The 144,179-nt window shown below is 36.8% G+C and overlaps 2 long non-coding RNA genes across 3 annotated transcripts; both read left to right on the forward strand.

The window, feature by feature from the left end:
• Positions 1-9,971: 9,971 nt before the first annotated feature.
• LOC120324521 lies at positions 9,972-114,181 on the forward strand. 2 transcript variants are annotated; one of them, XR_005565896.1, is made up of 6 exons: positions 9,972-10,140; positions 57,876-57,978; positions 80,111-80,187; positions 97,093-97,136; positions 98,320-98,357; positions 111,028-114,181. It is a non-coding gene; the product is annotated as an uncharacterized LOC120324521 (long non-coding RNA). The 2 variants fall into 2 exon arrangements; XR_005565895.1 differs by lacking the exons at positions 97,093-97,136; positions 98,320-98,357.
• On the forward strand, positions 28,738-33,619 carry LOC120324522. The gene is made up of 2 exons (XR_005565897.1): positions 28,738-28,884; positions 32,562-33,619. It is a non-coding gene; the product is annotated as an uncharacterized LOC120324522 (long non-coding RNA).
• Positions 114,182-144,179: the final 29,998 nt, after the last annotated feature.

Below are 144,179 nucleotides of genomic sequence, written 5' to 3' on the forward strand. Positions count from 1 at the left end.
AAAAATCGGAAAACGAAAAACACCAAACAAACAATTCCTTCCACCTTCTCCCTCCCTGCCAAATAACCATAAAACCACTTGGGATAAGTGGGAAAAGAGTGCAGGTAAATCTGACAAGTTGTGCCATTTGTGAGCATTCTTATTAGAGACTTAAATGACTCCTACCTACCTATCTAAACCAACTGGGTAAAAGTCACCAAGTTCTATGGCATTATTTGCATTTGCATGGGAAACTGAAGTCTCAGAAGGCTGCCAGGTGCTCCACTGTGAGCACTTAATAGGTTTCTTGGGGAAGAGCAACACTTGTTGAGTAATTGTTTGCAATTAGGAGTGCTCTCGTTTCTGCTAATGACGGTGATTCACGCAAACCTGCATTTGTTTTGCAGTAATGAGGAAGACATTAAACACCTCGTATCCTTGAGCTATCCAGTCAGTTTCAATGGCAATAAATAAAATGAAGATAAATAGTAATGGGAGGAGGGGAGCAGATGTATGGAGGGGCACTGATCAAATGTTTGTCATGGAGTGTAGGCAGAAATGTAGAGGGATGTATGGATTTGTAGATTTTAACTTCCTAGTTAGTGCAACTAAAGAATAATTATGTTCAGTCATATTTAGCAACATAGTTATAGATCTGTATTCCGTTCTTATTGGGGACATCCCAACAGCTATGTTTGAAGCTTTTTTTCAGAGACTGAAGAAGGATCTCTATTACAGATCTTTGAGATGATAAACTATAGTAATAAGAGAGCCAAGATCCCAGGTTAGCAGAAGACTATATTCTCAATGAGGAATTCACTGTTAAAATTACATTAGTATCTTAAATGTCTGAAATAATCGCAGGGCCAGGTATTTATATTCCTGACACTGCTTTTAGTTTTTCAATATGCTATTGAAGTGTGCCAGGCTGTCACTAAAGTACAATATATATGTGTGTGAAAATTACAATATTTTGCACCAGTTTGCTGTTCTGTCAACTTTTTGAAAGTTTTGGAAAAAGTTTTGAAAACTTCCTGATGCAGCAGGCACACAGTATTACTTCCCAGATTATTAGATACCCTTCAGTCAAGCAGCGTTTGTTATTACTTTTATCCATTCTTCTCTGATACAATTAGTAGAACTTTGCATACATATGAGCAAAAGGAGAAACAGAAGGTAACTCCAAAAGTTCGGGCCTCTCTGGTTAGCAGATGGCTCAAAGGTTAATGAGACTTGTGTTGGAGTGTAGGGTGTGTAGTCAGCATGTGTGCTTAGTTTTCCAGGGTGAACAAGAGTGGTTGTACTAAGCACACTGTAACTATATTGTTCCAAGAACTAAGTCTTACAGAATTACAATTTGATTTAAAGCCTGCTCCGTGGCTGAATGTCCAGGTGTCACAGCAAGATCAGAGGATGCCAGTGGATTTCCGGAACATACATTAAGTCTTTCACTTCCCTGCTCCATCCCACCTCCTGGAGTCCAGACTGTATCTGGCTGTCCTGCAGGTCTAGCAGATAAGAACCTGAGAGTGATGTATTTGTTGGTTTTCCTCTCAACTGAGATGTAATCTAACTCATGTTGAACACATTTTAAGGATGTGGTGAATGCATGCTGTAATCACAGGATTCTTAACCTTACTTACCAGCTGCAACTTCTATACAATTAATAGATTAATCTATTTTCATTATATATGTCCAAGTTAAGGTTCTGCCCTCTGAAATTAGCTGCAGCAAATATTTAGAACAAAGATATGATCATTCATTATTTATTTATTTCTGCTTATATAGTACTGCTGGAAGGTCCTAGTCCTCTGCAATCTACAGAGAAACTGCTGGTTTCTCTGTAGATTGCACTTAAAACTGTGTTCTAATCTGCAATCCTAAACAGAAGGAAAAATAAATAGGGTTTAAAAATTGTGTTAAAAAAAGGTTTTATTGTGTTATAACTGGTGCCCTGGTGTCAACTGGGCCTGGTCATATTTTCATTTCCTGTGGTAGTAGTTAAATGTAACTGTCATGTGCTTAAAAGCATGTGTGGGTATGAGAGACCAAAGTATTTCTTTGAGCATCTAAGATTCAGAAACATTCATATTCAATACTCTTAATAATGATGTCACTTCTGCTCCTTTCTGGAAATAGAAAGGGAGAAAGAAATTCTTGCCATGTTCTCCTTTCAGTAACAGGGAGAAAAATCTGGATAAAAACAAAAATCCTTTGAAATTAGAAGCTGTTATTAAAGCTGCAGAACATGGGTTAGATTGATGTTGTGAAAGCATCAATTAAGTAGCACCCATGATAAATTATCAGCAGTGTAATATACTAATTGAAGCAGAACAGTTTTTTAGTCTAGTTTTTCTGCTGTTGTGCAGGCAATGCAAATAAAGGGTCAGAATGCACAAATGAGAAGATATGTTAATTTGGAGTCCTGTAAATCACTTTGTAACCTAGAAGAAATGTGTAGCAAGTCTTACTCTTTTTAGAACCATTAAGCAAAGAAGTACACTCTTTTACTTGCATATGCTTAAGATACAAAGTGATCAAAACTGTAAGATGAAGTGTTCCTTTAGGAAGGCTAGCAGTTTGGCCAGTGTGTGACTTAATCATAGGTAGAAGAGAATGTCTCATGGGGTTCACACCGGGTGCAGCATAAAGTATAACGTGGAGTGAAGCTGTCCATACAACTTCTCTATGGCCTTCATAAAGAAACTGAGATGTGAGTAGATAGATAAATAAAACTGTCGAAAAGTTAGTAGGTTGTTTGTTTGTTTTGAGGGGTTTGGTGTTAATTTGTGGGTTTGGTGGTGGTTGGTTTTTTTTGAGAAAATTATCTTCGGTAAGAAAGCTGCCTAACAGCAAAGAAAGCAATACAGTTTTTGTCTTGTGCTGTTCAAACTGAGTGCAGGAATGCGGGGAACTTAAAACTCACTGCCTGAAGATTATTTCTATTCCACTGCTCCATGGCAATTCTGACTAATTTAGGCAAGTTTTGAGGAACACTTGCAGCATGAGTATGTAGTCCTGCCTACCACATCATCTTCCACTTGTCTCTGAAATATGGATTAAGAGTAGGTGATTTGAGTACTTGCAGATGCTGGAATAAACGTGAAGCAGTAAATAATCCCTCCAACCTCTACTCTGAAAAAAGGCAAATAAGTATATTGCAATAGGTATTAACATGTCCTTTCTCTCCCTCTCTGGCATGCAGGTTATTTCAGTTTACTTAGAAAAGCAAATGTCAAGCTATTTTCAATCAGAAAATATATGTGCATTATCTCTGCACATATATCTCTACTGATGTTTGTTCAACAGTCCTTTACAAAGTGCATGGTGTGGATACATTTAGGTTTTCAACTCCTTGCTCAGTTAAAGCATATCATATAGCCTAAACTAGATCAGTCAAAGGGACCAAAGGAGTTTCCAGCTTTATTTGATTCAGAGAACTGGCTGAAAATTCCCTTTACAAGTACAGTACACTGGGCCTTCAGCTATAGTGAACCACTGGAAAGCGATAGTTTATCATTCACAGCAGTGAAAAAGGAGGTCATACAAGGATCACCTCTCCAATGACATAAACATGAGACTTTTCTCACAAGCTGTCAAACTTCAATTGTTGGTGAGATCTGTTGTGTCAGTGTTTCATAATAATTGCTTCTAAGTCTTGTTAAGGGTCTAAAACAAATTACCTGAGTGACATGCTTTTGGCACCAGTGAAGGAACAGCGAGGGGAATACATATTGCATAACAGACTTGCCTATCAAGATTTTCTTTGAGTTTATTGCAGCAATTTTACTATTACTTTCCTCTATTTGAAATACTATAATAAAAGTTGCAAGTTGTCTCATGCTCACAAGGAAACATTTGTTCCCTGGATAATAGTCTAGCTGGCCAACATAAACTCATTCATAACAATAGACTTCTTTTTAAGAAGGGATATTTTAAACAAGCTGAAAAAAGTTAATCCTTTCAGTTATGAAGGCTTTTCTTTAGATTTAAAAAGTATATTGACTGTCTTTGCACTGTAAGTCAGTTACTATTTCTTTTACAGCATATACAATAAATGTATGACAGATTATATATATTAATGAAAATCAACAACACACCATCCTAGCCTACAGAAATAAACTTGTTTGCAAAAATATATAAAATTTAACACAATTTTATATATGAATGTTATATATATTGATATATATGAAATTATATGTATTTCCTTGTTAATAGCTGTAGAGAAAAGTGAAATGACTGTCTACTTGCAAAATGCTGATCCTGTTTGATTAGGTATACTGAGATTTATATGAGAGTGTGAAAAGGGGTTCTAGGCGTGGGTTTTTGTTGATTTTGTTTTGGGGTTTTTTCATTGACCAAACATACAAATAAAAATCCCACTGAAAGAAGAATGGCTCAGCCCATCTCCTTTCTACTCTCATAAGCATATTTCATACAGAAGTTCAAATAGGTAATCACTGTACCTTGCAAAACTTAGAATGTCAGAGTGAGTCAGTTTAAGTGTAAAATAACTCAGAGGCAGACAAGAGGGACAAATACTTGATTATTTACTTTTGACTACCACTTCTCTAGGCTTTTATTTAAAAAAAAAAGCAGCCAAACCCCCTCTCTGTTTTCAGGGCCTGGTCTATTTTTCAGGCACTAACTGCTTTTTGGATTTGATAAACAGGACACATCAACTAACAATTTAAACTCCAAAGCCATAGTAATAGGTATGCGGCTTTTTCCCAGAGGCTTGAAGTTAAAATGCTACGAGCGCTGCAGAATGGCAGCTAAACACGTGTCCCTTGGGCTCTGCAAGGCTTCATTCTGCACAATGATGGAAATGTGAAAAACAAGTTGAATGCAGATTTGGCCGTTTCCACCACGCTGTGAAAGCCTAGAGGATTTTGTCGTTTATGTCAGGGGATCAAGCTTTCATTGCTCAGTTTAAAGCAAAAAGTTACTGCGCTAAACTTCACTTTCTACTTTGTCCAGGGCCAAAGAAATAGACCTTTTAATTAGGAGCTTGCAGACATGATGCTGTCCTTAAAGTGGACATATTACTTTGCCTAACAAAAATTGCCTTTGTACAGCTTTTTTTTGTGTGTGGCAGTTTTTTATCGCACTATCGTGCTGCTCTTTATCGGGTTGTTGGTGACTGATCATTTAAACAGCACCCCAATACATGGATTTGATGCAATCTTTCAGTTATTCTTATATAGAAGTGTCCTTCACTGTTACTTGTTCTTTTCAGTTTCAGAGGACTAACGAGTTACTATCCTGGCCCTGCACCTCCACCCCAGCACAGCCAGGGCCTGGAATGTGGTGGACATGCTCTCTGACCTGCTGTGATAGTTTCACTCTAGGCCTTCCTGGAGACCAGCTTGTAACCAGGAAGGAACTAGGAAAGTGATCACGGAAGTATTCCGTGCTATTCCTTTACGTAACTTGAGGTATAAATAAAGCCAGTAGGAGGGACCTCGTGCTTTTCCTTCCCGGCGAGGTTCGAGAACGGTGGGTCCCTGTCTCGGTCTGGCTTATCTGGAGCTGAGGCCTACAGTGACTGCTGTTATCTGCCACATGTGAAGGGAGAGCGCTGGGCCGTGTCCAGCCATCCTGCCTGTTCAAAGGGAAGTGGTGAGGTTTTGCTAATTTACCTTCAGTTGGCTGGTTGACTTGTTTGGTCTTTGTCCCTTTTTGTCCTTTTCCCTTCTCCCTCCCCTTCTTCCCTTTTTGGAGAGCTGTTTGAGATTTCTGGAGTTGTGGTGTATAGTATTCTCATTGTATATATCTGTCTCATATGTAAAATATATATATATTTTTGCTATAGCTTTGACTGCTTAAGTCTTTTTTTTTTTGTTTTCTCTTCCCTCTCTGGGAAGCAGGTCCTTGTTGTCGAGTTTCGGGGACTTGGCGGGAAGCCAGCTCAAAACTTGCACACCTGCACAGCTCAAGCTCTTCTGAATATACTGAGATCACTAAGGGTTTTCTGAATGGTGCTTAGTTAGAAAGATGGGGTCTTGGAGAGAAGTAGTAGTTGACATGCAGTAGGAATTAATTTTTACTAACAGCTGTTATTTTAAGGATTTGTGTAGTCATATAGTTGATGGTTAGCAAGGGCGTAATTCCCTTAGAACTGCATTTGCTGGGTGCCAGTAAGAGTACAGGACTAAGGACTGCTGTCCTGGCTGAGGTTTGCACTTGCAGCTTGCTTCTGCCTTTGTAGCCTACTGTAAACAGCATAAAAGCTGTAGTGTGTAGTGACTGATTAGTATTCTAAAATAGTTTAAGAGCCCTCTGATGGGCCTCCTTAACATGAATTGTGTAAGTCATGAGTACCAGCGCCAAAGAAGACATAAATTAAGCCATGTATGTTAGTATGTAGTTGGCAACTACAGTTATATGGACCTTTCTCTGGTAATATATTTGTAATATATTGAATCAGCAGCAAAGATGCAACAATAGCCTTTTCCAGTAAGCAAAGAACTCAGTTTCATTATGTGTTTGTGCTGAACAGGAACAAATGTAGACCGCAGTGTGGTCTCCATTCCAATTTGTGGTCTGAGTATTATTGCAAAATAATGCTGATAATCCATTATGACGGATATATGTATGTGAAATTTCACAGTTCCTTCCATAGTCCTTGACATCAGGCCATCATTCTGCAAAAATAAAGTCATTCCACTCCATTTCTAAAATAAGACAAGCCTTCACCTCTTGCTGAGAAAATACTGTCCTACAAAACTATGTACCATTTATCACATATGGCTCATCAACCCAAACCAAACACTTTTCTTAACTGCCCACAAACTGACAGTGAGAAATATTGTTCTGTCATTTTTGTTCTCCACATATATACTAGAAACAACCCTATTTCAGATCCATTGTTCACCTATGGTCTGGACAGCCCAAACTACTCTTCCCACCCTCCAAATATATAGGGGCTGTAAAACCACACAACAGCTCCCTGATTTACCTCCTGATATTGGCTAAATACCACACTATGAAACTTCATGTTACGTGAACAGTTAAATGCCTAATTACTGTGTCTGTGTGTGCAAAATTAGAGTCTCAGTCTAGAAAATTTGGCTCTAAGTTGTTTGAGGGCTTGGTTCGAAGACTGTGGATTTTTCATTATTATATTGTAATTATTATAAGTAAATCTTGAATTTTACTTCAACCTTTATCAAGGTCTAAAAAATATTTAGAATCTTTAAGTTAGTTTTGTCCATGTGGTGACATATATCTTTGTTTGAGAGTACAGATGAAAGTATTTTGCAGTTATTTAGAAGCTAATCTCTGTAAATCTGTTAAATAATAAAAAGAGTAAAATATTTTATCATAAACTTTTGTGATACAGGAGGTAATCTTTGAATTTCAAACTTATTTTTATGGCTAAGTAGAAGACATATTTTCTGTGAAAAGTCCATTTGGACCTTTCTGTAAAGATGATTTGCCAGTGAGGGCCAGTGAATTTACCTAACCTCAGGTTGGACAGGAGGAATGACCATTGCCTTTCTCATCCTCTTCTGAGTAAATTTTCGAGTACATGTATCTATGTTATTCATAGACTTCATCAGTCTGGTCCCATTCTTCCATCAGGGAGCCATAATGAAGAATAGCTATTTGGCACAAAATGCTTATGTTGTCATGTTATTGTCCTATTATTTATTGCCTAGCATTGTGTCGGGATTAAAGATAAATGGCCCCTGCTATGATTGCTGAGATTTTGGGATTAGTTCTTATTCCAGAGCAAGCAAGCTGACTGGACAAGTGGGCTGATCACATATTTGTGACATTTCTACGAGTGTATTTACTTCTGAATCTTGGACCTGAAATTAGTGTATTTTTGCCTTATGTTTGTGAGGAATAACCTTTCCTACAATAATCTGAAGGAATGCTCAGATAGGTCGCTGAATATCACTTAAGTCCTATTGACTTCAGTGACACAGAATATGACCGTACACCTTCTGTGATTTATACAGTGCTGTAAGCTAAAATATCTTTTGCAGAATGACGATCACTGCACTTTTCTGACAGCTAATTATGTGACTCTCCCAATTTGGAAGTACTAAACAAGATTTCTGTTATAAACAACATCATAAATCTAGAATAATTCAAGTTTTATTGTAATGCATTACATGGAAGTTTAGATCATCTGCTGAGGTTCCCTTGCATCTTTCCTTCTCTCCACACTAGTGAAGTAGTACTGGATGGATCTAGGCCTACCATGAAATGCTGTTTCTGCTTTCAGAAATTCCAGGTTCTATCAATAAAATCCTGGGAGACAAAGAAATTAATTGAGTCTGTAACTTTGTCAAACCATTTGAGTTCAGGTGGTTCCCTGATATATAAAAATGATTTAACATTATTTTGAATATTATGGTTGTTTTTTTTTAAATTGAGGAGTACAAATTAATAAATTATGCCAGTGTCAGAGATTTTGGGTTTGCTTGTTTCAATCCACTGTGAAATTGTGTGGACAGTTAGTATTACTCATGGTTTTTTTACAACAAAATGCAAAATTTTTGAAATTTGCTTTAGCTGTAGTTTAATCTCATGCTGTGACCACAAAAAACTTGTAGGGCATGTTGTTCATACAAGCACACAGATCAGCGATGATGGACCAGAGTGTTTACCAGATCAACCAATCAGACATTTAGTAAACTTATAAGTTAAATGAAGTCAGACACTGCAACTACAAGGCAATTTCCTTTTCTGAATTGAGATCAATATTTACTAGCTTTCTACAATGTTGCCTATGCTTGCTTGATCAGCATCTGCTTCTGAAGACCATTGATTGTCCAGAAGGCCTTTTCAAAGGCAGATAATGCTCTTTTCAAATACACTTTGTATTGATCAGCAAAAAGAAAGTTTTTTGATGGTGCAGAGTGCAAAAGCCATTTATAAAGATTAAGGACAGTGATATGTCACTGTGGGTCACAGTGAGGTTGAATTAATATGGGCTAATGCATGTTCTACTTTTGAAGACAATAGACAGAAGTATTCGAGGATTTAAGTGATAGTATGATTCCACTTGCAAAATACCTGCTATGCTATCTCCAGGGACTGAAACCTTTCTCCTTCAAAAATGAATTGCTTGTTCCTACTCTTCAGTCTTTTCCCACACAACTATTCATATTCTATGCCCTATGACAAATTAATATATTAACTTGATGGACTTGGTGGAATTTGATCAAACAAACAAACAAAAAAAAAATCTTTGCTTTTAGGTGTTTTAAACCAATATGAAATAAAGAGGGATGAATGCGGCCAGAATTTTAAAAATAAATAGCCTAGGATAATGCCTTGGGTTTTCACAAAAAAAACCCCAAGGTTAATCCAAAAGTGAATTTCAGAGACTTTAACAAGCTTTACTTTTGATTCTTCTCCCTGCTATGTCATGTTGGAAAAACATAGTACATCTGAATTTTGTCCTAGAAATCTAAGTGTGTTCTAAAAGCAGTCGTATCTTCCTGAAAGAAAAAAAGATGATGGGATATTCACAGAGTTATTGGTGTATGAGCTGGCACTATGAGTTTGATACAGGAAGTGAGGTTTCTCCAAGGATGTCATAGACCAGTTATAATTCTAAAATAAGCAAAATGGAAAGAGCATGTATGGTCTGCTGGTATCTACATCCCTCCAACAATAGCAAGTGCAGCATATTTATGAAATAAGCATTTGGTTTCCTAGCTGGAGTTCTCTGCAAATGCCAAGGTTGATCACTGGAATATGGCACATATCTTCCATTAAAGTAAACAGCAGTGGCATATATAGTCAAGGACAAAACTCCAGTCTGAGTCTTTTAGCAACATCAGTAAGATATGTTTTACATACAGGAAATATGTGTCTTGAGCCTCTTGTCAAAACTTTCTCTACATATATGAATCTTCTTTGAAAAAAAAAAAAAAGGTGATATCCACAAAGGGCAAATAACTTTCTATTGTCTTAGTTAAAGGAAATTGATAATGATTAAACAATTTACTTGCCAGATTGCTAAAGCTCACACTTTCATAATTTCTGAGCTTTCTGAATATGCATATTATGGGGTTCTTGGCTCCTTTAACAGGCACTGTCTCTCCTCCTGTGGTCATGATGCATTAAAAGTCTTTTCTCCAACAGGTGAAACTTCCTGGTGATACTTTCAAAGAAGGAAAGTACAGTATAAAACTGGTAAGTTGTTAACAGTTTGAATTTAGTTATGAGTGTCCAAGGAAATTGATTCTGATCCCAAATGCATCGTCACACTGTCACAAAAGCAGCCTGAGAAGGCTGAATTCTTTCTAGAGTGGCCAAATCTATCTGTGACAAGAACTTGACTGAAATAGAGAAGAGGCTACTTTTGTTTTTCTTTGTCCACTTCTCATACAGAAGCCAGGACTTTTCCCATTTTGACGTGGAGGCTTCCTTTGACAGTTTACTTTTTCTCTTTTAAACTCCTTGAGCTTTTTTTCATAAACTCTTCTTGGTATTCATCCATATCAGGTCACTGGAGGGCGTCACCACCTCCAAACGTTTTATCGTTCTTTTTCTTGTAGTGCTGTTATATAATATGTTTATTATAGAGGATCCCGTCAAAGTGAAATCTAAGCTGGGTTGATCTGAGAGTTTATCCTTTATGGCTGTTTCCTGCTGTCCAGTTGGGGAGCTCTGGAGTTTATCTCTTTTCAGATGTACTTTTTGCTCCTGTTCCACAAGGATAGCATGTCCTCACCAGACCACAGTTTACAGCCTCACCCCTTTCTGCAGATGTCAGCTGATACTTTGATTCTAATTTTTTTTCCCTAAGACATAGCACATTTGGTTAAATTAATTATTCCACCTCTCTATAGATCTGTTATCCTATTTAGAATATCCCTTTTACTTCTTCACACCCTTTAAGATACTAGTGTAATTGAAATAGTAATTTTAAGTTTTTGTGAGAAAAAATTCTTGAATTCACAAGCGTTATGCATTTAAAAGTCTGTGGTCTTCACATTTAACATCTTAGTACCTTTCAAAGAGGTCTTCATTTGTTGAGAGGCAAAAACCATCTAACATTAGTATTAATATTTGACATATTAATTTTTCCATGAAGGTTCTCTCTATTTTGCACATATCATAAATGACAATATTAAGTTCTATAACAAATTTTTTAACAACTGTATATCTCATGTCAGTAAAAAAAAGTATCAGCTGTCACCATGATTAATGAGCAAACTCTAGGGGAAGAAATAACATGAATACTCTGCACACAAAGAGGTATTGCAATACAGACATTTTATTACCCATGTTCACAAATGAACCAAATAACTGCACACCCACATAACATGTGTTTATGGTTGATATAATTGAAGAAAATATGCCAAGAATTGCAGTTTTCACAAAACCAATGAATGTTTGTTGAATATGTAATGCTAAATTCAGTGCCACTTTAGACTAAACACCTCAATGAAAAAAACCCTTGAAAAAATCCCAAATCCCCAAAAAACCATCTTCTGCATTTTGAGTGAGAAAAGTAATGGACTTTTTTAAAACTCAAGAAAGACATCGGAAGACTAAGATGATATTGATATTGATATTAATGATATTATTATTACCATCATCATAATTCAATTTATATTCTATTGAGGGATATGGCAAAATAATATAATTTTAATATTTATTATTGGAAAAAAACAATTGTTACACTTCAGAGCAATTTTTTTTTGTCTGGTGTAAAAAATTAGGCATTGTTCATTTATTTTATGGGGCAAAAAGATAGTCAAAAGTGTTGTGGTTTGATTTACAAATCTGGTAAAAATAATTTTTAATATCTACATCGTAGCACAATCTGTGATTTTAAGAGTTGCCTGTGTGGTAATCAAGACGTATAAAAGACTCCTTGAAAATATTGTAATTAAATAAGCCATTTAGAGGTATTACATTTTGAAAATATTTTTTCCTTTAAGTACTCAGGCCTTTTTATAGAGCACTTTAGCTGCTAATCTTACAGACTTACAAAGTCTAGCATTTCAGGTTCTTCAAATCCCCCTTTGCAGTTATAAAGCAGAGGCAGCCTTGGTGCTGAACCACCTCTCCGTACACCTTGAGAGGTTTCCTGCTGAGTGCTTCCACTCTGTAGTGTACAGCTTGAGAAAGTTTCTATCAGATGGAGTCCAAGAGACATTTTGTTCTTACTCAAATTCATTCTTTCCCTGAAGGAGATCTGAGCCCTGGCTGGAGTAATGCATAAATGGTCAAGAAGCTTCCCTTTGACCATGAAGAAAACTATGCTATCCTCTCAGCTAGTGTTATCTCCTGAATTCTTTTCTAAGGCCCAAATTTTAATGGAGCTTGTTTTACACTTCACAGAATACTACATTAGCTTGTTGAAATTTTGAATTACTTGTTAAAATAACTGTTGATTTTCAGGAGGCCATGGTTTTACCCCTTGTGTGAAAAGCTCATCTTGTTTAAGTTCATACAAGGAATGTGTTTTTTCATGGGGCAGAGACATGATCAGAATAATTGAGTCCTTTATTACCCATTCTGAAGATGAGACATCCTGAGAGACTTAGAAGTAGTTAAATTGCGTTCATCTTGGATTACGTATTTCACAACACTTCTTCAGATCCAGAAGAGAACACGTGCCTTCTCGGACATCACTTAGTGGCCTCAACTGCAGCAAAGTAGATGTACCTCAAAGAGGTTCCAGGACAATGTTTCTTGGAAAGGTGTATGCCCCTGGTTGAAACAGAAGCAGACTGCAGCCACATATCATGAGAAGTGGAGAGCTGCTAGAAGGAACAGTCCTTCTACATCACTGCCCCCCTCTTCCCAAGCTAAGCTCATTGCATTTTGTGTACAGTTCGCACCACTGAAATTCCTGCTCCAACACCAGCAACTGGTCGGTGTTACTGATGTTACCAGGCAATTAAAATTTGCTTAGTCTGTGATGATGGATAATGTTCACTTGCTTAGGGCCCAGTCCACATTTCTGGTGCATGCTTACTTGAACTTGCCATACCTGCTGCGACCTACCCTACAGGGTGTTTTTAGTGCCCGCTTTAATGCTGGCCTGTTTGCATCTGTGTATCTGAGCAGCCAGTCCATGTAAGAACAGTCACAAACCAAATAAAAACTGAACAGCAGTGGAGCTTTTTAGGTTGCACAACTATCCTTGCAATATTCAAGATTCAAAATCCTACCATATGAAGGCTGTGTGCCTCAGACAGTGCAAAGCCCGTGACCCTGGAAGGATGAGGTTCAAGCTGATGCTTTTCTTATAGGCTTGGCTTCTCAAGGTCAGAAGTTTGGTCTGGGAAATTGTCTTTCAGGAACCCAGCCAAGATGCAGAAGCAAACTTGGCACTTGGCTCTCACTAAAAATGTCTCTGTCCATGCTGTAAACATCACTGCATGCTGGAGGTGGGGCCCTTTTTCCTGACTTTCTCAAGGACAGCCTTGTCGGAGCAGTGCTATTGGAACACTGCGTCTGAGGTTGCTTAGTACCTTTTTGACCTTGCATGGACATAACTGAAAAAATATGGAGCACTTACCCCAGACTCTCCTTTAGTCATGGACACTGTGCCATAGTTTGGGGCATGGCCTCTGAGAAAGGAGATGGGTATGGGAGTGGGTGCTGGCAGTGGGCAATCTGGTGAATGCAGGTACAGGTGGTATCAATGCTACTCATGGATCCCAGTTCCTTGAACGTATTTTCCCATCCTTTCTGTTTCTGCTAGGAAGCATGACTAACTTGTATACAGGTGCAGCCCAAGGAAGCTGTAGAGCCCTTTGAGTGTAAGGCAGTGTGCCTGTGCCATGCCCAAACAGCCTGTCATGTGAAAGTGTGAGAGCAGTTCATCTATGGACATTTTCACAGGGGGCATCTTTATAGTGTCTTATTTGTGTGGACATAGTCACAGCAAGCCTTTTGCAGTTCTCATTTGTGTGTCCCTGTCCTTCACTGAATTTATTTCTCACCTTCATTCAGTCACTATTGGTCCTGTCCTTTCTGGTGTTTCCATTCTTCTTTTCATGTGCCATGCCCATGCTTAATAGCCTCCCATTCGCCCCAAGAAAAGCAGTGATGGGTTGACACTTGTTGTAATCATACTGTTTAGTTTGTGAATTTTATTCCCTCCTGTCATTTTCATATATCATATTTAATTTAATTGTAAGCTGTTTAAAACAGGGACAGCTTTCCTGTGTTAATACAATGCCTTATTCAAGCTGTCTGTGACCTCAATAATTACTCAGGTTCAATTATAATAAAGAGTTATTATCAGCTACAATAATTATTCTAGGACCAAGAAAAATACAGTCATATCCTTAGCACATTCCTTTCCAGTTCTTGAGCAATGAGTGAGCCTGAACACAGTTGAGTACTCTGTACAATACTCTGTGTATTGTAGTGATGTTGTTTTGTAAAAGTTTTTGAATTTTTACAATTAACTGCCCAGAAGTTCTTCTCATCTGGTGCAAATAAGATTTTAACACATTGCTGACCAAGGAATAAATCTTAAAATTTTATCTTGCCTTGTCATTGTTTTCATGATTATTTCAGAGATCTTTTGAGGATGTTTGCATTTTTCACGTGAGGTATTTGTCTGGAAATAATAGGGGTTTGAAACTGTTCAGAGTTCTAGAAATGCAGGAAAAAGTTCTGAGTGGTGTGGGCAGAGTGCAGGTAGTAAATGATACATTTAACACAGCAAGTGCTTTCTGCCCCGTGTCTTAAGAAGACAGCACATACGTAACATCCCATATAATGTGAGGCACATAAGGACTACGTTTGCCACAAATTCAGATTTTTTAAAGAGTAATGTTGGCAGAGCACCAATCTAGTTTGTTTACCATCTGGTAGCTCTCCTACAGGTATAACTCTTTTTAAAAGTGCCTAATGCAGAGAAATCATTTCCAAGTGCTGTAGAATTTATTTGGACTTAGCAGTTTTTAGCAAAAAACCCCTCAGACTAAGATTCAACATACAGAATATTTGTCCATAATTCTTTTCTTGTGTGTTCTTCTGTAGGTTTGTTTACTTAAAAAGCAGATCTTGTTCATAAGTGCTCCATAACTAGTGGTAGCAGCTGAATCAATACTCAGAAGACACTCTGTCTTCTTATTACACATGCTACTACTCTCTTCTCTCCTCTGAGGAAAGCCCAAATCTCATACTCCTGTGTTCTCTTTTTTTATCTTTGACTGGAATACTAAATTAAAGTGCTATCCACCTCACCACCCCTACAAAACCAAAGCCAGTTCCAAAATGCATTAAGGATTTCAGATGCAGATTTCTGAAGATGAGCTATGTCTTAGAATATAAATGAATTAAAGATGTGGATATGCTCCAGAAGCCATTGGAGTAATTTAAGTGATGTGAAAGAATGTTCCATGGTAATGGTATCACTCTTGCTCACTTTTCAGGGAAAATTGACGGTATGAAAAGTCCTAATGTTACATACAATGTGATTCTCAGCTCTGGGATGACCATTAGCACTCTAGAAGATCCTGAATTTAAGATGTAGTTCTGTGAAAACTCTGCTCAGGGCTCAGTAGTGCAGTGAGCCCTAATCAAATGTTATGGTTTACTAGAACACAAGATAAACCACAAAATTGCATCATTGTGTAAATACACATGTAGATGCTCTGCATTTTGAACACTGTGAACAGATTCTTCCTGTCACCCCTCCTCTTTTCGGATAAGATCAAATGCATAGAATATCTCTGCAGAAGGAACAGCTTAGTTGGGTGGGACTCTTCAGCTCAGAGAAAAGGAGGAACCTTGCAAGAAGATATAATGGGCGTCTATGAAACCATGGAGAAGGTAAATAAGAATTGGTTATTTGCTTATTCTCCCAATACAAGATCATGGGGATGTCAGCATAAAACAGCCTGTGACCTCTTTGAAACAAATGGTGCAAACGTCCATGATATTGTCACAAACCTATATTTAGTCTGAGGAGCTTCAACCTGAGGATGCTGTTAGTGCTAAAATATTGAAAAGAATTCAGGAGGTGAACAGCACAGTGAATGAAAATGGAAAAGAGTGAGAAAGAGAATGAAAAAAAAAAATATTGTAAAGTACAGAGGTATTACCTCTGGCTCAGAAGGCCAAGGTTGCAAATTGTTCAAAGCTGGAATGGTATTTGTGGGAAGTATGACTGAGCAATCACAATTCTGTTGTGTTTAGGCCTTCATTTCTCATTCCCATGAAAGACCATATATAATTGGTTCCTCTGATCTGACCTAGTACACCATTTTTGTATTGTTTTGTTAAATTCTTATGAGAATTGCCTGAGACTTCACATAGGAATAAGAATGGGCTATGAGTATCAAAATCAAGTGTTTTTCAGCAATGTTTACAATGCTTAAACATGCCCGTAAAATGGCACCTTTCTTTGACTTTTTCTGTTATCTCAGTGTTTCTAATCAATAAAGATCATTTCTGACATGTAGTTTACCAATGATGTGGAAGAGCTCCTTTGTTTACTCGTATACTTTGATGAACTACATCATTGTTTTGGTACTGGGAAGACAGATAAAGAATTACACTTGCAAGACCAGAGATCTGTATAGTATTTTCTTAGTGTTACACACACCTGGCAGCACATGGAAGGAAGTGGTTTCCAAAGCTTTTTTTTTCCCTTATAGTATCTGATGCCATGGAGAAAATATCATAATTATCAAGACTGCATATTCTCACAAGAATAGTGAATATTCTAATTATCTCTTTATTAATATGCAGGACCCATTATGTAGATTTGATCTTGTCATATTTACTATTGGTTTGATTATAGGTGCAAATAATAGTAATAAGAAAGGTCTAACTCATTCTGTGGATATTATAAACCATTCAGGTACTGACCCACGGGCTGTCCTTCTGCTGCTTTGAATGGGTTGTTGTCCTGCTGCTCCCACTCTAGTTGTTATTCAGGCATTTCTGCAACTGAAGTAAGAGAACAGTTTCAGAAACAAGCAAAGACAAAAAGAGTCAGTGCAGAGAAAAAAAAATTGCAGCTACGTTTTATTCAGATTCTTCTCTACTCTGAAGCAGAGCTGCTTTTGCAGTCAGTAACTCCCCTGTTGTAGCTGATACAGCACAGGGCTTTCTGAAGTTGTTATGTTCCCATGGTAATAGAAATTATTACTCTACGGGAGAAGTCCTATCGCAGAAAAAAAATGAGATGCCAAGCTATCAAAATGAGTTCTGCCTGCAAGTTAAGTTCAGAGTCTTTTATTTAACAGATTGTTGTCCTCCACAGTTCTGCTCTTTATACAAAGAATTGGGCTCCATAAATGTAAACTCATCTCATGGGTAGTAGCATTGCAAAACTGCTCTGCTGCCAGCACAGGGACTGTATACCTGCCTCTCAGATCTGAAAATATGTTTGTCTTATTTTGCAGTAAATATGAATTATATGACTAGAATTGCAGAACTGTGGTGTGAATTTTGGAGTGCTCTTACCCTTGTACCATTGGAAACAAATTTGCAAAATCAAGCTCCAGTTCTTTTCCATCTGAAACGTCTGGAGAACAAGCATATTCTATGAGGCTTTAGGTTGCCTAAGTAATAATAAAAAATCACATTGATTAGACCTTAAAAAGTCAACATGTGTATTTTTCAATGATGAGACAGTATATTTATACCATAAAGAGCGAAAATTTAGTCAAGAAAAAAAACCTCAATTTTTAAGATTTTTTTTGTACATCTGTTATGTTTCCTGGGACATTCACGTATGTAAAGATGAAAGGCTCTGGTTTCATGGTTATGTTTTCATTCTTAGACCCAGTCAAAATTGGGTCTTCTCAGTGGAAAAAGATTTGAAGAAGCAGTAGATAATTCAGACATATCTGTTTTGGAATTCAGGTGTATTGTCAGTTTCTGACTTGATTTGAATGAGATCGCTGACATGTTGGGGATTTATGGTTTGACTAGTTTCAATTTTTTAAAATATAATTTAACACAAATATATTGTATATTGCTTAATTTTGTAAGTAAAATAATAATTAAAAATATGGTGGAATATAAGAAAATAACTCACTTATAGTTTTTATTTGCAAATTACTTTATGTCCAAGAGACTCAAATTTAGCAGAAATTTTTACTTTTGGCAGCATGTTTTACATTTTCATGCCCTCCCATTAAATTTAAACTCAGGAATTTCTGGGACACCTTTCACTTGAACTATAATTTTTTCAATTGGATGATAGACTGCGGGAGTGCCAGTGTGTTGATTGATTCCTACACCGATCTATACAGCAACTGGTTAATACTGGCAGAACACTGAAGATGAATGGAATGGCACAAGTGAGTGAGCTCTATTATTTTCTTATTTTTCTGGGTCTGTGGCTGTAGAATGGGAGGTTTGTCTGTTACACCTCTGCAGCGGTCATTCTGTCTCCAACTTGTACTGCTCAGGCAATAAGAGAGCTGCCACATGTCTATATTTGACTGGCAAAGCAGAAGCGGTAGATTAATCCTCAGTAAGTCTTCAGTGCACTTGGAAGCTAGGCAGTGTGGTATTATGGAAGAGATGTTAAACACCACACAAAAGCCAGTTTTTATCATTGCGGTTTTGTTTATCAAATGCATTTTAGGATGAAGGAGGACTTATAAATGGTAGGAATGAAATTTGAAGGAGTTATCCTAGTCCTATTCTTTGAATCAATACAGATTTTCAAGGGCTGGGTTGCTATTTAAGATTTCTGCTATAACGAGCTTATGGATGCAAGTCCTGATCTTTCTTTTACTATGAGTAATTTAGTTTATGTGAAGATAGAGCATTTCAGACTACAGTGGATCTCAGTAGGTTCAGAATGTTAAGCATGTATTTGTAGAATTGGGACTTAAATGGATTTCAGCAAGAAGCGCAGAGAAATAAGTTGATGACAGTAGGTGGAGCACACAGTTGATGTGTTTGTCCACTGTTTTTTTTTAAATCTTTCCCATTTTATGATTCTTGGAATATTGGAAGTGTCTCAAGTCAAAGTCACAGATTCTGCTGGGTCCTTCTGGACCACCACAAGGTTTTTGTGGTCAGACTGCCTTTGTCTTTTCCAGATCTTTCATTTTTTATTAATGCAGTCCTTGCTCATATTTTTAATTTTCACTATTCTTTCCACTTACTTATTAAAACTCCAAAACCACTAAGTTAGCAATAAAAAGTATTCATTCAGTCCAGCCCTCAGCATGCATGAGTTAGTTCAGTGCAGTTGTTCTTTCTTTGTCTTGAAACTCCTCCATCATTCTAATGGGAGGATGAGGATTTGTGGCTATCCTTTTTCACTTGCCATTGTGGGATCTGGTACTCTTCATCTATTTCTTGCATAGTTTCTGGAAGTCACCTCAGATTTTCATTGTTATAAATAAGGGAAGGGCATTTGGGGCTTGAAAATATATGTGTGTATCTATATGTGTAACTGTAAAATTCTTTCAAAAACATGATCCAGGTTGTGGCAGTACCCTAAATAGTGTTCCTTAACAAATATAGACATATTCCTTGCAGAAAAATGGTTGTTATCTGGAATGAAAAAGCAGATAAAATGGAAGAGAATTACACAGGAAAAACACGGTGGACAAGTCATTTGACAAATGCGAAGAGACTTCTTGTTTCTGTTAGGGCAGTTACAGTGTGCAGGGAAACAGTAGGAAGAATAAAAAAAAAAGGAAGAAACAAAAGGAGACTGAAGGGAAGTGAGCTTAAAAGGTGCAGGAGGGTAGGACAGATTAGGGCGTGGAAGACTGCAAGGAAAAGAGCTAAAGCAAGATTTCAGTGAGACTTTTAGAGCCCTATTTGAATAAATTATTTTGCTCTAATCCTCCTAAGACAATTGCTAGACAGCATTCCTCTGCAGGGAACAGCAAGGAACAACGTCTTGACAATAAGGAGTCATATTCCTCATGTTTCAGACTCCGTTACTAGAAGGTAAAAGTAAATTGATAACCAAGTGAACAATAGTTTTGAGGAACTGGTAGAAGAGACATAAAATCTTCCTTTGGAAAAAGGATAACCAGTGCAAGATGCAACAGAGAGCATTCCCATTGAGGAACACAATGTGTATAGCCTGGTGGTTATAATGATGCCCAGGGAAAGTCTTTTATAGCCTGGGTGGGTCCTGTGACAGAGGCCCCTCCAGATGGGGTCCTTTGGTTACTAGCCAGCTACAAGGCCATAATATTGCTTTGCATCAGGGCTGTATAAGTGCTTGAAAGTCAAGTTTGAGTAGGGATGCAATGGTTACTGAAGAGGTCAATAACTATCTGATCCCAGGTTTGGGGGTGAAAACTGGAATCTTTATTGAATACGTGAAATGCAATTTAAGGGTCTTGGGGGCAGGACATGTTAATGAGGAGGATGGGTTATGCTGACTAGGGGATGGATTATGCTAACTAGGGGATTACACAAGCTTCTGCTACAGTTACAGAATTGGTTAATATTTCCTGTAACCAGGATTACGTGGGGGGAAGAGAACAAAGGGTTTCTACATGATCTGATAACATCATCACAAAGTCTCTCCATGTCTTGCTGCAGGAGACAGGCCAGTCAACATAGTTAAATGTCAGTAGGTCTTGTGAGGAAGGTCCTCAGAGTAAGGAGTTTCTCCCAGCTCCTGCTGTCCAAGGCCGGCTACATAATCCTTTTCTGCTTGTATTCAAATTTCGGATTGCTACAGATTACCAAGAAAAATAGTTTACAGCAGAGCAGTGTGTTTAGGAACCACTGTTGTAACCAAGATACTGTTGTAACAGAAAGCGTCATCAACCTCCCCTGGCACTGATGCTTTGTGAGAACCGGGCTGACTGGAAAAACAGGTTATGGCTTTAAGTATCAGAGATTCACCTGTTTCTCAGAAAACTCCTTCCTAAATGGGCTCAAGTCACACAGTCCTTGATGCTTCCCACTGTGTGCACTTTCAACATCCTCCCAGTAAGCAAGCCACCTTTTGCTGGTCACATTTTTTGCTTCTTCACTTAGGAATTCTCCTGCCACTGTCTGAGACAGAGAGTATATGTAGGCATACCTTTAAAAATGCTACTTGAAGGTTTCAAAGGAAGCTTCTAGAATTACAAGGAGGTTCCCTGACATTTCAGAGGGGTTTTTTTCGGTTTGAAGCTTTCTTTCTAGAATATCTTCATATGATGCTACAACTGAGAAATTGCTTCTCCCTTTGCTTCATCCTCCTTAGCTTTCATATGTATATCAATCAGTTTCACATTTTCTGATATACTTTAAGTTAGCTAAAATGCAAAACTCGTGTGAAGCAAAGTGTTCCCACAAAGATGCATTCCTGTTTTCTCTGCTGAATCAGTGCTCCTGCCTTGATTTGCTTTATTTGCCTTCAGAATAAATGGCAGTAGTGCATTACCTTTACAGCTATGATATTTGTCCTTTTGCCTCCTTTCTCCATAAAATAAGATAGCAGCCTCTATGCGTTAATGCAGGTGTCTTGGAACTGTACATTTACATTTTGAGATCACGCCGTTAGCTGGTTTTTTAGTAATTTAAAGGAGATTTGGAGTAAATACCCATTACTGAAATCAATAGAGTACTCTGTAATCACCTTGAATAAAAGCTTTTTTTCATTCATGAACCAGAAAAGCACTATTTAGCATTCTTTCACTGCACAGTGTTATGTTCTGAAAGCAACTTATCATGAGAAACAAAATAGGTTTTTTTCTAAGCCAGACTGATGTTAAATTATGTTAGCTTTGCTTAACAACCATTGAATTTCCTACTTCTGGAGGTTTAGGCAGACTTTTTTTGTGAAAGGTTTAATTTAGAAAAGCATTCCAACACACTTATTCCTCGGTAATTCATAGTCTGTCTCACACTTAATCTTGCAGAGACAGATGCTATGAGCTGAGGCATCCTGTACATGACATAGTAGTCATTAACTATTAGCATTATTCAATCTCCCCAAAATATTATTGAACATCCCTACTATATTACTGCAAACAATCATCAGAAATTCAGATATTCAGATAAGTATTAACATATATTAAGTGTTGTGCAAGCCCTGTTTGTAAAAAAAAAAAAAAAGAATCTTACAAAAATAATTAGTAAAAATTAATTACGGTTTTTGTTATTTTCGCTCAATAGCTGATATCATTAAGAGGAGTTTCTAGTGACTAAAAATGCAATTGTATTTCAAATAATTTCTTTAAGAGTTTATAGGAATATAGGGTGATGTAGTTAGCAGAATTTGTTTAAGAAAGGAAGAGAATCAGGCTGCAGGGAGACTGATTTTTCCTTTAGCATTAGGAAGGTTGTGTTTTTTTTCTCAGATAGGAATGACATGGAAATTCCTCTCTTACGGAAGAAAATTTGGAGTAAGGCTCTAATACTCTTCTGAAAATCTGGATAATGGAACTTTTCGTGCTCCACTGTTGTGATCTTTAATGTTTCTTTTCTGTCTTCATCAAAATCATATTGTTTTACTCCTTGCTCATCTTCTATATTCATATTGATTGACCCTTACATTTTCTGCTCAGGGCTTACCTCCAATTAGGCTGAGCATCTAAAAGTTGAAGCCGATGTGAGACAGAAGTATAAAAGGAAAAGAAGGGGGTTTAGTCTATAACTCATAGGTGATGAGTTGAGAAAACAGTTCAAGTTGAGCTGCAAATATGAAATGCAGTATTTGCAGTGGAATGTTGGCTTTACTAACTAGCAATATTCATGTTTCCTATCCCAGAAGTAAGCAGCTGAAAGACAAGGGGAAAAATTGCTTTTACAGTATTGATTTGAAGTAGAGTAGGTATAAAAATAACAAAGAAAAAAGATTATAAGTTCTTTTGAAAGAAGAATAATTGTGGAAAATAGTGACTCAGTATTACAAATATTTTTTCCTGCTTGAGAAAATCATAATTGATACTAACACCTGTAAAATAGCAGGTACTTACATTTGTCTGGAGATTGCAATGATAGTGTTTATTCTTTTTTTTTTCGTGAATAATTTCTTCTTTAATATGCCTACCTGGACTGTACAGCTGTTATCTCCAAAGCATCAGAGTGCCTGAAAGCCCATAAGGCTCTGGTTTATTTTTATGATTTTATGATTAAAAATACCTATGCTTGTAAGTCAGAGGACCTATGTGACTTACATACACCATCATATGAGGCTGTGTTTCTTCCCTGCCGAACAGCTCTGCCAGAACTCTGTCTGTACCTTCACTGTCCACAGATCAGATGGTTGTGTGCCATTTTTATTGTTGGCTTCTGACAGTGGGAGAGATGCTAGCTACCGTAGAGACTTGTGACAGCTTTAGAAAACCTGCCTCCATTCATGAGAGCGGTAAAGCAGGAGGCTGCTGTAGGAGTCTGTTTCTGCTTTTAGATGTGGATAATGGGAATTGCTGAGAACTAAATGGTGCTACTTCTTCTCTATTTTCTTTTCCTTTTGTCCTTTGATCCACTCCCAAACTTCTTCTTGTGTTTCTAATATTCTTGTATGAAGATCAGATAAATAGAAAAGTTGTTCAAATATCAGGCAGTGCCATAGACTACCTTCCCTTGGCAAACTTGGTCAAGTGTCACAGAGCATTCTAAAGTAATGTAAAACAAGTAAAAATGTGGAGTTTTTTTGTAAATGCTACCACTGTCTTTCACTGTAATGAAGTCTGTGGTACCACACATATTTATATCAGATCTTTGATACATAACTATCTATCTTACAGTTATCCTACAGTGTATACTACACTATTTAAGAACAATTTTCGTATATAAATTCCTCTTTTTGATATAGTGCTACTTTTATTCCTATGTATTGGCTTATGCTTTGTAAACATGATAGAGAAGCAATTGTTTTCTGCCCAATTAGCCCAAACTTTACCTTGGCCGTAAAATTTTATGCAAAATATTCCTTGCAGTCTTTGCAGTCCAATGGAACAAAGATAGACTTATAACTCTTAAAGGTTTTTTGGCAAACTGCTAGTAAGAGCTTTTTAAAAACTATAAGACCTTCAGCTGATGGAAAAGTATAAGAAGGAAAAAAAGACTGCAGTCTTGCACAGGCAGTAATGATGACAGCACCATTAATAACATGGACCATTAAAATTTATAAAAAGCTATTCTTAATATAGGATATAAATACATTTCTCAGGCAGAGCTATGAAATTTATAACTTTTTTATTGTCACCAGAGGACCTTCCTAGTGCTCTGCAACCCTCCTCTGTCTGCTCTCCCTCATAAATCACTGTGTGGTTAATAACCTAGATTACAACTACCAGTTGCATTTACAGAATTAAATATTGACTATGTGAAAATGTTATTACATTTTTACTGATCGGAAGACTGGAGAACAGCCCTGCAGGACATGTAGCTGGACAGAAATATCAGTGTAATCTTTGTTACAAACACAGTTATGGGATGCTTGGTAACAAGTGACAGAATTTTCAGAAACAGAAAAGAAGTGGTGGAAAGTGAACCCCTTGATTTCATACCAGGCAACACACGTCAGCCAGAGCAAGTTGTATATTAAAGGCCACTTCATTTTTACCTGACAAGTTTCAAGGCTAAATATATGAAGTAACTTTTAAGGGTAGGTCCCTGTTTTGGCAAAGTGGTGCATCAGAAAGTCGGATAGCTTACTTCGCAGATCTGAGATCTTGGTGAAACTAAGTTGCATGTATGTCAAATAATGGGGCTTCTGCCAGGTTGGCTGAGAGACTGACTTAAGTTTTAATACTTAATGAACTGTTTCTCATCCAGCTTCAAGTCTTCTCATTGGATGAAGTATTCCAAGGGTCTCTTGAATTTCCTCTTCTGCTCAACATATGAATTAACATAGCTGCCAGAAGAAAAGTTTCTTATTAAAAATAATTTAGGTTTTGATCCCTGTTATTTAATTAATTAATTGGTTTAATCCTTCCTTAGACTCCTTTGACAAAATTTCATTACTAATGCAAGTTGTTATTAGGATTCAAGAAAAAATCATGTGTCCAGATAAATTGCCATTTTCTGTGTCACTGTCACACTACTGAACTTCCACCTGTACCTGTTAATTTCTTTGGTCTCTTCATTCGGAAGGGAAGTTCAATGAGCTTCCCTACCTCACATCATGAAACCAAACAGAGCTAGGAAAGTTATTTTTGGTCTTTTCCAGACATAATTTTTCTGCTGCACTGGAACAAATCCATGCTTTTGTGCTGCAACACATTTTAATAACTCAAAGTAATTATTTTTCAGTAAATCAATGATTTGAATATTTCTTTGTCAATTTTCAATCTAAGCAATGCAGTTTTAACTTACCATTTTAACCTGAATTTCCACAATACGAAAACTTTTATTAGACATAGGTTGTCTTTGTCTCCCCACATTTTCGTGCTTATCTCCAAACTGCCTTTAATTTGTCAACAGATTCTCTGTTATCTTGCTGGTAGACTGACATCATTACTGAAGGAGGTGTTTTATTTCATTTGCAGATGAAAGAATGATATCCTCTTTCTTTATCATATGAATGTCCTCAAATTGTCCACAGTCTCAAGAACAAGTCAGAGTTTTCACAGACTCTTAAGTTTTGCCTTTTTTAAATATTTGTAATGAGTCCCTGCTGGATCTCAGTGCAAATCATACAGCATAATGTCTTCGTGGTAATGATTGTGGAAAGATCAGATACTCCATTCTTTCTCATGTTAAAACTCTTTATGATTTGGAAGAAGCAGGGAGTTATTTTGAAGAGGCTTTTTGCAAATGTAATAGTAAAAGTGCCAGACTTGTGAAGTGTTTCATTTTTTTGTTTTTATGTGTGACCCTACTCACAACAGTCCTGGCTACTTGTCAGATGACTTTGATTATCAGTTATTTTGGTGTCACTTTCCAAAATTTATTCCAGAATAAGTTGGCATGGAAGTCTGTAAGTGAACCCTTGCTTCAGAATGGTTTTATATATATAATAATTAGTAACTGGTAGTGCATTTTCAGAACATTTTTCATTTTCTGCTTGTTATAATATTTAAGATTAAACCTTTCTCTTTTTCTTCAGTTATTAAGCAACATTGGAATAGTACTTTACTTTTCTCAAGTTCTGTTGTGCATTGATACCCTTTTATATCAAAGGGCTATGTAAAATCTAGTATTATTAAACAATTGTTGAAATTTATTCTACTTTGCATATAGTTTCTGTTGGATAAATGTTTTAGCATTATGTATCAGTGAAGATCCTGATGGAAAGGGGTAGCAGCCATGCTTAAGAGGGCAACAGGGAAAGAATTAGAAATGTGAGGTGTTGTTTAGTGGTGAGGAATACAGAATTGTGCACAACAACAAGGAATTTATATCCCTCTAGACACAGGCAACAAACAGTGAATAATTCTTACCAGAGAGAAAAACATTTGCCTTGCCTAAGAATTTTACTGTTACACAGTTCTCTGGCTGTATATATCAGTATGGGAAACCTTCCAAAAGATGACCTTTGTCTCCCGAGTGGCATTTTGTATTTCATTCCTTGAGACACTGACATCTGAAAGCTTCCTTCTCTGTTTACTGGGCCAGACTACTTCAGTATCCTTTTGGTCATGGTAGTATCAGAAGACAGGGATGTACTTAGAGAGCAGAAAGAAAAAAAAATAGAGGTCAGGAAGAAGAATAGGAAAAAGATATATAATGGGAAAGGATGACAGCAGAATCATAATTTTCACATAAAAGGAGATGTCTAGCATTTCAAAGCTCCAGGGCATGTCACATAGGACCTTCTGGATGGCTCAGTCCAATCAAAGCATCTCTTAGAACACAGAACATGCCAGGAGCCCATCTTAAGCCTCAAAATCAAACTCTGCTTCCTTCTCCCTAGGTTTTTTGATGAGTGATGTACTGAGTATCTGCTCTTTTCCCCCTAATTATTCTTAGTATCAGAAACTTTGACCTTATTTAAGCCATTTATCAGATTTCTTTGAATTACTTGAAATGTCTCAGGATGTTATTAGAGTTAAGTCATTATGCTTATTTTGAATGGATTCAGACTTAAGGTGGTGTTGATTGTGACTCCAGTGAGATCAACAGAAGTGAACCATAGTTCACTACTATACAATCAGCACTCTCCTTAATATAGAGTGCAACTTTTCTTATTCCCTGTCTTTACAAAAGGCCTGTAGCCATCCATCATGATCCTTCGAGCCATGTGGGTTGTGACACCGTGTTTCAGTTATTCCTGTGAATAACAGCACATTTGTTGCTGCTCTGGTTAGCCTGGCTTTTTCCCCAGTTGGTTGAACTGGTGTGAGCATTGTCACTTTAGACCCTGCTCTCCAAATCCTTCAGTTCAAAGCCCACCTCACCAAGTTGGCCAGCCAGCTGCTCTGGCTCTAGCGATGTTCTTTCACCAGGCAAGTGTAATGGAGGCTGTTGAGAGATGTGAAGTATGAAGAGGCTGTTGCCTACAAGCAATTAGCAGACCTTGCAGGCAACAGCAGACAGTGGCAAAAGCAGTGAGAGGAGTGATGAGGAGCAATCCTGTAACTTCATGCCAAATTTTAAAACAAGTTGATGGAAGATGGTGGATTTAGAGAGCTTTGCTGGCTAAATGTCATTAGATTAACTTTATCTGCTATTAAAACTGGTCTACCATGAGTAATAAAGTAAGTGTTTTTAATCACAGTAATGCGCAACACAGTTTAATGTGGTTTATTCCCTGGTCTAATGGAAAGCCTCCAGCTGACTGCTACTGACCAAAGGGTTCTTCCATAGCTTATGTGATCATGGTTAGTATGTAGATGAGGGGAAGAAGGAGGAAGGGGGGGACATTTGGAGTGATGACATATGTCTTTCCAGGTCACCATGACATCAATCGCCAGTAATGAAGCCTTACTTTCCTGAGGACAGGAGATAACTGAACACCTGTCTGCCCGTCGGAAGTAGAAAATTAATTCTTTGTTTCGTTTTTCATGTGTGTGGCTTTTGATTTCCCTATTAAACTGTCTTTATCTCAATCCACAAGTTTTCTAACTTCTACCCTTCCGATTTTCTCCCCAGTCCCACTGGTGGGGGAGTGAATGAGAGGCCGCGTGTTACTTGGTTGCGGACTGCGATTAAACCACAACAGGTTCAAATACATAGACCTACAGAACTCTTTAAAGTGCTATGGGAACAGAAGAAAAATAATAATTAAATATAAACTAATGATATTGCAACACAGTAAAAATTTACCTCACCTTTGTGGGACCAAATGGTAACAAAACAGCTAGAGTAAAGGTCTGTCTTAAGAGTTTTAGTGCACAGTGCCCATTCTTCTCTTCCAATGTACAAATGTCTGGTTTTACAAATGTTGATTACTAAAAATTATTTTCTCATATAAATGTAGTCAGATTACCTGATTGACTCTTGACAGACTTCCCTCTCTTCTCCCCAACTTTTGACAAATGTAATTTTTTTTACTAATACATTTCCTATATTCAGCAGACCCTTTCAAAGACAAGTTTTTGACAGATATTTTTATTGTTTCCCCACTCCCTAGTCTTTCATATTTGTCTATTAGATATCCGACAATAATAATTAAAACCAAAGCAGTTCTTACAATATGGGGGGAAAGCCTATAGAATAGCTGACTGATGCTTCACACAAAAGTTAATAGCTTATTCCTCTCCTATAAAAGATGGTGAGAATGGAGTATCTATTGGACAGCTGAGTGCAGTCAGCTCTCACTTTCATTTGCACAATGGCATCCCATTAAATAGTATCCCAAATTAATGTTACTATCTCTCTGTTGTTATATTTCATTTGAGATGGCACTGTGAGCACTTTGCATGATCAGTAGAGTTTCCCACCACCTGCTCACTTTCACAGAGGAAGGAGGCAAACAGGACCAGCATTCTGCTGACAGGAGGGAAAATATCTACCTATCAAATGATAGAGAATGCAGTAAAAGTTGAAGCAGAGCATCTATACCAAAACAGACTTTGTGCTGTGCAGTCTTTCATAGCTCTCGATGCTGTGTCCAGTTAAAAAGTATCACAGGTAAGAGTAGAACACAAAAATAATGCTAAACCTAAGCACAGGGCTTTAATTTACTTCTTGGAGAACTTACACAGCTTTTAGAGCTATGTCTTGCATGTGTCTGTATGTGTGTTTGCATAGACAAACATACACAGGAGAATTACAGAATAAAATCCATGTATTTGTTTTGCCTTGATGCAGACTTCAAAATAAACCAGTTAACTACTAACTCCTTTCATTTCTAGCATGCAGTCTGTGAGAAACTGGGGTACTTGTCCTTCATAAAATATGATTTGGTTCATGAAAGTGTAAAACTACTAAGACTTATTTCTTCTAGAAGGACCCTAACACTTAAGCCATCTGCATTCAGCAGTTCTACCATGCTGTTTATTCAAATGAGAATTCTTAACAAAAAGGTTGCTTCATTGGGCCAGTTCGGCTTGTTTGCCCAGCAGGAGCTCCACACTTTATTTAAGCTTTTAAACTCCATATCAGTAGCATGAGTTGATGTTTAGTGCACAATAGGGATACAGTATAGCCTAATATATGCATTTTTCTTTCAGAATTCTAATGGTTTAGTACTGAAGGAAATTTACACAAGCCTTATAGAAATTAAAGCAAGGCATTTATTTCATTCAGAGAATGCAGTGACTTCCAATGGTTGCACTGCTAAGGACTCTCAGCTTTGAAAGGGACCTTTTATTGTGCAGGAAGAAAGCTCAGATATAGCGCTAAGCGAGAATTTCGGAGTCCAGATTAGCATGCCTAGCAACTCATTGCTGTGTACCGTTTTTTCCCAGTCCCCTACTAGCTGAACTCTTTCCGTACATCTTTAATTGATTGGGTTAATATAAACCCTCAGCACTACCAGTGTTTGTGTGGCCCCCATAATAAGGCTATTGTGTGCTTCTCTCTACTCTTGTGTTCCCTATTTAGGAATGTGTCGCTCTGAGCAGTTCAAAAGTGTGAGCAAATGAAAAAAGCCACAATCACTTCATTAATGATTTGTAAACAGAATATCCAGTACTGACGCCACCTGCATAGGCTTTCAGAAGAAAAAATACTGGATTTGCTGAAGCTCTGTGTAGAATCACTGTGGAATTTAATTCGACAGAGTAAATAAATGCCCCAATTAACACTTTTACACTCAACCAAATGGCTGTATTTAGAGGAAACAGTTTCTTTCTTCAGGGAAAAATTCAAAGGAGACATGGGATAGAGATAAAAAAGAACACCCCAAAAACAAACAAACAAAAAATAACTCTTAAATCTCTCCCAGCAACTTTTACACAAGACGGCACACAGCAGTGGCTGAAGTTATAAAGGCAGACAGCAAAATGTGTTTAAAAAAGGAATGTGAAGTAAGAAAAAAGTTCACTGAAATTTCAAAATAGCAGCAAATGTGTTTATAACTTCAGTTTGCTGCTGCTGTAGGCCTCATTAAAGCAAGCCTTTGTTTTTTCCTTTTCAAACACTACCTATTATGACAGCTAGAAACAGCTTACCAGCTGCATACTGTCATCTTGGCCTGCCAAGATATCATGTAATCATTCTCAGAGTCTGAAAACGGGTATCCACCACTGGCTTTGTGAAGATGTCAAAAAGCCTAAAATTGCTCTGCATGCATATAGTTCTAACTACACTGCATAGCTGTTGATTTAAGAAAGACTTTTAGTAAACCTACTGAGGTAATATTTATCTACTGTACCTTTCTAAATTAGAGGCAAGCCTCTTACATGGCAGCAGATATGCACAGTTTTAAGACCTGTCAAATACTGTGAAGTTCCTTCAAATGCAAGGAAAGGAAATAAGAGTCAGGCTTCTTTCTCAAATGCCAGGCATTCAGTTGCTCTCTGGTGCCTGCAGTGACAATGCAAACCCCCTCATCAGCCAGGGGATCACCTGGCTCTCCTATCTGATCTGCCATCCTTCTGTACTCTGCCTGCTACTAAAGCAAACATGCTGCAAAGGAAGGAGACATGAAAAGGAAGCTCTGAGTATTTTATCTTGCATTTCTGAAACTGTGTCATGGAACACCACAGAATGCCATAACTAAACAGCAGAGTGGGTCCACGTTTTCACTGGAGTGGGTGAGGAGAGATTGTGACCGTGGTCAGACACAGCATTGCAGAGGGAGTCTTTGGAGGGGAGAGTGGCCTTTGAGCAAGGCTTGTAGGCCACCACTGTTTTTCCTCTATCCAGGAGAACAAAGACATGGTTTCTCCCTTGAGGGAAGGATTTTGAAACAGTGATTTTTCTTCTTGAAGATAAAATAGCTGCCCATCCTGAGGTATATATTGCCCTTTCCCACTCTCCTGTTTTGCAGTGCTCTGTACGATGCACTTGTGGTCAGGGTGAAATGGGCTTTGTCACCCTGAAACACAAACGGGAGAAAATATTTCCTGCAAAAAGGTCAGTTCAGAGTTCAGCCACAGCCCCAAAAAACCACATGGACTCTTAGGATTTTTTAGAAAAGAAAGAGAACATAATCGAAGATGTTGATGTATAGGTTGAGGTGGGTTTGGGGGAAAATGTATCTTTGATATTGTAGGCAGTGCTCCTCCTGCCCCACATTAATCTGAAGCAAAAAGGGATTCAAAAAGGAAGCAGAAGTCCAGAATTTTAATATCATACCTTCACTGATTAAAGAGTCCAAATTAGGTCCAAAAGGACTTGGGAACTCCTGAAACCTTGCAGAAAGATCAGTCATCTTTACTGTGTAGCATGAGATGCCATCCATTTCCCAAATGTTTGACTATCCATCATTTTAATAGTTTATAGGCCATTGACTAACTGTCCCATACAAAGATGTAAAGCAGGAATAACGGAAATGGAACATAATTCTAGGATCCAGAGGTTATATGTGATTGCATCAAGAAAAATATTGGCATCATATTAATGTGAACCTCTTTGTCATTATTGTTGGCTTGGCTCTCAGTTCTCACATATGGGCTTATGGTAGTTTTATGTTCTCCTAAGCTGCAGCTCTGAAGCATATTTTTGCAAAGTTTGGGTTCTACTTGAAAGATTGAATATTGTAAACAAGGTCTAAAGGTCTACCAAAATAGCTCAAACTACTGTAAAAATTACTGAGCAAGGAGAACCCTCAGGTAATCTGAAGTAGTATTCCTGGCAGGAGATGCAACAAAGAAAGCAAATCACAAGAGTTAGAATAAGCATGAGTTAAAGTACAAATAAAGATAATATGTGTCATTAGCAGTTCATTCTTCCACAGAACAGTTCTGGATGGAATAGCTAGAAATGTTGCTGCTTTTCTTGCATACTGTGTGTAAGCCACTGCAGAAAAACTTACGGTACCTGAAAGGTCTCACAGATTAATGCGAGATTACTGCCTAGCCTACTTGCCAGAAGCCCACTTCATCTGCTATTTTAAGCAAATGTGGGCAGGTATGACTAATGATTTAATTATTGCAGATGCCACCAGCATCATTATAAAGCAAAAAGCTACGTATAATGAACATCATTCCTACTTTAGGAATGTGTGCAAAATAGGCATGGATTTAGACGATCCTAAAGCAAGCAAGCTGACCATGTGCTCATCTGATATTCACAATTATGGTACCAGAGAAGTCTGTTCTGTGACATGCTTTCAGTTTTAGTTTCTTGGTGCTTTAGTTTCTTCATTGTGTTGAGACCTAACCATACAGCAATCCTTTTTGTTTTCCTGATTCTTTTAGGAGGAAACTCACAAATACGTAGGAATGGAGTTGCATTGTGTTCCCGTTTTTAACTGCTGAAGAGACCAGGACAGGAGGGAGTACCATAGAGTTCTTTCTTCCCACCAGCTGGACACAGATCACATTTTTCTGCTTTGTATGTAGTGTACATTGGGGGAAAATGCAAGATGATTTTTTTCAGAAACTGCTGCAGCCCTAGCAAACAGAACTACTTCAGTGCCCTGCAGCATGAGTGTTGGACAAGTTATTCTAACAAACATAACTTCAGAGAAAAGGCATTCGGAGCTTTTGGATGCCGAACTAGTGGACAGCAGCATATACATGTCTTAAACAGGATGAGCTGCACCAGCACTTTCTAAAGCTTTCCTCTGCATTTGAAATACACAAGATGCCCAGCATATATACATCCACAAATATCTGACTTTGTTACGTGACCTTCCTTGTTCCTTTAAGAAGTACAAGAAATATGAACAGGACAGCCTGTCCTGCAGCTTGATATTTGGCCATATTTACTGGATTATACATTCTCTCTGTTTTAACCTTCTGAATATGCAGTTTCTGCCAGATAACCAATTCCCTCTTGCCCAGGAGAACTGACTGTTATAGTCACCGCAGTGATATTTTTACTAAAAATAGTGTTACACCAGCCTATCCTAGGATAACTAGATGACTTTTGAGTAATTATTTGGAAATAATTTAGAATGAAGAGTTTCTGATTGTTTCTAAAGTGTTTTTGAAACATAGTATTTAGGTCTTTCAGGACAGACACTCAAAAATAGGTAACAGACTTACATTTAAGTTTGTGAATGTAAGCGAAAGCTTCTTATGAATCAGTATTACTAAATTCTATGCATACTGATAAATTGATCTTTAAGATAAATATGTAATTCTCATGCTTCAGTAAACAAGCAAAGAAAATTTAATCTATGGAAGGTATGATTCTAAAGTTGAACATGTAAGTTTGGGAAGAATGTCAATTAACCATTTAGACCTAAAATACTCTTGGGGCATTTATTTGCATAATTTTGTTTCTTTAATTAAAAAACAAATATCTCAAACTGGTCTGGTGATAGTTATCGTCTCTTGAGGAGAAAACATTAAAATTCTTTGCAGATATTAATGGGGGGGGAGTTTTTTGTTTTTTTTTTCAGCTCTACCTTTTCTTTGGATTTTGCCAAAACTGTTATGTTCCCTAGAGTAGGATGAGAAATTATATTTGCGGGATTTTAAATTATAGTAAAAGGAAATTGCATAGTGACCCTTCCTTATGTGCAAGCAAATCTTATAATTTTCTGCTGGAAAGGGATCATGTGAGAGTTTGTGATGCCTTTGAGAAAAGAAGCAGCCTTTTGGCAGTGCTAGCAAGCTATAGCCTACAAAATCATTTCATGAAGCTGAGCATTTGATTCATTTAGGAACTCATGCTTATCATTATTTTGAAATTTGCTAATTCGTGTTACACAATCTATAAATACCTCATATTAAGCATATACTAGATTGTGGCAAAATCAGTTTTCTTCACTATAGGCTTGGGTAACTCATTTTTGAAAGAAAGCAAAAGTCTTTGCTTTTTAAGGAGTGCAGTCAAAGATTTACAATTCCACTTGGGAATGTTTTCTAATCTACCACTTAAGGTAAATGGAAAATTAGAGACAGATTTTTCCATTCCAGAGAGGCACTGAATAGGGAGGAAAGACTGCTGTTTTCTGCAGTTGTGAACAGCAAAAGTCACTCATCTCCCTCATCATGAATTCATATTACTTCACATATTTCTGTGGCTTTTGTAAAGGTGTAGGCAAATATAACAAAGATCAGAGGAAAACAGCATTTGTGATTTTTTATTTTTCATGCTGTAAGACTATGATTCACAGCTATATCCTATTTGATGGACTCCAGATATCTCACTGAAACTGAGAAAAACAACTATTTGAATTTTTGGTATGACTTTTTTTGACATATCTGAACATCTTGAAATTGTCTTTGTAAAGGAAGGAAATGTTCAGTGGACAATAGTTTGAATTTGTCTAACTTCTGTTTTTTTCTCATAGCAGTGCAACATTTCATCGATAACTAAGTGTAGTATTAAAATTTGACTTTGTGCAGCCTTTTATTAGACTGTGAAAAGGACATTCATACCTTCCCTGTCTGCATGAAGTTGGTAAACTTCATGCATAATTACTGTGAAAATAACTGAACATTACATATATATTTTGGTGTCTTTTACTTAGATTAGGATTGCATAATGTTGATTGACAGCCTAAATAGTACATTCAAACAACAACTACTTGAGTTCCTCACTGAATAAAATTAGCAACTAAAAGTATTTAAACACAATTAAAACACATTTTCTTTCAGTCTGAGGTGGACATGACCATGGTGGGTCACAAGGCCTTCAAATAACCACTAACCTGGATGTGGTTTTGGTTTTCTTTGAAGGAGCACCTTCTTAATTCATTCCACGAGCCAAAGGGGGTGCTATCGGCTGCACAGAAACTGCCTTGGGAGCAAGGGATGAGTAGAAGGTGTGAACAAAGTTATTATTTAATTATGTTGTGGTATATGTGTCTACTTGCTTGTTTTAATTGATGCAGGTAAATGGAAAAGAAAGCTTGAAGATAAAACATAGGGGTTTTGGGTTTTTTTGGTATAAGCAGTTTGCAACACCACTTAGCATACTACGTAATAAAAGATTGTGAGACTCCAGGTGTATCCCATTGTTTTAATTTGGCAGGTTTAAGATGTTTGTGCATTCTGTACCTATGTTTTCTTCTCTGAGAGCATAGAAAAATGCATACTTTGTATGTGCATTCTGTGTCTCAATTATCAAATGTGTTTAAGTGGGCATTATTTTTCCGCAGCAGAAATGAGTGGTTTCTGTGGAAGCTAGCTTTCCCTAGCTTCACTAGAAAGCTCATTATTCTTTAGGGTAAAAAAGTTTGAAAATAGCATGCTTCAACTGTATTTTACTTTCTGATAGTGAGTGGCACTGTTAGTTTGATCCTGTTGTGTTAAAATATTTTCAGCTCTTCTCTTTCCAAGAGTAGATCCTTTCAAAGATGAAAACTTAAACATGGTTTTTACTTCAGACTTTTTATTCTGACCCTTCAAACAGGAGAAAAAACCCTCACCATGCAGTATACAATGAGAAGAGCAATCAAGAGATCTTTTCTGTTCATATTTTTACCTGGCTTTTGTCTTTTTTAACTGTTTTGGTGACATTTGCTTTGAAAACGTAGGTCTTTGTTTTTACCCTTCTTGAAAGATTATAATTGATTCAGGTGCCGTCTGTGTGAACATGATGAGTATTTGTTGTGCAGATGGAATCAGTACTGGCAGAATATTGCTGCATGCTGCATGTTGCATTATTCACTTTCATCTGCATGCAGCTCATGGCTGGCAGGCTCCTCACAGCTACCTTTAAAGTGGCTTATCCAATATAAAGCTCTGGCTTGTTCAGTAGGAAGTCTAGTAGATCAGTTGTCATATTGGAAGCCTCCTGCTGAATTCAGGAGAGAATACAGGAGAGGGGGCATGCCAAGGTCTGATAGAGGATTGTTTGAGATGGCATTACCGTGCTCCAAAAAGCTCTGGTCATTTCTCTTCAAGTTATCACTTTGTCTGAAGAGCAAAACAAGGTTGAATTGAGCAGAGATAAATCCTGGGATAGAAACAGCTTGTGTTTTTCCTTTCATTATTACTATTATATCCTGTTCAATCCAAAGGGGATAAATGCCTAAAATAAAGCCTGACAAGTCATTGCACATTTGACATTTTGTGAGAATCATACAACTGACTTCAAAGTGATATAATAATGGAAGTCAATGGATATGCTTTTTAGGAAGATGATATGCAGTCTGAAAAATTTCTTTTCAAGACCATTTTGCTGATTTGAGGAATTCTGTTATGGCAATCAAAGAAGACCTGTAATGATTTTAGAGGCATCAATTTTGAGTCCGTAACTGGCTTCTCCATCTGGGAGGTTACTGTCCCCACTACAGAATGGGAACATGTTTCTGCACCTCAGCTGCATCAGCAAGAAATCTAAGGGCTTACCTCACCAGTGGCAGTGGGTTGATGCTAAGCAGCCAAACTAAGTCAGCTTTGCCCATTTGCTGACTGTTTTTTGGGAAGAACAGACTGGTGGGGTACTAACATCTTAAGATTTTGCACAGCACGACTTGGAGCTTGTCTGGTACTGACTCTGGAAAAGGTCATGTGGGAAAAAAGTGCAATAAATAATTTTTGCATTGGAAAATGTTGTTAAGCTTTGATGTTTAACTCTGACTGTGATACTTAAAGCTTACTTACATCAAACTTACTCTCATGACCTATGCCAGCCAGGAAGATTACAGTTTTGATGGCATTTTGATGGTTTTGCACTGGCAAAACAACTTTAGACAACAAATATTTAAACCTAACATTGGACAGACTGAAAATATCCTCTTTTAGCTCCTGCATACACTCTTTACTCAACTGCATTGTGGGAATTTGTGTACAGGGGGAGCCCTTAGTGTATAGGAGGTATGAATGAAGCAGCTGGCAAAAATAAGAAAGAAATCAAAGGTGAAAAAAAGGAAGTAGGAGCCTGCTAATGCTTTAAGAAGGTTTTAGAAATGGTAGCCTGACCTAAGATAAAAAAGGAAGAGGGAAATTTGTGATAACAGAGATTTGCAATGCTGATTTATTCCTTACACTGAATATACACATAAATATATTTAAATAAGTCTTTACCTGAGCCCTAAAAGTGGATTTTAATTGTCTCTTTTATACAGATATGTTAGTTACTTCCTGAAGTCCTCCCTGGTAAATTAGCGGCCATCCAGAGTTGTTCTGCCCTGCTGGTTGTCTTGTTTTTCTAATCTTGACCTAATTGCTACCTGTTAATTACTGGCAGCATATCATCTGTTTTCTATGTGACTGTTTTGCAACAGCTGTTGTTGCACTTTTTCTTTGTTTCTCTTACACTCCTTTCTTTCATTTTATTACATATGCATACATTTCATTTAAAGATTGATTTATGGATAAAGTACATACTTAGCACGTAAAACTATCTCATTAAATGTTTGCAAGTAAGGATGTTTCATCAGTAGGTTAGAATACCTAAATATGCTATGGTATCCTGGCAAAAATACTTTTTCACTGCATCTGGAATGCTAGCTGCTAGAAATTTTCAACAAGCTACCAAATATCTTTACTTCAACTAATAATTTAAGTGAGTTTGCTTTATGGTATGGTAAGTTGGTTACATTTGCAAGTTACGCTGTTTGAAGGATTTCAACCATCGAGAGCTTGCTATCTAGACATCCTTTGAAATGTGTTTCTTTTCCTGGTATAGTTGTTATTGCCTTCAGTCAAAAGTATGTAATGTAAATTGCAATAGGGAAGGAAGGAAATATTGTGTACAATAAGAAAAAAAAATGTTTATTTACAGGTTTCTCAAGGGCCACTCTGGCAAGACAGTGGCAGGTTTTTTTTGCTGGAGGCTGAGTTTGTAGCCTAAGGTTTTTCAGCTTTGCTCCCCTTCCCTGCAAAGCTAGGATATGCTAAGATATGAAATAATATGTTGTCTTTTTTCTATAATTATGAAAATAACGTTCATATATCAAATATAGAATTCAAAATAATCGCTTAGGTACTTAAACACTGTTACTGTTGCTTGTTTTTTCTGATTTCTCATAGTGAACTTGCATATAGATTAAAATAACCCACATCACCTTGTGATCTACTTATATTTTGGACTGGCCATTCCTGTACTAGTTAGTTTTTTTAAGAAACTAGAAAAAATCCAAAAAACAAAACTAGTTTTAGAGACTAGAAAATTATTAGGACAGGACATCCTCAAGTCACATATTCCTTTGCCAATTGACCACTCCTCTTTTTATATTTGAAATTGAAATTATTTTATAATACAGAGTTGTGCTAATTAGTGTGGGACAGAAAGAACTACTGTCTTATCATAAGAGGTGAGAAGTAGATATTTGTTTTGTGAATGTCAAATATAGATACTATTAAAAACAAGAAAAAACCAAAGTTATTACAAGGATTTAAGTGAGCAAGAACTATTGAAGAATGAATAAAGAACATTTACTAAGTTAATGCTCTTTCATCCATTTGCATTTTTCAGAGAAAAATAAGGGCTTGAGAGTTTTATTTCAGTTTATCTGGGGGAAGTTTCATTTATTACCTTCTAGGCAAGGGTTGACAAGAAATTTTCAATGTATTTGTAGTATTGTTAGAAATTAATAATTCATATTGGTATTATTATTAAATTGCTGTCAACTAAGGATGACTGATAATCATTTTGCCTAAAGGAACACATCCTGGCAGTATATCTATTTGATATCAAGATGCCAATTGACTCTTAAATGAAATATTTGGACTCCTTTGACAATTCATGGATATTTAAGGATCTATAGTATTTCATGAAGATTTTGATTCATTTCTTGCACCCTCCCTCCCAAGGAAGTATGCATATAAGCAGACACATCACAATAGTCTAGTCACAAAACCTGGAGAGTGTTGTCTGTCCATACATCAAGTTTTTTGTCTCTGTTAATGTCACTGAAAATTTCAGTCAAAATGTGCTACTAAAATGTGCGCTGAAATGTGTACTAAATCTTTCAGAGTGATTTATCTGTCTTTCCTTGCCCCTGGTACAGTACTGAATCACTTCTAACGTTACATACAGTAGAATAACAGGAACTCTGCTGAACTCTCTCAAAAAATTATTGTGGAAATCATATAATGTTCTAAGTTAACTTACAGCACTGTAAGTACAAAAAATGTGTGAGTACATAAGATTTTACTCCAACTGTGGCTCAAAACTAGAAATTGTTTTGACATAGATTTGTTAGGTTTTAGAATAACAATGTCAGTTAGCTAAAATAATATTTCCGTGTTTGATATTGCCATTTGTGCTGTATAGTTGTTGCTGGGATTTCTGCCGCTAGACCCAGGAAAAATTCTAGACTAGTGAATTAGAGGCAAAAGGTTTCTTGTTTTAAGCTCATCTTTTTTTCTTTACCTCATTCACCAATTTAATTCTAGGGAGGTGAATTGCAAAGCAGAGCATAAGACCTCTGTCTACTGCCACCTATGTTCAGATCCTCTCACACAGGTGAAGTGCTGAGGATGAGCTATTGCAACATGGGTGGCGCTCTCTGGTCTCACAAGACCCTACAACAGCATCATGGATTAAGGTTTTCTTGAGCTCTGTTTCTTCCTGCTGACCTTGCCTTTATTTCTTAATAGTTGTGTTGTATTGAAAATATCAACATGTATTAACAGAGATTAAGCTTCAGACCTTACAGAGATGGAGATCTTAACAATTCTGAGCGTTGGAGCACTAGTTTTTTTCACAGTTTGAAATGCAGTACTTTAGTTGCTAAGGTAGCACACGTGTTTGCGTGTCATTTCCAACATGCTACTTTCAGTTTTACGGTAAAGGCCTGGAAATAACAACACATCGTTTTTACTGTTTGGAAATCATCCCCTATCCTGCAGGTGACACGCTCCAAGATTAATTCTGTGAAACCTGTTTTGGAGGAGGTGAATGATGCTAAATAATTTTCTTTCCAAAATTCTATTTACCAGCCTTAGGTGCTGCTCTGGAGGGAGACTTTCTACTGAGCTGCAACAAAGTCCAATTAGCAGGTAGTAACATCCCAAATACCAAAGTCAGTATTACACACACTGCTGCTGAATCTCTTGTCTAAATAATTTTGACCACTGGGGGCTAAGCCTAACCTCTTCATGTGGCATGCAAAAGAAAGAGGCATTTGTCATTCTGGTGTTTCAAAGAGTGTTTCTGAAAAGCTATCCTGCTTCAGTTTCTCCTTTTTACTACAGAAAAGCACTGCTAGGCAGAGTTAAATGGATTAATTACCTTTTCAGTGTAAGAGAAAAAAGAAATGAGTCTTGTCTTTATCTCCTCTGATTTCAGAGGCTGACTAGAGGCTTTTCAGATGCGCATATCCCTTTAATGACTTAATCATCTAATTAGATGACTTGCAAAAGCTATTGGCAAATGAGCAGAGGGTTATTTTCTAATTCCCATGTATCTGTTGATAGAGCAAAGGATTCTGGTTTAGTCTCTGTCTTTTTCCCCCATTCAAGGTTCTGGAGATAAAGAGTTAAGATTAAAGATGAACAAGCTCTTTGAATAGGAAATGCAAACAGGCTAAGAATGTGTTATTTTTATTTTAAACCTCTGCAGCTCTTTAGCAACAGAGTTGGCTTAGAGGATAGGTTTAAACCACTTAAAACAATCCCTAAGTTTTGAAGTTGCCTTTTCAATGCTCCCACTTGATACAAGTCAAACCGGCTCTAAGTCCTCAGTTGTGTTGAGCTCGCGCGTTTCACAGTATGTTAGAATGGGCAATTAACAAATGTTCTTTACATGCGAATACTGACTTAAAATACAGTCAGAGTTCTGTGATCATGGGAAAGCAGTGCTGTCTAAAGCAAGCATCCAGGAAACATAGTTTGAGTTTTTATCTAGCTCAAGCTCCGAGTTGATGCTACCTGTATTAGTTTAGGATGTGTGGGCTTCATTACATGTTGAGCCCTGTGTTTACTTGTGGCATTTCAAAGATATCAATTTCACCTTTACAATAACTGCCAGGAAAGCACCATGCCCTTTGCTGTTGTTTTGAAGTCATGCATTACTGTGAAAATAACACTTACTTAAAGGGGGCAGAGAAAGTTGTCTAAACCATGACTTGCAATACAGATGTTAAAATAATGCAGAGATGTTCATGATGCTGCCAGGTATGTGACAAACTCAAAACTGGATTATTTAGTACAACTTTTGGATATTAATGGTAGTTCAGCACAATACAAACCACTGTCACGAAAATGAATTTAAATTAATCAGAGTAAATGTAATTAAGGAATGAACTTTGCCTAGTGTCTGATATGATGACTAGAGTGTTATATGGGAAAGTTTGAGCTGAAGGCATTGTCAAAATCATGGAGATACCAGTAACTGATTATGAATTGATACAGACAGCCTGTCCAGAAGATATATATAATTGTACCTTAATTGTTTCATATTATTCCACAAGCTTGTAGAGAGAGCAGCTATGACAAGTTTTAATGAGTTCTCACATCAAGGAACTCTTCAGCTCATCCAGTACTCATCATCTCACCTTCTGGAAGAAGGTCTTCAGTCTTTGCTCTGCCACACTGTGCAGCAGTTATCCATCTTCATTCCTTCCCCTAGACTGTTAATGTGGTTTTAGCACTTTTGCTGGGCAGTTGTTATTCCTTTTAGCAGAATTTTCTCACTGTTTTCAGCAGATTTCTCCTTCTTTAAGATATGGTGAACTTTTTAGAAACTATAGGTTATCAAGCCACTACAGACTACACTGAATGTTAGCTTGCACCAGGAGAGCCAGTTGCCCACTAACACTGTTAAACATGTGATTTAGACTTACTGCTTGTACATTGTATTCACCCAGATTCCTTACCTCTGTCATAGTTTTAGGCAGAGCATGACCGTGGTGCAGTTTTATAACATAGATATCTATAATCTAACTAGGCCTCAGCTGCCAAGAGTGACTGTGGTGTCATCCAACTCCATTAACCTATCACTCTGATCAGGTTTGTGTATGTTTTTGGTGGATGCATCTAAAAAAGAGTGCATTGTGGGAAGCCCAGAGTGGAGGTCCAATTTGAAGTGCAGTGATTTATATCTTCTGTGTTCAACCCTGTATGTTTTACATGTTCGGATTTCTTTTCCTGACTGACAAACTACCAGAAAATAAATTTCTTTTTTTTTTTTTCAGGCAAAACTTCTGGTTTTGGCAAATGTACTTTTTGTGTTAAGCCTAGTTTGTCATAAATTCCTGTAAAGTCTCTTTTAATGTGCTTTTTCTACTGCTTTCTGTTCTTCTAGAGAATTATTATTTGTAAACTTGATATTTTATTGTTGTGACAAAAGCAGCCACTGGTTTGAAAACATCAAAATAAGTTGTTCCAGTTCATGTTCATTAAAAAACATATCAAAAGACATGCATGAAAGAGAAATTCCTACTTTCGACTAAATTTAGTATAAGTAATTAGACTGTATATCAGTCAAATCTATTTTTCTTTTGTTAGGTAATGTAGGTCTGCAACACAACAAATAATTTAAAAACATTAAAAAAGCTTAGTTGATCTGTGCAGGCACATCTGTCGCTTCTCTTTCATTATTGACATCAGTGGCTTAACATACCATTAAAACAAACTCTTATCTTAAAATATATATAAGACCTGAAACCTGCAGTACACTGACTGATATCCTATGAATTCCAGCTCAGGCCTCACCAGCCATATGGACTCATATTGCATTGTTCATTAATATTGAATCTAAAAGTTCTCAGCGAAAGCTTAGAGATTTCTGCCTCTCTTGGTACAGGACCATGCTGTATCTGCATAGATATTGTCAGTCCTAAAGGCCTGTTGTTTGGAATAAATAACAGGGGTAATACTACATTTATACCTTAATGTTATTAGCAGTAAGAAGTTCTCTGATAAATACATCTGCAGAATTGTCTGGGAAGCAGTGATGTCCAGTAATTTTTATTTCAGATCTATCATCAGCTGGTACCATCTACTCTTCCTCTCATCCTGTCCTGATGATGCTCCCTGTCTGAAGTCTGCTTGCTACAAACGTTCCTCCATGCCCTTCCATTGATCATGATTGTGTTCTGGGCCTGCTTTTTGATGTAGAGTGACTCTGTGGCCTCCTGTCCACGTATGGCATGAAAGAACCGCTCTCATCTCATGCATTTCACACACAGAGATTGATACTGCTAGGAGAAGAGGAGAAATGTTTTAACATGGATACTAGTGACCCTCATCTCCAGCAGTTAACAGAAATACGTTTGGTTTGCCTGCATTTTTCCTGTAGGTTTATTAGTTTAAAACTTGTTGCTGATGAAAGCCTTGTTTTAGAACTATGCGTACATTTTTTAGCACCTGGAAGAAATAACTTCTCCGAAGATCTTGAATACCTGTTTAGGAGCACAGGTACTGAAATTCAGTTGTGACAGGGATGCAAGTGAACATGTGCTGGGAAGAAAAGTGTACCCGGGTGATCATCAGGCATGCATCTTCCTTGAGGCTGGGAGGTGATTGGGGAAAGTGTTTTTAGATATTTTGTGCGACAAGGCCTGAGCGTGTCACTAATACCAAGATCGGTAAGAGGGAAGTCCATCCATTGCTATTAAATACTTTGGCTCACAAAGTCATTAAGCCGCAAATCACTGCAAGCGGGGAGGGTATTCTAAGGAAGTACTTCTATGTATTTTTTTGACAAGTATGCTGTGTTCTTGAGAGTTATTATTCTGTGTACCCGCGCTTCTCCATAGCCATCCTCCATAGGCTGCCATTAGAGACCCAGTACTGAGTGTGATGCCTCACTGATCTGATCAAACATGATAATTCTTGTGGGTTTTTTGTTTGTTTGTTTGATTGGTTGGGTTTTTAAAATATAAACCATACTGGAACATCTGCACAAGATCTGTAACATAATATGTCTGCCTGTGGTAAACATACTTGATTTAATAAACTGTCATTACTGTACAATCCCAGAGCCAAGTATCATAGGGCCATCACATACTTCTTGGTGACTACAAATTTACAAGCAGGCATGTCTGCAGTTAGGTGAAGTGGTAGAGGTATGCACATAACTAATTATTGGTGGGTAGAATAAAATATCAGCTCACTAATTACATGTAGCAAACTGTTGCTCTTCAAACCATTTGCTGTCTCAGAAGATGATTGGAAAGTGGGAAAAAGAGTGAAGCGTGCCTTAAATAAAGATTTCCTTTTTGTGGGGTGCTGGGAGTGACACAGAAAAAGCCTGGTCTCCTTTGTTCCCTATTGAGGATCCTCCAAGCAGGAGTACTCAGACTTGTTTGGAGGATCTAATATCCAATGTGAAACAAGGAGCGCATGTATTGTGCCTGTCGCCAGCGGCTCTATTAGAAACAATTGGTCCTTTTCCAAGGCTACATGGTGCATGATGTAATTCCATTTTCTTCCTGACTGCAGAAAAGGAAAATCAAGTAATTAAATGTGAGAAATCACCAGCCAGGGGGGGCCCTTTCTGCTTGGGTGGATTTCTCAACACAGTTGCCCATCTGCAAAAGCCAGAAACTGACCCGAGGAAAGTCAGCCTGGCGCTGGACAAAAGCATGACACTGCCGATGAAAGCACTGCGTACCAAACACAGTTTGTTGTCAGGAACTGACAAGCCAGCCATGTCCAGCTCAAGTGGCCCTACTTCCCATCAGCTTGAAAAGGCCTGCCGGTGAGGAGACCGGTCACACCGCTATGCTTTGTGCTCCTGGCCCCATTGTCCCAGGACCTCAGGTCCTGGGCGGGAGGCGTCACTAACCCCACTAGAAGGCAACCAGGGGTGGTGGGACTGGGGGATAGAAATGAGATGGGGGTTCGGAAGGAGGGGTCCTGAGGAAGAAGTGTCCTGCAGCCAGGACCAGCCTTGCTCACAATGACCTTGTCTCTCAGTTTTGGCTTCACGGCTTTTTTGCAGCTTGAAAACCCGTATTTGCAACACATCTCCCTCTTCTGCAGGCTACAGAACATCTTGGTTATGGCGCGCATAAAATCTTACTGCTGAGAAGCATTTATCTGGGTTTTGTGAAAACCTATAGCAGAATTCAAATGGTTTGTATGTGAGTAATAAAGAGTCTTGTCGTATATAGCCTTAACTTTCAGAAAGCCTGCAGTGCCGAGAAGTGAATGAAACTCTGCAAACAGGCAATAAAGCTGTGGAGAATTTGAGCCACAAGTTTAGTGGGAGAAGTAAAGTCATTTTAGTTCAATTTGATTACTCTTTTTAATAGGTAGCTTACGAGGAGTCTATCACCTGTTTTTTATAAGTAACTATGTTTGACATTTCAATTTCATTCTTACAGCTTTTAATACATTTTTTATCTTGTACTCTTCTACAGATAATTTACTTCCCAGTGTTTCTTTGTAATAGCAACCAGGATGGAAAAAAGTTCTCATTTATGTGTAAATTTTGTTAACAAACTCATCTACATAAATCACATTTCTTCCCAGGGATTTTCTTGTGCAGTAGCTGCTTTTTCACTTAAGTTAGAACTTTAAAACAGCTTTCAAAATCAGCTAGAAAGTAAATTACAATGAAAATAAGATCAACACAAAAAACATTTTGATTTTGGCTTTTAAAAATAGAAGAGAAAGATCAAGACAATGAAGGGTATTAAGTCCAAGGAAATTGTTTAATACTTATGTGTTGTTTAGAAAGTTTATAAAGGGTTATAAAACATGTTACTCCATCCTTGTGTGTTTTTTAATAATTGAAATGTGTGACCTTTTGTAGCTTGTTTGAGCATACTTGAAGAACATAATATGGAAAAAAATTAATCCTTGTATACTTTCGTGCCTTGTGAATCTAGATACAAGATTAACATAAAACATGCTTTGTTGCCAGGTTGGCAAAGTTACAAAAATGGTGTCTCAGGTTAGGACCTTTTGTTTCATTCCTTTCAAAAAAATTGTGAATATGAATCACAATGTGTGTATGTCAAAGTGTAAGCAAATTCACAGGTATTGTACTGGTCTCTGGTACAAGTAACCAGTACAGTGCAAGGCTGCTTACTGGTGTTCCTGTTACTCTGAGGTTCACTGGTTCAGACAGTAGACAAAGGATATAGAAATCTAAAATCATTTTGGTAATGACTTTTTTTTTTGACCTTAATTTCTGTGTTTCAACAGTCTGGGGTGGAAATGCAGAATGCATGTGACATCGCCACTCATTGCTTCAGGTTTCAGTTAATCCTCTGCAGAGTGCTCTGAGTATTCAACAAAGAAGTTTATTTAAAATCATTTCCCCAGATCTCTTAGAATTATCAGTAGATTAGCTTATGTGCTGATTTCGAAGAGGGTAGTATCATTTCTCCAGTGCCTACTCAATGGTAGCAAAGATGGATAATTAGAGAAAGTCAGAGTTTCAGGTAGCTCTTCTGATCAATAAATAAATAATCCATCCCTGAGTGATAAAACGATTCCTTCATGGTAAATGTAGCAGAATATACCTTTTCATGTACAACTTTGCCATGTCAAATATAAAATACTTATATATAATACTGTGGTGAAAGCTGCAATTTCATGTTATTTTCATGTATGCATAATACTGTTTAGCTCTTTTGAATGTCTTAGTATAGTAGCCAGTCTTTCCAGTCTAGAAAAGCACAAAATTCATAATTGGCTTGTAAATGCTTTATTAGAAAGTCCGTGCTCATTTCCTCTGTAGCCTTCAAAGATCTAGCATAATGACTATCTGGAATGAATTCTGCTCCTTGTTTTAGCGGCAGCTGCATCTGTGCATGGTTAAACTTAGCTGTTAAGTGTTACATAGTGCAATTACTTTTTCAATAACATAAAAATATAAGAATTTTAGCCAGTTCTGATTCAATGTCTCCTTCAGAAAGCAGTTGTCCAAAATGCTTGATCTGTAGAAAGTGAGGCCTATGTTTTTAAAGAAAGAACTATTTCACCTTGGCAAACCAGTGACTCAAAGCATGTTGTGCAAAGCAAGGACCATGAAACTGGCTAACCTGGTAAAAAATTCCACATTGTCAGTCCTGCCTTTGGGACTAAAAGTCATCAGGGGGTCACTAGGTTTACTGTAAACATCTTTTGGTTGCTGTAGGAAGTGCACAGTGGCTTTGTTGGTAATCTAGGCTTGGATAAATCAAAGTTTGGTCTTTGGAATTAAGGCAACACTGTTCCCTGAGCTAGTACTTATATGTGCTACTGGATTTTGAAGTATGGTAGAAAATATTATGGCTGTCTTTTTAAATGGCTTTCATTGCTTGTGGCTGTGACTCCATGAGCACCCACTGATTATTTGGCTGCATTTTTCATTTGCTGGATCAAAGGTGGAAGGCAGATGTAGGAATCAAATCTCTTCTGAAGCTGTCAAAGACAGTGGAAATGTAAAAGCTAGGACTGCAGTGAATGATTTAAAACAGAGAGGTTTCTGATTTTCATTCTGTATTTTGCTAAACATGGTGTGATAGTATGATTTTTTGTTACTATATATGTGATGTGAATATTGAATTGTTACCTGTGGGTCATCAAATGTAGTTTCTAAGCACTGTAGCATTTTGAAATTTTTAGAAATTAAAATGTCACCCAAGTGAAAACCAGAATATCTTTTTCTAAATTTTTAATTTTCCTCTGTTGTTTTTGCCAGAAAATATTAGGTTACTGAATGATGCAAGGGAATTTAATGTTAATTAAGCTTATTTTATAATATACATATATGTGTATTGCACTGATTGAGTGACTCAGATGGTTAGATCCTTGAGAAAATATTTAAACAAATGGACAACACTCTGAAAGATATGACAGTGATGAACTGTAATTAATACAAAACTTTGACCATTAAGATGTGATTTTCGTCCCTCCATGGTTCATTATTGCTATTGTTATTCCAGACTTCTAAGTGATTTTCATGAGTTTTCTCACAGTTTTATTTTTGTATTTTTTCCTTTCAAGTGCTTTGAGCGCTCCGTAGCATTTTCTCATCTTCTCTACAGCCATACACTATGCAAAAGTGCATATTGTTTCCATATCCAAAATATGCCTGAGAGGAATAATGTGTAGAAGTTCCAGCTTAAAACAAATGCAAGTTTAAATCTAGTGGCTTAAGATTCTAAAGCGACAAATAGCAGTGGCAAGGTGAAAGATAGAATCTAGTTCCTAAAATCTGTATTAAGAATCTATTAGTAGCCAAGTTATGAGCTGTCACTGCTTTTTGTTAAAATTAGCACTTCTGGGGGAAAAAAAGATGCCTTATCTATACTTTTATTTTGAATTTTTACTTTAGAATCCACATTTTTAAACAAGGATTCCTCCAGTCAGATTCTAAATCTTGTGTTAGGGCATTTGACTCTGAACACGCGTCTTTTCCAAGAAATGTAAGAAACATATCCTAGGAAAAAGACAGTACACTACCCTTTTTTCCTTTTTTGCTGCCTGTGTACGCATTGATGGAAACAACTGTTGTTTTCCCCAGTTGTGAGCATAATGAGGAAGACCATTTTTGATGACCCCAGAAAAATAAAGAGACAACATTATTTAATCAGTTTTGGTTTCTAAATGCTGTCCTTTTAAAAAGTTGGAATGGAATTTATCTTTAGGACAAAGTGAAGCTTATGTTAGCTCTCTTGAAGCCACACTTCAAAACTGGATTCTCTGCCAATTGTCAGCTATTATCCACACTTAAGCAAAAGTGATTTAAACAGTGCTCAGCTCTGCGTCATTTATAGGAGCTGGTGTGTCATCTCTGAGCACAAAGAGCATTCAGTGCTGCACTGAGGTTTCAGTGTCATGAGTGGTGATGAGCTAAAAGCCTTTGGAAGAGTGTGAAAGAATGAAGTAGAAAACCAGCCATGAGGAAATGGACTTCTACTTATTTTTATAAATGCATTGTTGAGTAACATATGTACAATGAAAGGAGAGAAAGGAAAGAATATCTGCTTTCTATATGTTGAGCATTGTTGCCTGAGCCAACTTTATGATTTCCTTTTGTTCCTCAGTATATGATCCAGCCTCTAAAAGACCTATAGTTTTTGATTTGCGATTGTCTGAGTTAAGATACAGTTAGAAAACGAAAGGCAGATGTCTCACACCTTAAGTCAGCCTCTAAGAGTATTTCAGAGCTGTTCAGCATATCCAGGGTTCTGACCTTCCTTGGCAAAGCTTCTTAATTTTCCCACACCTGCAGCTTTGGTGTTTTTTTTTGGTCTCACAATAAGCGTAGCTGAAACAAGCAATGCAGTGTGCATGAATAGAGCACACAGTAGGCAATTTGGGGACTCATTCATCACCGATCAATAGAACTGCTCAGACAGTGGATGAGATAGCAAACAATTTGATTTATTATGGCCAATGTAATAAAACATGATTTTAAAAAAAATTAAAACCACAAAGCTAAAAACCTTTATCTTACTTATTAGCCACCGATAAATGCATTTTGCCGTTTCTTTACAAAAAATCAGTTAGCTGGGTCTGTAAAATGTGATTTATTTTCTTGAGAAGCATGAAAATTATGGACTTTTAAACGTCCTTATTTTTTTTCTCTTTGAAAACAATGGTTCTTTACCTTTAGGGTAAACTTGTGTCCATAACATTTTTCCAAGAGTTCAAAAACTCCAGAAAAGAGAAAGCATGACTTTGACACCATCCTTCCCGTCCCTTCGCAAACTTTCCCTTCGCAAACCTTCCCTTCCCAAACCTTCCCTTCCCAAACTTTCCCTTCCCAAACCTTCCCATCCCTTCCCTTCCCGTCCCTTCCCTTCCCGTCCCTTCCCTTCCCGTCCCTTCCTTTCCCAAACCTTCCCTTCCCAAACCTTCCCTTCCCAAACCTTCCCTTCCCAAACCTTCCCAAACCTTCCCAAACCTTCCCTTCCCAAACTTTCCCAAACCTTCCCTTCCCAAACCTTGCCTTCCCAAACCTTGCCTTCCCAAACCTTGCCTTCCCAAACCTTCCCTTCCTTTCCCTTCCCAAACCTGCCCTTCCCAAACCTTTCCTTCCCTTCCCAAACCTTCCCTTAACAAACCTTCCCAAACCTTCCCTTCCCAAACCTTCCCTTCCCAAACCTTCCCTTCCCAAACCTTCCCCTCCCTTCCCAAACCTTCCCTTCCCTTCCCAAACCTTCCCTTCCCAAACCTTCCCTTCCCAAACCTTCCCAAACCTTCCCAAACCTTCCCTCCCTTCCTTTTCTCTGGATCCCTTTCCCCCCATGGTGTGGGGTGGCCCAGTTCTAGTTCCATTTCCATCTGAGGAACCATTCCAACGGCTTGAGGTGGATAGGGAGAGGGAACTCCAGCACCAGGGGTTTCTTCAGGTCCTGAGCCTGGAGGGGAGAGGTGCCCTCCCCTCCCCCCACGCACGTGGTCCCATGGCAGGCACAGAAACAGCACACCGGGCGTGGAGAGGAGGCAAGAGGGCGTTTATTGTTGGGGGGGTTACATTTATAGGGTTAGGAAGATTCACAGAGTAACCAATTACAGGTTGCAGGAAGGGGTTAACAACCAGTAGGAAGGGGTTAAAAGGGGCCAATGAGAACACCTCAGGATATCTTCTCAGGACATTCCTGCATGGGATAACACTTGTCGTGGGGGGTGTTGGGAAGAAGAAGCATGTGTTTGCAAAGAGACCACAAAAAGCCATTTTAAGACATGTTTAAACAACAGTTTTCCCATATAATGCAGGTTTAGTGCTACACCTTCCCTTCCCTTCCCAAACCTTCCCTTCCCAAACCTTCTCAAACCTTCCCTTCCCAAACCTTCTCAAACCTTCCCTTCCCAAACCTTCCCTTCCCAAACCTTCCCTTCCCATTTTCATTTCAAATTACACTTAATTTTAAAAGAAGGTGACAGGTAAATATCACAACCGTATTTCCCTCGTAATCTGAGCAAAACTTATTATTTTCTGAGTAAACTGGGGAACTGAAGACTCACCTGGTGTTCTGGATGGGCAGTGAAACCAAGCAATAGAAACCAGTGTCTGGAAAGCCGATGAGTTATTCAGTCACAGAGAAAAGACACCATATCTAATGATATGTCTAGTTGTGGTTTTAAACAAAGACATATTTCTTTTCATAAAAAAAATCTTTAAAAAGTAGCTGTTTTGTTCTAGTATTTCAAAAGCAAGAGAATTAAATTTTGCAGGAGGGAGAGAAGTTCTCTGAAGACAGAGAACCGTACTATGTACCAAAGCTAACAGATATTAAAAAAGATATATCTGCACTGTTTCTGGCACACATATTAAATGCAAATTAGATTGTAGAAGATTTATTTTTTGCATAGAGAAGTCTTCATGAATTTTGAACTTCTGCAGATTATTTTCTCTTTAATTGCAAGTGGTCTCTGAGTAACCTTTGATGCAGTCTTTTACCTGAAATTTCCCTGATGTTTTCACAGGTCTTCCAAGTTGCTGGTTTTTTTCATTACTAAAAATAAGTACATTTGTAATTTTTCTTATTTGTCAATTTAAGGCTATTTTTTCTGTATTAGATATTCCATAACCAGACTGCAATTTATCAACATCTTCCTCTTGATCTCTATCTGTTTTTACAGAGAAATTTTTTAAACTTTAGCAAAAGTGGTTTAATTTTGACTGAAAAACTACAACTAATAATAGTTACCACAAAATATGCATATAACCATAAGCAACTGTGACTGATATCTGTCATGGAAATCAGTCTCCACAAAGGAGAAATGATTTTGACTGTTTACAGGGAAAATGTATTTTGTCAGTTGGGTGACAAGACTAAAAATCTGCCTGTAAATGCGTGTTTGAGTGTATTGTTGCTAAGAGGTTAATCCTGCACCCACTCTTCTCAGTGGTGCAGTAGTGATGGTACTTTTCTCTCCAGTGGTACAGAATCAGGTGTCAGACCAGAAAAATGCACTTTGAGGTTGTTGGTACACATGAATACGTATACATAAAATGGATTTGTAAAATGCAAATATCCCAAGGTCTCATGAAAATAAACTCTTGCAGTGCTCACAGAGAAAAATGTCCAGTGGCTACAACAGGGAGTAGGAACTTTTGGCTCATTCTTGGTATTCAAATTCATAGTTCACTTAACTTATATCTTTGAGGAAATGTTTCTCTTTTTTTGGTTATTTTTGATTAGTACTCAGCTTTTTATAGAAAATAGAGAACACAGTTTTCCTAAAGAGCCTTTCTAAATGACTCAAAACAGATCTTGCTGCTTCGAAAATGCCTTAGAAAATAACTGGGGTTTTAGTTTAGCATGATGATAAGTAGGAAGCTTTCATGAAATAGGAAAATATGGAGGACTATGACTGCTTCTTTCACTGTCATATATACAATAACAGTGATGAAAAGAGAAATTGCAGGGTTTGTTATCTGCTGCTTGTTTTTAATCCAATCTGGGGAAAAAAATATTTTTGAAGTTTTTCACTGTTTGCATTCAGTGGAGTTAAAACTCTCTGTAGTGAGAGCTTTGTGATCAGCATCCCGTTAAAAGTTTTGCTCTCGGTGAAACAATGTTTTCTGACAAGTTTTCTAATGTGATCTCTGTTATATCTAGATTAGCTCCATATGTTCATTATTAGTACTTACTAGACTCCTTCAACTTAAAAGACCACAGGATAGTGTCGAAGTGTCCTGCCATTAGGTTAAATACTGGTTAATGGTCCTTTCTTATAGAACTCATATACCAATTAACTTTGATTCCTCATTACTTTTTTGGATTAATACAATGCATATCCTGAATACCCACCTGTATTCAGAAAGCTTAAGAGCTGATTGAATTGTTTCATAGGTAGGAACTACCTTCTGCTAAAAAGACATGGCATTATAAATACTGTTTTATAATGTATTTATAATGATTTATTTTATACATACTAGATATCTCGAAAGCACACGTACAATGACCAGAACTGAGAAGGCTTTAGAAATTTATATATAACTATTTATGAAATAGAAGAATAGATGGGAAGTTCAAGTTGAGTTATATGAAAATAGTCATTGTACAGGATATTGCTTTTTTTTCTTTGATTTCATTATAAACTAAATAGCAAGCTGTATTAAGAAAATTGGCAGTTAATTTGTGAACAGAACTGTAGTACTTCTTTTTTATTTTGGAACCCCTGAATTTTATTACTGATTGGTATAGATAAGAACATTAATTTTGGCAATAAAAGTTACAGAAGTTAAATGTTAATTATGTACATCTTTACAGTACATCTCTCTTACATGAAAAATCATGTGATACAGCATATATTCAGTTAACTGATACATATGAACTGACAATTGAGTGTTATTTGCTATATAATACGTTTGAAATATTTTTTTTGTGTAACAGAAAAAAGTACACTCTGCCTAGTTTATTGTTAACCATTCTTCTACATGTAACATCTGTTTACATTAGTAATGTAATTGCTGTGATAATAAGCTCATTGATTTAGTATCTAAGGAAATAATCAGTCAAGACATCACATTTGTCTTGCTTTACTTGACAGCCTGTCTTCTATACTGAATAGGCGATATCAATTCTTCCCATTGTTTCAGAGAAATGGAGCAACAAAAAAACCCAGAAAGGTCTCTTTCCTTTGCCAACTATTTCCATAAAAATGTTTGCTGCAACTAACTGGTATTGGACAAATTTAATTTTAACAGTGGCACAAGGCCAGTACACTTTAGTGTAGGAAAATTGTATTTCTTTTGTTATTCAGACAGTATGACAGCCTTATCTTTCACTTGACAGTTAACAGAAAAGGACTGTGAAATACTGGAACTGAAATAAAGCAAATACACAACTAGGAAACTTTGGTTAAACTGTCTCAGTAGGATTTTTTCCATTTTCTAAACATTTTTGTGTGTTAATATATTAAAAAAAAAGTCTACATACTAGTTGTTAAGAAGCTATTTACAAGATTGTAAGATCTCTATGTACTTGGATTCACTTCCTAAAATAGCAGAGGAAAACAACTGGACATGAGGGCTAAAATATAGAACAATCACAGGGCTATGATTTTTTTTTTTACTCTATCTTATGGACAGTGATGCCTTAATGAATCTGTCTTGCCTGAATTTAGGAGTTCATAAGCTTTCGTTCACAGACGAGTTCATGGGCTGAAATCATAGAAGTTCAGGTTGTCTTGACCCTGTGTGATGTTCAAGCTAGGGAGGACAAGAGTCTGTCCCCTCTATCTCTTTGTCACCCGTGAAAACCAGTGTTCACCACGGGGCCTTTATGCAGCAGTGCTGAGTGACTTCTGTGCCTGGAATTTGTTGCAAATGAGCAAAGAGCAAGAGAAATCTTGTTCCCTCCCCTGTGGAGGTGAATCTCTACTGATCAGTTTATAGGCAACACAACTGAACCTGTACTATAAACAGAAATAATAATAGAAATAATAAAAAAATAGAATAATACTGCTCTCACTATGGAGCACCAATATGTGACAGGATGAGGGGTACTGGCTTCAAGCTGAAAGAGAGTAGATTTGGATTAGATATTAGGAAAAAAATTTTATTATGAGGGTGGTGAGGCACTGGAACAGGTTGCCCAAAGAAGCTGTGGATGCCCCATCCCTGGAGGTGTTTAAGAACGGGTTGGATGGAGCTCTGAACAACTTGGTCTGACTGAAAGGTGCTCCTGTCCATGGCAGGGGGGCTGGAAATACAGGATTTTTAGGTCCTTTCCAACCCAGGCCATTCTATGATTCTATAATACCTTAAAATTACTGCTCTTAGTTACCGTGTACTTCACAGATTCAGTTAATCTCTAAACATTTTAGAGAGAAAGGGAAGAAGCACTTTTCCTCTTTTAAAGATAGGATTAAAAAATACATTTCAAGTATTATATACTATGGATGTGTTCTCCAGGAAATGAACTGAAAAAATAAATGCATCTCACTCTCCCTCAACATCAGAAAATCCAGGTTTTCTCTCCTCTGCATAGCATTTGTTTTAATTGCAAGTGGGAAGACTTACACTGTGGAAGAGTCAGTGGAAATGAAGATATGCAAAACTAAACCCTTATCATGGAGTGTTAATTACCTATGCAGTAGTTGTACTTACAAGATGAGAGCAACGAAAGACAGGTTGTTCTTTGTTTCCAAACCAGATGCAGGGTAGCAGAAGTGTGGCCTCACAGCTCATCTAAATTCCGAATTCCAGCAGGCTGACATCTGCTCCTTTTCTGCTGATGAAGAAGCACTGACAAACACTTTTATTTTCTTCTTTTTCCTCCATAAAGACCTTCTTGACTGCTTATATTTGTAAACTCAAAAATGAGCTCTTCCCACTCAGTGTTTTTAACCATGATTACTGAAAAAAAGAGGTTCTGTTAAATTGAAGAAGAGAGGCAGGGTCTAGATGAGATGTGCTGGGAGGTATAATCATATACCACATATTTACTGATGTACCACAAAAAAATGCCAATTACAATTGAACAATGTAGCATTTTTTTTCCATAACTCTCCTGGACAGAAGCCTTGAAAGGTTTCTCCAAAATGAAGTCCTTTCTTGTCAGACAAATGCAGTCTATTCAGTTGTGGCCCCTTAGGGAATTGTTGGAAGAGTTCAGACCTGACACAGGTCCAGACCCCTTTCTTCTCTACATAAGGTAGGAAATCTGTGTTTCTGTTTAAATTTGAAGGATAGTATTCTATATATCTTGATGTTCTTCCCTTTCTCAGAAAAAAAAAAAAATCAAAAGGACATGATGCTAATGCTGTCCAAAACAGTAAGTTTGAATCCAGAGGAGGCCACGAAGATGCTCAGATGGCTGGAGCTCTTCTCCAGATAGGCCGAGAGAGTTGGAGCTGTTCAGCCTGGAGAAGAGAAGGCTCCGGGGAGATGTTGAAGCCACCTTCCAGTACTTAAAGAGGGCCTTCAAGAAAGCTTGAATATTTTTTCAAGGGCATATGGAGATAAGGCAAGGGGTAATGGATTTTAAATGAGAGTAGGTTTAGATTAGAGATACAGAATAAATTTTCTAGTGTAAGGGTGGTTAGACACTTGCACACATTGCCAAAAGAAGTTGTGGATGCCCCATCCCTAGGCCAGGTTGGATGGGGCTTTAAGAAACCTGATCTAGTGGAAGGTTTCCTGTAGTGGGAGGATTGGAACGTGGGTTGCGTGGACAATGTGCTGCTGTGGTTCTACATGCTTACTTGACATCTGGGAGAGATTTGGTAGAGTACTTTCATATTGAGAGTTGCACATCAGTTGTACTTTTGCAGATGTATTTGTTCCAGTCCCAGCTGAACATTTTTTTTTCCTCTAATAGTAATTTCCTTTTGAAATGAAATGAAGATTTGGCAATACGTGAAGAAATACTGTGTGTTTGTCACCATACTAACAGCTTTCCCAGTGCTCTTTTCTGAAGATGGAAATACAGTATATGCCCAAACTATAAATGAACATCTACTATATGGGTAGACTATGTATATTGAGTATTTATTTATTTATTTATTCATATACATGCATGTGCATACACAAATATTGCTGTAATGTAAAAGATATGTTATAGACGTCCAAAATAATATATGTGTTTCTTCAGATTTAAAGATATTTATTTCAGTTTTAATGTTCTTCTTCAGGAAAGTGTGCCTAGTAAAGCAGTTTTATTGAGATACAAATAAGCTGGTCCTGAGATTCGGCAGCATATGCACTGACAGCTCAGAAACTGGGACTGGAACATGAGCTTTCTTCCTACTGGTTTGTACCTAACTAAAATGGTTGTTCTTATTCCTATGACAAGGGCGTTCAGAAAGTTGAATCCAAATAAAAGATATATATCTGGATAGCTGTACTGGATAGCTGATAGTAGCTTAAACAGTAGTGAAATACGGCTAATGGGTAGAAGGCATCCGAATCCAATCCCCATCCTCTAAAGGCATCCATTCTGATTGCAAACAGGTTTTACCTAATGATTTCCACACAGGAAAATTCTGGACTGATATCAATTTTAACTTTTTTTGTTTTTGTTTTTGTTGGTTTTTTTAATAACCTGACCTTTCCTCTGAGAGAAAAAAAACTAGTGGAAATGCAGCTCTAAGAAGAACCCAGTGGGAAACACCTGTGGAAAAGCAGATCTTCAGCATAGAAAGATGAAGGTTCACTGTGTGAAAGGCCTGTGTTAAAGGTTCTTGTCTGCTGCTACCTGAGCAGAAACACTGGAGGGGAATGAAGGCAGAGAAGATGAGGGAACAATTTTCTCCTCCGTTCCAAGATGCAAGATGTGTTTCAGTTTGAAACGTACTGTGTCAGTCACACAAAAGCTTGTCATTAGTACAAAGTCACCTCAATTTTATATATGTGTCTGAGAATAACACTTTCTATGGTTATGCCAAATTCTGTTTGCCTACTCACCTCAGGGCAGATGAGTTTTTCTGACTATCAACTGGGTATCACTGGTGGCTTTTATTATCACCAATCATCAGAAAAAAGAAGAGTAAGTATTGTGCTGATTTCATAAAGTTTTATTGTGTAAGCTTGTTGAAAACAGCTTTGGAATTTTTTTTTCCTCTATTTCTTTCATACTCACCATTTTTGTGTAGGTTCTCTGCCTCTTACTGGGTTTTTGCTCATGGCTGCACTGCTTTGTGGGAAATAAGCAGTAATTCCTTTCAAATAAGGCAGAGGATGCAAGGTATTCTAGGATGATCTATATTAAATCAGAAGGCTGTATGGTTAGTGTTGATAGAATAATATAAAAATTTTACATGCATGCTGCTGCTCTTACTTTTAGGTGGTTTTACACTTTGAGAACACTTTTTCAGAATTCTAGTCCTGGGAGATCAAATGACATGAAGATGATGGATTGTTGAGGATATCTTGAAATGAACAGTGCCTGTTCCATTTATGAATATAACAACCTTCAAGGTAAGACATGAAAATTGAAAAATCAGTAGTTAAAGCTGTTAGAAGTAAAGCAACAGTTATGGAATGGAGCTATGTATAAGCTGCTTCATATATGACTCATTGGTACGCTGTAAAATTTGAGTGTAGGTTTGAGTAACCACTTCAAATAGCCATGGAGATTAGTATTTCAGTCACTGAGGACACACTGGTCCAGGAACTGTTTGAGGTAAAATTAACAGCATCTTTATATTTTATTTCCTTTGATTAAAATCTAGTAAAAATTAACATGCCACTACTTGTAAACTCCACTTTTTAAAGAAAATTGGACTCAGCGTTACAGGAGTTTTCTCCTTAAAGCTTCTGACCTTACATCTTGTATCAATTAAACACTTCTGAGCTATCTCAAATGGCGTTTTCCATCCCTACCTCTTCTGGCTGTCATGGAAACAGCCATGCACCCTCTTATAAAGGTACTGTAATACTGTTGAGCTCTGCACAAATCACATTAATAGTGGAGTTGGAATCAACTTAGACATAAAAAGGGTTGTAGGCTTAGGGAAATAACCCCTTTCCTCTCTTCTGGACAGCTCCAAGTCTGAGCATTTCCTGGGAAACCAGGTTCCATTTCCTGAAGGAAAGTCATCCTGAGGGACACCTGCAATTGTGCACTGAGGTGCACATAAAAATGGCAGGCATGAAATCCCTGCGTTTACTGTGAGCTGGAGAGAAGTTTCCCTCTGAGATCTGTGATTTCTGAATGACACTGAACTTTTTCCACCCAATGCCTCTTTTCAAGGGTGCAAGTGCTCGTGAAGAAATTAGAGAGAGATTATGAAATGCTGCACCTCAGATATGTTGTTGTCACAGCACAGAGAAAAGTCACTGCCAGGCTTCAAACTTGCCTTACTGTGTAGACTATTACAGCACTCTTCCCCCACCCACAAATGCCATCTTGATGGTCATCAGCATCAGGAGGAAAAATGAACATCTGTATGGGGGAGAGTTTATTTTATTTTTTTCTTGTTGTGAGCTCCTTTTCCTTACAGGTATTCACTTTTACTTTTCTTTGTTTCATTTTTGGAGTTGAGTGTTATATGGTTTGTTCCAAGAAAAAAAACCAAACACACTTGAGAATAGGGGATATGCTCATTCCCTCTCATAGTGAAAACCCCTCAGCTCTCTTAGCTCCTCTTAGCTGGCATTCCAGCAGGAATCCTGGAAATTTCACTCTTACACCCTCTCCTCCCACTTCTATTGAATGAAATGGCAGCAACTGCTCCACCGTTAGGATCAATATCCACGCCATTATGTTGGCAAAAGGAGCAGCAAATCACATTTACGTGGATTGTCAGATTCATTATTATAAGCAGATGGCAGCCCTTGCACTACAATGCAGCTGAGAAAAGACTGACATCATTTCAAATTAAAATCTATAATGCTAATACACATCTCTAACTCTTTGTACAGGCCTAAGTGCATTAATCTTCTGAATGATTTGCCAACGTGTGCACTGCTTTAGGTGTTTTCACTTGAGTGGAGCTAAAAGGAAAGCTTTTAACTGGAAATGGTTAACATTTATTCATACAGATTGATAAAAGTTAACATGCAATTTTCTTTACCAGTAGCTCCCTAATAGGAATTAATGGGACATTTTGAAGAGAATGTGCCAATTTCAGAAGTCTGGTTTAAGAAATGTGTTAACCACTGAAGAGAAAAATATGTTACTAGCATCTCCCTTATATATATTGCTCTTAAAATAATTACTCATAAAAGAAAGTAGGGCATTTTTAAAAGTGTGGTAGAATTGTCTAAGTATGCAGAGAAATTTCATTTGTTAAATGTGGATAAAAAATGAAAATTTTTATTATCAGATGACTATCAAAATTTTGAAAAATGAACATAAAATAAGTCTACTCTTTTAATACATCTAAAGAGGAAGACAGTTCCTAATAAAAAGGAGTTTAAATATATCGGGTTTGGTTTTATCTGCAATGTCTAAGCAATATATCTTGCCATCATATTTTCAATAGCATGCTCCAGAATATCAGAATTTCATACACAGTTTTAAAGGATGCAGAGGCTGATTCCTCCATTCTTCCACCTTTCTCCAGAAAGGATATATCTAAGAGAGAATATCTTCTGATGAATGAAGTATGGACAGAGTGTGCTGCCAGGCTGCCTAACCATGAGAATGTAATGCTTTTGCTTCTAGAGGAATGTTTGCGTAATTAGAGACTGTCCTGAATTTCTGCTGCCTGCAAGTAGGATGCTGAATAACTCCACTTTGGAAGCCATGTCATCACAGTGTCTGTTCTTAGTTAAATACCTTTCCTTTTGGAAGGCCTTAATAGGTGAACTCCGTTAAGCCGATGCAGCTGCTTGGTTTCATAGGGCAAAAAAAATTCCTGTGTTATCCCTAAAGAAGATTGTTTTAAAACATCCAGATTTACCACAAGGCCATGAAACTCAGGCATCCTCCCATCAAAAGCTTCATAAATATATATGTCATGGCAGCAATGCTTAGCTTTGCCAAACAGGTAACTGAAAACATGATGTTAAAATGTTTTGACCAGATCCAGGTAGGATCTATAATGCCATTTGCTGTTATCGAGAGATTTAATTTAAAAAGAAACAGAGCCTTCAGATCTACAATATGCATTGCCTTCTCCCAGTATATGCCAGTGTCACATGCTAATATGTGTTTTAGCAGATCTCTGGGATGTGAATTAATCACTTCTTTAAATGTGTCATTGATGTTTACTTTTTCTGAATTCTTTTTATTATTAGCACATCTGAAAACACTTGTCTCTGTGTTTCATTCATATTTGTTCACCTTAATGACAAAAATAATTTCTTAATACTTTCTTTTTATTTTTATCTGACTCAGTTCTAAAACCTAGTTTGACTTGACCAAACCATTTGTTATGTGCAGGAACAGAAAATAACGTTTCACTAGTATAAGCATTATAAAATAGCTTAATAATTTGTTTACCCATATATATATTACTTTTTTTGAGTAGGGATTGATTTCTATTACAATTAATTAAAAAGTAGTGGAAAAAATAGTTTTTCTTTTTGGGAAGTAGTTTTAAAACATATAAGGTGGGGAGCTGCACAGCAAGATTCAGAAAAAAATAATGGAAGACAATTTCATTTTCCAAATTTTTTAAAAGAAATGTGATTCAAATGAATTAAACTTGAAAGATATGTACCCAGTTACAGCTATATGAGTCTGATCTTCCAAAAGACCTTATTGTTTCATTAAAAATTTTTTGTATTTGAAGCTTCCAGTTGATATGAATGCTGAAATTAACTGATTAACATAAGAACTTTAGGTCAGCTTTAACTCTGTGACAGTCAGAGAATAAATTAATAAGAATTCTGAAAAACTAAAAACTCACCAGTGTTTTGATATGTTGAGCAGGGCTTGTAGCCACATTTGAATCTTTTGAATGTTTTATTTTTAAAGTGCTTTACCAATTATTGAAGTCCTAAATCTCATGCACAACTTTCAGCTCTCTTTTTTAGGGGTTACAGATGAAAACAGGTACATTCAACCAGTGAAGGATGTTGAAATTTATGGTCCTGATTATTTAAAGTGTATGAGTTGCATCTGATATTTATTTAAGAATTTCTTTTCATAGCATAATATTTAAACTGCTTAATTAATGGATAATAGCAAGAGACGGGAAATGTGTAATTTACAAATTGAAAAAAGCTCCTAAAAGTTTTGCAGAACATCTGGAACTTTTCCACAACAGTCTTTAAATAATATACTCCAAGCTATAAATCCCATTATCACACATCTCACATATGTACTACCACGATTACTCAATGATTTGATTTCTCATATATGCATTGCATGGATTCATTAAGTACAATATGCACTAAGATTCCTCACTCTTTATTCATTAGTCAAGTTAAATATCGAGTACTGTGGCTGAATTAACAGATTGAATAGAGTCCATGAAATGTTAGTTCCAGAGCTTATTTTAGAATATGGCATTTCTCGCAAGTGACACTCAGTGACACAGTTGTAAAGCTGTAGTAGTTTGGTAGTAAACTGTAAATTAGTATTTTTTGAATACATGGAATAATAGACTATTTTTGATCTGTGGCTGAAGATAGAAGAAGCATTTACGGGTTGTGTGTGCCTCACGTTGCATCTGAGCCTTACAATGTCCGCTTCTTTCCCCATCCCCCTTTCCTTTGCCTGCACTGCAGTTTGTTTTACTGACTGAACACTTAAAGAGATATCTACTTAAGGATGTCAAAAGGTGTAGTAAATGGGAGGCAGGCCACTGGGAGACAAAATAGGGAGGTCATTCCGCCTGACCTCCTCCTGTTTTTTCCCACTAAGAAAGCTGCTGCTCAGCTGACTTAAGATTGAGAGACAAGGCAGAAAAACAGCAAAAACAGTATTAACCTGTTTGGTACTGTGCTTTCTACTTGCGAAAGGTTTTCCTTCATGCTAGTCTCCTGTTGCAGTCTTTGACTTCTGAAATGCTACAATATATTATTTTTTCTCTGTTATTTACCCTGCATGCAGGTCATGTAAGTGTATGGAAATCCAATAATAAAGTCCTCTCTGACTTCTATTAGTTTTAAAGAGATTATTTTCAACAGTTAACCTAAGACTCTTGGTAGCTGATGGTTTTGTTGACATTGTAAAGAGGATTTTTTTTTTAGGTGATATACAATGCTCCTGTAATTTCTGGTTGTGGCATTAACATATTGGGAAGGAAATTCCAGCCTTTAACCTCACAGCTATATTGATGAGGTGCAAATTGATTTCTTGTGTGTATTGAGTCTCTGAGCTGGGCAGGACAGTCCCAAAAGGGAGCATTTAGTCGAGTGCAAGTGGATGTCATATTGAAGAGAAGCAACAAGTCTACTCCCCTTACTGGTGTTGTGTACCTTCTCTTACCCAATGCCTGTCAGATTATGTCCACTTTGACAGTACCTTGTTTTGCTAATCAGTAGAAATGAGGAATATTTTCTACGTTGGGATCCACTGTAACCAAGAGGTACCTCTGTTCTAGGGACAGCAAAGGCTTCATCCCACCAAAGTGGAAGTCAGCCCTAAAAGGTAGTCTAAAGAGATGTTTCAAAGGCATTTGTAATTTTTAGGTGCTTCCCTCAAGTAGTTTTCTTTAATCTACTGAATCTCACTCTGCAAATCTCTGTGCGTTTTTTTTTATAAACTTGTAGAGAAACTAGTTATATAATTTACCCATAAAAGGAGGTAAGAGATGCTTATCCCAAGCACACATCACAAAATAATTTTTAAAAATCCATATACAGCAAGCAAAGATAAAAGAGTGTAATTTAAAAAAATTAAATAAAATTGCCTTTTGACAAGCATGCACACTCAAAGTCAACTTCAACTTATTTTTATTGATACTACTTTTGCTACTTAAGGTTTACATAAAAAATATTTTATTCTCTTATATTTTACCTCTATTTAGATATGATTAAAAGGCACAAGTTTTAAATTAGAAAGCTTTCTGATGAGGGAATATATGCAACTGAGAAATAAAGGTTTGCAGTTTCACAGTTTCACAAGTTAAACATCTACGAGGCAAAGCTGATGAAAATACCAGTAAAGGTACTGGCAACACCAGAGTGTGAGGTCTGATACTTCTTTCTGCTGTGTTGTAATTACTCACTTTTTTTAGTGGAAATTACTCAAGTTACATTAATTTGAGTTATATCTACATCTGAGAGAGAGTTCAAGTCCATGATTCTGGGATTATAAAAACACTAAAATTCTAGAAAACAAAGTAGAAAGCCTCTTTCAAATGCAATAGAAAAAAAAACCCCAAAAGATATTCACAGGGCATTTATAGCCTAATTCTATTTCCTATAATGAATTTTATTTTAAAAGATTTGTTATTTTGTTTGGGGGTTTTGGGCTGTTTTTTGGGTTGGTGGTTGGGGTTTTTTTGGTTGTTTTTCTGTTAATAAAAGCTGATAAATTCTTGGGAAATAGCTAATTCATAGTGTTTTGTAAATAGGACTTTTAATGCAAACTTGCTTGCATATATTTGTGAAAAAGAATAGCAAATAGAAAATGTTTGGAGTCCAACTCTACCTTCATGAAGCAAATTAAGCAAAACTCTAAACATAACCAAATCTAGTTACATTCATTATCTGAAAATATCAGTGACACCCTTTGCCAATCCTTAGTTTTCCACATCAGCTCTACAGCTCAATAGCTCTCTTCCTCTTTTCTAAACCTGAGGCCTTAGTATGATTTATTACCTCATATATAATTTAAAAGAATGAATAGGTGTATATTATTTTAAACATTTTCTGAAAATATCTGGAAAAAATAAAGTAAAAAAAAAATAATGTACAACAATAAGAAATCATAGGGATCCAATAACCCAGTTCATATTCTATGTCATTGTGCCAACTTTTTTCCCAGTGGCACCACATAGTTTTTGATACTCTCAAAATGGTGTTGGTTCTACATTCATATAAAATAAAGCAGATGAAGAGGTGATATTAAAAAACTGCAATTAGATTTTAGTCAAGTGTCATATCAATAGAGGCAGAGAAAAATAAGGATTAAATACAAATAGAACTGCACCAGAATTGAATGTTTTAACCTGTTCACTGGAGAAGCCAGGAACATTTTAATGCAAGAGTACACAAGACGTTGTACATACATATGTGAACAGGGTTAATTCCCCATCCTTAATAATGGTTTGCGTAGCAACTTCAAAAGCAAATTTTGCCAGTACAAAAGGCAAAAAGTTATTTACATTCTTTGTTATGTTTAATTAAAAGAGTATCTATGATTTAAAAAACAAACTCTATTCATTAGGATCCTTAAATTTAGGGATGTGAGGCAAATGCATAGAGCATCCTGCAGTGTAGGCAAAGTTCATTTCTCAAATGCAGTTAGTTTTTCAGTGTTACTGATTCACTAGGTACTTCTGTCCAGTGGGGGAGCACAAATGAGGGAGGCTTATCGGATAAAGAACTGCAAATGAGAATGATAGATGTACTTTAAAGATAGCCATCTGTACTAACTTTCGAAGATGCTGAACTAGTGATCTTTTCCCACTTCCTCCTTTTTCATTTCTGATGATACACATTTGCAAAAGTACAGAATCTCCAGTGAATGGCAAAGTAGGATGTGGACAAAGGTTTTCCTTACTAGGAAAGGATGAGCATGGTGTAGAGTGAAAAGTTCATTGTATGATGGATGAGACAGTGAGTATGAAGGTCACTCTGTCAATGGTACACAAGAGGGGATTATGGGTGAAAACAGCTCTAAAGAATTGGTAACTAAATTGTTTAAAAAACGCAATAATAGAGAGCTGTAAGAAACTTCCCCAACTTTGTTATTGTGGAAGTATCACCAGGACAAATAGCTGAAAAGTATTTGGATATCTTGGGGAACATTTCAAAAGTGGGGAAATGTTGTTGCTTTGAAGACTAAGATAATCTCTACCTTTTCAAATTAAATTATCACTTAGAGACAAAGAAGTCCAAACCGAAAGCAACAAACACACTAGAAGCCCCCCATCTCATTCTGAAAACAAACCCTGAGAAACCCAACCAAACCACAAAATAAAATAAAGTTACATTAATTTTAAATAACCCCCTGGAAAAAAAAATTAAAAATTAAGAGCTTTGCAAGGTACCTCAAACTACTGTGTGCTGAATGAAAATAAAGGACTCCTATTAAGATTAAAATTGTGCAAAAATACTCTTATTCTGTTTAACAGATTATTTTTTAAAGTCAGTCAGTTAATGGTCTAATAAAAAATGACCATAGGCATAGCTCCCAAAGTGACCCTCAAATGCCCTAGTATTTGCATATTTTATTTTCTGCCAACTTAAAAATAGTATAAAATAACCTGGGGTTATTATGAAATGTTAATCTCATTAACATTATAAAACATAGTATTTAATTACCACTTTCTGCCATTTCTGACTTGTTTTTTTTTCAAATGAAAACAATTTTGGGATGCCTGAATGTTAAATTGGCTAAAAATGGAACACAGAAAGTGTAACATTTCATACCATAAAATTTCATTATGATTCAATCATGTTCTAGCAATGCTTCCTTTGAAGTCCCTTATTACGGAAAGCAATTTATCTTAAAAACTTGAGCAAATAATATATCAAATTTCTGTACAAATGTTTTCCTAAACAAAAGAACACAGTTTTAAATAAAAAATTCATCCTCAAGATATACACCAGCTTTTTTCCAGCTAAAAAGAAGCATATACTGGAAGATTTCCAGGCACCCACCAATGTGAAAATATGCCAGAAGCAATAGTTTCCTTACGTATCAAAGTAGTGTACTGGATAGTGTTTTTACACTGACTTAAAACTGTGATAACAAGCCTTTTCAGATATGTCATTTCTTAAATGAGGCACCCTTCATTTAACCAAGTGTTCAGTATTGCCAAATCTATAAAGCTAAATTGCCTTTTTATAAGGTAGAACCTTACCTGTTGGATAAAGTATGTGCAGTGAGGCTTATAAATGCTCATAAAGGGAAAGTATGGAAGGTAAAAGTATCCATTACCTTTTGGTAAAAGGACGATTATTTCAAAGAAAATGCCAGCAGTGGGAGACATATAATTAATAATTTAGGAGGGAAAAATAAAATTGACTTTTTCCCAGTACCACTGTTAATAATACAACTACTTCTTTTATATTAATTAAAAAGTGTTTCTTGCTTGCTACATATTTTTAGTTAGCAGCCAAGTATTTTGCACTTTATAGCAAAGACTGGACTTCGACCAAATTGGGAGCAAGTGTGCTGTGGAAAGCTATTGGGGGAAACTTTATAGCATAGTGTCTCATAATGAAGGACAAATTCATTTAATAGATCTTCCTGTAAAACAACATCTGTTGGTAAATTGGCCACTGGAATTGCTGGGAGTGAAACTCACTTTTGTGTACTGAAATGGCACAGTTAGACTTTTGAGTTGAGTTGGACTTTTTACCTATCAGTAAGATTCAAATAAATGGCTCAAGGGCCTTTTTATAATATACAATACTTCACTTTCCTACACTGATGCAAGCATATAAGAAGATCTTAGGTAAAGAAAAAGCCAACTCTCCACATTCCAAAGCTCACCTTTGTATCAGCATTTGGAACTACTTCATAATAGATAATTGTTTACTTTGATCTGGGGGGGACACTTGTGAGTGCACTGTACCATTTACTTTTTCTCCGAATGAACCCAGTGGCATTTTTTCTATATCAGTGCCCTCGGAGGACTTTGTTATGTAAGCCTCCTCAGATACTGAACTTTTCCAAATACACCAGACTATGAAAGTGGGACAGTCTGTTCTACCGATAAACAGTCTCTAGTAACTGCACTTCATTAAGTACAGAAGATAGTAGTACATGACTATTTTATGATGCTTAACAACTGAAGCACAATTGGTTGTCCAGATTGGATCCATCTAGGATAGGGAACAGTGAGAAGATCTTCAGGGATCCAAAGAGCTCTCATTACTAAGGTAATCTTTCTAGATAGGATCTGGTCCTCTATTCCTTTTAGGGATTTGTTATGATAAGAAGAACTGTTGTGATTAACTAACCTGACTATGCAAAAAAAGGTAATAGGACTGGCATAAAATTCATTTCACTATGAACAGGAACATATCAATTTTAGGGAAAAAAATCCAATCTCAATTTTCCTATCATGAAGAAATTCCCATGATCCTTTGAGACTTGTTAATTTCTCTTCCTAAATAGGTGTATTGGGTTTGCATGGCCACATTTTGTAACCAGAGGGTGGAGGAGGGGTGGTTGGGAGGTGGAGTGGAAACAGAGGAACAGCTTCTGTGAGAAGCTGCTAGAAGGTTCTCACATGTCTGACAGAGACAATGGCAGCTGGCTCCAGATGGACCTACTGCTAACCAAGGCCAAGCCAGTCAGAGGTGGTAGTAACACGTCTGTGATAACTTAAGAAAGAAGAAAAGTTATTCTTCAGAGATAATTGCACTCAGAGAAGAGAGGAGTGAGAATATGTGAGAGGAACAACTAAGAGTCAGTGGAGAAGGAGGGGGAGAAGGTGCTCCAGGTGCCAGAGCTGAGATTTCCCCTCAGCCTGTGGTGAAGACCATGGTGAATCAGCCCGTGAAGGTCCGTGACATGGCAGAAATCCACCTGCAGCCCATGGAGGAGACCCACACCAGAGCGGATGGATGCTCAAAGGAGTTGGCAACGTGGGAAGCCTGTGCTATGACTCCTGGCAGGACCTGTGGCCCCGTGGAGAGGAGCCCACACTGGACCAGGTTTGCTGGCAGGACTAGTGACCCTATGAAGAGCTCATGCTGGAGAAGTGTTTTCCTGAAGGGCTGCAACCTGTGCAAGGGAACCATTTTGGATCAATTCATGAGGAACTGCGGACCATGGGAAAGACTCACAGTGGAGAAGTTCATGGAGGACTGTCTCTAGTGGGAGGAATCCCACATTACATCAGCAGTAGAGTGTGAGGAGTTCTTCCCCTGAGGAGACAGGAACAGCAGAGACAAAGTGTGATGAACTCACCACATCCCCCATTCCCTGTCCTTCAGAGACGATGGAGGGGCATCATGTCATTTTCTCCAGCTGATCAGTAAGAATGAATTATTTCCTTACTCTACAGTCACTTTTATGAGATGCTATCCTCTCTGAAATAACAGGAAGAACAACTTCCTCCCTTCCTCCCCTTCTTCCTTCCTTCCTTCTTCCTTCCTTCTCCCTCCTTCCCCCCTCCCCTCTCCTTCCTCCCTCCCTCCTTGCCTGCCTGACTCCCTCCCTTCCATCTTCCCTCATTCCAACTCCTGCCTACAGTGATGTCAAATTTTGGTGTAGATCAATATATTAATGATGTGTTTTCCTCCTCTAGACTGGGAAACTAGGAAAACTATTATCCTACATAGGATGAAATCAAGATACTTTCTTAAACTTATAAGACAAGAACAACTTGGGAAAACAACTTCTGGATTGCTTTGGACTTTTGCAGAAAATGTTATGGAAATGAAAACATTCTCCATAGTGAGCTTGCACTTGTATAGGAAGTGTAAGTTGAATTAGGATGGATACCAGAACCCTTTCTGGTAAATGTAGACAATCTTTTGCAATTAGAAGAGACATATCCTAGTATATTTATGAGTAGTGCTGTGCAGAGACTAAAGCTTGGCTTCAGAAATGTCACTGTACCTGCAAGTTCTTAAAATTCATTGTTATCTAGAATAAAAATTTTGGGGGAGAAAAAGCTTTTATGACAGCTTGTCAGAATTTCAGAAGCAAAGAGTAGATGTGTGACACTTATTTCAAATGAATGTTTCCAGTGAAGGATATTATAATTTTGCCAGTCATATAGCTAATTTTAGTTTTTTCATCACAAATTTGAGTAGATTACACCAGTTTGAAGAAAATACTTTAAATGAAAATGTAAGGCACTTAAATACAGTATAGCTTAAATTGAAGGATAGACTGAAAACAAAATAAAATCTGGCATTTCAAATGGGATATTAATGTAAAAATACTTTGGTTAAGAAAATGAAAATCATTAATTAATTTGTACCCAATAAAAACTCTTCTTGCGACATTCAGCAGTGCTAATGATAATTGCCTACTCAATTGGAAAGAACTTCAGTATAGGTTGATATAGTACAAATGTCAGGGAAGATTATAACTTTCTTAACTATGATGGACATTCCCACTCAGTTAAAGGTAGGAAGTTAAAGAGGATAAACCAGCATTAGATTCTTGGTATATGATGCATAAAGTTCCTGTTAGAACACTCATAGCTTTCATTTTACCCCATCCCCTGTTTCAGAGGAGCATTATATTCTTTCTCTTGGTGAAACAAATGATTTTTTTATATTCTATATATTAATAGGTGTTCCTGCATTATTTACCTTTGTAGCACCCAAGGGGCTCACATATTAAAGCTACACATTACCTCAAGCAGCAGGGATGTCCTGCCTGGGAGGAGGGGGTTGGTAGGGGTGGGCTGCATAACCCCTCTTCCCTCACAGTCATTGTTGATGCTCTGCTGGGCAATGCTGAGGAAAGACTGGCATCAGATCGGAGGCCAGGGAAACAGCAGTGAGTCACGAGCTGGCTTCAGCGGGTAGTTCCCCCTGTTACCTCAACCAGAACTTTACAATTTCCTATTGAGGAGTCTTTTCAGGGTGTATTGACAGGAGTGGCAGACAGGGTAATGAAAGACAAATTCCATAACGCAAAAGGCAGAGGCGCTGACAATGAGATCAGAGAGCTGACCTCTGACCCAAGTCAGCATTTTCTTTTCTCTCCTCCTTCCCTCTCTCTTTCTTAGTTTACTGTTTCAGGTTTGCTTATTATATGGAGCAGTTTCAATTGTGACCCTGAGCCCATTATTGCTTTGGCTTTTCCCCTCCCCTCAAACAATTGTTTGGAAAATGGCCCCAACAATGTGGAAAAGATGCTGATAAGTATAGAAAAGAGAGGTTAATGAGAAAAGCTTGGAGATCCTTGCAGTTTATATACAAGAGAATAAAAGGGAGAGTAGAGATTTCAGTGCTGGTGATAACAAGAAAGATTAGTGCAAGCCTTCTCTGTGCATTTATGTAAGTTTGTGTGTAGTTTGTGTGTGGTGTGTGTGTGCATGATAAAGACCTTCTGTCAGCCACTTTCACCAGGAGGATAGGACAAGTAGTGTCATTTCTTTTCCTGCATTGATTTAAGGCTTCAAGCCATAACACCACAATGTGAAAGATGTCAATGTTGTCATTTTTCAAACCCTTCTTCCCTTTTTTAGCCATTTCCTGCAGAAACACATTCATTAGTTAAAATAATTAATGTTATTGATTTAGCTCATGAAAAGGGGAAAATGCAGTGGTTTACCCTAGGGGTGGCCTGACTGGCATTCTACTGAACACTAGACATCTCACTTCTGAGGTACATGGCTTCTTTGGTCTTACATTCTTTTAGGATATGCAGTTGTGTTATGATATTCACACACTTTAAACATCTAGACGTTTCCCCACTTTAAAGTTTGAATAATGGTTAGTCGAAGTAGCCCAGTTATGCAAGTCATAAGGACTTTTCAAGACTTTTCCTTTATTTGTCGTCTCCAGAAGGTTTTCTTACTTTCAGGGTCCTCTTCACACACTATGTGTCTCTTGTACTGCATCAGTCTTGTGGATATTTGGCTAGTTCCATCTTCTCTCAATAATTTTAAGCTTCTGCAAATAGTAGGGAGGTCCTCTACATGTGGAGGATACAACTGATGGCTTCCTAAATGAAAATCTGAATAAGTGGGAAATTGATTTAGTCAGAACCTAAAATCCTCGTTTGATGAGTGCAATGAAGACCATATCATCAAAGACATTAAAAAATAAAAAGAATTGTTTGTGCTTGTGGACAAGAAGGCTTGTCTTAGGAAGAAAAAAAAAATTACACTATTAGATGTATCAGTATTAATTTTCCAGGAATGTAGTGTTTTAACATCTATAAACTACGAGGTACTTGAAGCCGAACAGGAAGGGCTGGAGAACAAAAAAATTCCAATGCAATAATGCTAAGAATTTTCAAGTAGTTGCCACCCATTTTTCTTTCACAAGATCATCACATTGCGAGAGTTTGGATGCTAAGTCTAGGTTGTGCTGATGAGAAATAAACCTCTTATTTGACAAATAGAACTGGAAGGACATTGCCTACTGTCTTTCATAAACTTGTCTACTGCCTTTATTGGTCTGAGCCTTGAAGAATGCAATCATAAGACACTGCTGGATTAACTGCAGTACTGTTCATAGCAAAAGTTTAATTGTAAACAAGCAAAAGCAGTATTCCAAAATTTTAGGTGCTATTAACCTATAAATGAAAATAGACTCCTTTCAGGAAAATGTGTAATGAAAATAGAACTAAAAGGTTCTGAAATTTATTGATATGTCTGATAAGCATAAAGGTAGCAGTGTTTTAACTAACCCACTCCAAACCTGCTAATAGTTAATAAGATACTTACTGGGAAGATTTTGTTGTTTATAAAACTTTATTACACTGCATTATTACAGACTAAATAGAAGGAGCTTGAAGAGTCATCTAAATCTGACATTTCTCTGCCTTTTCCTCTATCTTATCATGTTATTAGCAGTAAGTTGGATATGGAAAATATTCTTTCTTAAAGCAACATATCCCTTTGGGAGTAATTTTGTTCTCTGGCCAATAGACATTTTTCTTTCTCTTACAGGACATTTATCAGGTTCAAGCATGTTTTGCCTCTTTTGCAAAGGACCACAAATCAAATCAAATATCACAAAGTACCTAGGGATTACCTATGCCTCATGCTGAACCTTATTATAGGTACTATCTCTTACACCAACATCTCCCATGTGAAAGTAGCCCTATTAGTATTCTCCACTAATGCTTTAAAGCAGGCCATTGGATAAAGGAATAAAGATGGAACCTTTAAATTATTAATAATAAAAAAAGTCTCCTATATCATATCAGTTCAGAAAAAAAAAAAGCAATTTGCTATGGTGGAATAGGCATTAATTGAAAGGTTGACCTTCATTCAGCACAGCTTAGACAAGATCAGCAGAGTGGAGGCACTGGCGGACTGCAGATCTCCAGAGGGTTTCCAGCTTCTTGTTGTGATGCTTTGGATGAGGCTTTGCATTCTGCCTCACTTCAGGGACTTGTTAAACTGCTGAAATTTGTGAAGTGAGGAAAAGAGCACTATTTGTACACAGGCTTCTGGCATGTTTCAAAATATGGGGCCAGCAGGGTCATACCTTTCAGCATCGACCTATGAGCTTGCCTGCCTCACATTCCCAAAGCATCAGTCAGAATAAGGAACCATGTGTGGGTAGTAGGATTCTACTACTTAAGACACCATGGCACCTAAATTTGGATTTTATATTGATTTGGTTTCATCAAATTGAGCAGATATTGCCTAGTGTTTATTGCAGGTTCTGGCAATCACCAATGGACTGTGAAACCAGACAAAATTGTACTTTCCTGAAAGTGCTTTTCCTGGGAGACTAGATGTTCCAAATCCTACTTCTGAAAGTGTAATAATTTTTTTCCAGAGAAGAAAGAATATATGTGTGTGACTTTATCATTTTTTAAGTAACATGAAAAGTGAAAGTTCTGTTGAAAGTCTTCAGAAATGATGAAGCACATGCTCAAAACTTGGAGCATATTTGTGTGTCATCTCTAAAGTCAAACCATTTTTCACTCCGTGTTTTAGAATTAACCAGTGGTGGCTTCGCTTCAGTAAAGTTTATTATTTAAAGAGTCATTTTCAGATTCTGCATGTCTCAAGAAAAGAGATTCTCCAGCTAATGTCAGCTGAGGAAACAGCAGAGCTCCAGCTGATTGATAGAAACTCTCCTGCTGATATGCCATATTACAGGAAACTAAATATAGGATTCATCAATATCACTTTTCTGTTTGAAGCAGGTTGTGGTTTCCAAAGTTGGAGCGAGGAAGAATGAGCATCATTCAGTGTGTCAGATGGTGTTCAAATAGCCCATGAAAAGAAAACCTGTTGCTTTGCACATACAGTTAAAAGATTTCAGTTACTTGCCTCATTTTTCTCAGGTCGTACATCCAAACCAACCACAACAACAGACAAAACAAAAAAACCCACTGAAACAAACAAACAACCCCCCCCCAAAAAAAAACCCAAAACACATCCATCTGCAAAGTGATTACAAAACCATCCAAATTAAATTTTAACTTGACTATGCATGGAAGTGGAAAAACAGTTATATTGTTGATTGTTTGGGACAGATTTATTACCACGAAACAGAATTCTGGAAATTAAGATGATAGCATTTACATAATGTCAAACAATCCCCATTGCATATTAAGTAAAAGCAGAGGATTCATGAAAATATTCTTCACAGTGCTGTCAAGATCAGAGAATTAGGTTCATTTCTTTGATGTTCTGTCATAGCTAGTTTGTGGTATGACATCATAATACAAGTGGGAAAGGGAATAAGTTAATTTTCAAAGTTGAAGGAAAACTACGTGATTAATGAATTAAAACTGTAGGGAAATGGGACAGTTCAGGCTTCTGTGCTATTTCTGGAAGTATGATAGTGAGCAGTAGATACTTTTTGGAACACATTTTATGTATACTTTTCATTACTTGCAGACTGTTTCCATTGTTTTGACTTTCTAGGAAATAAGTGCCTTTTAAAGTCAAATAAAACTAGGGCTTTCTTTTCTCATTTGCTGGGAAAGTTGAAGTGAGTGAAAAGGGTAGATAAAGCACTGCATGGTTTAAACATCTCTGCATTCAGCAAAATTCATAGGGTCTTTAGAAATACAATTTACAAAACTATTTATTTATATTTTTAATGTTCCTTTGTAGTGTAGAATTCGGATGAAGCACAGATCAGGTTAGACAGTTTGTGTAATAAAACAATGTAGAGGAACAAAAAAATATAACTTATACTGGAGCTGCTGTGATCAACCTCACAGTGTAGAAGGCAAACAGGGTCCTGTAGTAATCCACCGGAGGAATTGCAATCAAATACGATGCCTCCTTGGGGAGAGTATCCTTCAGGTAGAGGGGGAGTATAATTTGTGATAATTCTTTTAAAAGTAAAGTGTACTCCTCTTTACACTTTGGGGAATTAAGTAGACAAAAGTAAGGCAGAAACCTACTTCTCCTTATGCCAACTCTATTCTTTTCCTATTACAAGGTATTTCTCTAACAACAGTGCCCATTATGAGTTTTTCATCTAATGCTCTACAGGGGAGACAGGTCCATTCCTCCTAGAAATGGTTCTACAAAAGGGAAAAACCAGTCTCCTTAATCATTCTACTATATAGATAGTGAAAAGATCTAAAAATTATCTATATAGCATTGAACAAAGAGAAGGATAAAGTAGGACCATTTGAGGCTTGTTCCTTACACTTTCTCCTGTGTTACACTGTATGGGGAAAATATCCCTGAAGGTGATTGGATCCATATGACATATCTTCCACAGCCCTGTAATATTCAGGGGGCAAATCAAGGAAAAGCTACCCAGAAACAGTAAGAATTTTATCAACTTCCTAAGTACTCAAAATCTGTACCACAATTTTGCCTAGCACTTCTCTTGCATCATTTGTCTGTTTGCCCACTGTCTCATTCAGGCTCAGTTTCTGACAACTTCCTTACCTCACATCCATGCTTCCTCTTTGCCTTTCTCATTTTTTCTGTTCCATTTAAGTAGTCCCCTTTATACCTTTTCCTTCCACCAAAAACATGCTAGCTAGCTGATATGAGTCACCATCATATCGATCTTTGTATGTTTTATCCTTTTTCATCTGCGTTTGCATAGCCTACAAGATTTTGAAAAAAGAGACTACCTTTAGCTCTGAACATAATGCATAGTTCGGTTCATACCACAGAAGGAATCTTAGATCTTGTCAGCTTATGCATTGTGTAGAAATAAACGTGTACTTCAGTACAGTTTTAAACAAAATTGCAAAGGTACATTTTCCTTTCATAACATCATCAATTCAATTAACATGCAGTCCTACTTCTGGCTGTGAATGTAAAAGTGAATGTGACCTACATATTTAGAAAATTTTATTAGTTTTCTAATTAGTGTAAGTGAATAGAAGATTAATTCATGTTTCCATCATTTAGTGTCCGCATATCTCTCTCACCTACTTCTTTATAGTCTGCTACAGTTTTTGTTTCCTTTATTCTTTTCCTTGTCCTTCTCTGTTGAATCCTTTCTCTAGGTTTGTCTACTCTCTATGATGGTGACATGTCAAGAGCAGTAAGACAGTATTTCTGAAAACTAACTGAATTTGTGTTTTACCTTGTATCATATCTTGCTTCACTGCTTAGTGTTAAGCAAGTTGTTATATCTCATGAGCAGTGAAAATTGTTATTATAACTACATTTTTAATTTAAAAAAAAGGAGTTGAATTTATAGTGCACACTGGAATTTATTTTTTTTTTTTAATTTTGTTATTTCCAAATGCTTATAACTTTCTGAAAGTTACTAACAGTCTGCCAAGCTTCTCTTTCAATAGAAAAGGAAAAACTTGCTTTTTGAATAAAATTAGTTGAGCAATCCTCCAGGTATTTTTTTTAAAGCAAGTTCTCCTGTCCACTTTCTAGGTAACATTGTTTACACATTCTTGTCATAAACACTTTGTGAATTAGGAAAATAATTGCCCTAATTTGGTAGCAGTGTTTAATCAGTGGATCATGGTTATTAAGATAGAATGAAATGAAACCGGACTTAAGTGTTAGTTTACTTTCTAAACAGTACAACAACATTTTCTCTAAGTTCTTTACTGTCCTCTGTCTTGGGTTGCCCATCAGGATACTTGGAGTTTTTTCTAAAAATATGCCTTTTAAAGCATGTTGTGCAAAACTATTCTGTAGAACCATCAGGAGGCCTTATTAACAGCTCTGTGACCTGAGGAAAAGACAGGAGAGGTTTAAGTTGATATTAGAAAGAGGTTGTTCCCCCAGAGGGTGGTCAGGCATTGAACAGGCTCTCCAGAGAAGTGGTTACGGCACCAAAGAGGTGCTGTGGCACAGGTAAAGGAGTATTTGGACAATGCTCTCAGGGACAGGGTGGGATTGTTGGGATGTCCTGTGCAAGGCCAGGACCCAATGGACCTTTCAACTCAGGATATTCTATGATTCTATTCTATGTTTTATGTTACCTTTATGGTAATCCATATCTTATTACAGTGATAAAATTTAATGTTAATTAAATTTTTGTCTTTGCAAAAGGCATTTAGGATTAGTAAGAAGTGCTCTTACATTAAAAAAAAAAAAGTAAAATAACTGTTTCTTTCACTCCATTTTTTTGTGTCCGCAAATTAGAAATGAAAGTGCGTATATTCTTTTTGGGGAATTGCAAAGATATTCTTTATAATACTCTATGCAAATACAGCTTAAAGAACCTGATAATATGAATAAAGCTTGCACAGATGTGAACATACTAGTAATTTAACAGGACTATTCATGTGTGCACTTACACAGTGAGTCCTAAAGTCTTATAGTATGCTTAATGAAATAAATTAAAGATTTCTCTTCTACATATCAGGACAGTCAAGAGCAGATACTATCTGGGAAACCAACAAAATCTTCCTGTTCATTCCTATTCGGCCTTCTGCTGCCTCATGGGCAACCTGCATTGTCAGCTCTGTGCTGGTTCATGTACTGCTGTTCACGTACCTCTGGGTAGGGGGACATGCAGAACCCCAGCAAGCTGTGCAGATAACTATATAGATCTTCCAGAAGCTCCATTGCTGCTTATGGAAAATTATCAAATAGAAACATAAAAACATGGAATGTTTTGGGTTAGAAGAGACCTTAAAGATCACTTAGTTCCATTCATTATGGCCAACAGAAACAAAAAAAGAGCCCATCACTAATCCTCTGGACTAACCTTTCGATGTTAACAGGGGTTAACATTCAGGTGAGCTCAGGTAGAATTTATTTTGTCTGACATTTTTATTTTACTTTTAATCTGCAACATCCCAGCTACCTAAACCTCTACCTTCAGCTGTGTAGTCCTACCTTACTGTCTTTTCAGTAAATCTCCACAAAACTGCCTTCAGATTCTCACGGTGCCAATTTTAGGAGGCTACTCTCTGTGTGGTCTTCTGGAGAGAGGTGGTTTCCTTCTGAGAACACGCAGTTTAAAGCCTGCAGGCTCTCCTGCAGCTCCCATTGAGCCATCTGATGCTATACTTCTTTGGCCATGCAGCTTACCTGTACTTGCAAATAAAATGCACAGCACCTTTTCTCTGATCCAGAGTGTGGGTAGCACACCGTCTATTTACACAAGGAAAGTCTCTTCTCACTGCAAAGCATGTGGCCTCAGATTTAGTGCTTACCATTCCTGGTCTGCCACAGACATCAGCTCCAAATGTGTCTGAGAGGATGCCGTTTGCATTGACTGCAGCTGTGGCAGAATTCTGTCAAGCAGTCTGCAGTAAAATTGCATGGACAGTTACTCATCCAAGATTAACTGAAAAGCATTTTACTATCAGCAAATCCTCTCTCAACAAGACCATTTCCCCCATACATATGGGGACTCAAGACTACACGTCCCTGTGGTTCTGTGGTGTTGTTTTCCATCTCACATGAAAACATCATATAAGATGAGGTTGATAAATCAGAGGAGGTAGACATGTGCCATTTAAGCTGAAGCCAGATTGTGAAGCCCTTATTTCATGTGGTTAAGTCATGGCTGGTTGTTGGTCTTCAGCCTGTTGGTAGCTACCAAGCCTTGGGAGTATTGCCCAGTGTATAAAAACTCCTACTAAAAAAACAAACAAACAAACAAAAAAACCAAACCAAACCAAACCAAAAAAACCCAAACCAATTAGAGCTTTAAACTCACTTCAGGTTTTTTCCTAATGAACCAGTGTTAGGCTTTTTGACCTTCAGTGTAAAAAGAAAGATCCTAAATTATTCTTTTCATTCAGTGCCTCATTTTGGCCCTATTTTTCCTTCAGTTCTCTTTCACTCTCTTTTGAAGTTTCAGGAGGCAAGATCTGCACTTAACCTGCAGTTCTTCCCAGCCCCACAATACGCTTTATAAATCTTTGAGTCTCTCATACTGTGTTCCCTACTGTATAGAATAAAGTGGAAATTGACTTCTGCAGAGGCCATTACCAAGATTTATTGATCTGAAAGGATAACATTTTCTTAGTCAAAACTGAAGCTAAACATGAAGGGAAGAGACTAAACATATTTGGTCCTGTGAGCTTTTTATTGCTTAGGTGCCAGGACCTTATTTCCGTTTTGGAATAATCTATTCTCTTTCTTTTTTCTTTTTTTGAGCTCACAGAAAATGTCCGTATTTGTTTCCATGTTGTAGTTCAAAGCCTCTCTTTTTAAATTTCAGTAAGGACACTTCTCTGCAGGCTTTCCCTTAGGTCTGAAGTGGGTTTGTTGTTACTGAAATTTTTGCAGCAGTTCTTTTTAATATCATGCCAGCTTGGAATTGAATTGCTTTTCACCACTGGCATATGTGACATGAAAAATATACATTTCTGTGTTCTGAAAATAAGAGACAGTCAGTATTTTGACATTTAATGAGTCTAGACCTACCAGTTAGGCAGACTCAAATCTTTATAGCATTGGCTTTTCAGCATGTCTTTTTAAACCTGTTTTTAATGTTTCCAACTCATGTAACTAAATATGCTTTAGAAAGATGATTTTTGCAATTTTTTAGGTTTTGTCAGTCATATATTTTTCAGAGAGGTCAAGATTTGCATGAAATGAATTAAATAGATCTGTATATATGGCATTCCATTTGTGAAACATTTGACAGTAGTTATATCTTAATGTAAGATTTGTCCTTTAAATACCCAAACTAAAACTAAATTTCATTGTATTAGTAAATGTAGATCTAAGCAATACTGTAATAGCAAAAAGGAGCATAATATAAATTATTTTGGGGATGGTGGTAATCAATCCCTTTTTTTGATGAACAGATTGTCAAACTGCCATTTGAAACTTCTTAGAGAAACCTTATTGATCATAACTCTAGTTTGTTCATATTTATAGCCAGCTAGAGCTTGAATGCCTATCTGAGTTGTCCAAAAGCTCCTTTGCCTCTTCCATAATTTATTAAGTGCTGTTTATCTATCTGCTCCTCTGATTTGTGCTCATCAGCCCTTGCAACCAGTTTCCTAATCTAAATATCTTCTTCTTTTTCTTCTAAGACACGTGGGCATAGCTTTCTTCACATTTTTGCTATGTGTAAAGGCCAGAAATCAGCAGCTTGGGTGTACTCCAGAGCCCCTTTGACTTTGAAAGGTCTTTGTACAGCAATCCATTCCCATGGACCTGATAAGACTCAACACACAGGACAACCACTGTGGCCATGCCGACCCACACTGAAGTAATTACTTTGAGTTGCTGTGCTTGCAAATTTATTTCATTTAATTCAGCTGGTTTCACTTATAAATCTAAAGTGGCATAAAATCTTTTTCACTGCAAATCAAATTATTCCAATTTTAGGAACGAAATGTTGTTTTGACTTTCAAAGTGTGGGAAAATTTCTATTTTGTGGAAATTGATTTTTAATACACACTAGTTAGAGTAATGAATGAGTGGTAAGAGGATTCTACGATTCATAAAACTAATCCATCTCTTTATTAGATTAATTGCTTACAGAAGAGAGTAACTGTCTTTTTTTTTTCCAGCCATCCTCATGGAAACAGACTGATTCCTTTACCAAACCGCTTCCTGCCACGTGCTACTCCTTACAGGTTTAATACAGGTTGGTAACTCATGCTATTTAATTCCTCTTAGTTTTGCTAAGTGCTGATGTTTTTGAAGCTGGAGTTTTGCAATATATGGTTTGGTTTTAACAACACAGACTTTAATCCCCACCGTGTCCATTATGACTCTTAAAGACACCTATATTATCAAGAAGCCTGTTATTAAAGCTATATTGCTTATTGTCCTGGGTGAAGCTCCTCTTTCACATCATCTTGGAACCACTTCTCTATCTGAGATAGAAATGAGCATGAGGGTAATGGACGTGAATCTGAATATTCAGATAGCATACATAAATATTCAGGTTGTCTGTGTAAGCTCATAGTCCTCTGTTGTTTTTTGTTTTATTTTTTTTTAATAGAGATTAAATCTTTCAAAAGCATTAATAATTTTACAACTATTTGCATTGATGGTGTGAAATTCTAAAGCCATGTAGCACAGGCTTCTTAACAACTGGTCTGGATTTCACTTTTCCCTGCTCCAAGAGTAAATCATCAGTGTTGCAAGGCTTCAGAAAAAAAATACAGCTTTTTTAGCACCTGTGCACACATTCACACCTTGAAAGTGTCCCCTGTACTTCTCAAGCTTTTTCACGCATATATAGACTTCCCTTTCATGAAATGATGGATGTAGTTAAAGCTTACTCACTTCACTGTTCCAGGATAGCTTCATGCTCTCTGTGGTCTCATTCAATCACAGGCAGAAAGAACTGTAGGAAGGGAAAAGCCTTGCCTTTTAGGACAGTTCTCTTGGAGATATACTTTTAGATACCCTGTATTGACATGTTCCTCTTAATCAGCAACAATGAGAAAAAGGAGAAGAGTCTAGTGGTTAATCACAAATATAATGTAAACATTTGTTCTTTGCTCACAGAGGAACTAGAGCTTCTTCCAGCCATTAAAACAATAAAAAATATTAGACTCCCTCCATGGAAGAAATGAGCTGCTGCCAACTGCTTTTTCTAATATCTGAAAACTTTGAGTCCTTCTGTGACGGGAGGACTACGCAATGTCACCTTAGAGAGGTGCTACTGTAGGAATAAGAAGTAACAGAAGTCTCCAGTGCAGAGAAATCACGATGTCATTGGAAGCCTCAGGAAAATGAGTTTCTTAGCAAGATTAAGGGCTGAACCTGTAGTGCTAGCCCAGAGATATCCTGGGAATTATATTTACTAAGAATACGTTATTGCTCTGAGTTAAAAAAAACACCAACCAACGCTCACAGGCAGAGATCATGGAGGTAACATCTGTGTGAGAAGGTAGTTGGATATTTGAAATTCTAGGATTAAATTGTGAACGTGTGTCTTCATATGTAGCACTTGAATTACATGGAATACTTATACTCATTTGTGGTTGCCTATGTTGTTTGTAAACTCATGGAACTGCAGGAAGAGTCAGGAAAGTCAAAGAAAATTCAGACTCTAAAAGGAACTTTGATTAGATCATCAAGTAACATTTAAGAATGGCTCTCACTATTTTCACAAATTTTGTAGAAGACACTTTCTTCTACAGAGCACAAGCCAGAAAATCATTCTGTTATTTGTATGCAGCTATACTATTTCCATGTTGTCAACTAACAATGAGAAATGTATGTTTCTTCCATGTTTCAGCACATGCTTTACGTAATATGAAATTGTTAACATTGTACTCATACACTTCTGCAGCACCACTTTTATGCAATAATGAGCACCTTATTTTGCAATGTCTAACACTGAGAGTTTTTTAAATATTTCTATATTTTAATAAGAAAAGGTCATTCTTTATAAGTTTTAGAATTTTATGCTAGAAATCAATATAGTGAAGGTCAATCCATCTACAAAATGTTTTATGTATTGGTTTAAGCCTTACAAATCATGCATGTGGGGTCCACCAGATTTTAATTCCTTCCCTTTCTCTTTTTAGAAACCAAAGAAATCCTCAATTAAAAAGGAATTCAAATAAAATTTAAAGGTATTATGAGAGCTAAACATTGATTCCATATGGAGGCTAAAGATAGAGAAGTTGGTTATTTAATTTTACCCATTTTATTTACTTAAGTCTATTGTATAGAGATGAACTGTACCAAGATCATGACTTTGAGGTCAATAACTGACACATTTTGAAGATCGGATTATTTAATTTCATTAATTCATCATTAGACTCTTTCAAAATTCCTCTTTTTCAAGAATTTAAATGTCAAATATTATACAATTTACATCAACTGTTGTTTATAAAGTTATATATGGTACTTATGACTAGAGTTTCTCAAAATTAATTTTGTGTTACATCCAATAATGTCATGAAACAATGCAAGTAGCTTAAAAGCTCAAAAGAGCAGCAGCAGAGAAACTTCCTAGGAAGCCTGAATTGTGCTCTCAAAACAACTCCATTCTGTGTAAGCTTCCAGAGATGTGTTTCTTCCTGACATTTTGGTGTTTGTTTTTTTTTTTTACACAAGGTTTTTATCCTTGTCAGAAATCTCAGAATAATGCTGCATGTTATCTGTTCAGTATATAGATGAATTACAATTAGAAATGAAAGAACATATTGTGAGGAGCATAGGTTAAACAATGAAAATAAATTCCAGCTCCTTGACCCTTACTGCGAGAGAAAATGTACAGCAAATTAATAATTTATACATATGTCCATATGTATATGAAGAAGATGTACAAATGAGGGAAAGCTGAGGGGATAAGAGAAAGTAGAGTGGATCTGAAAAAAAATGTCAAAAGGTTTATTTCACTCTTATGAGAAATGACATAGAGACAGGATTCCTGTATAGATTTCTCTTTTAAAAGTTTATTTTCTTTTAAAGCACTGTTGATTAAGAAGTATAGAACCAAGATGTTTATATTAAAAATAATAAGTTTTGACTCTGTAACTGTCATGTACTTCCAGAAGAGAAGTTGAATGAATACTAGAACAGAATACAGTAGATAGACTTAAGGAAAAAAGTCTCTTTACAGCCACTACCCAAAGTATGTGGAGAAAAAAGATAGTGAAAATACACTTTCTTATGACAAAACTTGTTTTATATAAAAGTTGACAGGCTGAGAAATTAATAGTGGCAGTTGAAACCAAGAGAAACAAATCCAGGCTAATGATAGACTTGTTGAAACTATGTCTGGTTACTTTGAGCACCTCTAAAATTAGCATATGGAGCCTTTTCGATTTAGGCCATCTCTACTGAAACAACTTGTTTACTCCTGAGGTTCTTACTTAAAAGTGCAGCGAAATTAAGATTACTTGCAAATTTCTGCTTTCTTCTTTTAATTTGCTTGAATAAAGTGTATCATTTCTGCCTAGGCTCATGCTAAAACACCTTTTGTAAAATGTAATGTCCTCACTAAGACATTCTTAAAAATTGCCATAAAGAAAATAAGTCTATGAGGAAATCTAGATTAAAGATACAGTGAGACCTCCTAGGACTTCCTACACGGAGTTTATAATTAATATGAGGGTTTGAAAAAAAGTGAATTCCACACACAGCTGTAGAGATTTTTACCAGTAACAACTGCTGATTTCAGCAACAGCTGTAATAGATCAGTATATTAGATTTGTAGGGGTTAAAAATGAATTTATTTTCTCATAAATAATTTTTGTTTAAGTAAAAATTGTTTCATAATAAGCTTATTAGAGCTCCTTTTTTAAAGTATCTCACAGCTCCTTTATAAATATCATAAAAACTTGGTAGAGGGTGAAAAAACTCTTATGGGAATACTGTCTTTTGGTAGAACCTTGGACTGCAAAGTAAGACACTGAAGAATGAAAAAAGGAATTACTGCATTTTTACCACTAACAAAATCCTACTGGATAAACAAAACCCAGAAAATGTGTGTATATGCTTAATATAATTAATTATATTAAGCATGTGTTATTATATATTATATATTATATATTATATATTATATATTATATATTATATATTAATAATATAAAATATTAAATATTAAATTATGTAATTGTCTGGGTATTGACAAGGTCAGTGTCTTGGCAACCAATTAATATCTATCAGCTGTATCACATGCAGAGTACTTGGATACGTAGAGTATTACTTGTCCAGGCATTAGACAAATTCCTGAACTGCTTATACAAATGAATGCTCTCAGAAGCATTCTAGTCAGGTACTAGAAGCAGAGAAGGGCCACATTGACTGTAATGCATGATGGCTTCTCAACCTTCTTTCCTGCCCCTTGAGAAATAAGATGAAACCAATTGCCTTCTCCAGGTACTGCAACTGTGTGAGTAACAGGAATGCAATAAACATCCATAGCTATAAAATATGGAATTTCTCTCTGAAATCCACTAATTAAAAAAGCTTCTGAAAGTTTAATCCAGTTTCTTGATTTCATAACAGCCAAGAGTAGTTTCTACTATGAAAGGTTATATTAATAATTTTTTAACATTCCGACCTGTGCAGATTTGTAGTGCCCTTGGGCTGGATGGATGTGTTTGGAAGCCCAGAAGTGCTTGCAGTAACTGAGTACTTCTGTACCATCTTATCTTTCATTTTATTTGGTTTGCTTATCCTTTAAAATATTATAAATGTAGATATACATAGATATTCAAAACTGCACCTGAAGGACTTAAAATTCAGACAATGTCTGGGGACTGCTTCCTCATATGGAGTTAACTGCAGCTGCCCAATTGCTTATAAAAACGACCCTTAAATTCCGTTCTGGTCCAATCTTACAAAATGATCTCACATCCTTCCCCGGATGACTAGTTAAGCAGAATATGTATATACATGCATATACTGAAAAAAATAGTGAAGTAATGTAGGCAGGATTACATCATGTCTACGGTTAACAGGAGCCAGAGCTCTAGATTTTCTCTGCAGTTTGTGTCAAGAAGCTGCAGGCCAAAAGGTCAAGAAAAATATTTGGAATTGAGCATGCAAGGGAAAGGTGTAAGAGATGAGATGGGCAGTCTGAAAAGGTCTTGAAAGAGTTCTCTAGAAGGTGCACTCTGCCGTTATACAGATCTCTCACAGGTTAAAGAAACAAATTGGTAACATTGAAATCTGAGGGATCTGAGGCAAGTGGCAATAGCAGGACAAGCATGAGTCAGCCCTTTCTTTTGCACAGTAACTTCATTGTTAATCACAGCACAAAACTCTTGCCTTTTTTAATTTTTTTATCATAATGTAATGTAGTACTGTGATTTCTGATAGTACTACAAAGCTCCCTACTCTTCCTGAGCAGTGCATATTACTCCAAATGCCATGAAGAGTGGAAGAGGCTCAACTGCTTTGGATCAGCTGAAATAAAAATGTTGAACAGTAGTATTAATAGAATTTGTAGTCAAGTCTGCTTTCAATAAAGCTTCCTAGTGAGACTTCCTGCATTTGAGTGGAACATAGGTCTGCTGTCAGAGTTGTCAAGGAATTCCTCAAAAACAGGATATGGAAGTTAGGACATATCTCTCAGGTATAACATGGTAAGCATCCTGTGCTGCAGCTTATGTCTCAAATCTACAAAAGAGCTACTAGTGCAATTCATTTGCAATTGAAGTCTGAGAGGATTTTCTCTACTTAAAATTTTATTTCCTCAGCTACGTTACTTTAATGGCCTTTTCTACACAGGGATGGAATGGTAATCATAGTAATGCAAAATTATGACTTTTTATTATATAAATATCCTTTCACACTTTCACTTGAAGAAAAAGTCACACAATGTTGTTTTTCTATTTTTTTTTTAAATTTATTTCAGCTTTCTTTGGATTTTTCTAATTTCTTGGCAATTTCCCTCCCCTTATGCCAAATTGATGTACATAAGGGAGGACTTCTTCAGTTCAACCTTCACCAAGTGCTTTACTTACTGTCCTTTAAAATAGTCAAGGAATGTATAGTTTTGCTACTAATTTAATAATTTGCTTAGCAAGTTTTCGCCTGTTTATCATTTCTCCATTTAATCTGATGCTTCAGGTTTTACTTTTCAACTTAAACATACCATTCTAATTGCAAATTTAAAGCCAGTACAACGCATGTATTTTCATGCACAATTTCATGTGACCTTTGATAAACAGTAAAATGATACGAGTCCACAGTTCAAGAACTAAAAATTTAATAAAAAGAAAGGGAAATGAATGTTGTTTTTTCTCAGAATATATCAACAGGGCACAGGTTTCCTGATATTTTTAAAAATTATGTAACCATTATTACTGTAGAACTGTTTAATTTATCAAACACAACTGTTATTTTCATCATTTTACTCTTACAATTCATTCATAAATCCCAAAAGATAATTCTCATTATTAGGAAAAATCCTATCCCATGATTTCTCTGATTCTATTCTAATTAATGGGTTTGATAAACTATCTACAGCTATGTTACTCTGATAGTATATATTTGGTATATTCAGTATGTGCCTCCAAATAGGCATCATCTTGTAGCAACACTCATTGAACATTTAAAAAAAAAGTGGCTTACTTCAAAATAAAGCTTTTTATGCAAATTTCACCACTATAATTTTGTATTTTTATTTTATTTTAGCGATCCCAGAGAATGGACACAGAACTGTGATAACAATTAAATTGTCTTGAGTGTATTAGCTTCTGCCAACTCCATGTTAACTGAGCCCTTCCCCTAGGTGCTTTCAAAATGGCAGATATCCCATGAATACCATTTCTACAAATGGAATTTAAGGAGTTGTGGCTCCTTAATTTTATTCATCTACTTATTCAATACCAAGTATTATTTTCAGTTTTGCAGTCTTTCAATACTTCATCACTTTAATCATTCACAAATTTCCAGCATCTCAATAATGTGATTACCACTGCTTCATCTATATGTCTTTATAAATAACCACAGATGTAGTTTATCAGGCCCAGACAACTTAAATTCCTTAAGTATGTATTATATTTATTCTCTTTATTTAGGGCTGTTATTTCCTGTTTTATTTTTATATTTTTTTAGCTACCTGCACAAAACAAACACACAAACAAAAATAACCCTACCAACCTCCTAGTTTGTTAGTATACACAGAAATCAAGTTTGGAAGGTAGAGTGATGTCAGACAGAATGGCAATAGCAATGATGCAGACAACAAAGAGAGGGAAATGGAGGGCTGTTGTGGATAAAAAAAAGAAATGTTTGGAATGAAGTCTCAGCCCCGAGTTTTGAGAATTCAGTTAAACTCCATCTTCTCCTTATTACTGATAATTTCACTGTTGGGAAGGAAAACCATCCTCATCCAATTTAAATCATATCATCTTAAGGCGAATAATTTTGAATCATGAATCAATGTGACAATATAATAAACTATCACACATATATATTCAGAACAAATGTATTACTTATGTGCTTTGCAGAGACAGATACTTTGATGGTTTGGAATAGCTTCTGTGTTGGTACACTCTCTGTTATTCCTTCCAGCTTTGGGACACAAAGAATAAAAAAATGTGTATGCTACACCTGTTAAAATGGGATGCTCTTTTTCCACAGATATTCAGTAGGAAGCAAAGGAAGAAGATCACCCAGGCAAAAAAATCTAGGACCGGAGCTGATCACCATCTCTATCAACCCCTTCTCTGGGGGGAAGAGTTTTTATCATGATAATTAATCTACCTATCTTTTTCTTTCCCTTTTACTTTCTCTCTCCTCCATGCTATGGATTGCCCTCAAGCACCTTGCTATAATGTGTAGGAAGAAAAAATGTTTTATCAGGGAAAGGGTAGGGGTTGGGGAGGAGTTCAATCTGCCTGACATATGCTGGGTTTTCTCAGTCTGGTAGTACTGAAATATCCTAGGTATTTCTAAAAATTGTAGATGACAATTTCTTAACTCAGAGAGTGTTTCATCCTACACAGAGGAATTCTGCCTTATACCTCATCTTGGCAGATAAAGAAGATCTGGTGACTGAATTAAAAATTAGTGGTTTCTTGCATGCAAATGATTACAGCTTGATTTTACTACAGTACGCAAACAGAATAAAAGACATACCAATGAGATATACACTTGGTGCTTGAAAGGGCCAGTTAAACAAAGCAAAAAACCATTATAAGACAAATCAACTTGGAGACAAAACTCAATTAGAAAAGACTAAACAGTTATTGCCAATTATTTAATAATTTTTAACTAGATATCTAAAATGCTATTGGCAAAAATTCAACCTGGTCAAAACTCAAAGTAACCAGTAAGCTACCTTAGAGGATAAATAACAGCAGCTATAAAATGTGGTAACTCCACAAACAATAAATAAATTACGAATAAAAAGAGAGCAATGAATATTAACTAGATCAATTTTATCAGAAAAAAATTATTTGGAAATAAAAGGGCAAAAATACATTTATAAAATTAACCTTTTTTTTCCTAAGAAATTTATAAACTTCATTTATAAAAATCAACATACTGAGTGCTGATGTGGGCATGAGTGAAAGTCTGTGAGTTCTCCTTGTCTGGTTCACAGGTGATGGAACACACATCTACGCTTTTGGCCCAACTGCAGAAGATACATCTTTTTTTAATATTCTACCCTCGTCTTCTCAAAAAATAAGTTAGTTATCATGGTGGATTATAATTGACTGAACATTTACATGAGATGGTGACTAAAGCAAGTCCATGCAATTCTTTGATATAAAAAGAGTGAATTTGAAATCACAGAATGGATAAGGTTGGAAGAGACCAGAGCTGGTCATCTGGTCCAACCTCCCTACTCAGCCAGGGTCATCCTAGAGCACATTGCACAGAATTTCTTCCGGATAGTTCTTGAGTGTCTCCAGAGAGGGAGACTCCACAACTTCTCTGGGCAACCTCTTCCAGTGGTCAGTCACCCACACAGGAAAGAAGTTGTTCATATTCAAGTGAAACTTCCTGTGCATCAGTTTCTGCCCATTTTCTCTTGTCCTATTGTTTGGAAGCACAGAGAAGAGCCTTGATCCATCCTCTTGACACCCTCCTTTGAGATGCTTGTACACATTGATGAGGTCTCCCCTCAGTCATCTCTTCCTGAGAATGAACAGGACCAGTTCCCTCATCCTTTCCTCATAAGAGAGATGGTCCAGTTCCCTAATCATATTTGTGTCCCTCTGCTAGACCTGTTCCAGGAGCATCGTGTCTCTCTTGATCTGAGGAGCCCAGAACTGGACATAGCACTTCAGATGTAGCCTCATTGGGGCTGAGTAGAGGGACAGGATCACATCCCTTGACATGCTGTCAATGCTTTTCCTAGTGCACCCTAGGATACCATTGGCCATTGACCTTTGTTCATGCTAGCTCATGAACAGCTTGTTACCCACTCACATGCCCATAATTATTTGTGGAGGAGTGGCTGATACCCCAGAGGGCTGTGCAGCCTTTCAGAAGGACCTCGAAAGGTTGGAGAGATGAGCAGAGAGGAACATTCTGAAATTCAGCAAAGAAAAATGCAGGGTCCTGCACCTGCTGAGGAATAACCGCAGGCTGGGGGATGACCTGATGGCAAGCAGATCTATGGTGAAGGAGCTGGTGTTCTGGTGAACAATGAACTATCCATGTCTACAAGTGTTAGAAGAGAGGGTGACAAGAGGATGGAGCCAAGCTCTTCTCAGTGGTTCCAATCAATGGGACAAGAGGCAATGGGCAGGAACTGATGCACAGGAAGTTCCACCTGAATATGAGGAAGAACTTCTTTATTGTGCAGGTGCCAAACAATAGGACCAGATGACCCATTGTGGTCCCTTTCAACTTTAACCATTCTGTAATTCTGTGATTCTGTGACTACTGCAACCTTGAACTTCTGTTGTACCCACAACAGAAGAAGAATGTTAGTAAACTGGAAAGGCTTAAGAGAGGTTTGAGTCATGCCATCAAAATAATTTAAAGACTGGAAAATATTCTTTCTACTGAAAGACTCCAGCCATCTGTTTATCAATGAGAAAATTTAGGAGATGACCTGAGCTAAGCCTGAACTTGTCCGCATGAGAAGTGAAAACACAATAGCAGATTGATCTTCATTACAGTGCAGAAGGAATAGGATTCATTTCTTGCTAATAAAAGAAGACAGAATCAGACTTAAGATTAGGGAGGATTTGTTACTATTGCAATAATTTATCAGTTTCACTGTAGATTTTAGGAGCTGTGGAAATCAAACATCCAGGTTGAATGAAATCATTATACCACAGTCTCTTTCCAAACATCTTTTGTGCAAGGATTTGGAAAGGCAGTGCAAGATGCAAGTCAAATCTGCGGTTAAATTACTGACATCAGTGCAAGAAGCTGACAGGCAAAAATGAAAGAGGAATGGAAGTGCAACTACTAAAAACATCATTTGAATGTTTTGGTTTTGATTTTTTTTTTAATGTTTCAAAGATAGTGCTAGAAAAAGTCCAATGAGAAGGGAAGTTTGACTATATAGAAAGAGTTCTTTTAATCTTTTGTTTTATTGTCAGCTACACTTTTGTTGTCAGAACTCTTCCCCCATATATGTTTTATCAAACCATGTTTCCAGATACAGATTACCAACATAGACAATACTTTTATGGTAGACACTGTAATATGAGAACACTCACTGATTTCTAATTAAATATTATCATAGAAACCTATAATTATTTTGGAAGTGGGGAACAATACTCATATATTTTAAATAGTTTCAGTCTCTAGGTGACATATTTTCTACATTTAAAAAAATTGTCACATATTTCTGTGTAAACTGAAGGGGCTCAACTAAAAGACAGTGTGAACAACCATCATTGCAAGAGCTCTGACATTGCAGTATCACAGTGCTGTTCCTTGGATGACTTGCCTGAAAGAGATCCAACATGTACTAACATGGGCAGTGGGATGCACTAAGCTGGCTCCATGCTTTTTCATACCTTGTTAGCTCAGGCATAGTTGTTTTGGCTTCTTTCACGTGACATCACAGTGGACTATTCTGGAAAGATTTACACCACCACAAGCAGCGTGTGCTGATTTAGTAGTTAGATTGCAAATATGTAAATACAAGTTATAGAATCAAGGCACTCCTTGTCATATTTTATATATGTAAAATGTTTCTAAAATATTAGAACATAACACTGTATGAATAAAGGCCTGGAAAGAACTATCAAAGCATCTTTCCTTTTCAGATATTTGATTAAGTTGAATTAAGCATTGTATATGGTACTGGAAAAGTACAATAAATTTACATAGCCAATGACAGCTTCAATATACATGTGAAGAGACATACAGCAGCACATAATGTGATTAGGATCATACATGTCAGATGGGGCAGCATCAGTGGAGCCTTAGTCAGTCTTTCCCTACAAATTCACCCTGGATTTGAAGACTTTTAACCTAATTTTTGAATAATAGAAGTCAGAGTAGTAGGTTTTTATTGATACTTTTCAATTTCCTACAGAGTGATTCGACTTATGGTGCTGGGCAACAGGGAGATGAGTTTTCAAAGAGCATCCAGTTTCACTGCTGGAAGGGAGAGCTTATCAATACAGCTCCTCTGAATTGCACTCTTTCTGCTTCGCTGTCCTCTTCCAGCCTTCCTGCGTGATGGCAGAGCTTCCCATTGCTTCAAGGTTTATTAAATATATATTGAGCGTGGGAGTGACTATAGCTGTAACTGAGTCATCCATAACACAGAGAAGAAAAAGGCAGGAAGATTTCTGCTAATTTAATGACATACGGCATGTTTTTTGAGGACTTCAGCTCCAAGGAAGTAAGATGGCACTGATTGTCCCACCATTTCAGCATATCTTTTTTCACCCAAAGCAAGTTGCACATAATTTGTCTTCTGAACAGTAAGACCTCTGTTTTTTCTGCCTGAGGCCTAACAAGAGGAAATGCTAAGCTAACTAGAACCTGGCTATTTGTATTGAATTAGTACAGTCATTAGGACTTTAACTATTTTTATTTGGTGACAGTTTGCTACTGATACCACCTCTGGGACAAGCACCTCTCTCTTTTATGTTGCTTTTCTTATCATTGACAGGAGAAAATGACTGATTGGTTTTGGCCCTTGCTTGAAACTCCTTTTCGTGACTTTCTGGAGTGCATATCCTGTAGCAAATAGATATTGCTAGTATGCACCGGTCTTCATTTACTAGCCTGAACAAGTGCTGACAGATGAGGGAGCTGACAGTCTGCCCTACTGTTGAAGCTGGAAGATATAGTTACATGTGAATTTGCTGCCTTTTTAGATCTGAATAACTGCAATTGTGTATAAGGGTCACCTCTGGTCTCAGTTATCATTCTGAAGAAAAAATGGAGGCTTTTAAAAAAATATTCATACATTTTTCGCCTTCTGCTAAGTGATGCCCAAGGAATGCATGGCCTTGGAAAGTCAAGTTTTCACAAAGTGACACAAAAAAAAATTACACTAATGCTATTAATACGGCAAGCAGAGATGTTAGGTATAATTATTATCCAAATTAAACCACTGCTATTTTTTCCAATAGCAATGGCTCTTAAATCAGTCTCTCCCTCCCTGTCTGTCTGCCTGCCTGTCTGTCCCAAAGATTTTTGCACCATATTATCCAATTATATGTGTCACTGTCAACTTGTCCATTAGGAGTCTGCTCCTCTACTGTCTTCAGTAGTACTAATCATGCTCTGGCAAATATAAGACAGTCTATAATCCCACACCACTGCTAGCTCTTAAGAATTTTGTGATAGTGGTTTGTCATAACAGTATAAAAAATTACAGAGGACAAACAAAACTGCTCTGCACTCCATAGTTCTGTTTTCAGGTATATGATGTCTTAGAAATCTTTGTTTTGGGTTAAAACTCTTTTTCATTTCCTTATATCAGTTTAAAATCAAAATTTCAAAGCCTTAGTAAGCACCTTGTAATTTAACTTGTTAAACAAAGTATCTTCCTGCTGACTGTAAGCTCTTATTGGGATGAATTGGAAGCGTAGTAGAAAAAAATATTCAGTATTTTCTCTGACTCCCCTTAGCTTCACAGCAAGAAGCAGTAGACTCTAGGTGTTCATTGAATGGTGACCAACTGCATCTCTTAATTTTATTTTGTCTCTTAAAGTCTTTTACACTTAAGGTTTCTTTCTTTTTCTACATTTCAAATATTGCTAATTATTAGTTCAGCATATTATTCCTTCTAGTGGAATGGATTCCCATTCTACTAAAGGTGCACTACCAGAGGTGCTTTGTTAGAGTATTTTCTGGAAGCCTTTTCAAATCTTTTGGAATTGTTGTTTCTGAGATCATTCTACTCAGTGCAGAAAATAGTCATATGCATCTAATTATCTAGGCAGGCTGGTACCTATTGTATCAGCATACACACAAAAATGGTTTATTTTAGCCTTTTAAAGATTTATACCTAAGAACTTCTACTACACAGAGTTTATCTATTCAAATCTGCTCTGGCTGCTGCTTTGGTAATAGTCACAGAGAATGGTCTTATTAGCATTATGTTAAGGAAACCTACCAGAAGGAAGACAAACTGCTGCCCCGATCTCATTCTTGTTTGTTATGGACATGCATAGTCAGCCAGAAACATTTTTTTCAAGAAAATTATTTTTGTTTTTAATGATGGATGTCTTTTCTATCCTATAAAATTCTAACGTAACTGAAGAACTGATAAAAAGATCACAGGAAGGAAAGTTGAAAACATAGGAGATTTATAGACATACTCTTTAAAACTGTTTTGCTTTTATTTCTTGTTAATACCCATCTAGCACAACAACTAATTAACATTCTGTATAAAACACAGCATAATTAAGGCTTCACTACACTCATAGACACCTTTCAATTAAGGTGCTTGAGTTCACACAAAACATGCTTTCCAATCCTCAGAAAAAGCTTTTAAGAAAACCAGTTGAATCTTGACAAATTTATTTTAAATAAAAGGAGAGAGACTTTTCAAAGTTTGTTTGGGCCCTTTTAAAAAAAAAAAAAAGGAAACAACCCCCCACCAGTAATATATAGAAACAGCTTTGAGACCTTTTGCAAAAAGAAGCAAGAACTCTGGAAATGCCCAATTTTTAAAAGTCTCAGGACAATCTCCAAAGTTTTCTACCTTTTTTAGAAATAGTGCTTTTCAGATGCTAGTATTTTCACTGGTATTTCCTCATTCTACATAGTTTTGTACTGAATTTGAACTGCTTAACATTTTTTATTGAGGAGTGAAGTAGGTCTGGCTTAAGACCTGAAAAAATTACGGCCTGTCAAGCCAGTGGAACAAACTGCTGTCTTGGAATCAATTCTTAGATCCCCAAAATTTTTGTACCCTGTTTTTCTTGTTATCAACTAGTTGACATACCTTTCTTGTGCTGCAGTGCCAGACTAATGATATTTTGTTATGAATTCATTGTAAAATGGATTTCAGTAACATGTAAGTGAAGTTAAAATGGAATACTAGTGCAATTTTATGTTTCTTTCTGTGGAATACTAAAAGTATTACTCAAATTCAATGCAAAAAAAAAAAAAGTATTTCCATGTACTTCGCTTTCTGTCTTTTCTAGCTTTTGTCCAAGCTAAACTTTCTTTCCCCTCCTTCTGTTTTGGTGGGGGGTTTTTGGTGAGTTTTTTGTTTGGTTGGTTAGTTGGGTTTTTTTTGTTTTGTTTTTGTTTGTTTATTTTGGGTTTTGTTTGGGGGGGTTTTTTTGTTTTTTTTTTTACTTAGATAAAGTGTCTTCCTAAGGACTACTCATGGCTTCAAAAAAAATGAAAGTAATCTAGAGTTCACTTACAGATCAAGTACCACAAGCTGCTGGTTTTAGTTTATTAATGCTTTCCAACTCATTTCCTACTTCCCTGCCAAAAGCAGTCTTTAGTGGACTGTAAAGTTTTTAAATAATAGACATCTGATCCAAGTTTCTTATGATTTTTCTTTTCAAGAGATCACATACTTTCAGAAATCTGGTAAAATTTTATTGTAGTATAAAAATGTGCTATTTACACTGGGTGCTAAGGGTTGTGAACTTATTAGCCTTTTAACATCCGTTAAAAAATTCATTTCCTCATTCCGAGAGATTAATCTTTACTTTAATACACATATTCATATGATGTTATGTCAGAAGAAAAGATTGCTGAACTCTCCACTCACAAATAACAGTATCTGATATCAAAATGGTTGTGACCTTTTTAAAAAAAAGTGCTCTTTTGAAGTACAATGCAGGACTGTAAAAAATTGTCATGAATTTAATGGGCTTGACAGCAGCATTTGCATCTCTAAATGAAGGATCTCTTTGATCGTGTATGACTCCCAAAAAAAGAGGCAGACCATCTATTTGTGATCAAAGATCTTATGGATGAGATGCAAGTTTATACTCCCCCAAACATACACTTGACAGACTCTCAAATTGGGGTCTCAGCACAAGTTGCCCCCTCCTCCTCTAACCAAATTGTGATTTCACAGAAGACTGGCGTCAGGAACAACAAATGTAGAGGGAACCTTCTGAACATAAGTCAGTCTTTAACAACTCATAGAGGCTTGGGCTCTTTGGTCTGTCACAATTATGTAACCACAGAATTTTTTTGGTGGTTTTGGGTTTTGTGACAATTTGTAGGACATCTATGCTATAAAACAACATTAACCTCAATGTCATTTGTGGTACTGTTGACATCTATAAACTGGCCTAGCAGGGAAGCTTAGAGCAGGGCTAGACATTTCTGCAATCAACAATCTGTTCTGTGCTTTTGATTAAAATTTAATAAAAGTGTTCAGTGAGGTGAAAACTTGCACATAGCAGGTGAGGAAAGATCAACATTTACACAGCCCAAATCTAATCCAGCCACTTTTTCCTCTTCTCATATTCCCCATTCATACAGAGTGTCCCATCTATTCCTGAAACCTAACAGGGAGCACGACATGGTCTCTAACTCAGGAAAGAGGATTAAAAAAAAATAGTTTCTATTTGTAGGACCTGTGGAACCTAAAACTCTATCTGCATCCCTACACCACTCGCAGCTCACCTACTTAAGCCAGAGGTTTTTCTTTGTCTGCAAGGATATAAAATTCCAGTGGGGTCACTGTGAATCCTTTTTGAAAATTCACCACTGTAAAATATAAAAAGGCAGAATTCAGTGATGATCAACTCAAGCCAAAATAAACCAACAAATCAACATTGCAAAGTCCCAACGTGACTGTGGAGTTCAGGCTATGTAAACTGTTTAGACCAGAAAAACTCTGAAACTCTCAGGATACTCTTTAGTGATTAGGAAATGGTGCTGGTGAAATTATCACATTAACATTTTACGGGAATACAGAGGAAGGACAAGAAAAGTGAGAAAGAAAGGGAAGCTTCAGGCAGATTTTTTCACTATGCACTCTGAAAGCATTGCATCATCCCTAGAACCAGGACTGTATCTTGATGGGCTAAAGTCTTCATGAAGCAATAAAGTAAAGTAGAAATTAACAAAGCCTGTGGTTTAAGTACTGATTTTATATTGTAATTTTAGATTGGATGAATTAATACAGTGTAAATGTCTTGGTTGATGCAGACTGCTAAATATACCTGGTTGGTAAGGCACTATAAAGCTGTCCTGCTTCCCCCTGAGACATTTGAAAGGCCAGGATTTTAGCAATGAGACACTGGCCTTCAAAAGTCTTCCATCATAAACATATGAAGCAGTCCAGCATGGAAGGTCAATCATCAATCACTGTTACACTGTCCTTCCTGTGTAGCACAAGCAACTTCATAGCACAGACTGTTTCATAAGCATCCAAATTCATTCACATTGGGTTTGTGGGTTATGTCATAGAAATACACGGCTTTAGTCAACGTGTGCTGTGATGAATCACAGAATCATTTAGGTTGCAAAAGGTACTTAAGATCATCAAGTCCAACCATTAACCCAGCACTGTCAAGTCCACCACTAAACCATGTACTGCAGTGCCACATCTACATTTCTTTTAAATCCCTCTGGGGAGGTACAAACTGTGACTCTGCTGAATATCTTCTATATTTCAAATTTTTTCTTTTCAGGTTAGTTGAATAATTAATTGTAATACTACATTATAACTGCGTGGAGTTCAATTTTCATTTTCATGTTACAGAAAGGTGAGATGGATTTAAGCCTGAAGATCTGTTTGGCATTAAGGTGGGTCTTTTTTAAAGGACAATTTACCCCATAGTAGAACTCATCTAATAAAGAGAAAGTGCACTGGTCCAAAATACTCTGAGCAGATAAACACTCCCAACTTTTCCAGTGAAGTAAGGATGTGTTTTTTTTCGCAGTACACATCATTGTTAAATATTTGGCCAATCATTTTTAATGGCCCATAGAACTTCCAGTCATATTTTCAAAATGGTCTGTTATTCTTGTAATCAACTCCTAATAAATCTTTAATGTTTTCTAATAGTTACGGAAAGTGTTGAAATACGAAGAGTAAATAATTCATTCAAGATTCTGCCATATTTACTCATATTGGGTAAAAAAAAAGAAACATAAAATGACTTAAAAAATCTATTTGGAGCAACTAGCTAATTTTGGTTTCAGATATAAGCACTCATCTTGGCAAAAAGGCAAGTTTTATTGTTTCCATTTTTTTCTGTTGTTTAAAGTAAAAAATTAACCTGAAATAAATATTTTTCTTATAGTTTAAAAAAAACCAACTTATCCTACAGAGCTGAGATTTATAGTCCATTCTAAATTTTGATCTAATAATAACGAATGATTAAAAAAATAATCTTGCATAAGAACTAAAAGTTCTTTATCAAAGAACTTAGACTGCACATATGTTAAATTAATATTCAAATGATTGTCTAAGAAAAACAAAAAGCACATAAAAGCACTCTTTCAAAACTACATTTTCTATTACCTTGTCCATGCAAAAATATTTCAAGGGATCACATGAAAAACTAATTCACTTTTTCAGATTACCCATGTAACTAAAGAGTGATGAAAACTGATTCATTTGTCTCAGGTATTTTTTTTCCCCTACTAATCTCGGATTCAGAAAGAATAGTAGACTGTTTTGACTGTGCTCTGCCTTCTTTTATTTTGTTGGGTGTATTCATAATAGTTTGTTTTTCTTTCCAAAGTCTATCAAATGGAGTGTGCTATGTGTAAAACAAAAAGAAAGTAGACTTAGTATGGACCATAAAAATGTAAAGTTTTGTGCTTATTGGACAAGCACAGGCACATTCTAGATCCTGAATTCTGGGAATTGTAGTAAAATTGTCATTTTCAGTACAAAATGTTATAATTAGAATTACCTCTAGATGGCTTTTTTATTTTCTTTCTTTTCTTGTTTTTTGTGGTTTTTTTTTTTTTTAAATAGAATTGATACTGTACAAGCCCTTGTGAATTATGTGCATGGTAAGTTCTGATACCTGAGACACAACTATTCTGAGGTCAAAAAATGGTGCTGAGAATTAGATTTTTCTTTCTCTTTTACTACTAGGTAACAAGTTTTGCTCCTTTTTTGAGAAATAAAATAATTTTCTCTCTACCAAATGATGTTGGACCAGCAATTTATTGGTATTATTGAAGAACTCTAGAGTGCTAGTACTAAATTAGGACCACATCATGCTAGGATCTGCACATCCTTGAACTTAAAATTAAATCATTCCCAGAAGACAGGAAAAATATTTTTTCCTTTTTCAGTAGCTTACTGAACAATTACGTTACTGGTTTTAATCTGTGCTCTTGTAAATAAAGTGTGAAGTATTCTAATCACTTGGGCATAGTAAAATGGGAGGTTCTATGGCAATAGAATAGCATGGCTTTTATAAAGATTGAGTTCATCCCTAAAAGTACATTTATATTTCTCATCTTTTTAGACCAAACAATGGCATAAAATCCCTATAGCAGATATATATAATGAAGTACAGAAAATGAATGATGAATAATAAATCATGTCTTGTATGTTCTCTTTTGGAAAGGATTTGCATTAAACAACATTCTTGACTTGTCATTCAAAATTAAAACTAAATCTGCCTTCCCAATATAATATTTACAAAGAGAATGCTTCTTGCCTGTTCTTCCACTATGCATAGTAGAGTATTGTACACGTATCTTTCTGGAATGAGGCAGGTAAAGTCATCCAGCTAGATCTATCATCTGCTGGTTTTGTTGTTGTTATTTTCTATAGAAAATCTCCATAATTTATGTCATTCTTTACCAAGGAGTGATTGTTGGCACACTTTTATGTGTTGCACATGATCTGAAGAAATTAACAAAAAATAATAAATAAATAAATACAGTTTGTACCTTATTATCTGGTAGTTCCAGAGAGCCTACACCATCATTTAACCATTGTTGACATTGAAAATAGAAAGCAAAGCATTTGAAAAGTTAAGGACAGAAAAAATCCCTATTGTTTAATGTTCATATCATGCAAATGTGTGGATTATCTCATTTATAGAATTATGAATGGCATTAATATTGGCCTTTCACATTTGAAAAGTCTTCACAGAAAGATTAAAATAAAACCAAATTATTTGTGTTTTGCTGAGCTGAGGAGTATGTAGTAAAAGAGACCACAAATCAGTTGGAGCTTCAGGATTAATTATATGATTAGAACCTAATTCAAGCCATCCAGCTCTGTCTCCAATGTACAGATAGCAAAGTCTCTCTTCAAGATGGTCCAAATTCTCAAAAGAAATTCTTTCACTTTCAGTGTTCTCCAACATACAGCAAATAAGTCTGCCTACATGACGTAGAATTTGACACAGAGCATGTAATCTGATTCTAAACACAAAAGTAAGTTTTAGTCTCAAAACCAGGAGAAAACTACTTCTTCAGAGGAACGTACGTTTATGTTTTAGTCTGTCTTTTCTATAATTGTCATGGGCCACGGTGAATCTAGTGCCATGGTGCTGCCTTCTCAATTCATGCTGACAGTTGATAGAGTTCTTTCTTTTCTGATCTTACTTATGAGTTTTTCAGCAACAAATAAAAATATTCCAAATGGTATTTAAATCAGATAACAAAAAGGACTGTTTTATTTCTACCCTTACCCTTAGATATCATTACTGTTTGATTAGGATCTGACCACTTAGATGATCATAAATCCGAGCAGTCGTAAGCAAACAACTGATCTGATATAGTCTTAATTGAGCTACTGGGGTACTGTAGGACGAAACATGGCACTTCCAGGTTCTGAATTGCTTTTATTGTCTTTTGCTTTAATGCTTAAAAGTGTAGGAATAATTTTGAAGGTTTTTCTTTCTTACTCAGAAGCCTTATAGCAGCAGTTTTGTGATGTGAACCACAAAAGAGAAAGAACAAAGGTTACAGGTAATTATTTCTTTTTCAGTTGACTCTGTATTTGAGATGGTTTTGGCTATTTCATTTTGCAGGGGTAAAAATAAAGACCAGGGCCCAATTTAGTTTTTGTTCTAAAATACTTTGCACTTCTGTTCATTCCCTATAATATGTTTTAAGGTAGTTGTCAACCACAATTTTGTGGACACTACCACAAAATGCTTATACAAGTATTTATATATACATGTAAAGTAGAAGTTTCAATTTAAATAGTATCTCAGAAAGCAAATAAAACAGCATCTTTTATCCAGCTATATTTACAGAAATGCATGTTCTTTGTTCTCTAAATTGCTTAGGTATACCTAAACAGAGTCTGACTTGGGATCATGTTGGGTATGTTCACCTGGTCTCATGTGGTCTAATTTTGTTAATCTCAGTCAAACTAAACATTACTCAGAAAGGAATGTCTACAATACATACTGAAAAGCACAGCTCAACATAATAAAGCCAGTAAAATCACAGTCTAATTTATGCTTACATTTTGATGCCAACTAAGCATTCATCTGTATTTGAGCTATTACATGGATTGTCTTCATAACTGATGGTGTGAAAGAAAGGCTTCTAGGGCACAGTTCTTCTCCTACAGCAGTCATCTAAAATTAGCCAAATGAGTCATGGCCTTGAAGTGCCTCTCTTTACTGACTACAGAGAGAGTCTAGATAACTAGCTGAGATGTGAAAGTCTATACAGTAGTTGTCTAAAGTTAACAGATATGTCCCACTCATAGTGATTTCACATTGGCATAGGTGTCTCTACACCACTCTTTGGGATTGATCAATTTAGTTCAATTTCACAATTGCATCAATTCAGGTGAGTTTTAAAACAGACCCGCTAAAATGGTGCGATGCCTATTTGTCAATATGGCAGATAGATTTCATGACACTTCAGCCTAACTTAATGGGGAAACAGATTAAGATGAAATGAGTGGAGTTCATACTGAATTAGCTAATTAATTTAGTTTCTTAAAATTCAAAAGTAGGCTTACAGAGGAGAAAATGCCTTTTTTTTTTTTTTTTAATTAACAAGGGGAAAATTGCTCAGTACACCTCTATCTAGGCATCTGAATCTTTCATGTGGATATCTGTGCCTGGGTGTAGGCAGGTCTAATGAGATGTTTGAAAGTCTAAATTGTAAAACTATAGAAAGAGTTCAAGTTTGGCCTTGGTAGTTCTCATGATAACGATTCAATTAAAGACTGAAGGTGAAAGTCTATACTTACTAATTTCAACTGGGATTTGGACACTGATTTTGAAGGGACCATAGCATTATGCTAAGTCCCTGATTTGTGATACTAGATTGTGTGTCAGATTTAGTCACTCTGCAGTTTTGGATTATGTCAATGAGGATGTCAGATAATGTAAACAGATCTATTGCACTTGAAATCAGTGGAGTCACTTTGATTTACATCAGCTGGTAACCCAACCAGGGATGCTTACAATGGCATCCCAACTTCAGCTATTTAAATGAAGGTCAAGGATGTAACTTCCTCATTATTCCTTGTAACTTCCTTTTGCTTCTGCTGATCTTTTGCACACTGATTATTTCAACAGTATCAGAAACCAGACACCTATTCAATTTAGATCTCTGATTCACTTGAGATTTGGTTGTTAACACGTTGGTGCATTAATTAAAATGTACTCAGTTTACATCTGGGTGCACTCAGCCACACTGAAATAACTCACAGGAGACAAATTTCTTTTGTAAATGAAGATGATTGCTGCGCAGCCATCATCTGCATGCTTGCTTGCATGCTTGCAGATGTGGCAAGCTTCAGTTTGTCGCTCATATTGTTAATGATTTTGGAGTGCATGTTTACACAGAAAACATAAAGAGAATTCATTGCACCTTCCTATATGTTACTGAATGACCAATAGCCTTGTAGTATCTGAATGTCTCTTTTTTTTTGTAATACTATACACAAAAATGAGTGTTATTGTCATCTAATATGAAATAAAACTGCAACTTTACTGATCCCAAGGTTTCCACCATATGAATATTTCTACCATATAGTGCAGAAAACAAGTATTCTTTCCGTACTTCAAGTGCCTGCTCTGTAGACCTGAAAATACTATACATTTGAAAACCAAGCATGAACTGAAATAGTAATAATCCATCTTATAAAGTCTCTCTTTAAGTGAGCAGAAAATAAGAAAGGTGACTCAACTGCAATTATAACAGAATTTTGATAAAAAACACACAATATAACTTACACCATGTTTTTGGAAAGTTCTCAAGAATGTCAAACAGTTTTTGCTCATATTTCCTCCTGGGACTGTTGTTTATAGCTTGCTTTCTGCTCTCCTCCTTTGCTTATGTATTATTACTCCATATTTATCACTCTCTACACTTCTGCCCAAAGAAGTATAGGAAGTACTGTATTTCAGATCACAGTCTGCAACTAGACATTTGTTTTAGCATTCCAAAAGAAGTAAAATTTCATCAAATTTCTCAGAAGGTGAAGTTAAACTGGAAAGACATAATTTTCATTTTCTTAATTTAATTTCATTTTCTAGGGGAAAGTTGCAGACAGTTGCTTCTAGCACACAGCTAATGAGGAAGAAAAAAAACAGATCATTTCAATTTTTTAGATTCAGATTTATTTTTTATCAATCCCTTTTTTCATTGCAATTTGCACAATGATTTAAACTTGCTGAACAATTAAAGTTTAATTTTTAAAAATATTACTATTATATAAACTGCATCTTAGCATATAGGCATGCAAGTTCCCACTTAATAGGACAGAGAAGATGAGAACATGTTATATTACTTTTCAGAGTAAGGCCTAATATCTGTGGATAGGCCTGTGCCTAAATCAATAGGCACATAGAGTTTTGTTGGATTGAAATTTATTCTAGTATTTTCAACTTTCAGATTTTTAACATCCAAAACCAATTTATATTATTTCTTGTGTTTGTATGAATCTATGTACATTTCATCCAAATTTCTTTTTCTTGTCATCTATGCCTTCTAAACAATTCCACTAGAAGATATCCATTGCATATGAACTGAACAAAGGCATTCTGACAGCAGTAGGGTACAGACTTTACACTCTTCTCATAATTCCACTTTTGAACACCCCATAGGCAATTTTTACCAGCAGTAATTGAGTATTGATGATTAGTACTACAAGTAATAATTTTAAGTCCATCCTGTTACTCCTCTATAACTACTTTTTGCCCCCCTTCAGTGAAAAGAGACCCTCCTTTTTTTTTTTAATTTTTCTCCTTTTTCTTTTTTTTTTCCCTCCACAGCCTTCAATATAATTTGGAACTCAATCTATATGGCAAAAAATAGGAATTATGTTACTGACATTTATTCTTTAGTTGGCAACATTTAAGTGAGGTGGAAGAGCCTGACCTATAGGCATACCTAGCTCCTTTAATATTTCATACTTGTCCCACTTTATATGGACAGCAATCAATTTAAGAATATTAGGTAGCAATCTCATGCTAAAGTTAAGTTTTTAGTTGTGCCACAAGGTCAGGTACTGTTTGGTATCCAGTTTGCTTTCTTTTATGGACACATAAAGACATCTTCTAACATTTTTGTCCTAATGATAAATGTGATGTTTCTCTGGGTATTTTGCTATTTCCTCCTTTATGGCAGTAAAAGTGAAGGTGGCATTAAAAAAAAAAAAAATCAAAACCTGTGTATAATAGCAATAATAATAAAAAAGAATAAAGATTCCCACAAACCACACAAACTGACATGAAACAACTCTCATTGTGTTAGGCTGTGAAACAATAATTCTGTCCTGCAGATTTGTTCTAGTTTATTTTTTGCATCACAATAAAAGATGCTTGTAATCAACATTTCTGGATACATCACAGTCCATTAACTACAGGGAAAAAAAAATTAAAATTTTAGGAAGAAACACTACTGATGTCTGCTGATCATGCTTTGGAAAGCGCTTCAAATTTTTTTAACCAGTGACTAGACTATAGAGTAGCTACAGAGTATCAAACTGATAATACGCCATTTTCTAGGATTAATGACACAGAAAAAGCTATGACAAAACCAAGAACTTCCATCTTTAGTCACCTGAGTTTTGTACAAGAAGCATATGTTGGATATGTGAGAAGAGCTAGGTCTTCAACACCATTTTTATTGGTCTTCATAGATTTATTCCATTAATGAGGAACATGTGTTTAGTTGGACTTTGGGACTATTGAATTAGCTGCCTACTGGTGCTGAAGACATTACTGTTGATTTTTAGTTTTTATTTTGGGGGGAAAATGAAAGCATATCAGGTGTATCTGACAGAATAATCATGTTCTGTGATGCTGGCTATCCAGTTTTTCTCTGAGAAAGTGAGACAGAGCAACCACATACTGCAGGAATCTCAATTTCAGTGCATACTGTGTGAGAAAACCTAAACATAGATGGGCTCTTCAACTACCACTTCTGAGGTTATCTAACTGCCAACAGCACATATGAAATGTCATGTGCATGTGGTGTGACTGCGATATGAAGAGTGTTAATCCTGATTTCAAATAACCCTCTGATAAAAGTTTGGTGATTGCTCCTACTTCCACTATATCCACTGCAACTTACCTGTAGATTTTCTGCTTCTGTTTTAGTATTTCCTTCTACACATAATTCTAGGAATTATGTGTAATAAATCACATTTCCTCCTTAGATTTTCTCTGAATTATTTGCTTGATTAATGCAATAATAAGGGCTCCAGTGAGCTGGAACATCTTTTTCAATGAGGGATGTTCATTTTATCCCTGGTCCTTGAAATTTCTTCCAATTAGTACTTCAATAAGAAATGAGTACTTTTGCCATTTCTTTAGCACTTTGTTGTATGAACAAGTTGTTTGATTGACCAGAAAACGTAAACCTTATTTGGCTACTGTTAAAGACAAAGGAAGTTTTACTGATGCCTTTAATGTGAAAAAGTGTAAGCTCTGAGGTCCGAGTTTTCAGCTTATCTGTCTGTTTTCTACTCAAGGATATTTTTAATCTTTCTTTGTTCTACTCATTTTACCAGTGCTAATAACCCTTAGCAGTTCTAGTTGCCAAAGGTGCCAAAAATGACAGTTCCAGAAAAGTAACTGCTATTTTGTATCCTAATATTGATAGAATTACATATCCGTTGCAAACATCAGCACAGAATTCTTAGTGAAGACAAAAAGAAAATGTTTAATTTTATTGAGTCTACGGTCTTACTATATTATGCTTCATTCTAGAAAACAATTCTATTTCTTGAGACCAAGTTCTCCATTTAGGAGAAACTCCTGCTTGTACTAACACAAAACAGGCAAATTCCTCTGAGTTTTCACAGAGTCATTATCTTTGCTATTTCATTGACTCAAACAAGAACATATTTAGACAACTCATTTGGCACAGTAAGCTAAGGCTTGTCATTAAGCAAATTTTTAGTTCTGCCCCAACCTTCTGTCTGCATTTGATTTCAGCCTATATAGAGTGATTGAAAACATATTTTCGGTGGGAAACACTATTGTTTTAATTTATAGATATCCTAGTTATGCTGAGATCAATTCCAGAGCTCGTTAGTATTTATGCTTTCTTTTTTCTTTCTTTGTAAAATGGTGAATATCTTCACTTAGCTACTAAAAATAGTTCACCTGTAGAGCCTTCCAACACTCCAACAGACCATCACTCCCACCCAACTCAGTGTCATCTGCAAAATAATACTCCCCTGCAGCCCCTGGAGAAGGCCATGGTGAAGCATATTGTGACCCTGCCACCTGCAGCAATGACCACACCAGAGCAGTTAATTGACACTACAGCCTGTGAAGAACCCCACACCAGAGCATATCAATAAGCCCTGAAGGAAGCTGCAGCTCGTGGAAGGTTTATGCAGGAACCATGGCCCGTGGAGGAGAGTCCACACAGGAGCAATCTATGACTAAAGGACTCCATGGAAAGAATCCACACTGGAGCAGTTCTTGAAGAACTGCAGCCTGTGGGAAGGGCCCACATTGGAGAAGTCTGTGAAGAAATGTATCCCATGGGAGAGACCACATGCTGGTTTGGGGGAACAATGTGAGAAGAAGCAGTAGACATGAAGTGTTATGGTCTGACCACAACCCCCATTCTGCATCTACTCTGCACTTCTTGGGGCTGGAAAGGAGGGAGGCTGAAGAGTTAGGAGGGAAGCAGAGAGGGAATGGAGTGCAGATGGTTTTAGTTTTGTTCTTATTTCTCACTATCCTGCTCTGTTATCAGTTGGCAATAAGTGAAATTATTCTTCCCCGAGTTGAGTCTGTTTTCCTGTGATGGTGGAACTGGTGAGTGATCTCCCTGTCCTTAACGCACAAGTTTTTCATCATACTTCCTCCTCCTGTCCTGCTAAGGACACAGTGTGAGAGACCTGCTTGATGGGCACCTGGCAGCCAGCCAAGGTCAACTGACCACAATATCACATAGTAAACTGGAATTATAGAAATGACATTACCTTTCATCACCATCTAAAAAACCAACACATTGATCAGTTAATAGGAAGAAGAAAGGGATTCAGTGAAAAATTATGAAGATGACTTTAAAAGAAGGAAAGTTAGAACAAGCAAGAAAGGATATAAAGAAGACTGACAGAATAAGAAGGAAACACCTAGGACAGACATCAGAAAATCTGTATGCTGACAAAACATGTAAATATTTTAACAAAATATTTCAGCTACAACCTTGCTTCCACCAAGCAGTAATAATTTGACATAGAAATTGATTAAAGCATCCTCGTGCTGTTTTTCACAGCAAAAGCTTTCTTATCTTAAAAAAAGTCATGCTGCCAGTCTTCCTGGAGTCTACAGTACTGCTCTACACAATACCACAAGGCTACTGTTGCCTTCTCCCTTCCTGTACTCAGGTCCTGCAAGCAGTCTGACAGGAGTATCAATACCTTACACCCCACAGAGAACAGCACAATGTCTGAGTAAGGGTGGCTATTCTCTTTCTCAAAATCAAAGGATGGAAACCTTTGCAACACAATGCATTACTTTGAGCCAGACCGGTACACAGAGATGCTCGTGATGACACTGCCAGTGGTTAGCAGTTAGCCAAGATAAGCATTTCAGCTCTTCACTGTCATTTCAAATTCTGCAGAGGTTGATATGGACTGTCTACACACTCTTAAGGTCCAAAGTAAAGTAAAATAGTCTTTTTAGTGCCAAGTCTGGTTAATCAGCATCAACCTAATCTTAAACCACAGCCAATAATTTTTGGGGTTTTTGTTAATCTTCTGGTTACCAAAATCTGACCTACATATTTTGGTTTATTTCAATTATGTTATTTTAATTATTAAAATATCAATGTAATTTCCTCCTACTTATGTTAGATTTGACTACCTAGACTGAAGGTTCACTATGAGTTGAAGTCCAACAGTGTCCAAATTGAAATAAACCTAAATATTGAAAATATGTTTTGTCATTGACTCTGTCTTGGATGGGTTTCCCTTCTTCCTTTCTTTTCAGATGCAATTAATGTGGAAATTTTCAATATATAATATGAAAAGACCAGAAGTGGAAAAGTAGATCTTCTTTCAGCTTGGCTGTATGACATGACAAAAAGGCTAGTCGCATTGAGTGATAACCTGAATCTCTCTTCTGAATCCCCAGTTGCTACTGTGCATTCATTTTCAGCTGGTACAAAATCATTTTGTTGGAAAAATAATTTTCTTCATTACTTATTCACTATAATTTATTCAACAATTTGTTGAAATAATTTTGTCTCACTGAAACCACTTTTATAGCACAGTAATGCCACTAATTTTGATAGATTTTCGGAATAGGTAGAACTGAGAGGCAAGGCATGTGTTGTGTCACATTAAAAGCTTCTAGGTAGGCAAAGTCAGCAGTGGATGTCTGCTATGTCGTTTAGTTTCATGGTGACTAACACTGCATTCAATGTATCAAATCCACAAAAGACCTCATTTGCAACTTACAACAAAGTGAATTTAGTCCGTGATGTTTTATAAATAGAAAATATATTTGTTCGGCTCTTGTTTAGATGAAATAAGAGGTAAAATATAATCCACACAATAGCCACTTAGAATCAAGATCTAGAAAGCAAGTGAGGAGGAGGGAAAATGGAGAATATTCCTGGAATGTATTTGAACATCTATGTGAGATCTTTAGGTTATGTGTAAGGGAGCTGCTTTTACAAATAAAAGAAAATACTTAGTTTGTAAGCCATTTTTTCTGAGAAATGTTTAAATGTTTTCATGGACAACTTCCATGCAAACCTGGAGCAAGGTTGTTAAGAGAATGGAAACCAGAAAATACAGATGTTGAAGATTGCTCATTCAGAAGAATGTGAATATTTTAAACTTTTTTTTTTTCTCTACATATTTTTACTTTCTTAACTCAGAAAAAAATAGGCAAACTTTTGTGTGGTTACTGTTACTGTTCTTAATCTTAGCTTACCTTGATTTCACATGCATCTATTATTCTAAAATAGCACCATAAGAAAATGATTGTGTAGAACAAGCCAGAGAACTTTAATTGTCATGTCTACATATTAAACTACCCCAGTTTAACTAAATTGCTATATATTTTGTAAGTTTGGGTGCAGAAAACCTGTACTTTCCCTTATGCAGAAATCCAGCAAATTGCAGCATTCACGTTGTGTTCTTAGGTATAACAAGAGGTGGAGGTCAGATCTAAATTTAAAGTGAGAATGACAGAGAGTTTGGGGACCTCTAAGCAAGCCCTATCTGGTATTTCTGAGTTGCATGTATATGATGTTCTTTTATGCGGCTGGTGCCCCACGTCAGACATTCTTCTGGCAGACTCAACAGCTTGCATTGAGTTGTGAGGTTGTGAAGGAGGTAGTTTGGCAGACAGTGAGCCAGAAACAAGAGAGTGTGCTATTTATATTGTTGTCTGGTTTACGTGTTTATATGCTAAATTGTATGAGCTGGAACCCCAGCTGAGTGTAGTTCTCGTGGCATGGGCTAATCAAACAACACAATATTTTAGGAATACATAGCTTTCTTTAGGACTCCTTTATTTATAGGGAAATAGGTCTTCTTCTATGATAAGTAGTGAAAGCTGATGATGGCATATCGGTAGAAACAGTTTCTTGGGCCTAAAAACACTGCAGGTACTGCAGCACTGCCAGCCAGGCAGGCATTGTCCTAAAGTGAGAATTTATGGGAGATCAACTGTGACTCTGAGTGCACAGCCTGTCCTGCTGTAAAGGTGTGAGTGCAAAGGCTCTTGCTTTGTAGGCGGTGCTGAACGACTTGCCAGAGTTGTGATTTTTCCCTGCAGCCCTAAGATTTGTGAAGGGAAAATTTCTTGCTGCGTGTGGGAGAAAGCAGGAGAGAGAGCATGAGCAAGTTAGTGAGTGAATGCTGAGCCCTTACAGGTGATCCATTACCCTGCAGCCATTACAATTTGTCATATATGCTTCACCTAGCATCAGCTGCAAGATGAAATGTTTTCAGCTCAGTTTATCAGTCTACCTGGATGTGTCAGGTCAACTTCCTTTTAACCCACTGTTCTGGTTCATGGGCTTTTGGAAAATATGGCACAGCTGATCAGAGCTAGCAGTTGTCTTTCTTCTTTTTTTTTTTTTTTTTATTTTGCTCACAGTGTGAAACACGGTTTCCTGTATGCAGACAGTACTAAGAATTTGACTTCCAGATTAATCCAGTACAGTTCAAAAATCCTGAAATACGCCTTAACTTCTGTTGAAAAGGATAATTAAGAAAATCTATTATATTAGAAGAAGAATTTTTTCCTTTGTAAATATATTCTCACACACACATGCATATATGCGTGTGGGCATGCAAACACACCTACCTACACATGTGCATTTTAAGGATCTAAACAAAATGAAATAAATCCACTTAAAATTATTTTTATTGTTTAACAGAATAAAAAATTATACACTTTTTAGTCACAAAGCTATGGCAAAATGATATGCTGATAGTTTTTCAGTTTTATTTATCTTTATGTGTCTTTATAATTACAGGAAGGAATCATGGTATATGCTTTAGTAACACTCAAATTAGAAAATTCTATTTGAAAATATTCTGCAAAAATTCTATTTGCAAAATTTTTCACGGATTTTTAACAGATAGAACCTGAACAGGTTAACTTCTGTTTTTACTGTCAGACATAACTGACAGAATTCCTATGCACACAGTGTAATTTTAGAATGGAAATTATTGAAATACTAGTTAAAGTTACATGGTCAGGCAGTTCACACAAATTACATTGCCCTTCCATACAGAATGTCCTAATATACCGCTGCTGGTGTAATGGTCATTGCTCAGTCCCATGTTTTTTAAGTCCTCTTATTCCCAGTTTACTAATGCTGACTATATAGAGATTGAAGGGCACTTGCCCATATTTTTCATGCTGACCACTATCCAGTATGCAACCAAAGAGGGATATTGCTATCAAGTGCAGTTTTCATATAGTTTTGAAAAACTTACCCTTCTTCTCTCCACTTGACTCTCTAAGTGATCTTTTAAAATTATAGATGTATAAAAATGACATGCAGCTGACTTTTTAAAAATTTGTCTTTGGTCTTGAAGGAAATGGGATACTACTGGAAGGTTTAAATCTAGTGTATTTTCTTATTCAGTAGAGAAACTTAAGTTTATTGTCATTAAACAGTATTGGTTTAATTTTTATTATTATTTAGGTTAATGGGTGTGTAATATAATTGATAAACATTATCTTATGCTAATTTTGATCCTTCATATTTAGTCCTCTCTTTTTTTTCTCTCTTTTTTTTGCTACAGGTTACTAAACGTATATGCTGTGTTTTTGTGAAGCTGCAAGCACATAAATGACAGTTTTTAGTTTTTTATGTTAATACCCTTCTACAAATTTCCTATCCATGGAAGCACAGTAAACAAATAGAATTTTGCCATGGGACAGAACTGCATGGAGCACAGAAGAAAGATTGGAGTTTTACTGGCACACTACTGTTTCTTTTTGCTCAGGCATGCTGCTTGATAAAAGTGACTGTTTACTTGCATACAGTGCAGTTTGATAAAAGTCATCATTTTATTAAAAAAAAAATTATAGAGTATTGTTTTCATCTTAATTTTTAATTGCAATTTCTGTTACTTTACTTTCAACTTTTGTGTTCTGTCCTGCAACGTAACAGTTTCTCACCTCTGGTTGTTTTGCCTCAACCTCAAGCACTTAGATGGGAATTTTTGAAACTTTCATCCTGGGATGTCTGCTTTTCCTGTACACATTATCTTACTGAGCTAATGGTGACATGGCTTTTGATGAGACAAAGAATTCTGTAATTATAGGAGTCCAGCATATTTTGTCAAGACAAGGCTGACCTACTTGCCACAGGGACCATAAAGATCTATTTGTCTGTCATCTCCACCACTTTAAGACATGCTAGATGTTAGGCCTCCTCCAAACATGCAACCCAGTATCCCTCTAAGGACAGTATGGAGAGAAGCTGGATGTGAACCTACTCACTTGAATAGCAGGATGTGAGGGAAAGAAGCTATCCCTAGGCACACGTCAAAAGATGATCTAGTAGAAAGAATCTAAAATGACCTAAGGAGCTTAAGCACTATACAAACCCCCTTGATGTGACTTGTCATGCCTGAAGGACTAAACTTATTGATAGGAGTGGGGAAATCCAACCTGGTAAGACTGATTGATATTCACCAAATTGCTCTGCCTCTGTTTACAAGTGCCACATGTATGCCTAACAGCTAAGGCTAGGCTGGGAATTGTAAATAAGGGAAGAAATTTATTTAAACTATGGCATGACCTATCATCACCATGTTCACTGAAACAAAGTATTAGCTGAAATGATGTAGCTTGAAAATAATGAAATGTGCTAGAAGACAGTTTTATTAGGCATTTTCAGAGTTGGAGGGAACAAACCAAATCTGACTCTGAATCTGAAGAGTAGGAGAGCATTTAAGTGTAATGTGAATCCTGTTTCATCTTTATAAATGTAAAGAACTAAGCATAAGAGAACATTAAGTGATTAGCTTAAATGTGCATATTCATGATGGTCCTGAGAAGATTGTTTTATTGACATCTGATTCACTTCCTTTCATATGTCTATTCAAACACTGTATTGAATTCTAACAAGCTAAGCAATTCCTCTAATTAAAAAAAAATGACTAGGGTGATGCCTTAAATTTACTTAGAAATGGATGCTTTGCTATAAGACTTAAGCATTTCAGCAAATACACTAACAAAACCATCTAAGGATAAAATTATTTTTGTAAACTCAAAACAGCAAACCGTGTAAAACAGCTGAGTTAGTTATTTGGGGTTATTTGGATATCTCACCACATTACTGTATTAATGTAAAATGTTCTTCATCTTTGCTTGTTAATCTAGATTAACAGGAAAATATCAGCATAAATATCTTCACAGGGTTTTTTTTCATCAAGTCATGCTTTTGTAACTGTCACCCTAGAATGGGAGGGGACATAAGCTCTTGCCTTCTTTCCAAGAAAACATTGCAGATTACCAAAAGAGAAGAAACAGCTAATACCCTGAATTGTCTGGAACAGACCTTTCTAGGCTTTTCACTGTCTTCTGCTTTCAGCATTTTGAATTATTCATCATTTTTCTGTTTGACCTGTCTTGTTTCAAAGTAAAAGGCCAACAGAAATGAAAAACAACTGGAAATATATAACCACTTTCTTTCAAGTCACAAAAGCATGTCTATAAATGTACCTGTGTAGTGTGTAGAATAATTTCAGAATCAAAATAATATCTGCTTCTGTCACAACTGTAAAATCTGAAAGAATTTCAGTTTTAAGAATTGTAAATAAGGTGAGTTTGATTTTTAATATAAATAATATTTCTCTATATCGACTTCCCTTCCCTTGTTGTTTGTAATTAATTTCTTATAATGATCCTCAGAGAACTTATGGTTTAATTGCTTTTTCTAGAGAATAGTTTGTATGGTTTGAAATGACAGGTGGTTATAAGCTAATAAAACATATTCCCTAGACCCCAGCTTTAAAAGCTCCATGCAAAATGAAGTAAACTGGCTTTATTTTGCATTTTGACTGTATCAAATCCTCAATGGGCAGCCTCTCACACCAACCAGCCAGCCAACCAAAACTTTCTTAATATCATACAACCTGAAAGAAAATACTAAGTTTTTCAAGACTTCATTGAATTTTATTTGATTCTTCCCTTTACTACAGTCTTTTTCCTTCATGGAAAGCAACATTAGGAAATCCTTTTTAAATTCTTTATCCAAATAATTTTTCATAGCAGGATAATGTGCAGAAAGATTTAATTGGTTCAAGTAATCAATTTGGAAAGTTTTGACAGCATGACCGGGAATTTTACTTAAGCAATAACACTCTTAATTGACAACAGATTCTTACAACAGTTCATCAGTTAAACCTGTGTCATCATTCACTGAGTTGTAAATTTTATGAGGACATAATGCTAGTTATATAAATTTCATTTTTCTCGAGCTTAAAATATTCTATTCAACAAAAGCCTAGTCATCATGAATAGCTGTATGGTTTCTTGATAGATGGGTAGGTTAAAGAAGGTTAAGTAGATACGAGTGTAAAGTAAATAAAAGGGTGAATTGGGAGCATTCCTCTTACACACAGACATTCTTGATAACTGTTTACTTTAGCATTAATTACTTTGTTAGAAGTTTCCATCAAAACTGAAATTTGGAGTCTCAGTTCAAGTGGATAGTATGGCTACTTTAATGGTGTGAGAATTTTTTTCACTTTGGCGAGAAGAATAAAAAAAAGGCTGGAAATTGAAAGTGTTATATCTCATCAGAGTACAGCTGTTATTAGAGGGGAAGAGATGTGGAAACAGACATGTCAAACACGTCTGAACAGACATCAAATACAATAAAAATCAGTATCTTGGACATTATACCAGCCCTTTGTCATGTCACTTCTGGTTTTCCTGCATAAGTTTGGTTTTCAAGCTGTACCTGTTACTATCTTTACTAAAAAGGTTTATTTTTTAAGCTAATTTTATAAGCCCTATGAAAAATAGAGCATATTGTAGTTGCAGTTTATTTCATCCTGAAGGTTTATGATAGTTTACCTCAAGTTTGTTTCTTTAATATCTTTAAAAAAAATGATAAAAGAAGCACTTTGATTGGACTCAAAGGCAAAAAAAATAAACAAAACCAAAACAGGTGCCATGCAGTTACACACTGTTATTTGCACTCTGTGTTGTCCTCTTCCATCATTTTCTTTTAGTGATGATTACATGGCAAGTACCTGTATAAAACGCATAAAGTCCTTGTCAATCTCCACAAAGACTCTACTTAATTGTAGGTCTAGAAAAAAAGTTAAGTTTATTAAAAATCTAAAGCCAGGTGATCCACTTCACTTTTAAAATCATCTTTCACAGTGTTTTTAGATAGCTGTGCATTGATACCGCATTGCTGACACATTATTTTGGGTAAGTGGAAAGTTGGTATGGTAGAGACATTTTCACAAGCAAATGATTATTTATTTTGAAAGACTATTAATATTTTTCAGTTCGTATGTCTGTGCAAAGGAAATGTAATGTCAACAAAAGAGCAATGAAAAAATAATTTAAAAAATACTTGCTAGTTTTAATTCTGATTTATAGCGTAAATATATGATATACCAGCCTATCTGAATTTATATTTTTATGGGCAAAATATTATGCATCAGATAAATAATTTAATGAATATATAATAATTCAAATTTAATTGGTGTAGCACCCCTCTTTAAATATGCATATATAGACATGTCACTGAGAACTGTTTCTTTGTATAGCTTTGAAAAAAGAAATTCCTCACTTCAACACAATCTCCTTTGGTAATAATGTTGAGGTACCTGTGAAGAGTTAAGTGTCAAAAGAGACTTTAACTCAGTAATCAAAAAGCAAGAATGAAATTCTAAGCAGTCTGGAAGGACTTCAGTATAAAATCATAGAATCATAGAATATCCTGAGCTGGAGAGGACCCACTAAAATCATCAAATACAATTCCTGGCCCTGCACAGGGACAGCCCCAAGAATTACACGATGTGCCTGAGAGCATTGTCCAAATGCTTCTTGAACTCTGTCAGGCCTAGTGCTCTGACCACTTCCCTGAGGAACCTGTTCGGGTGCCCAACCACCCTCTAGATCAAGAAACTTTTCCTAATATCCAACCTAAACCTCCCCTGACACAACTTCAAGTAATTGTCTTGGGTCAGTGGTCAATGGAGAGAAGAGATCAGTGCCTGCCCCTCCTCGTCCCCTCATGAAGAAGCTGCTGAACACTTAGAAAAATGTAGAATTTCTTTCTAAATGCTGTACAAAGCAGATGAAAGAACTCTGTGAGTATTCACCTCAGAGTAAAAAATATATATAGTCCTCCCCTGAAAAATCCAGATGTGGTCTCTGGAATAATGGATCACTTCAACTGATAATTTGTTTTGAATAAAGCCCTGTTGCTTTACAAACCTGGCTTTGAAACTGTTTCATGAAAACAGCTTTAAATAAGGATTGACAGAACAAGAAGTAGTAGCTGAAGAATGTCAATAGCCAGCTGACAATAAGAAACAGTAGTGCACACAAACATCTATAACAGGCAAAAGGGAGTCTTCTTAATGTGATAATATAAGGATATCAAAATTAGTATGACAGTCTGCAAAATGCACTGCTATAAGTATATTAATGCAAGAAATATGGGGGAAAAAAAAGTGTGAGACTCTTACTAGTTGGTCAAGTTTAAGACTAAATTGGTATAATAAACACGATAGGATAATTTCTATTGTGGAATGTTAATATAAAATAAGCATAGCATGTACAAGAAAGGCAGCTAATGAAAATGAGGACTATTGCTTTGAAGATCAAGGATGCATGTGCTTGCCAAGACAGAAAATAAAAGAAGGGAGGCTTTCTGGAAATCTCTGAGTAGAGATGAATGGGGAAGAGAACAACGGCGCTATCTGATTAGGATCTACTACAGTCCAAAATGTAGAGAAATTCAGGATAAGGCTGAAGAAATAGTAAAATTACTCAGCACACAGAGTTTGCTTTCAAAAGGAATGGGGGAGTTAGGGAAATGATACAGAAGGTTGGAGCTAATTCCCACCAACTTGGAGGCATTGGATAAGAATGTAAAGGCCATCTTAATGTGAAAACCATAAATGAATAGAATTCAGGATCTGGTGGGGTTAGGAAATAAAATGGCATAAAAAGAAATCAAAAAATCAGGCTCTCAGGAAGACATATATAGTCAGAGGATTGACAGTTATTGCAGGTGAATGTAAGAAAAAATGATTTAAATTATAGGTGGTCTTTTCTTATGAGCCAAACACAAAATAACTAAAAGAGAGATAGGCAGATGGGAAACATCTCTCAATTGTGAGATTTTCATAGTTCTCAGATGTATGGAAAATGTGCACAGGAAGCAAAAACTATATTAGCTTACTAGAAATAAGTTCAAAAGTACAGAGCAAACACATAGGGACAAAAATCCAAATGTTTAGATGCAAAGTGGGGTGCAACTTACAAGAAATGGCATTGATAGTAAAGAAAAAGTATATTTATAGTAAAAGGAGAACTAAGAATATCATTGGTCAGCTTCTTCATGCAGAAGGAAAAGTATTGACAACTGATGCTTGGAAAGCCAAATATTTTAATAGCTTTTGGATCTTCATAAGACATTAAAATTATAAGCCACCATTTGCTATTAGCAAAATTGGTGCAAAAAAGAGAAAGAGAAGTTTATAGAACAAAGGAAGAAGAAATGGGAGTACTTAAATAAAACAGATGTTTTTAACTCATTTGGTTCTGATAATCTTCAAATGAAATCACAAAAATGAAGCAGATATTTTTGGGCCTGAAAAATGCAAGAGTGATTTATTTATTTTGGAAAAGAAAGAAAACAGGAGGAACACACCAATTACATATAAAAAAACCCCAAACAAATAAAAAGTACATAGGCAAATAATCAACCATATCTAATCATCTGAAAGACAGTAAGGAGATAAATAGCAGCCAACATGGACATATAAAGAAGAAAGCACTCTAACTCTGTATATATGTTATACATATGTATGTTTTTTAATAAAATTACTGCAGACTTGTAGGTCAGGAATTTGTTGTTCTATTTGATCTCTCTGAGGATTTTTCCTAGCCATTAAAATTAGATTATGACATAGGACTATATAGTTAGTCTACACGTGGTTTTTCTGGAAGTATGGTGCTAACTGAATTACTCTTCACATTTTTTTCATAACATTTGCCTAAAATCCATTTGAATTTTTAAATTTCTTTAACAATAACTTTATCATTGCTTTGAAGAAAAGAATAGTGTAGCTGATAGAAAGATTGGTCCTTGAGAGATGGAAATGGAGAGCAATCATGCAACTATTTTCTTTGTTTTCATTTTAAGGACAAATGGGAATCAAATGCCAGCATGAGGTAGTTATAAACTTAGTGAAATTGCTCTACTAATCTTGCAATATGCTGTCAAGATAATAATAGCTCTCAGCATTTCTATTGATTTCTGAAGGAATTACTAACTTATTATCTAAAAGAATTCCTTATAACTGGTTAAAAATGAAATGAGTGTTTGAAACATCCACTATTTCAATAACTATGGTGAAAATTACCCTTTTATTCAAAAAGAAAGCAAGAAAAATGAGAAGTAGCATGTTATGAATGTGTCATCTTGAGTTACACAGACATAAGGTGGACGCAAAGTTCCCTGTGAACCACATACCTTTTCATGAGTGTGTACTCTTGGAAGTATTCAGAGACTTCTATTTCACAACTCTATCTGAGGCTTCAAAATTTATATTTTGGCCACTTTGGACCAAACTATCATATGCCTTCCTGAGACAGAACTGTAATAAAACAGTGCTCTTTGGAGCAAAACCAATAGTATTTCTTGGCTTCAATTTCTCTCTTTCCTTCTCTACCATCAGAGAGCTCTGGAAGACAGAAATCATCCCACTAGAAAGTATTAACTCAAAAAAACATTTATTAAACAAAGTATTTTAACAAAAGTACATTTGGCAAGAACTTTATCTTTCACTCTCTGTAGTGCAAATTCAGTGAATGAGTTAGGAATGAGGATAGCACCTACCACCTAGATAGAAAATGTGTGATTTCTTTGAAGCACATCTTTAGGTCTCTGGGCTGAGTAGGTCTTTTTTTGCTCTAGGAAGAAATACATCTCTGGAGAAAATTTTCAGACAAATTTATTACTTTGAAATTGAAGTTATACTTCTTACCTTGTCTCATTTTATGTTGTAGAATTACCTTTTATCCAAAATCTCAGGTTGCCTATTTTACTTACACAATGCAACACTTAACTACCAAATGGAAGAGTAGCTGTCTTAACACATAGTGTAATTTCTGTAGTAAGAACTGAAATCCTATTACAATATTCAAATACTACATTAGTTTTTAGATGAGTTGCTTATGTTTAGGTACTTGCTCCTCATCAGTTTAAGTAGTTCACTGGAAAATATTATAATGCTTCCTATTGTAAGCATAATCTGACATATTATTTCCAGTATTATGCTTTCTGCGCTCCTGATGCATCGTGGCCCAACTTAAGCAAGGTGTTTTGAGCACTTGGTAATTTTTCCTGCATCTGAAAGGACATTTTTTACCCCAATTCTGCTTTGGAAAATTTCACTCCTTAACCTTGATAGGTTAAGACTCTCTGTTGTGAGGAGTGGGAGTTTCAACCCTCTCAGACTATCACCAGCTGCGCATCCACATATGTTCAGTAACAAAATACAAGTACAATTATCTAGACTCAAGAAAAAATTTACATGCCTATGTCAACAGAGGTTTTGAGCCATAAATCCCAGTTTCTGCAGACATGAAGCTCAAGATCGTGTGTAATTACTGAGATCCGGGCAGTGCGCATGCTCGCATCATTGTTTCCGGATCGCTTTGGTGTATGGCATCTTAAGGCTCAAGACACGCTTGCTGTGGGGAAAATGGGAGATGGCCACGTGTGGAAAGGTCCCACGACAGGTATTACCCGTCGTGCAGCACCATGTGTATGCACAGCACGTAGGTTGAATGCGTCAGCTGAGGGCACACTGGGAAAGGGCTGCAGCGCTAAAACCTGCTGCAGAATCCGTAGGCTCACAGCAATAGGCAGCTACACAGAGGCATCTACACAGGGGCAGCTGTCACAAGTAGGACTTTCAATCTCAGTACATGAGATACACCAAGTCTGTGCTTTTTGTTATCTGGTGTTACTTCCTCTGCACTTGCCATGTAGCCTTCAAATCTTCAGTCTTGGTACCTGCCTTGTCTTATTCCTTGTGTATGGAAAATAGGCTTCTACCTTGAGTTGCTGAATTTCATGAACTGGACATTGAACAAGTAGGTGTCCCTTGACACTTTGTCCAAAATGAGTTTTGTCATGGTTGCTTTTTTATTCCAATCCTTAAACAGTACACAAGGGGAATTAATATCTGATTATGCTTTTAGACTTTTAAATTTTACAGTGATCTGAAATACATTGGACCTAAATATCTGAAGTACTAAATCAGGAAGTACTTTTTAAAGACTTCAAAAGACTTAGTTTTCTGCTTGCTGTCAAAAAAACCCCAAAAAACCTTATAAATTATTTCTGCTGTTTCTAAAGAGTATATCATATAAATGTTTACTATGGCATTTAGTACACCATGCAAAAAGCAACACCACATTGACCTTATTGGAACTTATTCTACTTATTAGAAGGAATGTTCTGTTTTCAGAATTGGCACAACAAAAACATTTTTATTTTATTTCGTGGTCATCTGTGTACTGCTGGATACTGTTTTGAGAAAAAAAAAAACGTGGCTAGCAAATTGGACCAGCTAGGTCATGATTTGTGTCAACATCAGTTTTTCATATTCTACACAGTCATGTGTTACTGTGCTTTGTGTGTTATAGTTTCACTGTACAATTTTCACCACTGATGTTCATTATTTAAATGAGACAAATAGGCTATTGTCAGGGACTGTGATCCTGGTGACATTATTATTTTGACCTATCATGGCCTGTCTTGGAAGTCTTGCAGTAAATGAAAGGGTTCAGGCAGTCAAGGTGACAACAGACTCGTCCATAAATCAAACCTTCAGACATTATGATAAGTTTTATTAAAGAGCAAATGGATTTCTTGACATTATGACTTGTATACAAGAGTCAGTAAATGTAAATGTAGCCATTTATTTAAAAAGATAAAACTGATTAAGCTGTGAGACTAATGGAAAATACTGTTGTACCTTTTATTTTCATTTTTCTTATGTTGAATATGCAACTTCTAAAATACTTCAGATGGATGATACACACAGAAGCCCAATTCTTCTAAAAGACAGCAGGAAGTTAAGTTGACAAACATAGGCACTGGTAGAGATCAGTGGCTTAATTAACTCCATGCTCTAACCATTTTTATTTGACGTAAGGCTACATGCGATTATTTCATGCTTCAGAAAGGTTCCATTATATCTAGATATGTATGCTAATATGAATTCTTATGAAAGCTTTAAGGTAATTTACTCTTAGTGCTTTCTCTTTAAAGCATTTAATCTAAAATCAGATAGTCCAACAGTAGGAAAAATATGTTAAGGAAACTAAGATGTTCTTATACATATACTTGTAGCTTTTTATATCCTCACTGTACAGGTTTAAATTTTCCACACCCATAAAATAGAGAACTCTATATGCATAATAAAATATTACATATTGGAAAACAGTGTCAGAAGACTTTTTTTCCAAAATAATTTGATATTAAAATATATGAGAGATGAAAAAGGTATGGTTTGTGTACAATATACTTTTCTATGTAAAAAACAGAAAGAAATACAGCAAAAGTGGTAAAAAGCTGCATTTGGATAGTCAAGTATAAAATATTTATTTTTGAATATTACAAGAAAAATATGAATTCAATCTGAATCCTGTTTATGTCAAGCATCTCCAACTTATAATCAATTAGAAATGATTTTACTGTGAAAGTTTAATATGAGTCCATAATCTAAGAAATGCAATCTCTTATCATCATCATCATCATCATCCATGCACTATAAGTCACTTGAGAAGTGTTCACAGCACTTGTCACTCCAAATCTAGTAACAAGAATTTTCCCTCCTATAAAAGGCAAGTGCTTCAGCCACACTGCCCAAGTCACAGAAGGCAAAGGCAAGGATTGGGAGGATGAGAACCACCTGCTGTAGAAAAAGATCAGGTTTGAGACCATTAAGGAACCTGAAGGTGCACAAGTTATAGGATCATAGAATGGCTCGGGTTAAAAGGGTCTTTAAAGATTATCTAGTTCCAACCTCCCCCCCCCCCCATAGCCGGAAACACCTTTCACTAGACCAGTTTGATCAAACCCCCATCCAACCTGGCCTTGAACACTTCCGGGGATAGGGCATCCACAACTTCTCTGGACCTGATGAGATGCATCTGCAGGTTCTGAGGGAATTGGCAGAAGAAGTGGCTAAGCCATTATCCGTCATATTTGAGAAGTTGTGGCACTCCAGTGAGGTTCCCAACTGACTGGAGAAAGCCTGACCAAGCAGGTCAAGGGAGATGATTCTTCCCATCTACTCTGCTCCTATGAGACCCCACTTGCAGTATTGCATCTTGTGGTGGGGCCCTCAACATAAGAAGAGCATGGACCTGTTGGAGCGAGTCCAGACGAGGCCATAAAGATGATCAGAGGACTGCAGCACCTCTCCTATGAAGACCAGCTGAGAGAATTCAGATTGTTCAGCACGGAGAAGAGAAGACTCTGGAGAGACCTTCCAGTACCTAAAGGGGGCCTACAGGATAGTTGGAGAGGGACTTTTTACAAGGCCATGTAGTGATAGGACAAGGGGGAATGGCTTTAAAATGAGAGTAGGTTTAGACTGGATATTAGGAAGAAATTGTTTACTGTGAGGATGGTGAGACACAGGCATAGGCTGCCTAGAGAAGCTGTGGATGTCTCACCATTGAAAGTGTTCAAGACCACGTTGGATGAAGCTTTAAGCAACCTGGTCTAATAGAAAGTGTCCCTGTCCATGGCAGGGGGGTTGAAACTAGATGATCTTTATGGTCCTTTCCAACACAAAACGGTCTATGATTCTAGGTTACTTGGAGAAAAAGTTTGCAAAAGCTAGGAAGTTCCCAATGCAGAAAAAATTTGAATACTTCTAAAATGCTGAATATAGTCAAACTGAATTAAAGGTTGATTTTAAAATCTTTGATGATGAAAATGTATTTTTGAAAGGAACTGAATGAAAGCCACATGTATCCTGGGAAAATTAGAAAACGAAAGGAAACTTCTCAAAAAAAATTAAGAAACTGAAACTGATAACTGAGAAAGGAAAAATTATATATCATACAGAGAAAAGGGCAGTGGCTTTTATTTAGGTTAACTGTCTATGACTACAATGCGAGGGGAAATGCCTGGCCTTCATTCTAGAAATTGTTTCTGAGACTGCAAATGCTTTTTTAAAGCTGAAGCCAGTGTGATAAAGTGCTGTTCTTTCACCAGAAAGAATGTTTGCTTACTATTTCATCATCCCCTGGAGGCACAGAGAAAGAAAATAAGCACATCAGTTGTCATTATGACAGGATAAAAATGGAGCCATCATATTTCAATAACACAATGCAATGAGCAGCCCCATCGAGTGATGAATTATGGACTCTCTCTTTCACACTCAACTGTAAGTTAATATTATCTCCCCAGGATAATTAGAGTGAAGTTCAATTACTGACCCTGAATTACCGTGTGGGCCACTCCATGGGTTCTGACACAGCGTTTTACACATTTATCTTTTCACCTAATGTGCTAAATCTGCATTGCTCAGGTGATTAATCATACTGGGTCCCATCTAGCTCACACTATTCTTCTTATATGGATTGGCTGGTCCCTGGAGTCCCCTTGAGCACGATATGAGAAGGTCTATTATGCTGTGTTTTTCTACCAATTTATGTTCCTTCTTGTGTTTTGAAATTGTGGTCACTTCTGATGTTTGCCCAGAAAAGCTGATGGTAAAAATACACTTTCAGACAGGGAATTATCCGCCTCCTTACCAACAAGGAGACAGATAACTCAGTCAGTGGAGGTAAAACATACCTATAAAATTCCAGTTGAAACAGGTCGCTCCCTTTATTTCCATGTGTAAAGATGAAAGAAGAGAAATTCACAATATGGCTCTGGAGGCGTTGATCACTTTCCTGAAAGCTGTGCTATTTCTTTCCCTTGTGAAGAAAATTCCTCTCTTGATCTACTTACTTGGAATAAATCCCTTGCTAATTTTTCCTGTCTTTTTAAGGCTGTATATGAGTAACCTAAAATATCTCTCATTTAAAAAAAACCAAAACCAACCAACCAACCAACCAAAAAAAAAAAAAAAAAAAAACCAACCATTTTTATTTATAATGCAAATGCTATAAACAAACCTTTAGAGTCAGAACCCTTAGCACAGTTTATTATAATTATGCTTTCAGCAGCCCAATATCTTGCCAAATATACATCGGTGATTTAAGAAAGCTTGATAATTCCACCTCATATAAGGAAAATCCTGGTTTGCTCTATGAGCGGTCTCAGTGAAATGAAGAAGAAGGGATTAAAAGAAGAGAGTCAGAGGATCTGGATAATCAGCTATCTAAAGGATAGAGATTCAGGTCATATGCTGGGAGGAATAAAAGAGAATGAGATCCTCTTTTATATCACCAGCCATAATACTTAAATCTCAGGTTGCAGGGCATAGGAATAAGTTGTAATTCCCTTACCCACAGGCCAGGGAAATGGGTAGCAAGGAGAAATGAGAAGCAGAGAACAATTTGGGCAAGTGACTACATATAACACAGAGATCAAGACATTATTTTGTAGCAAATTTGGGCTAAAGCAAAAAGCTACACTTCAAAACACAACAGAACCAGGAAAAGAACTAGACCTCAGAATGGTATCTTATTCCCACCTTTTCCTTGGATATAACCTTCCTAGGTTAGATATCAATAATATGACATCAAGGAATAACTGTGCTTGCTCTTAGCAAGCAATTTCATGTTAAGCTATAGCCAAATTTGTTACAGAGATTATTACCTTAGCTTAGAAGTATTTTTGAACCTCCCCACATTTTTTGATTTTAATCAGCTTCAGATCAAATTTTATAGATGTTTATGTTTTCCAAACAGATCCTTTGAGTTCTAATTTTATCTCTCTTTTGTCATAATTTCTAAAGACATAATTTCTGTTAAAAAACAATAGTTGCTACTAAACTGCTTCTACACACAAAGGAAGAAAAATAGTAAATGTAATGTTTGACAAATAACAATTAAGAGAATAGCAGAAAAAAACTAGGGATGACAATATCCAGTCTTCATGAAAAGGATGGAAAGCAGCTAGAAACAGAATAAAACTAAGGAGGGAATAAAACAATCCTTTAACTTTTTTACTGTGTGAATTGTACTCTTTCTTTGGATGACCCAATTAAATTTAGTCAGCAAATCCTTAAAATACTATACATCCAAAACAATCAGAAATTGTCATAAGTTTATAACTGGACTGGTACAATTGTGTACTGATATATTACACCTGCTGAAACTTCGTGAGTTTTCCATATTGGTGTGGTGGAACTTGCTGGCATGCTCTGAATTTCGCATTGATTTATTTTGCATTTATTTTTATTTCAGGGTCAAAGCAAAGTTATGGGCCTTGTGTCCATAAAACTGTAATCAAAGCAGCCATAAAGGTGGTGTGGAGGAAGGAATACGGTTTTCATGTGAGTGTAATAACAGGCTGGTATTGCAGCAGGCTTTTTGGAGGAGGGTAAATACCTTCAATACTCATCAGTAGTCATTTTTAATTACTGTTGCAACACAAAACAGTTGGAAATCTGACTTCTATAGCATGCTGAATATCTCTCATGAGATTTGCAGTACTTGTAATAAAGTTCTGCACTTTGCCTTTCCCAGGTTATATCTATATATATTTTCAAGAAAATCCTTCCTATTCCTGTTTCCCTTCCGGTTCTTCTTTCCCTTCCCAAGAGGATTCGGCACTGTGATGCAGAGGAGGCTTTAATGATTCTCAGGTGATCTCAGGGTCTCTGATTGTTGAGGGGCTTAAAGCTGACATTCCCCCAGTCCCTGTTCTGTGCCAAGGGCAGGTCAGAAAGGCAAAGGAAACTCTATCTAAGAAAATGCAAACATCAACCTCTTTCCAGCTTCAGGCTGTAATACAAGACCCTGTCTTCCTAATCACCTGGAGAAGCAAAACCAGAGTAATGTAACTGTTTTAATTAGACCTTTTGTATGATACTAGTCCTTTTTTTCAAGAGGGACAGGGAATGTTTTCCACAAGGATCTGTACTTTTACTCAGTATGCATATCTCTGCCTTTCCTAAACTGTGCACTGGAAAAGTCTGTGATATTCGTTTTTCCAACTACCTGTAGCAGTCCGATCACAGATCAGTCTAGGTGTGCTTTAGCACAGCTACAACTATAAGTGACAATTTTTCAATCATTTGATACGTCATGTAAATTTCAGCAGATGATCTTTCTGGACATGAGTATGCTTTGATGAGCTTCATTGTTATTTTTTTCTCAACATAAATATCTATAATTGAGAAAATCAACCTTTTCTATTCCATTCTCCCTGCTCTGTCACTTTTTTGTCCACTCAGGCTCCTTTAAATATACCACTGGCTTGAAAAGCAATCCAGCATTGGGCCTTAACTGTCAACAAGTTGAACTTCAAGAGTTACATAGTTAATTTCAACAGCCAGAAAACCGTAGCAAAGAGCGTCTTCCGAGGGAGCCAAGCCTACGGAGCTCTGTGTTGGCTCACCTGACAACATCGTTACTATTTTAGTATTTACTATTTTAGACCATAGAGGTACTGGCTTGAGTCAGGCAACTGTGATGTGAGGAGCCACTCTGCAAACCCAGGCACAGGATGAGAGAGATTGCTAATTGGGTAAGTCTGGCCACCATCTGGCAGTTGTAGTCTCTACCTAAACTCTCCAGATGCAGCTCTGAGCAGCTGTAAATAAAGTCTTTCAGCAGTCAAAGGTAATTTATATTAGATATTTTATTCTGCTAGTTAAAGTCCAGAGAATCTTGTGTGTCTGACAGCCTTCTGTGAGCCAGAAGGAAGAACACAGGGAGGAAGCAGAAGATGGCACTTAAAACTATACTGCAGTTGTTTTCAAGACACTTGAATCACTATGCCAGCAGTTCAGTCACATTTTCAACATGCTCTTGTGAAAGCAGCTGTTGAACTTTGTCCAGCATGTGTTAGCATCTGAAAAACATACACAGTTTGTGTGTTTCCCCCATGAGGTTGATACCATCTATTAAAAATACTTAAAATTAAGGATGAAGGTTATGTCATAATGCTACTGATAACACCATGAAATGTAGCAGTGGATCAATCCTTTTCTAATGCTATAATTGAGTCTTAATTTTCTTTCATTATCTATCTTACCGTATTCTGATATTTTTATATTATTCTTGACATTTCATGGGTTTTTTTACACTGGACAGTAATCTTATTCTTAATCTTTCTCTACTTATTCTTCTTTCTTGGAATCCTCTCCCAGAGTTTTCTGTTATTTCTTTTTTTATCATTCTTTTCCTTCTTCTTTTTTTTTTTTTTTTTTTTTTCCCTGTTACTAATTTTTAGCAGCTTAATTTTCTGCTGCTCAGGCCTACATGCCTACAAAAAAATCTCCTACATTCAAAAAGCAGCAATTGTTTTGCCACTTTATCTTTGAAACCAAACAAGCACACTCTGAAATCACCCCAGTATCCACTTAAAAGTGTACTGCCCAGGAATGAACCACAAACAAGCATACCTCCTGGAAGTAAAAGTTCCCAAATACTTCCCTACTCAGGTAGCCCTCCATTGATATTCAGTTTTTTTCCCCTTCCTTCCTTTTTTTCTTCTGTCACTTTATTTTCTACCTGGTATATGCCTATGTCCACCCAAATCCATGTCTACATTTCTGCTCTTCATTTATTTCAAACTTCAGCCATATCTGACCAGCTCTTATGTATGGATGGATTGTAATCTTTCCTAAATCTCTAAAGCAGGTGTTAGTGTGTTGATTGTACTAAAAAAAGCAAACTCCTTCCCTGTCAATAAGAAGAACAGCATGTGCTATAGCTCTTTAACTGAGCTAAAATTCTATCTCATAAGCGGTCCCCAGGGTTTCTTTTAGTTCCATCCAGGGCCACTTGCTCAGCACATTTCCTCCCTGAATCAATAATGCAATACCTGAGCTGGATAACAAAAAGTGGAATGCCACCTTTTTTTTCTTCCCCCCCCCTCAGACTTTGAGTGTAACCAGACACACTGATTAGATCTGTTTTATGAAATTCCATGTTACAACCAAATTAGACTTTTGGTACAATACCTGTCCCAATGAACGAATATGTGTATGTATCAGGCTTGCAGTTGAATTTCTCTGTGAAGAGAAAATTTCTGCCTGAAAAAATTCCAATTTCTTTCAGAAAACTTTTGAAAGAATTGAAAAGAAATGTTATATGTCCAGTACCAACAGAAGTGGTTGTGTGGATAAGGTATATAACCCCATAAGAAAATTTCCATATAGCAATATTTTGTGGGTGGTAGTGAGAAGAATTCCCTTGTCATTCAACAAAATCTGTATTGAAATTGCTTTTACGTAGATCTACCACTGTCTTGCCCTCACTTTTACAAGTTATCACTAAAAGACTGGGAACGCAGGCATTTATAAACAGGAAACCTTTTCTTTTTCCGGCTCAGTAATCTCATCACATCCTTAATAATACTATAAAGCAATTGTTGAAGCTTAGTTCCACAGATTGTTGCAATATCCCTTGTTTGGACCAGACTGACTGCACTGGCACTAGACAGCAGAGGTGCTCTCCTTTGGGAGACACAAAGCAGTGCACCATTTTAGGATGACGCAGGCTGCTCTACAGACTGCTCTGAAATCTAATGCAGAGGGAACGTAATGATCTGGCCCGAACTGTTCCCTATGTCCTTTAGATGGTAAAGATGTATTTTGGATAGAAAGAGGAATGTATTTTCCTCAACAGCTCTGACTAGTCCTCTCCTAGATGCCAAAGACATTCTGGTCCCATTTAGTCAAATTGGTGCAACAATACCACGTTGACAGAGATGTCAAATTCTAATTTTTCAGTTAATTTTCTTTGTCTCACACATACTCATATACTAACAAACAAACAACAAAAAACCCCACACCAAACCCTCTCAATTATTTGCTGTCTTTTTCCAGTACTGCAGCTTTGTGTGCCAGTACTTCCTAAAGCACAAGAGCTAAAAGGATATTTTTTAACATTCCTGTTCACTTACATGATAGCTTTATTACCAGAGGGGTATTTATATTCCTCCTTTTGATGATACTCCCTGGCACATCTTCAGTGAAATGTAAATAGTGAAATGTCTGATTCTTTAGAATCTTCTAAAGCATCCAGGACAACTTCAGAAAGTCATTGTAATAAAAGACTAGTTAAGAACTAAGAATGCACCTACAGTATCCATTTCTTCCTCAAACAATGGATACAAGACTTTGTCAGCTATTCACATTTTATTTTATATTTTTACAATTCAGCTCTGAAGCTGTCTCAGGCTGGAGTCAATACTACAGTGTTTTCAGGCACGCATTTTTTTAAGGAGCATTTATGTCACCATTGATTCTTTTGATTCTTTATAACCAAGAACCAGCCAAAGCATACTTGCTTGCAGTACTGTGTATTTATTGGTATCTGTAGTATAGTATGTTTTATAGGGTTGGTTAATCCAGGAGAAAGGTTAGTCTAGCTTGACAAGACTGAGAGAAGCATTGAAAGGGAGATCAGGTCCTATAGGAATTCTAAATATTTAGAATTGATTGATTGATCCTATGTAGAGTACAATCTAATGGACTTGATGAGTTAATTTATTCTTCAGTTTTCCTCAGGCTCTTCTTCAATAGTTTAAAACCTCTGTTAGTTTACATTAAATCATATGTTGCAGAAATTCAAGGTCTGAAAAACTTGCTTAGAATTTGTTTCGTTTTCTTTCAGTGGTAAAGTCTGAACTGCAAATTGATGAGCATTATGGGAAATGAGTTCTGTGTTTCCTTTGAAAAGAAATACCACAAAGCATACCATTTACCATCAATTATCATATAGTAAATTAACCTAAACAATCAAGTCATCCTTTGATATTATTTCAGTAGCTGACTGGCATTGTCACATTTCAGAAAATTGAATTCAGCTTTATGAAACATGTTTAAAAGTTGTACTCTTTCAATAATTATGCTATAACATCCCTATTTTATGCAAAGCTAACTAGATATTGTCATATTAAAATAGCAAATCCAATTCATTGCTTATGAAACACATGTTTAAAAAAATAAAAGGCGCACTTTAATTATTTCAAGAGTGTTCAGACTGGCTCACCAGCCTACTGAATATTGCATTTGTTTAAAACTCAATCATGCAAAATGAAGACTCGATTTGAAAAATTTTAATAAAGATAACCAGACTATCATTATATCATTTGAATGCTAATCGGTGCTTTCATTCAGTGGAGGGAGCAGCGATAGTGTCAACTTTGCTGGAGGCTCTTTATTTCGCAATAAAAACATTTACATTCTAATGATTTTATTAAAGCATAGTAGCTGTCAGCATCCCCAGATGACTCCCTGGCAAACTGTATCAGTTATCAACTCATATTGCCTTTATCAAAACCACCCAGTGGTGAGTCTAGGCCTGCCACAATGAGATGTCTATTGCTCGGAGAGCTGGTATTTAATCATTTCTTCTGCAGTATTGTTCTGCTTACAGTGCATAAATAAGTGCTTCAAATAACCCCAGAGTGCTACTGACAATGAAACAAAGTATCAGTCCTATTTATCTTTCCCACATTCTTCAGAAACCTTCTTCTCCACTTCTTTTTTTCCTCCCTTTTTTATTATTTTGTTGTTGTTGCAGGCACTTTTTTATTCACTCTAACCTATCATCATTCAAAGCTCTGAATTTCCTCATGATGAGCAGTAGGACTCACAGATAGAGTCACGGAAGGTGATATTTTTTGTGCTAGGAAGTGATATAATGAATACTGGAAACAACTGGATTAGAAGTGACAGGTGGACTCTGAAGCAATGTTGACCTTAACAGAAAAACCTAGGGGGAAGGGAAAAAAAGCAACCAAGCCCCAAGATTGCCATTTTATGTCTCAAAACATAAAGAATATTCCTTATGTAGAGAGAGAAGGGGGGAAAGTGGTGGAGATGGTAAGCACAAGACTGTAAACCTCCTGGGCAGACCTTGTCAACTTTCTGCTAAGGGACACTAAATATAAATGGATTTGTGCTATACATTGTCAGATATTTCTTTTCCTGACTAAGCAGTGCTGATGTGAGGACAGCTTTCTTAATGGTGACAAAAGTGTGTCAGTCCCCAGCATCTATACACATCTGTTTTTTTTAAAAAAGAATCTTTCTCTGGCTTTCATTCACTTTGTTTTTCACTCAAAAAACCAGCAAAGATAATAGTGCTCTGAGGAGTCCTTTCTCAGCTGAGCCAACTAAAACCATCTCGATCTTACTGAATATAATATCACTTAATTTGGTGGCAGTAAAAATCTGTCCTTGTATTGTAGCTGAGTAACTGCTTGGGATAATTTTTAAAACCTTCAATAGAGATTAGCTGTAAATGTTTGTTTTGTTTTAGTGTTATCCCAACTTGCTCTGACAGATGGCAGAGTGACAGTGTACTAGGTGGGGGCTTTCAAGTTCAGTGTCCTAACATTTGACGTTCTGCTTAAACTGCTGAATATCGGTTCTGATCCACTGGATGTTTTCCTTGCAGAAATGTCATCACATCCTTCTGGTTTATGGCAGCTGTCCATCTATACAGTGATATTATTATCCACTCACCAGTAAAGTGTTTAGTATCAACATCAGAATGCACCATGCAAATCAATAACATATTGTTGTAATTACATTTCTTGGGCTGGAAAATCAAATACTGTTTGCAGTATTTGGCTGAAATGGCATAAATATGCAAAATCTACTCGGCTGGTCTACTGGTAACAGATCTACTTCAAATCTAGATCCAGATTTTGTTTCTGACTCTGCTTCTGATTTGCTCTGCAGCCTAGGGCAAATCACATTGCCTCCATCTGTAAAAGCAGATGATAACTGATCAAAGGCACCATCTCTGACTGGTGTGTGTAATCACAGCCTAAAATGAGGACAGATTTTAAAAAGACACTTAGAGACAAGCAAAGAGAGTCAGCACTGCTAATGCCTGAATAAGGGATGGATATGACATCTAGACTTGATCATGAGTGCATTTGGGAATACTATCCTGACTGGAAATATTTTGTGGTAGAAGGAAGTGTGATTTTGGCCTCCAGTCCTGTTTCTTCCAACCTCCCTCAATTTCACATTCTCTTATGAGGTTTTAAGACTTTAAGAGGATTTTCAAACTTTGAAAAATTCTGCTTCTGCTCTGAATGTTTTTCTATTTTAATACTGCTGAAAGTTACCTTATTTTCTTAATCTAAAAAACATCATCCCAGTCAACAGACATACACCTGCATTCAGTGAAGAGAGAAAAACAATTGCCTCTTTTTAAATGTACTTCACATTTTTCCCGTCTGATCTTGGTACAAGGCTCAGGGCTTCTATTTGACCCTGTCCTGCTCACTTTATATGGAAGTGCTACTGACCTGACCTCTTTGATATATCAATGTTGACAAACATGCAGGCTGACAAACAAGGTCCTGATCAGAGTTTTTCAGACACAGCAGCAGTACTTCAGACATCCTTCAAGCTTCTGTTCAGATGGTTATGCTGCCAGAACACATTTAATTTTTTTATAAGGTGGGGAGTGTACCAACATTTTAGAAATAAATCCTCAACAAATAGAATTTAAATTTTATCAAAATACATTTATTATTGTTTTGCCAAGTACAGATTTGAAATGTTATTTCAGCTCTAGTTTTACAAAGTAACACATTTATTTTATTGAACAAAAGTGGTTTTATAAAGTTGGATGAAAGATATTGTAGAGTTGACTTGAGGATTCACTACCAAACTAAACACCATTTTTATACAAATATCATTCCTTTTATTAATTATCTTTTTGCATAAAAATCCCCATTTATTATTTTCGATGCATACATGCATTTCTTTAACGGAAGAAAAAGCCAGACATAAACCAGCAACTTGTTAATTTCATAGAAAGGAAAAACTACTGATTTCATTAATATAAAAGAAAGGGATTAGGGAAAGGGGCTTGCTTAAAGGTGATCTGCAAATTAGTTTTCTGATGTAGATGTTACTTGTTGAGGAATTTTTATTTTATGTATTTTTAAAAATTAGATTTGTGAAATTATATTTCAAAAGAACATGCCTGGGATAAGTATTTTCTTCACCAATTTAAGTGTGCATAAACTTATCTATATAATAACCTTTCTTTTCTAAATATGCAATTTTAACCAAAGTTGCTGCAGGGTGTGCTCCAGTGAATTTCTGATTAGAGTACTTTCAAGGCATATGCAAAACTTAAAAATCTGTTATTACTCACTAAAGCTCAGATAAAAAAGAACTGATAGAAATTTACATTAATTACATAGAAAACATGCCAAGAGAATTCTGAATTTGACAGAGCGTGCAACTCTTCCAATAAAAGCTAGGACTGTCCAACAGAATTCTTCTAAAATGGACCATGCTTCATCAGGAACCTACAGATTTCAAAAGATGTGATAGAATTTGAGCTCTTACTAGGAAACACACTTAGTAATTGTTTCTCATTTCTTTCTCTGACATGCATTTATAGAAGAGAAAAGATATAGGAGGTCTTTCATGATCTTCACATTCCTGACAAAATTCCTTCTTTTTGCAATGGATGCAAGGATGGAAGAAATTCCAGAAGCTGTATTTTCCCTTCAGGGATAAATCCTGAAACACTCCAGAAAGATAGGGTTTTTTTGAGGAATAGCAACCTGTAGCAGACAAGACTGATCTATCACCTCCCTTCTACTTTCATTAGTAGATCACACTGTGATCAGAGAGATCCTTAAGATGGAGAGGAGAGCCTGCAAGACAAAAACCTATTCCCACCCTATCTAGCAATGACTCTGAGCCAACTTCACTATAGGGAGTGGAATAAGGAATCAGGAGATGGGTGAGAAGTGGAGTGAGGTGAGCTCATTCAACGGATGCCATATGTGACTTTTAAGAGAAGTACCAAGTAGGCTTCAGATCTTTATTTCCATGAAACATCCAAGCCTGTTGTATTTGACACTAGCACCTCCTTTTCATGTGACAGTTTACTGCTTGCAACACTGAAAAAGTTCCATAGCCATCCAAGCCAAAGTTAAATGGAGAAAACGTAGAGGGACACCACCTGTCAAGCGAACCTCAGAGATGAGCAGAACCTTTCTGTGTGGCTTCAGAGAATATATGAATGATAGCACCGGAATTGCACCCTTTATGTCTTTCTTCACTGATTTATGAAGTGACCAGAATGATGTCAGTCAAGAACCTGAATAAGTGGTAGTAATCTTTTGTCTCTTTTTCTGGTACTTTCTGCAGTATCAACTGCAGCAGTTGATACTTACTGCTGCAGATACTGTATCAACAACAACTACAAAACAAAACAACAAAGCTCAATATTTTTATGACTTGTGTTTTACTTAATAGAAAAATAGTATAATTAAAAGAAATAATTTTAATGATGCTAACATCATCATATGATCTCTTGGAGTCCTTTTCTCGTTTTGACTACTTTTGAACTGTCATATTTTGAATTCCACTACAGATAGAAATGTTTCCAGATGTACACAAGAAACACATATGTGAACCTAGAGAGTTTTGTTTGCTTATGCAAAAAGTGAGTTGATCTTAAAATTGGTGTGATAATAAATAAATAGCATTCAACCAAAAATAAATACATATGTATTCATTGTTGACCATTTTTAAGAATGCGTGGCTCCAGGGACACTACAAAACACCACACCACACTGAGATAGTTCTAGATAAATCAGAAGACTCTTAATTTCTCAAAATTTGTTTCTATATCTATACCCATTATTCATATATTCATTATTCATATTCATTATTCATATTAGTGATGAATCAGTAAAATAAAAAAGCATGAGTAATTCATTCCTCTCTTTCTGTAGGCAACAATCAAAGCTGCATCATGCTCAGTAATGGGTCTTATTAGTTATTTCTGCACTTTGGATAAAGAGATGTGACAACTCCGTGTAGTTTTTTGTTTCTCAACCGAGAAAGCATGACATTAGCAGGTGGTCTCTTGATTTCCCTTGAAGTTCTCACACTCTGCTTGCTTTCTGAGCCTCTCTGAGTTTCTCTCACTTTGAAAAAGTTACAGAATCTGTGAAGACCACATCATTGTAAAAACAGGTTATAGTCTCTCTTAGGATATGGAAGTGATTGCTTGAGCCATACTGTTTGAACAGGTTTTTAGCAAAAAATGTGGATTTATTAAAGTGAAACATTTGATGGAAATATGTCAATTTCACAACATTTAAATAGAAAATGAAAAAATGCTATTTTTTCCTCTCGGTGTTAAACAAGCTAAATCGAACACTTTTTTAACCTTTTGGTCTGTTTCACTGAACAATACAGATTATTGTATTCACTTTAATATAAAATGTATGTATATATCTGTATATTTTATACGTACATTTAGTCTATATGTTTAATATTCACATGAAACAGAAAACTTTAACAAAGGAAATATTTCAGTGTTTCCAACTACATTTTCAAGATAATTTTTATTATGCAAAAATTTTTGGAATGTCAGATTTTTGTTCCATTTGGAATGATGCCCCTCAAAAAGTTACCATTCAATTGAGGTCTAACATTATATAAAACCTGAAAAACAATGTTTTTTACTTTCATACCCGTAAGTAGATGTCATATCTTCCCAGGTAAAATCCTTCCTCATTCTCTTCATGCAAAGTGGTCTTGCTAAAGGGAAGTAGCTATGGAGGATGAATAAAAATTGTCCTGCCCCCGAGCCCCTGCCCTTATTTAGATGGAATTATTTTCATTAGCTATATAAAATACTGTCTTTTAGATCATAAAACCATGTATTACAAGCAGTGGAGTGGAACTGTGGTTGTGATGGGATTGGTATTCATTAGCTCTGTTTTCATTTGGGACACACAGAACAAGTAATGGCACAGTTTGTGGCCATATTCCCTTTCCTGAGACTCTGCCTCTGACAGTGCAGGAACCCCACTGATAAGCAAAGAGTAGGACATGCCACTGAGGACAAGTGCCATGATCACACACTTTCTGAAGCAAAGTTAACCTCTATGAAGATAGATCCTGTGGAGCATGGTGAGGATAACACAGTATAGATCACACAAGGAAAAATACCATGCCCATGAGGAGTAATAACGTAAAAAAGCATAAGGAGCTTTCAGTAATGTTCAGTAAATGAAGGGACAAAGTAAATTACTGAGATTTAAAAATTTCTGATTTTTTTCTTTCTGTCTGGGAATCTACACATGAAAAGGTCTGGGACATAGTATACAGAGATTTTTCTCAAAAATGTTATTTTTAGACAATTATCAAAAGGTCCTGTTCCACTAAAGACCTAATGATAATTTTAACTTAGTTTCATATGAAGTTAATGAAACTATTTATCATCATCATCATGGCTAGGCTTAGCGAACGAAGATTTGGGAAAGACTCTATCCACATTCGTTACAAGTACGCTGGTGGCTAATAAGGCCAATGCGAGATAGACATGTTTGATTGCAAAAGGCACAACAGAAAGACTCCTTAAGAGGTATATTCTGCAAGGCATGGTTCTTTCTGTGTTGTCTTTTCTCCTCAAGAGTCATCCTGTGTGCGTTCTCAAAGGAAGCAGCAGCGTTGTAGATGGTGTGTCTCCAGGCCTCCTGATTGGAGGCCAGAGTAGACCAGTTATGGTGATCAATATGGCCAAGGCTGAGATGTTGTTTCAGGGAGTCCTTGTATCTTTTCTTCGGGACTCCTCTCTTGCGGCAGCCGGTGGCAAGTTCACCATAGAGCAAGATCTTAGGGAGGCGGTGGTCCTTCATCCTGGAGACGTGCTCTGCCCATCGCAGCTGTGTTCTCATCAACATGGCCTCAATACTTGTGATAGCTGCTTGTTCTATAACAGATGTATTGGTCACGTAATCTGACCAGTGGATGTTTAGGATTGTACGAAGGCAGCGCTGATGGAAGCTTTCTAGGAGTTGCAGGTGGTGGCGGTAGATGACCCATGATTCGGAACCATATAAAAGACTAGACAGCACAATGGCTTTGTAAACACTGATCTTTGTACTTTTCTTCAAGTGTTTATTACACCATACTCTTTTGTGGAGTTTTCCAAAAGCACTATATGCCTTTGCTAACCTGTTGTCTATCTCTCTGTCAATCTTACCATCTGAGGAGATGAGGCTACCTAGGTAATTAAACTGCTGGACTGATTTGAGCTCTGATTGGCCAATGGTGATACGGGGATGATGGAAGACTTCCTGAGGTGCAGGTTGATAGAGAACTTCTGTCTTCTTTAAGCTGACTTCCAGCTCAAAAGCTCAGCAGCATCTGCGAAGCAGGATGTTAAGGTTCCAAAATCTGCCATAGACCTTTTCTGCTCACAGTATCGAAAGCCTTGGTGAGGTCAACAAAGGTTACATAGAGACTTTTATTCTGTTCCCCACACTTCTCTTGCAGTTGTCTGAGAACAAATACCATGTCTGTGGTACTCCTGTTGGCTCTGAAACCACACTGGTTTTCAGGTAGAATTCCTTCTGCTATAGCGGGTATTAATCTGTTCAAAAGTATTCTTGCCAGGATTTTGCCAGCAATGGAGAGCAGAGTAATACCACAGTAATTTGAACAGTCTGATTTAACTCCTTACTTCTTATATAAGATGATGATGACTGCATCATGAAGGTCTGATAGTAGTTAGCCTAGTTTCCAACAGTGCACCACGAACTCGTGCTATTTAGCATGGAGTGCTTGGCCCCCATGTTTCGAGACTTCGGGTGGAATTCCATCAACCCCAGCTGCCTTGCCAATTTTCATCTGCTGTATGGCCTTAAGAGTTTCTCCCAAAGTGGAGGCAATATCCAATTCGTTCTTCACCGGTTTTTGTGTGATGGACTGAATTGCTGAGTCTTGAACTACACGGCTGGTACTGAAGAGAGTCTGAAAGTGTTCAGACCAACGAATTAGAATGGAGGTTTTATCTGTGAGAAGCGTTTGACCATCTGTGCTCAGTAGAGGACTTTGTACCTGGTATGTAGGCCCGTATGCTGTTTTCAGGGCCTCATAGAATCCTCTGTGATCACCTGTTTCTGCACATAATTGAGTTTTTTCAGCTAGATCGATCCACCACTTGTTCTGGATGTCACGGAGTTTCTGTTGGAGCTTGCTGCATGCAAGATGAAAGACTGCTTTTCTTACGTGACAGGAAGGCAGTGCAAGGTGTGCTTGGTGGGTGGTTCTCTTCTTCCTCAACAATTCCTGGATCTCTTGATTGTTTTCATCAAACCAGTCCTTGTTCTTCTTGAAGGAGAACCCTCAAAATTCTTCAGAGGACTGCTGGATACTGTTTTTAATATGGTGCCAGAGTGTTTCAGGAGAGGGATCTGAAGAGCCTATAGAATGATTTTCAAGCCTAGTTTGAAGATTTGCCTGGAATCTGTCTCTCACTGTGGCTGACTGGAGATTGTTAACTTGGAGTCTCCTCCTTGGGATACAACCCCTTTTTTGTTTGAACTTAAGATTGGAGTTAAGTTTACAGCGCACCAGTCGATGGTGTGTTTGGCATTCTGCACTGGGCATCACACGGGTATGGTGGACATCACGAACATCCCTCTGTCGCACCAAGACATAATCAATGAGATGCCAATTCTTAGATCTAAGATGCATCCAGGTTGTCTTCAGACTATTTTTCTGTTGAAAGATAGTGTTAGTGATGGTGAGTTGTTGCTCCGCACAGAATTCTAGCAGAAGGCTAGAATTATCATTGCAGCTTCCAACACCATGCTTACTTAATACTCCTTTCCAGGCTTCAAAGTTCTTACCTACTCTGGTGTTGAAATCACCAAGGACAATGATCTTATCACCTGCAGGAATCTTCTGGGTAAGGCGGCGCAGGTCGGTGTAAAATTTATCTTTTTCAGCAGGGTCAGCTTGGAGAGTTGGGGCATATATACTAAAGAAGACAATGTGCTGCTTGTTGTGTAGTGGAAGGCGTAAGGAGATAATGCGGTCAGAATGACCTGTTGGCAGATTTTCGAGTTTAGGAATAATAGAGTTTTTGATCATGAAGCCGACTCCTGAGAGATGCCTTTTGGTTCTGGGTTTACCTGACCAAAAGAGTGTGTAACCGGCACCATGTTCTCTAAGGCTGCCTTCCTCGTGAAGGCGAACTTCACTGAGAGCAGCAATGTTGATGTTGAAACATGATAGTTCATGAGCGATTAGGGCAGAGTGACGCTCAGGGTGACCACTATTCGCAGAATAGAGCATGATTCTGATATTCCAGCATGCGAGAGTCAGTTTGCTTACACCTTTGGAGGCAGGTGTATGCCTTTGTTTCTTGATCTTTGTGTGACCGCATTGGAGGAAGATGCCCGTTGGCCTGCGGTTAACCAACCGGGTGAAGGTGGAGATGAGCTTTGTTTAGGCCACCTTTTCTAGGCCCCTCTCCAAGTGGAGCAAGCAGTGCTGTCCTTGATAAGGCTGCTTTGTGAATGTGGGTAAAGCCTTCAAGCCTGCGCAATGGATTTTTTAGGTGAGATGCAGTCTGTGCGGAACTGAACCCACCCTTTAATCCTGAGGTTCATCTGCTAGGGTCGAGTGAGCTTGGATGGTGGCAGCGAGGTCCTCAGGACATAGGTTTGATTAGAGTGTCCTTCTCTTAGATGGATGGCCTTACAGGGCTATGTGAGCTCCATCTGTCCCGGTTTGGGGAGTTGTCCTTCTCCTAGGATGACTGTCAGAAGGCTAACGAGCTCATCCTGCCCAAGGGTGTATTGTATCTGACCCTACGGTTTTGACCTGTCTGGCATGGGCAACCCTGTTGAAGGCATGTACCATCACCAGCATAGCTCACAACCACATAGGGTTACACAGGCTACATTCCTATTGAAACGATTAGGGCAAGTTTTCACTTCCTACTTTTCTGCTACCTATCTTTATTCAATCCCAAGGAAATACGCAGGAACAACCCCTTGTCCTGACTAGCCTTGTAGGATGTAACAAATATATCCAGAACATACTGAGCCTGGGCAGTAGCTGCAGGTGAGCCAAAACCAACCAAACAAACAAAACCGTTCCGGACTCCGTACCCAGCCGGGCTTGAGAACCTCTCAACACCCTAGCCCAGCTGATACCCTCAACCCCTCAGAAGAAACCATTAGCCACCCTGACCTTGTCCTCCCTCCACCGTGTTACCTCATATCTTCCCATGCACCGCTTACCTGTGACACTTCATGCAGGGCTGCCCCACCCGCCCGCACATCCAAAGGACCCCCACGGCCTGCCCACAGCCTGCCCGGCACCCTTCCCCTCCCCCAGACCGGACCGGCAAACCTCTGTGTGCTGTGAGGCTTCCCCTCGCCTCTCCCACAAGGGAGCAAAGCCACACCAGTGAGGCTCCCCCTCACCTTTCCTGCACCGGAGGCAGCCGGGGGCAGCCCTGTGCGGGCCCGGGGGTGGCCCTGGGCTGCACGCGCTTCCAGCGAGGGGGCTGAACCCCTCTGTGACCGTGTGCACTTCCCTGAAACTATTTATATGATTTAGGTAACTGAACATTATACTGGACTGACCCTAGAAGAACAAAAAACCCTCCAGAAACTGGTTTAAAATATGTTGAATGTTTTAATAAAATAGCAATTAAAGGTATTTTTATGGCAATTCATTTCTAAAAACAATGTTCTGAATAGTTATGAACAAATTTACAAATATATCCGGAAAGCTAGTTTGAATCACATCCATCTTTTTCTTCTCACCCTGAGTTTTCACGAGCTTTTTAACATGATCAGATATGCCTTAGAAAGCCATAACATGAAACTCTAAGCACATATCATCTAAATGCTGCTCTTCCACTTGAACTAATGATGTACATGACTCTAGCAAACAAAGAGTATTCATTTGCAATAAATCAAAAGGCTCTGCACTTTATATAATTGCACATAAAAATATATTAAAAGAAGCTATTAAAGTTGCAAAGTCAAGCATTCAAAAACTTGAAAACCCCAGAATTAAAATTGCTCATGCAACCTCAATTTACTCTGTCAGTGTATGCATTATTATGAAGATGTTAATATTATGATCAGACTCTTTTTATCTTCTTTTTTGTTTCCTACAGGACCTTTGCCTCATAAAATAGATAATGTTTTCTTACAAATAACTATTCACTATACTCATTTCCCATCATCATTCAAGGTGTAGTCTTTGGGACACACCCCTTTATTCAAGGCTCTTCTGAAGATGCAATGATGAACACCCTTCATGGCTTATCTATAGTGTTGATCATTCACTTAAACAGGAACTTAACAAGCAAGGTAATTTATCCCCCTGCAAAAAGAACTGGGTTGGAATGAGATTCGTGTCAAAGCTACTTCCAAAATAGATGCTGAATTTGAGAGCCCAATGTCTGACTTTTTTTTTTTTTTCGAAGACACTTAGATTTTGTAGGTTCTCAGTGTTTATGCCAAACAAGCCCTTGGGTCTCTAATCATCCAGGTAGGAACTCCTGAGGAACTCACAGATGGTGATCTCATGAAAAAGTCTTTTCTTGTCCAAGATTTGTTAGCATTTGAGTCTTGACAATGTCAGCCTGTGAGTCAATGTAGTTTTGAGTTAATCAGTTCACCCTGAGCATATATGCTCAGCTGAGTAGCCCTTCAGTATATATATTTTGCTGAGTACAAGGGCAGCTGCAGCACCTTGTTCACATGTAGACACCGAAATTTAGCTGTCTTGATCTGCAAGTTGAAAACTATTCCAGTTTTCTTGCACAATTCTAACCATTCTTCCTTCCCTTAATTTCCCCTCTGTCATTTTCACTAAAATAAAAGATGCTTTTCTATACCTAAGGTAAGTCTATGAACATGATATTATATTAATAAACAAAGCTTAGGTGGCGTTTAGAAAGCAACACAGTGACTGTTAATGTAACTTGCTTTTCTCTGGAAATTCCTGGAATCTTTTCCTTGATGCTGGCAGCAACTCCAGATTAGCCTCTTTGTCCTTAGTTAAGTTTGGCCTTTGTAAAGGCCTAGTCCCATTTTGTCTTTGCCTTTCCAAGATTTTCTGTGAACCTGTTCCAGTTTTCCTTTGGTATCCTTGTCCAACCTTCCTTTGACTCATTTATTCTTCTCTCTCATTCATAACAGTTTTCAATTTGTTACATTTCCCTGTTCTTTTGACAAAAAGGACTCTTCCACCCACTTGCATCGATCCATTGTCCTACTCCTTGTATCAATCTGTCAGTCCTCATGTTCTAACAGTCTATCACTACTTTCATTCAGAAGACATAGTCAGAAATGTCCTAAACTATATTCCTCCTATAGGCACAATTCCAAACAAAAGCTTTTTGGGGTTTGAGTCTTATCAGGACTCAATGCTGAACTAATGGAGAAACCCCACTCATAATTACTGAACTTCAATGTATATTCTTGGCTTACAGGTAAATGAAGCCTAATTAAAATTGCCATCACTGTTACACTCCCTTCTAAACGTCAGATCCTATATCTTCTAAAATCACTTACTCTGAGGGCTATAGTACATGGTCTTAGATGTTCAAAACTCTTCCATCCAGAGGACAATGAAAACAGGGATATATGCTGAACTCTGATCTCTCTCTGATTTAAAGCTGTAAACCCGGAGGCATTAAAAGTAAGTTAATACTTGTTGAAAAAAATTGCAAATGTGTTTAAAAGGTAATTAGTGAATAATTCCTTTAGTTACTTTGCTCTCTTCCTTTCTCATTGAACTTGACCCTGTTGTCTATAGGAAGCATTATAAATTTTGGAAGTCTCTCATGACTTGGACATTTTAATGAACTACTCACAGCAGTCACCTGTCAGTGGCCAGTTTATTGGAGAGAGTGAGTGAAAATTTATCTCTCCTGCACAATATGTAACACTACTTTTCACAGGGACCTGGGCTAATTTGACTCTGCTGTTTTCTGAATTAACAAGGCTTGTCTTCAAACCTTTCGACATAGGAGCATTCTGTTCTGTTATTATTTTAGCGCTTGCCTTCCCACCCTCCCTCAGGACGTGCGTTATTTAATCCATCTGGAGCCTTAGTAACCAAGTTCCCCTGCTCTCCCCGACCCCAGTGATTTATGTTTCATATTTCATGCTGTGGTTGGTCTTTTACCACTTATATTCCCCCTCCTTATCCTGGTCAATCTTTTTTTTTCCCTCTCTCTCCACTCAATCCCTCCCCCTTCTTTGTTTTTTTTAGGAGGAAGGATAAATATTTGACAAGTGGACTGTTTGTCATGCAAGCCCTAACACAGTTACAGTTAGGGAGGTGAATAATTCAATCTGCCAAGACTTAAACGCTGATAGATCATTGGCTGTTGCTAGGCCAAGGGTTGTGCCACTCATAATTTTTCCCACTGATACAACTATTTTATAGAATATGACATACATCTTTAGGTGTTAAATCATCCCTAGAATAATTTGTCTGTCAGGAATCAAAGTGAAAGGAAATAAAATCACCAGAGCACAGAGCTAAATCTCATATTCCACAGAGGCTCACACTTGCACTTTAGTATGTGGTCGTATCTGTGTCTTTAAATAAAAACAACACACACACAGAGGGAGGAAAACCAAGGAGGCTGGGGTGGGGATGCATTTGCATTGTGAATGTTGGATTCACAATCAGTCTTCCTTTGCTCTGTACCTTCCTTACTCCTCGTTCCTCATATCCGTCTTATCAGATTTCATGTTTAATGCCCAGCCTGAACCCCCCGTCCTACACCCACAAATCTGACTGAACACAATAGCACTGATAAAACGGAAGCAAATTTCTTCTATTAGTGACTGACAGCAATTTGAACAAAATGAAGTTGTTCCGTGATATCGTTATATATACAAGGTGCAAATAACCTAGTTTGAATAATCACAGCCTCTGTCCTTTTAAATGATTTTTCTCCCCCATTTAAAGGGAGGCCTTTGATGTGATAATATTAATTCCCTCTGTGCTTGGAGGAAAGAAAAAAAAAAACCTAGGAGAAGCGGAAATTAAATGAGTAATGCAATGTCAGTCAATCTTTTAAACCAGGGCCTTATTAACAGCTAATCATTTTGTCATTTTGTCGCTCAAAGTAATGAATTTGATAGGAGGAGAAGGGAATGTTTTATGTTTATTTTTATTAGTTTTAAACAGAAACAGTTGTGGAAATATTATATTATCGAGACTCACAGCATTTAAGTGGTTTCTGTTCAGCATATCGCTATTTTTCTTCTCTGCCAGTATCTGATTGCCATAATTTTGAATAATCTGCTTGTCTTTCAAAAAAAAATTGAAAAGGATATTCATCTCAGGCATAGCACAGGGTTCCATCATTGGAGAGGCATTAGGCTTTTGTTAGGTATTTCTTTACATCCTATTTATTCAGAAGTATCTAAGTAATTAATCGTTAGAAGGATAGTTATGCAGCTGAAAGGAACAGTATGTGTTTCTCAGCTGCCAGCGCCTGAAGACCAGAAAATCCCATGAATAACTTTCTGTTTCTAAAAGCGCAATGCATCGTTTTGTTTTATTTTAAAATTCTGTAGGCTACAGCTACACATTAAACACGTACTAGTAGAATGCATTAAATATCTGTTGCAGAGAATGGATTCTCTATCGATGTCCCTGTAGCATTCTCCTTTGAAATGGCAGGGGTGACCTCTGAATTGGGACTCCAGAGGACTCTCAAATTAAGTACTTTGAATATG

This window comes from Pipra filicauda, unplaced genomic scaffold (genome assembly GCF_003945595.2).
Source record: "Pipra filicauda isolate LSUMZ 115617 unplaced genomic scaffold, ASM394559v2 scaffold56_size3634133_pilon, whole genome shotgun sequence".
Classification (NCBI taxonomy): Eukaryota; Metazoa; Chordata; class Aves; order Passeriformes; family Pipridae; genus Pipra; species Pipra filicauda.